Raw genomic sequence first — 144,179 nt, forward strand, 5'->3', positions numbered from 1 at the left:
AATACAAAACCTAGGAGGCTCAATGTTCTCATCCCCTTCCATAGACTTACACAGTAATTATGACAACTTCCGTAGGACGTCCTCCAACTTATCAGAGCTCTTTTAGCACGACCTGACATGTTGTCCACCCAATCAAAAGATCAGAGAATGAATCTAGTCCTGAAACCATAAGCTACAGCAAGCTAGCACTGCACTGCATATAATGTGGCGAGTACTTGACTCAAAGAGAGAGAAAGACAATAGTTTAACAGTTTTTAACAAATTAATTTCTTCTGAAAATGAAAGAGAAGTGAGAAAGAGAGAGAGAGAGAGAGCTAAATATATTTGGTTGTATTTTTTAAAACGTTCACTTAGCTAGAGGATGCAACTAGCTAGTTTAGCCTACTCTAACACCCGGCTTAAACAGATAGGGATGCTATGTTAGCTAGCTGGCTATGGCTATCCAACACAGGAACTTTTCAAAGTCAAGGTAAGCTTTGGATTTTTATTAATTTATTGCCACAGGGCCCACTGGTGTAACTGATAAACTGCTTTCTGAATGTATGATTGTAGCTACCGGGTTTACTAACACATTAGTTCTAGTAGCTATGTTGACTATGACATGACAATGACGTATGTAGGCTGTGTGCAGCGGTTATAGCGGTCATGATATGAAGGATAGGCTTTGAAAGGATTTTTTTGCCTGGTCACACACAACTGATGTATTGTGCACTGAAGTCCACAAGCGAAGGGAAAAGTTGATAGGAAGGAGAATGCGTAGATAGTTGCGAGAAGGAATTATATTATATATACAACGAGCAAAGTGATCATGCTGTTTTTATGTGGCTGCTATGAAAGTGAACTGTGTTTTGCGTGTTATCAGGGGTTTATTCATTTTGCCTATTCTGTTGAAAAACATTTCTCAAACGGAAGCAAATGGAACAAAACAAGGGTAAAATTACTTTTGTCCAAAAGAAATTCACATTTGCAACTGTTGGACCAGTGACTGGACTAATGTGTTGTGCACTGTCTGTCACCTTGATTACTCAAAATTCTCTACGTTGTAAACTTTCATTCATAGGCTAGGTTGTAGCAACCTCATGATAGGTACAGGGAAAAATTGAGTGTCGTGTAGTAGCCTAAGCCTATCAATGTTACTTTGAGCTGGGTGAATGGAATATGAATGACAGTCATCCAATATGCTGTAATAGAAATAAGGCAATGCTCATAAAAAAATAATGATCCTCCCTCATCTTAAACGGAACCGACCGCCACTGATGTATATAGAGGTGTGTCGTTTGTGTTTAAACCAGCTTTAAGTCTTTATCTCACAACTCAAGTAAGGGTAAAACAGGTTGCTCCAATAGATTTTGTTTTAAAATGAAATTACAAAAAAGAAATCTAACAGAATACCCCCACACCACCTTGACAACGCTGGTTAACTTAATTAAGTGAGTTAATTGACAATTACTAAGAGGCAGGGGAATAATTGCCAGCATGTGGCATCATTTGTTTTGTGGCTTCACCGATAATGTTGCGTTGTTAATTTAAATAAACAGCCTTTCTTCGATTTTTCTATACAGGAGTAGCAAATACACATCATTCTTTGCTTCATATCAGGTACTAAAGTTTGCCTCAATATCAAGGTTTTAATGTTTTCCAGTTTGCTACCTCATGTTTACCATATAAAAGACTTGGTACTTCCATGAGTGTGTCTTCACTCTCTGTCACCTAGCCTATGACTCAGCCATTTTCAAATTAGAGATGATTATGAGTGGGCCAAGCACTGGCTATGCTGCTGCGTCAACAGAACAGGCTCCGGAACATCTTTGCACCTCTGATAAGAGAGCAACAAATTATCCCTGAACTTTCTCTGCCGGCTTCATGTTTCTGTGGGCTATTAGCAGGCAAATGGAGAGAGCCTCAACAGAACAGTGAGAGCATAGACACTTTATCATGGTGAACCTTAAGGCCATTTGATGCTGCTATTTCATAAGTCATATTCAATTTCTTATGATAAAGCCAGGCTTGCTTTATAAACTAGACATACTCAGAGAGGTAAAGTGGTTGCATAGCTAAAAAAAACTGAGATTTTAGCTGTATCTGAGTGGACAGTACTTTGAATTTCCAGCTCTCTGTTTACCTGGTGTTGTGTGATGTGGAACTGGATCTTGATGTTGTTGGTTACTGTAGTAATGGTTGTTACAAGCACTTTGGAGTGGTGTATTAACCATTTTTTAACTGTTAATAAAGTATTGATGTAAATTATGTAAAATAGTAATGTGAAAATATAGTTGATAATGTGTTCAAGTAGACTGGGCATGTAATTAAGCCTGATTGAATATATCGTGATACTATTGACACTTGTGATTATGCCACTTGCTATACTTCTACTGTAATTTTCAAAGCCATCTTACCATTTGATTAAAAGTCCCCTTGACCTTGAACATTTCTTACTTAATCATAACCTGCCAAATAGTTATTTGAGAGAAACAGTAATAGTTAGTGTAGTAAACATTTAATAAACTGAATATAGCAGGGGTACTACTATTTGAGGTCTGGTCACACAAATTTGCCAGGTGGCAAAGGTCCGGATGGATATTGTCATTTATCGGCATAGTAACGAGCCCCCTCCTCACAACCCATGTGACCGCAAACTGTTCACGCTCCTCTTGTTGGCGGAGAGAAAATTTGCAGTTTTAAATCTAATTTCCCGCAATACATTTTTTTTCTGTTTTAAAGCTCCTTTCCTGCAATTTTTCCATTTCTTATGTGTGTTTGTATGAAAACAGGGGTCGAAGCCATAGTTATAAAATGTAAAGAAAATAAAGTTGGCTCAAATACTTATGAAAGCCAGCCGTTTAATTAGCTTTTAAGCCCATTGACTAGTTCCATGTCACGGGGGAGTTGTCAGCTCCTGCAAACATAATGTCGTCTAGATATGCACAATGACTCCTTAATGTAATAATATGAAAACAAACCTGACGCTTACAGAATTGTTCTTAAAAACACTGCTTTCCTTCACCAAAATATTTTGTATAATCTAATGTGTATAGAGCTGTGTCATTGCAATTAGAATCCATTTTAACAAGCAGTCATTACTGAACAAAAGCAGATATCCTCTCTCCCTGGCAGGGTTTTGTGCTGCTGGTCAATAAAACCATTAGGTACAGTAACGTAATGACACAAATGGCAATTTGCCGTTACAAGCATTACACATACATCAGGCATTGGCACTTCGCAGCAGTAAAATGTTACTCTGAGTTGAACCCATGGAGACCTAATGTGCTAGAACTAGAATCAATCTACATACATGGAAAATATTGCCTTTGACTAAAGAGCTTTCCTTACCTTGACCCCCTCAACCCCTGGTCATCAATCAGCTGTATTATTGACTGGGAGAGAAGAGGCAAGAGGAGATCAGCCTGTGTGGCTGGACTGGGATAAAGAGATAAAGGTGGGTACTCTGCTCTCCTGTCTCATGTTGTGCAACTAACTAGGTATCCTCCTTTCCCTTTCCTTTCATCAGACATGCTTAGTTATACGGTGCTTATACTTACAAAAACCCATACAAGTAAAGGAATTTTATACATTTGATGTATACTTTGTAGTTGCCTTTTTACTTTGTATTTAGTGTGATGGAAAGGCCAACATTGTGACACATTACTTTAGTGGCCCAATTTTAACCACATAAATAACTAGAAACCCCATGTTTCTTACTAACTAATAAGTCATTTGTCATATCCTATTTGCCCTGTATGTCCTATCTAAGACCAGAGTTCAAGCAGAATTCTGTGGGGATTCAGGGGAAAAGGTATGAATATTCAGTGATTTCAATGCACCATGCAGGAGAAAAACAGATGGTCTCTCTACAGCTGAGAGAAAATGATAAATCACCCCTTTTACACCCAACCAGGTTCCACCAGTTCTGATAGATCCTCTAGATAAAATAAATTATAATTATGAAACAATATGAAATATAGAGAGCGAGAAAAATAGGAAATATCCAGTAAAATGGTTGGATGAATGGAGTGTGTGTCTATCCAGTTGGGCTCATTGTGTTGTAATTCAGTTATTACAGTCACAAGTCTTGGTGTTATTGCTACCTTTCTTTGTTTTATATTCGTCTTAGTTTTGGAGAAAAAGTGTTTGTGAACTATGACAAACTCAGCCATAGTGACCCGTGTGATCCTTCGGGATCCTTTGTTATTTTTCTGTGAAATATTACTGTAAACCAGGAGGACGCTCTGGCTTGGACAGAAAAGTAAAATTGTTCTGTTGACATCCAAGACCTAGGGTTCCATTTTATGGTTGCCAACAATTGTGTTTTCTCAGAATTTTATTTTTGCTCCTTTTTAGATGATTCCCTCAGATAGCTATACCAAACAGAGGGGTGTGACAGGTGGGACAAAACCTTTTAGGCTCAAAAGAGTTCATGTTTTGGGAAATTGTGTAAGATAAGCCTCCCTTAAATTTCATAGTAACAAAATGGTTTGTTGTACATTCAGTTTATTTTCTTGTTAAGTTTGTTGTTGATCCTAGTGCAATACTCTTGGCATTGCACTGTGTGACACCGCACATGTTTTTGTTGAACTACAAAGAAAGGTTTCATCACCTTTTTGTTCTATACTGCACACAAGCACTGTCTGTATAGTGAAGGGGTGGTACAGTGCCTTCAGAAAGTATTCACACCCCTTGACTTTTTCCACATTTCGTTGGGTTACAGCCTGAATTTAAAATAGATTAAATTGAGATACCCCATAATGTCAAAGTGGAATTATGTTTTTAGTAATGTTTACAAATTAAATAATAATTCAAAGCTGAAATGTCTTGAGTCAATAAGTATTCAACCCCTTTGTTATGGCAACCCTAAATAAGTTCAGGAATAAAAATATACTTGACATAATAAGATGCATAGACTCCCTCTGTGTGCAATAATAGTGTTTAACATGATTGTATCTGTACCCACACATACAATTATCTGTAAGGTCAGTCAGTCAAGCAGTGAATTTCAAACACAGATTCAACCACAAAGACCAGGGAGGGTTTCCAATGCCTCGAAAAGAAGGGCACCTATTGGTAGATGGGTAAAGATTTTAAACGAAGACATTTAATATCCGTTTGAGCATGGTGAAGTTATTAATTACACTTTGGATGGTGCATCAATACACACAGTCACTACAAAGATACAGGCGTCCTTCCCTTCTCAGTTGCAGAAGAGGAAGGGAACCGCTTAGGGATTTCACTATGAGGATAATGGTGACTTTAAAACAATTACAGAGTTTAATGGATGTGATAGGAGAAACAACATTGTAGTTACTCCATAACACTAACCTAATTGACAGAGTGAAAAGAAGGAAGCCTATCAGGAATACACATTTTCCAAAACATGCATTTTGTTTGCAACGAGGCACTAAAGGTATATTGCAAAACAAATGTGGCAAAGCAATTCACTTTTTGTTTCACTCTCCATTTTTTCAAGCATAGTGGTGGCTGCATTATGTTATCGGTATGTTTGTAATCGTTTAGGACTGGGGAGTTTTTCGGGATAAAAAATAAACGGAATGGAGCTAAGCACAGGCAAAATCCTAGAAGAAAACCTGGTTCAATCTGCTTTCCACCAGACACTGGGAGATTAATTCACCTTTCAGCAGGACAATAACCTAAAATACAAGGCCAAATCTACGCTGGAGTTCCTTACCAAGAAGACAGTAAATGTTCCTGAGTGGCCGAGTTACAGTTTTTACTTAAATCTACTTGAAAATCTATGGCAACACATGAAAATTGTTGTCTAGCAATGATGAATAACCAATTTGACAGAGGTTGAAGAATTTTGAAAAGAATAATGGACAAATGCAGCATAATCCAGGTGTGGAAAGCTCTTAAAGACTTACCCAGAAAAACTCACAGCTATAATCACTGCCAAAAGTGCTTCTATAAAGTATTGACTCAGGGAGTGTGAATACTTACGTAGATGAGATATTCCTGTATTTCATTTTCAATAATTTTGCAACAATGTTTTCACTTTTTCATTATGGGGTATTGTGTGTTGATGGGTGAGAAATGTTGAATTCAGGCTGTAACACAACAAAATGTGGAATAAGTCAAAGGGTATGAATACTTTCTGAAGGCACTGTATTTTGAGGCAAAAAAAACTACTTTTGCATTGTAATATCTTCCAGCTTTATTATCTAATGCAATTTACAACATAAAAAAATCTATTTTACAACACCCCAAAACCATCCATCACACTCAGCGTATTGCTTAATGATCCGTTGATATGTCCCTGCTGACATCAATCCTAAATAGATAGCTAGAGATTTTAGTGCACCCTGTCCCCTCTCTCAAAGTACAACTCTGTTTTTCAGGTATGTTTAGTTTGCTGAAACCAAATAATGTCATGAATATGCCAATGTCAGTGATCTGATTGTGTTTGAATAGGTATTTAAATATATTGTGAGGTTTCCCATAATGCAATTGTTCCATTGCCATCGTCTGGGGATAGTTTAATATTCATGCAATGCACTAAAGTGTCATTTATAAATATATTTTCACATGAGAGAGGCAAAACCTTGACTAGTCTGCAAATCATTATTTGTTTGTAGGTCAGAGGATATTGGCATTCATGCTGGCTGTCAATTACACTGGGAACAAATATACAGTATACACTGTTTGAGATAGTTAAGATGCGGACAACGAGCCACTCATAACGAGTCAAGCATAGTGGCTGTACTGCAAATCAAATCAAATTGTATTGGTCACATACTCGTGATTAGCAGATATTATCGTGGGTGTAGCAAAATGCTTGTGCTTCTAGTTCCGACAGTGCAGTAATATCTAACAAGTAATATATAACAAATTACACAACATATACCCAATACACACAAATCTAAGTAGGAATGAATTAAGACTATATACATATGGACGAGTGATGTCAGAGCGGAACGGACTAAGATAAAGCAGAATAGTATAGAATACAGTATATACATATGAGATGAGTAATGCAAGATGTCTGCAGGTTGTTTATACTATATTGGAAGTGTCTCTCACACACACACACACACACACACACACACACACACACACACACACACACACACACACACACACACACACACACACTGTTTTGAAAACCTCATCGTTGGTGCGTCTGTTTCTGTGCTCCCCATAAGCAGATGGTAGCAGCCTCAGGAAGTATATGAGTCCTGCTCCAAATGGGGAGAGACTTCCACTAAAAAGGCTGATTTCCAAAGCCCTCTGCCTCACAACACAACCGTCCACTCTGGATGAATGAGAGATTGAGAGATGAGAGATTGATGAGAGATTATATTGAAGCAACGTGAATAGCAGAAGACAGAGAGCGAAACAGATAAATAAATCCTTATCATGTAAACCAACATGTAATTGGGTATGAGCAGTGTTTAGGTTCATTGCTATACCTACTGAGTAACTGATGTCAAGCTACTTGCTGTAACTTTATTTTATGATAAAGAGAAGGGATTTAAGCCTCTAAACCGTATATAGTATGAAACCTGAATCATGCACATACAACAGAGGAATAGGCTGGGCTCATAATATAAACATTTGAGTTGGTAGTCATATTGCATAGAGTCACTGAACGTAAGGTACAGATGGACTACTGTACAGATGTAGAATCTTAATTTGAGCCAGATTGCAACAGCAGGATAATAATCCAGCAGCAATAGGAAATGTGAATTATTATGTGGATTACAATTAATGGACATTTGTGTAGGGGTTGATACATTTTTCGGAAGGGAAAACCAAGTCTGAAATATTAAAGTGGAAATTAGAGACTTCAGAAGCCTTTTCAAACCTCAAATTACACTACAAGTTTGACGTTTCTTGAATTGCAGGACGTTCTCCTGCAACAGGGTGATCAAATGAAGATCCTACATCTGTACATCAAATGGACTCCTACAAGGCACCAGAGGTGAATTACATAGGCTAATCAATCAATCAATCACATTTCTTTATAAAGCCCTTTTTACATCAGTCGACATCGCAAAGTGCTATACAGAAACCCAGCCTGAAACTCCAAACAGCAAGCAATGCAGATGTAGAAGCACGGCGGCTAGGAAAAACTCCCGACAAAGACATGAACCTAGGAAGAAACCTAGAGAGGAACAAGGCTCTGAGGGGTGGCCAGTCCTCTTCTGGCTGTGCCGGGTTGAGATTATAACAGTACATGGCCAAGATGTTCAAACGTTCATAGATGACCAGCAGGGTCAAATTATAATAATCATCACAGTGGTTGTAGAGGGTGAAACAGGTCAGCACCTCAGGAGTAAATGTCAGTTAGCTTTTCATAGCCGAGCTTTCTGAGTTAGAGACATGCAAATGAAAAAGGTCTGAGTGTCCCTCAACCCAGTAACAGGATGAAACGCTACATTGCCCTCCCAAACTTCCTTCCTGCACAGGACAAATCTCCTGAAGAATAGCAATATTTACAACCAAATTATATATTTTTTAAAGGCCACGAGATCCACCAACACTGCCAAGGCTATATGTTGAATTATGCTAATTTCATTAACACAATCTGAAACAACAGAAAATGTAAATTAGTTTGATAGTTTACTGTTGATCGTACTGCAATACAACTGAAAATACCTCTAGGGTAGGTCATCATAACTGCATTCAGCACACACAGAGAATGATACATAAACATACTATTTTTCCCTCAGTACAGCCTCAATTCGTTGGGGCATGGACTCTACAAGGTGTCGAAAGTGTTCCACAGGGATGCTGGCCCATGTTGAATCCAATGTTTCCCACAAATGTGTCAAGTTGGCTGGATGTCCTTTGGGTGGTGGACCATTCTTGATACACACAGGAAACTGTTGAGTGTGAAAAACCCAGCGGTGTTGCAGTTCTTGACATACAACATCGGTGTGCCTGGCACCTACTACCATACCCAGTTCAAGGCACTTAAGTATTTCGTCTTGCCCATTCACCCTCTGAATGGTACACATACACCATGTCTCAATTGTCTCAAGGCTTAAAAATCCTTCTTAAAACCTGTCTCCTCCACTTCATCTTCACTGATTGAAGTGGATTTAACAGGTGAAATCAATAAGGGATCATAGCTTTCACCTGGATTCACCTGGTCAGTTTACGTCATAGAAAGAGCATGTTTTGTACACTCAGTTTACAATTAAAGGTTATAATTACATTAAAAGCAAAGCGACAGTTTATCAAATCATTTTGGCTGTCAAATTGGATAATCAATGGTGATGAGCTTCTCTAAGTTCCCCACAGGGTGAATAATATGGACACACATGGCTCTTATTCGAACATGCAACATTCAACAAATAAGATGCAGACGCAGTCAACTCGGTTCCATCAATATAATGATATACTTACTCAGTGGGATGTGCTGTGTACCACTACACTGGGTATAATCCTCTTGGATGCAAACATACCAGCGTCAGTAGCTAAAATAGTTTCCTTCCCAGACAGGTATCCCAGACAGCACGTTGACACCTCTTCCTGCCAGCGGGCGTGAGAGAAACTGAATCAGTCATTAGTCAGCAGAATGACATATGCTTTACTAAAAGATTTGACACCTCGCTCTTCGTTGGTGTGTGTGTGTGTGTGTGTATTTGTGTGTGTGTATTTGTGTGTACACCCATGGATGGAAATTAAGGTAGCTCGCTAGCCCATGGCTAGTACTTTTTGTCCCGGGATAGTAGAAAATGTGCCCAACTAGCCGCTGGCTAGTGAAATTTTGTATTTTCAAATATTGCATGGCACATATTTTGGACCCGGGGCTAGTTAAAATTGCAGTTTACTAGCCTGGCTGGCCAGTCAGCCAGATCACACCTGATACAAGTAAGTATTCGACGTCCATCCATGTCTGAGGACATCAGGAAATGACGTGGAAACCAGCCATTAGGGGCAAAAATGAGCGCTGTTACCTACAAGTAGATTTCGGTTTTGCAACTACATTGTGGACGGGTGTGGCGCATGGGCATAAGCCAAAGGTTGCATATTGAAATCCAGTTATAGAAAGTTGTTTTAAGCCTCTCCCAAACCTTAAACCTTACCGTAACCATTCAGTTAAAACCTTAAGATTTCAGAGTTAACCTGTTAGGGCTAGGGGGCAGTATTGACACGGCCGGATAAAAAACGAACCCGATTTAATCTGGTTACTACTCCTGCCCAGTAACTAGAATATGCATATAATTATTGGCTTTGGATAGAAAACACCCTAAAGTTTCTAAAACTGTTTGAATGGTGTCTGTGAGTATAACAGAACTCATATGGCAGGCCAAAACCTGAGAAGATTCCATGCAGGAAGTGGCCTGTCTGACAAGTTGTGTTTCATCTTGGCTCTTTTTATTGAAGACTGAGGATCTTTGCTATAACGTGACACTTCCTACAGCTCCCATAGGCTCTCAGAGCCCGGGAAAAATCTGAACGATATCGAGGCAGCCTCTGGCTGAAACACTTTATCGCGTTTGGCAAGTGGCCGATTAGAGTACTATGGGCTTAGGCGCGTGCCCGAGTCTACCCCATGCTTTATTTTCTTTCGTCTGTTTACCTAAACGCAGATTCCCGGTTGGAATATTATCGCTTTTTTATGAGAAAAATGGCATAAAAATTGATTTTAAACAGCAGTTGACATGCTTCGAAGTACGGTAATGGAATATTTAGACATTTTTTGTCACGAATTGCGCCATGCTGGTCACCCTTATTTACCCTTTCGGATAGTGTCTTGAACGCACGAACAAAACGTCGCTATTTGGATATAACAATGGATTATTTTGAACCAAACCAACATTTGTTATTGAAGTAGAAGTCCTGGGAGTGCATTCTGACGAAGACAGCAAAGGTAATAACATTTTTCTTATAGTAAATCTGACTTTGGTGAGTGCTAAACTTGCTGGGTGTCTAAATAGCTAGCCCTGTGATGCCGGGCTATCTACTCAGAATATTGCAAAATGTGCTTTCACCGAAAAGCTATTTTAAAATCGGACATATCGAGTGCATAGAGGAGTTCTGTATCTATAATTCTTAAAATAATTGTTATGCTTTTTGTGAACGTTTATCGTGAGTAATTTAGTAAATTCACCGGCAGTGTTCGGTGGGAATGCTAGTCACAGGCTAGTCACATGCTAATGTGAAAAGCTGGTTTTTGATATAAATATGAACTTGATTGAACAAAACATGCATGTATTGTATAACATAATGTCCTAGGGTTGTCATCTGATGAAGATCATCAAAGGTTAGTGCTACATTTAGCTGTGGTTTGGGTTTATGTGACATTATATGCTAGCTTGAAAAATGGGTGTCTGATTATTTCTGGCTGGGTACTCTGCTGACATAATCTAATGTTTTGCTTTCGTTGTAAAGCCTTTTTGAAATCGGACAGTGTGGTTAGATTAACGAGAGTCTTGTCTTTAAAATGGTGTAAAATAGTCATATGTTTGAAAAATTGAAGTTTTTGCATTTTTGAGGAATTTGAATAACGCGCCATGGGATTACACTGGCTGTTGAGTAGGTGGGACGCACCTAGCCCATAGAGGTTAATGCCTAAACTTAACCCTAGCCTTAATAATTTGGAGTTAATGTCTAAACGTAACCTTAAACACTTTACATTTGACCCTTTGACATTCGAGAAACATCGATGAATGTCTAATTCTGATGTGAGGCTGTCAGAGCTAGTTGGGCCAGTAAACAAAATCCTTAAGTTCCATTCCTGTACCTCTCTCTCTTCTGTAGCTGCTCCTCCTCCATGTGAGATAGAACACCTCAGCTATCCTTAGGAGGTACCAGAGCAGTAAAAGCAGTCTTGTGTTACGAAGCTGAGTCTTTGACACAAACCTGCTGTCCGGTATTACTGAGCCATTGGAGTGGATGAGTGGGAAGTCAGGTTTAAAGCAACTGAGCGAATGAAGATAATTCATGTTCTATGGCCTCCTACCTGTTAGGGTTGAACTGGCTATTTGTATGCATAACTTATATAATATACTGGGGAAGCTATGCTAAGTACATAAACTACGAGTAAATCATCTGTTGAAGACAAGAACTACAACCGGCAACAGGAAGTGCGTCACGACGCTGGGATCAGCCTACACGCCGACGACAGGAGGAGCAAGTTTAAACCACGCTCCTCCCTCGGACAGGCCAGCATTGAGCAGGAACTATCTCTGTTAGAGTATAAAAGAGAGAACAATAGGATGTGTCGTTCTCTTCTCCGTTTTGCCCTGCGAGGTAAAACAGCGAGACCGTATATATACGAACCACACATATACCACACACGTGTTTGCATTAATTAAAGTACAGCAAAATCAGAAGTTACTATGTGCTGACTATTTTGTTCTGTTACCAGAAACGAACTGTCGCAACATTAACATACCCTAGAGCAGTTTCTCTCAATACACATCACTAGAGGTGGTGAACCTCTGGTTCCAATCACGTATTTCTTCTTCACACATTGACAGACCATCAAGAAGAGTCTTCCCCTAAGACTCTTCTCCATAAGTGTGAGTGGCCAAAGCTGGTATGTACAGTTGAAGTCGGAAATGTATATACACTTAGGTTAGAGTCATTAAAACTAATTTTTCAACCACTCCACAAATTTCTGGTTAACAAACTATAGTTTTGGCAAGTCGGTTAGGTCATCTACTTTGTGCATGACACAAGTAATTTTTCCAACAATTGTTTACAGACAGATTATTTCACTTATAATTCACTGTATCACAATTCCAGTGGGTCCAAAGTTTACATACACTAAGTTGACTGTGCCTTTAAACAGCTTGGAAAATTCCAGAAAATTAGGTCAGGCCTTTAGAAGCTTCTGATAGGCTAATTGACATCATTTGAGTCAATTGGAGGTGTACCTGTGGATGTATTTCAAGGCTTACCTTCAAACTCAGTGCCTCTTTGAGTGACATCATTGGAAAATCAAAAAAAATCAGCCAAGACCTCAGAAAAGAAATTGTAGACCTCCACAAGTCTGGTTCATCCTTGGGAGCAATTTCCAAACGCCTGAAGGTACCAGTTTCATCTATACAAACAATAGCACGCAAGTATAAACACCATGGGACCACGCAGTCGTCATACCGCTCAGGAAGGAGACGTGTTCTGTCTCCTAGAGATGAACGTACTTTGGTGCGAAAAGTGCAAATCAATCCCAGAACAACAGCAAAGGACCTTGTGAAGATGCTGGAGGAAACAGGTACAAAGTATCTATATCCACAGTAAAACGAGTCCTATATCGACATGACCTGAAAGGCCGCTCAGCAAGAAAGAAGCCACTGCTCCAAAACCGCCATAAAAAGCAAGACTACGGTTTTCAACGGCACATGGGGACAAAGATAGTACTTTTTGGAGAAATGTCCTCTAGTCTGATGAAACAAAAATAGAACTGTTTGGCCATAATGACCATCGTTATGTTTGGAGGAAAAAGGGGGAGGCTTGCAAGCCAAAGAACACCATTACAACCGTGAAGCACGGGGGTCATGTTGTAGGGGGGCTTTTCTGCAGGAGGGACTGGTGCACTTCACAAAATAGATGGCATCATGAGGAGGAAAAATTATATGGATATATTGAAGCAACATCTCAAGATATCAGTCAGGAAGTTAACCTGTTGGGTCTAGGGGGCAGCATTTGCACGTCTGGATAAAAAAAATGTACCCGATTTAATCTGGTTACTAATCCTACCCAGTAACTAGAATATGCATATACTTATTATATATGGATAGAAAACACTCTAAAGTTTCCAAAACTGTTTGAATGGTGTCTGTGAGTATAACAGAACTCATTTGGCAGGCAAAACCCTGAGACATTTTCTGACAGGAAGTGGATACCTGATGTGTTGTATTGACTTTAAACCTCTCCCATTGAAAAACACAGGGGTTTAGGAATATTTTGGCACTTCCTATTGCTTCCACTAGATGTCACCAGCCTTTACAAAGTGTTTTGAGTCTTCTGGAGGGAGATCTGACCGAACAAGAGCCATGGAACGGTGATGTCCCATTAGACACCTGGCGCGCTACTTCATGTTGGGTACCCTCGTTCCAATACGTTATAAAAGGCTATGCATTCGTCCACCTTGAATATTATTCATGTTCTGGTTAAAAAAGGCCCTAATGATTTATGCTATACAACGTTTGACATGTTTGAACGAACGGAAATATATTTTTTCCCCTCGTTCATGACGAGAAGTCCGGCTGGCTTACATCATGTGCTAACGAGACGGAGATTTTTGGACATAAATGATGAGCTTTTTTGAACAAAACTACATTCGTTATGGACCTGTGATACCTGGAAGTGACATCTGATGAAGAGAATCAAAGGTAATGGATTATTTACATAGTATTTTCGATTTTAGATCTCCCCAACATGACGTCTAGTCTGTATCGCAACGCGTATTTTTCTGGGCACAGTGCTCAGATTATTGCAAAGTGTGATTTCCCAGTAAGGTTATTTTTAAATCTGGCAAGTTGATTGCGTTCAAAAGATGTAAATCTATAATTCTTTAAATGACAATATAATATTTTACCAATGTTTTCTAATTTTAATTATTTAATTTGTGACGCTGACTTGACTGCCGGTTATTGGAGGGAAACGATTTCCTCAACATCAATGCCATAGTAAAACGCTGTTTTTGTATATAAATATGAACTTGATAGAACTAAAAATGCATGCATTGTCTAACATAATGTCCTAGGAGTGTCATCTGATGGAGATTGTAAAAGGTTAGTGTATCATTTTAGCTGGTTTTATGGTTTTGGTGACCCTGTCTTTGACTTGACAAAACATTACACACAACTCTTGTAAATGTACTGTCCTAACATACTCTAAATTTATGCTTTCGCCGTAAAACCTTTTTGAAATCGTAAAACGTGGTTAGATTAAGGAGATGTTTATCTTTCAAATGGTGTAACATAGTTGTATTTTTGAAAAATTTGAATTTTGACATTTATTTGGATTCAAATTTGCCGCTCTTGAAATGCACCTGCTGTTGATGGAGTGCACCACAGGTGGCACGCTAGCGTCCCACCTAGCCCCAAGAGGTTAAAGCTTGGTCGCAAATGGGTCTTCCAAAGGGACAATGACCCCAAGCATACTTGGGACAATGACCCCAAGCAAAGTTGAGGCAAAATGGCTTAAGGACAACAAAGTCAAGGTATTGGAGTGGCCATCACAAAGCCCTGACCTCAATCCTATAGAACATTTGTGGGCAGAACTGAAAAAGCGTGTGCGAGCAAGGAGGCCTGCAAACCTGACTCAGTTACACTGTCAGGAGGAATGGGCCGAAATTCACCCAACTTATTGTGGGAAGCTTGTGGAAGGCTACCCGAAACGTTTGACCCAAGTTAAACAATTTAAAGGCAATGCTACCAAATACTAATTGAGTGTATGTAAACTTCTGAACCACTGGGAATGTGATGAAAGAAATAAAAGCTGAAATAAATTTTTCTCTCTACTATTATTCTGACATTTCACATTCTTAAAATAAAGTGGTGATCCTAACTGACCTAAGACAGGGGATTTTCACTAGGATTAAATGTCAGGAATTGTGAAAATCTGAGTTTAAATGTATTTGGCTAAGGTGTATGTAAACTTCCGACTTCAACTGCAGCTATTACACATTATAGATATCTTCATATCTTAGCTTGTGATCCATGTGTTCAAAATCCAACCAAGTACAAGGTACCCTTTGATCGATCATAACTTGAATTTATGTTGGTCAACCTTGCAGCTTACAGAAAACAGACTAATCATAACTACAATCCTCCACTCTGCACTTCTTGACATCATTTATGTTCAAAGAAGTGAATTCCACAACCTTATCTCCATCGTTTTGGTTATCTCTATGGTCTCGTTATCTTGTCCTCTGTTGTCTGTCACTCAGTGCTCTTTGTTTATGTACCTTACCAACAAGCAATTCCTTCCTGACAAATTTTTAGACCTCAGATATGTCAAATTCTGATTCAGGATTTGCTGCAGTGGCTGTAGCCTCTCTTACAGCTAATTAGAATGCAGGTAACAGTGTGTAATCTCTTTGATGCAGTATGTGGCAGAATACTGATGCTGTAAAATGAAGCGTTTCTAATATTTTTATAACATTTTTTATGTGGAGGTTGGGCATATTTGTACTGTGAATAAACTGTGCACTAATACAACACCTGTTGTTACCTAGGAAACTGGAAATGTTATTATGTTGCCATGGATGGTCGCCAGTGTTGATGAGAGGCATTATTTTAACAAAAGTTGATAACACTGGTTGAATTTGGTAACCTTCAAACACACACACACACACGCGCGATCACGAACACACAGTCACACAATCTTTGCACAGCGTGCTATCAAATACCTCTAATTAAGATGCACTTGGTCTTGTGAGATATAAAGTCTATACTTTATTAATCAATGAACTCAGGCAGGGTCAAACATTGAGAAGTCAGCTTTGGAGGATCTGATTAGTTTAATTTCATTAGAAAATGAGGGGTACATGCCTGGTCTAATGTGCCTCAAAGTCTCAACCTTATTAACCTCATTAGCATCATAATGGAGGTAAATTAGTAGTTTCAAGTACAAAACAGAAGACGTAATCCCTACAGTAGCTCTGTAATACTCTCTCAAAGTACACTGCATGACCAAAAGTATGTAGGCACCTGCACATCGAACGTCTCATTCCTAAATCATGGGCATTAATATGGAATTGGTCCCCCCTTTGCTGCTATAACAGCCTCCACTCTTCTGGGAACTCTTTCCAGTAGATGTTAGAACATTGCTTCGGGGCCTTGCTTTCATTCAGCCATTAGAGCTTAACCTGTTTAGGATAGGGGGCAGTATTTTCACGGCCGGATAAAAAACGTACCCGATTTAATCTGGTTATTACTCCTGCCCAGAAACTAGAATATGCATATAATTGTTTGATTTGGATAGAAAACACCCTAAAGTTTCTAAAACTGTTTAAATGGTGTCTGTGAGTATAAGAGAACTCATATGGCAGGCCAAAACCTGAGAAGATTCCATACAGGAAGTGCCCTCTCTGACCATTTCTTGTCCTTCTATAGCCTCTTTATGGAAAATAGAGGATCTCTGCTGTAACGTGACATTTTCTAAGGCTCCCAATAGGCTCTCAGAAGGCGCCAGAACGGGCAATGATGACTCTGCAGTCCCTGGGCGAAAAACAGTAGGGGATTTGGAAAGTGGTCGATCTGAGAACAATGACACGGGTGCGCGCATGCATGCGAAGACACCATTTTCTTCTTTCAGTGTTTGAACGGATACAACGTCTCACGGTCGGAATATTATCGCTATTTTACGAGAAAAATCGCATAAAAATTGATTTTAAACAGCTTAAACAGCTCACATGCTTCGAAGTACGGTAATGGAATATTTTGAATTTTTTTGTCACGATACGCGCCGGCGCGTCACCCTTCAGATAGTGTCTTGAACGCAAGAACAAAACGCTGCTATTTGGATATAACTATGGATTATTTGGAACCAAAACAACATTGGGTGTTGAAGTAGAAGTCCTGGGAGTGCATTCTGACGAAGAACAGGAAAGGTAATCCAATTTTTCTTATAGTAAATCTGAGTTTGGTGAGTGCCAAACTTGGTGGGTGTCAAAATAGCTAGCCATGATGGCCGGGCTATCTACTCAGAATATTGCAAAATGTGCTTTCACCGAAAAGCTATTTCAAAATCAGACACCGCGATTGCATAAATGAGTTCTGTATCTATAATTCTTAAAATAATTGTTATGTTTTTTGTGAACGTTTATCGTGAGTAATTTAGTAAATTCACCGGAAGTTTCGGTGGGTATGCTAGTTCTGAACGTCACATGCTAATGTAAAAAGCTGGTTTTTGATATAAATATGAACTTGATTGAACAAAACATGCATGTATTGTATAACATAATGTCCTAGGAGTGTCATCTGATGAAGATCATCAAAGGTTAGTGCTGCATTTAGCTGTGGTTTTGGTTTTTGTGACATTATATGCTAGCTTGAAAAATGGGTGTCTGATAATTTCTGGCTGGGTACTCTCCTGACATAATCTAATGTTTTGCTTTCGTTGTAAAGCCTTTTTGAAATCGGACAATGTGGTTAGATAAAGGAGAGTCTTGTCTTTAAAATGGTGTAAAATAGTCATATGTTTGAAAAATTGAAGTTTTGGGATTTTTGAGGAGTTTGTAATTCGCGCCACACTCTATCATTGGATATTGGCGAGGCGTTCCGCTAGCGGAACATCTAGATGTAAGAGGTTTAAGTGAAGTCGGGCACTGATTTTGAGCGATTAGGCCTGGCTCACAGTCAGCGTTCCAATTAATCCCAAAGGTGTTCAATGGGCTTGAGGTCAGGGCTCTGTGCAGGCCAGTCAAGTTCTTCCACACCAATATCGACAAACCATTTCTGTATGGACCTCGTTTTGTGCACTGGGACATTGTCATGCTGAAACAGGAAAGGGCCTTCCCCAAACTTTTTGTGACATGGTGAGATTGGACCCAGGTGCAAAGCGACCAGCCAAGGAATCAGTGGTTAAGAATAGACATAAATACTTTACTGATAAACAGTAGCCGCAGCATCACAGTACACTGGAAAAAACAACTAACACTAAGTCTCAAAAAGGAAACAAACGCACACGGTAAACAATTCAAGCTTCTGCAAAGGAAACCAGAAAACACACATCTTTTAACAGGGATTCATAATGAGTAATAGGACACACCTGAGTGTCATTAACCTCAAGGGTGGTCTCTGCCGCCCTCTGGTGGCAGGTTGAACCATGACAGTACCCCCCCTTCTAGGAGAGGCTCCAGCCACGGAGCCAGGGCGACCACCACGTAGTTGGTTGAAGTCCCGAACAAGTCCCGGATCCAGGATGTCCTGGGCAGGCACCCACACCCGCTCCTTGAGACCATAGCCCTCCCAGTCCACCAGGTACTGTAGGGTGCCTCAGACCTGACGAGCCTCCAACAGATGCTGGACAGTGTAGGCTGGGCGGCCATCCACAAGTCGAGGGGGCAGAGGGGCACGTGTGGGGGGGAGAAAAGGGACTGGAATTATGGACAGACCCTCATAGAAGGATTGACAGACCCTCATAGACCTGGGAAGCTGGAGACGATAGGTGACCGGGTTGATGCGACTCAGGATCTTGAATGGTCCTATGTAGCGTGGAGTGAGCTTCTACGAGACCACCTTTAATGGAAGACCACGGGTGGAGAGCCACACCCGTTGACCCGGTCGGAGGAGCCAAAGTGGCCTTTGGTGGCCGTTTGCCTGGTGTTAGTGTTGGGCAGAGGAGCAGAGCAAGGAGGATCGTACTCTGATCCAGGTGCGGTGACATCGTCGAATGAACACCTCGGCTGATGGCACCCCCACTTTGGCCTCTTGTTCAGGAAACGGGGGGGGACTGACACTCAAACGGCGACAGTCCAGTGGATGAGTTCGGCAGTGTGTTACGATCATATTCCTCCCAGACGAGGTACTTGCTCCAGTTGCTAGCCTGAGTAGAGATGAAACAGTGGAGGAACTTCTCCAGCTACTGGTTTGCCCATTAGACTGTGGTTGGAACACCAAGGAGAGACTCACCGATGTCCCCAACAGGGAGCAGAAGGGCTTCCAATACCATGTGTTGAACTGGGGCCCATGATCTGAGACAATGTCCTGGGGAAGTCCGTGTAGTCAAAAGGCATGGGTAATCATGAGATCAGCTGTCTCCTTCACCGAGGGCAACTTTGGTAAGGCAATGAAATGGGCTGCCTTGGAGAACCGATCAGCGGCCACCAGGATAGCGGTAAGCCCTTGGGATGGAGGTAACCTTGTGATAAAGTCTACGGACAGGTGGGACCCGGGGCGGCTGGGGATGGGCAGAGGTTGGAGCAACCCAACCGGTCGCTGTCATGAGGACTTGCTTTGGGCACAGGTGGAACAGGCCGCAACAAAGGATCTCACAATCTCAATCATGTTGGGCCACCAGAATTTCAGTGGGACCCCAGCCAGGGTCAGGTTCTCGGGTCTGGGCTTGTCATACCATGGCCTCAATACTCCATATAACAGAGGCCACAATGCGGGAACTGGAGCTGGGGATGATGGGCTCGGAGTCCCTCTCCTCGTTAGAGACATACTCAACATATCCTTTGCGTATTTGCAATTCTCTGGCGAAGTCTTGATTAATGAGATTCTCTGTGGCACCGGAGTACACGAAGGCTTGAATCTGGTGCTGATGCTTGTCCCAGTGTAGGGTTGCGGGTAGTGACAGACGGTGACTGAGTAGCCGGGGGGTAACTGCACAGCTCGTCAGGGTCTTCCCTTGTCCTGGCGAGCCCTGGCGTTTCCCGTCAGCTCTGGGCATGTAGCTCAGAGATGGCCGAGACCTCCGGAATAGTGGTAGCAGCCTTTGTGCATGCACCTGACACGCTCCTGTGGACTCAGATGTGTGCGTCCCAGCTGCATTGGCTCCTCAATGCTGGGTTCGGGGGGCTTGGGGTGCTCAGGAAACCCGGATACTAGGGTGGTATCAAAAAGGCGCTGTCTCATGCGTTCTCTGAGGCAGTTGTCGATCCTGATTGCCAGCATTATCGGGGCCATCAAGGCCAGCTATTCAGACCCGCCAACGTCGGGCAGCCTAAACTCAGAATTACTATTAGAAAAATTGGATTACCTTTGCTGTTCTTCGTCAGAATGCACTCCCAGGACTTCTACTTCAACAACAAATGTTGTTTTGGTTCCAAATAATCCATAGTTATATCCAAATACCTCCGTTTTGTTTGTGCGTTCAGGTCACTATTCGAAGGGTAACGCGCGAGCGCATTTCGTGACAAAACATTTCAAAATATTTCATTACCGTACTTCGAAGCATGTCAAACGCTGTTTAAAATCAATTTTTATGCTATTTTTCTCGTAAAATAGCGATAATATTCCAACCGGGCAACGTTGTATTCATTCAAAGAGAGAAAGAAAAAAATGACGAGTTCTCGTGACCGCGCATCTCCAGTCTCACTGTCCCCAGGTTGACCACTTACAAACTCTGCTCCTATACTTTGCCCAGAGACAGCAGACACCCCATTCCACTTTCTGGCGGCTTTAGAGAGCCAATGGAAGCCTTAGAAAGTGTCACGTAACAGCTCAGATGCTGTAATTTTGATAGAGATGCAACAGAAGGACAACAAATTGTCAGACAGGGCACTTCCTGCATGGAATCTTCTCAGGTGTTTGCCTGCCATATGAGTTCTGTTATACTCACAGACACCATTCAAACAGTTTTAGAATCGTTAGAGTGTTTTCTATCCAAATCTACTAATTATATGCATATTCTAGTTTCTGGGCAGGAGTAGTAACCAAATTAAATCGGGTACGTTTTTTATCCGGCCGTGAAAATACTGCCTCCTATCCCAAAGAAGTTAACAGGTGTCATTAATGTCTCGAGGATGGTCGCTTCTGCCCTCTGGTGACAGGTTGAACCATGACAATGTTGCCACAAAGTTGGAAGCACAGAATCGTCTAGAAATGGCCATGTATGCTGTAGCGCTAAGATTTCCCTTCACTGGAAATAAGGGGCCTAGCCCAAACCATGAAAAACAGCCACAGACCATTATTCCTCCTCCACCAAACTTTACAGTTGGCACTGGCTTTAGGTCAGGTAGGCAGTTTGGAACTCGGTGGTGAGTGTTGCAACCGAGGACATACGTTTTTTACGCACTACGCACTTCAGCACTCGGCAGTCCCGTTCTGTGAGCCTGTGTGGCCTAACAGTGGTGTTAAGTACTTAAGTAAAAATACTTTAAGGACTACTTAAGTCGTTTTTTGGGGTATCGGTACTTTACTTGACTATTTATATTTTTGACAACTTTTACTTTTACTCCACGACATCCCCAAAGAAAATAATGTACTTTTTTCTCCATACATCCATACAAAAATACTCGTTACATGTTGAATGCTTAACAGGACAGGAAATCCAATTCACACACTTATCAAGAGAACATGCCTGGTCGTCCTTACTGCCTCTGATCTGGCGGACTCACTAAACACAAACGCCTCATTTGTCAATGTCTGAGGGTTGGAGTGTGCCCCTGACTATCCATCTGCCTAATAAGGATTTTGAAATGATTTATACTTTTACTTTTGATACTTAAGAATATTTTAGAAATTACATTTACTCTTAATACTTAAGTATATTTAAAATCAAATACTTTTAGACTTTTATTGAAGTAGTATTTTACTGGGTGACGTTCACTTTTAGTTGAGTCATTTTCTATTAAGGTATCTTTACTTTTACTCAAGTATTGTAATTGGGTACTTTTTCCACCACTGTGGCCTATCACTTCGTGGCTGAGCCATTGTTGGTCCTAAATGTTTCTACTTCATTAATAACAGCACTTACAGTTGACCGGGGCAGCTCTAGCAGGGCAGAAATTTGACTAAATAACTTGTTGGAAAGGTGGCATCCTATGACAGAGCTACGTTGATAGTCACTGAGCTCTTCAGTAAGGCCATTCTACTGCCAATGTTTGTCTATGGAGATTGCATGGATGTGTGCTCGATTTATACACCTGTCAGCAATGAGTATGGCTGAAATAACCGAATCCACAAATTTGAAGGGATGTCCACATACTTTTGTATATATAGTGTACTTCTGAAGTTGGTGCTATAAAGAGTTTGTAACTATGACTATAACTATTGTAAAATAGTGTAAATTGGCAATGCATGAATGTTTTTCATTGTATTTTTTATTTGACTTTTTTTGGCATTGTTTCACTCCCTGGTTTAATTTTTTAAGTCCCATTCATACAAGAGTAGCTTTCATTATGTGGTAAAAAAAATCACTCCTATAGATGTAAAAGGGAGGAGGGATGATAGCATACCTCCCTCCTCATCCTATCAATCAGCCAGACAACACTAGAGATTACAACTGACAAACATCCAACTGATGCAACACAGGAAAGGTCAACGAAAGGCCATAATGTGAAGAATGATGGTTAAATAGTACAAAGCCACCTGCTGTGCCACCACCTTCCAGTTAAAGACCTTCTGGACTGTGTTCAACTCAAGTGGAGGCCTCAATCTGAATGAGAGTCAACCAGGCTCTTCCTCCTGCCTTTCTCTGCCTGCAGCCTGACATGACTCATCACAACAGCATGGCAGACAGTGAATAAGCAATTGATATGGTTAGCAGGAGGTCGGAGCTCAAGCTGAAATGGGGCATTAAAATGACACAGTCCATTGCCCCCACTCTCAATATCTCCCTCCCCATACACACAGACACTCTCGATACACACAACTACGCATGCACACATATGCACACTTATTATGTTCTTCTATCCTTGTGGGGACATTCAAAATCCTATTTTCCATAACCCCTAACCCTAAATCTAACCATAAACCTAACCCTTACCACAACCCTAACCATAACCCGTAACCCTAACCCAAACTCTCAACCTAAACCTAACTCCTAACCTAACCACTAACCCCTTACCCTAACCATAGTTGTAACCCTAACCCTAAATGTAACCCTAAACCTAACCCCGAAGCTTCATATAGCCTTTGACCTCATGAGGACGTGAGAAATGTCCCCACAAGGGAGAATTTTCCTTGCTTTACTATCTTTGTGGGGACTTTTGGGGATTTTAGGTGCCCACAAGGATTGAAGAACCAACCAACCCACCCATCCCTACACATGCACGCACGCACACACACACACACGCACACACACACACACACGCATGCACACGCACACACACGCACACAGAGAGAGAGAGAGACCCCATGAGACGGTATGATTAATGTTCACAATCAAGAGACACTTTGCTCATGCAGTGTTATATATAATTATGCAGAGATAGAGAACACAGAATCACATCATACAATATGCACAACTCATGACTCATGTTTTGTCACTGTTCTGAGGTAATGAGTTGACATCAAAATGCAGAGCGGGAAAATGTAGCTATTGAAAGCAATTGGAGGTGCTTTTACAGTTGAGACATTAACAGTAAGCTTGGAAGTCAAAACTGTTGTTGATTCAGAGAGAATAAAGATAAATGTACTTTGAGAGAAAACTATTGAGGTTGCAATACAAATTATTGATATGCCGATAACCATAACCCTAATACAAGCACAAAGAAACTGAGCTAATAATCATAGAAATAGAATGACCCGTGAAATGTCTCATTTGAGTTTCAAATGTAAACATTGTGAGCTCAATTACGCTGTTCTGAGACATTTCATGATCCTGTTATATTATAATCAATCATAAGTCATAATACTCCATCTCAAGAGTTTAGATATCCATCTGTCCAGTTTCCAGCATGTCAAAACCCTAGATCAACCCATTTCCACAACGTCTTGGGCCATTTCCCAGAGAGATGTAAGATACGTCCCAAAAGGCACCCTATTCCATATAGTGCACTGTCGGGAATAAGGTGCCATTTAGGACTCAGTCAGTGATGAAAATGAATCTGTCGTCCCTCACTAGTCTGTCTGAGATACAGCACATCTGACAGTCTGGGCTTTAGTTTCATTGCTGTTCAGATTCATTCCTCCAGGCAGGCAGCAGCTCCTCTTTTCTGCTCATCTAAATTAGGAATTAGGGAGGCCAGTCATCCAGTCACAGAGAGACATCCATAAACCTAAACCTAAGAAATTAAAGAAAAATATAGATTTTCAACCAAGAGAATTTGGAAACTCCTATTCTATTTCTATGCCTGTTATGTTTGGTTGCAATCTAGATATTGGCTACTGTAACTATGTGTACTTACACAGTAATTAAGTAATTAGAGATGTACTTTTACATGTAATGTGATGAACAAGAACTTTGAAATTCATTGAAAATGTTATTTAACTGTAGCAAGCAGTGCATGCAATATAAGTGTTTGTGTTAACCTCCTGAGCACATTGTTTCTCGTTCTTGGTGAGAAATTATGTTTTTTGGATTAGGCTTCTGCGTGGAAAACAATCTATTGCTTTGTATTCTATAACAAAAGTAGAGCTTTGGTTCGTTCAGTATAATAGTACCCATTTAGTGACCCATATTAGAGCTTATACACAGGCATTAATCTTAAGAAATATTGCATTAATGCGCTTGGAATGACCTTGCATTGCACCTTCCATCGTTAGACAAAATGCAGTGTATTCATCAAACATTTATAATGCATGATGTAACCCAATGGAAGGCCAACAGAGGAAAGAAAGTATTGCCCCTCCCTACCTTCAGGCTCTGCTCAAACCAAACACCCCAACCCGAGTACTCCATTCTACCACCTCTGGTCTCTTGGCCCTCCCACCCCTGAATCTAGGACAGCAGAGTTCCTGCCCATCTTCTGAAAACATCTGAAGCCCTACCTCTTCAAAGAGTATCTTAAATACCCCCCCCCCCCCCTCCAAAAAAAGGCTTTCATAAACTAACACTCGCACTTGACTCTTTTCCCCCTTACTAACGCTGACTTTGCTGATAGCTACTTTATTGAGTAAAAATGTACTTACTATGACTGTGATATGTGGTTGTCCTTCCACCTAGCTATCTTAAGATGAATTCACTAACTGTAAGTCACTCAGGATAAGAGCGTCTGCTAAATTACTCAAATGTAAATGCATTGCAATCCAGCTTCCGGTTGCACAAATATAATTATGACAGGATTGTTAATGTTGGAGCTGAGGGGACAAGAAAGGGTGGAATCAGTGACATGCTTCTAATACATTTACATTTACATTTTAGTCATTTAGCAGACACTCTTATCCAGAGCGACTTACAGTAGTGAATGCATATATTTCATTTCATGCATTTTATTTTATTTTTATAATTTTGTTTGTACTGGCCCCCCGTGGGAATCGAACCTACAACCCTGGCGTTGCACACACACCATGCTCTACCAACTGAGCCACAGTATAATCATACCAATAGTACATACATGGTATATGAATCCAAAAAACAAGCCACATAGTGCATCAAAACGTACCAGTCTCACTGGAAATAACCTGCCCACTATGGTGGGATCTCAAATCCTGTTCTGCCCACAGCTTCACAGTAGTGAGAGTCAGTGGGGCTGAAGAGAGTGGGCTGAAGAACAGGACAAGAGAAAGCGTGAAAATTCAATCTGCACGGTCAAATTGATGGTGTTCCCTGGACGGCATGGCGAGGAGCAGATGGCATTACAATATGAGGACAGCACTATTAACAGATCTCTCCATTGTGGCTCCATGTCAGGAGAGTTGCACTGGGTAATGCGGAGGAGACTGTGGCTACGTCCCAAATGGTACCCTATTCCCTACATAGTGGGCATCTACAGGTCCTGGCCAAAAGTAGTGCACTATACGGAATAGGGTGCCATTTGGGCAGAGTGTTAGAGCCAAAAGTGTCAGATGGCCATCCACCCTACCATTCATGTGAATAGGGCACTGGGCCTGTGCCTTGCAGGAAGGACAGCATACTGAACCATTGGCAACAAGCAGCATCACTGGCAATAGAGGAGTTAGATGGCTTTCATTGTCCTTTGATTATAGCACTGATAACATTATTTTGAAACCTCATACCATATTGTTATACACATCCTTACAACATCCTTATACACACCATATGTCATAAGTTTCGTCTTCTGAGGAGGAAGAAATATCGGACCAATACGCAGCGTGGTAAGTGTCCATACTAATACTTTTATTTAAACGTGAACACTGAAACAAAACAAGAAAACGAACGACAGTCCTGTAAGGTAACTTAACTATACATGGAGACAACCACCCATAAACACAAGAGAAAATAAACCCACTTAAATATGGCCTCCAATTAGAAGCAACGACAACCAGCTGCTTCTAATTGGAGGTCATTCCCAAAACTAACATAGAAATAGACAAACTAGAAAACCCACATAGAACATAGAACATAAACCAAAAACCCCGAAACACACTAAACAAACACACCCCTGCCACGTCCTGACCAAACTACAATAACAAATAACCCCTTTTACTGGTCAGGACGTGACAGTACCCCCCCCCCCCCCCCCCCCCCCCCCCAAAGGACCCCGGATGCACCTGAAACAAAAACTAACAAAACAATAACCCCAAAATAAAGGGAGGGAAGGGAGGGTGGCCACCATCACGGTTCCTGTGCTATACCCCCCCCTTCCCAAACCTCCCTCCACGGAGGTGGCTCTGGCTCCGGGCTTAATCCCCACTCTAACCTGTCCACCCCTGCTGAAGGCTCAGGGCTGTAGCCCACCGGTGAAGGCTCTGGGCTGAGCGGCGACTCTGGCTGCGCCGGACTGGCGGGCAACTCTGGCTGCGCCGGACTGGCGGGCGACTCTGGCTGCGCCGGACTGACGGGCGACTCTGGCTGCGCCGGACTGGCGGGCAACTCTGGCTGCGCAGGACTGGCAGCCGTCTCTGCCTGCGCCGGACTGTGGGCCGTCTCTGTTGGTTCCGGAATGTGGGGCGTCTCTGTCGTTTCCGGACTGTGGGCCGTCTCTGTCGGTTCCGGACTGTGGGCCGTCTCTGTCGGTTCCGGACTGTAGGACGTCTCCGGAAGCACTGGACGGGGCACTGTCGCCGTCCACTGTCGCCGTCTGGTATCGCTCGCAACGGACTGTGCGTGCGGATGGGCGAGACCTTGCGCACTTCCGCATAGAACGGTGCTCTCACTGCCAAACGCTCCCCATAATAAGCATGGGGAGTTGGCTCAGGTCTATTGCCTGACCTAGCCAATCTTCCCGTGTGCCCCCCCCCCCCCAAACATTTTTGGGGGTGCTGCCTCTCAGGCTTCCTTGCCAGCTGTGTTCCCGCATAACGTTCCCGGTCCTCTCCAGCCTTCCTCCATGGTCCTTCTCCAGCTAGTATCTCCTCCCAGGTCCATGACTCCTTATACTCCTCCTGCTGCTCCTTCCTCCGCTGCTTGGTCCTCTTATGGTGGGTGGTTCTGTCATAAGTTTCGTCTTCTGAGGAGGAAGAAATATCGGACCAATACGCAGCGTGGTAAGTGTCCATACAACGACAACCAGCTGCTTCTAATTGGAGGTCGTTCCCAAAACTAACATAGAAACAGACAAACTAGAAAACCCACATAGAACATAGAACATAGAACATAAACCAAAAACCCCGAAACACACTAAACAAACACACCCCTGCCACGTCCTGACCAAACTACAATAACAAATAACCCCTTTTACTGGTCAGGACGTGACACCATATGTGACCCGTTTCAGGAAATTAGGCATATGTCGCGAGTCACTACTTCACAGGAGAGCCTTTTGAACGTAAATGTTTTTTTATTATCAAAATGTTTTTTTGTTGTTGCAGAAATGCCTTCTCGAAAATGTGAACTTTCATGTGCCTTAATAACAAACTTGTATGCCATCTGTAAATATGAATAAAATGGTTAAATTACCAGCCTAGTTGGTTTCAGCCACAGAAAAAACTAGGAACCTTCCCGCTACCCATGATTGGCTGAGATAATGAGTGGGCTGGACATGCCGAGAGATGAGTTTGGATTGGTCTGCCATATAGCACGCATCTGTCTATATGAGATGGTCAGTTTGTGTATGTAATCCTTTTTTTATGTATCGCGTAGTAAAAATTAACAGAAGACTCAACTATGCAATTACCCATTTCAATAGAACGTCACTGAGACAACTGTTTCAGAGCACTCTCGTCCGGCAGCTCAATGAGACACTGAAATGATTTAGGTAATAGTACTGTAAGAGGAATATTTCTTTATAAGGAAAAAGCCTTTACAAGACAATATTAATGCTACTCAGCATCCACTAAGTAGCTATGTGTGTGATTGATAGGGGAGAAAGGCAAAGGCAAAGTTAAGTGCTGCATGCATATTTTAAGATCCCCATCTAATTACACGTAATTACTGTGATTAAGAATTTAAGGACACAAAGTTCACAGTAGTCAGTCCAATATTGAATTGATAACTGTTTTTTCAGCAGTAAAAATGTGTAAGATCTTCAAACCACATTATGCTTATGGATTTTGAAGTGAACCCTTGGCACATTATGTAGTTAGGAGAAAGGTAATGGGTACATTGGAGGAAGGGAGAGAATCATTTCAAATGAACATTAATTGCACCAACTCCTAAAAGCAGTGTAGAGAGAGCACATCTCAGATATTCATCACACAGCCCAGTCATAGAAATCTGAAACTTGCACCAGGAGGACTATCAGGGGTGAACACTAACTTCCACTTAAGTCAAATTATCACTTAGTCTCCCGGTGACATCATTGCATGACTAAGTGAAAATATTTTTGCCCCTAAATCTACTCAATGCTGTCCCTCAATATTTAATGGGCCTGAATTATTATTATTATTTTCTAATTATTATTATATTACTATTATTATATTACTGAATGACAGGAGAGGACAGTACCTGATTTGTAACTCACAGGCCACAATAGGCATTGGAGGATTCTGTCATTCTGAGAACCGGTGCTTATAGGTAACAGGGATCTGAAACGACATTATATGTCGTGGCAGATGTCTGTATGGAGGCCTTATGGTACCTTTCTGAGGTAGAGTTTTCTACCACCAATTAATCACAGCTAAGTGTTTAGCACTGAGGGTGTTGAGGGTGATGCTCCATCACTTAAAACCAACATCCTCCTGCTAACTTCACACTAAACAACCTCTGTAATGACAGCACAATTTGAATATGTCTTCTTGGTGCTTTGGGTTATATACAGTGCCTTCAGAAAGTATTCACACCACTTGACCTTTTACCCATTTTGTTGTGTTACAGCCTGAATTTGAAATGGATTAAATTGAGATCATGTGTCACTGGCCTACACACAAAACCCGATAATGTCAAAGTGGAAGTATGATTCTAATCATTTTTTTCTAATGAATAAAAAATGAAAATCTGAAATGTCTTGAGTCAATAAGTATTCAAAAACTTTGTTATGGCAAGCCTAATTAAGTTCAGGAGTAAAAATGTACTTAACAAGTCACATAATAAGTTAAATGGACACAATCTGTGTGCAATAATAGTGTGTACCCCACACATACAATTATCTGTAAGGTCCTTCAGTCGAGCAGTGAATTTCAAACACAGATTCAACCATAAAGACCAGGGAGGGTTTCCAATGTCTCGCAAAGAAGGGCACCTATTGGTTGATGGGTAAAAATAAAAAAAGCAAACATTGAACATCCCTTTGAGCATGGTGAAGTTATTAATTACACTTTGGATGGTGTGTCAATATACCCAGTCACTACAAAGACACAGGCATCCTTCCTAACCCAGAGAGGAAGGAAACCACTCAGGGATTTCAACATGAGGCCAATAGTGACTTTAAAACAGGAGAAAACGGAGGACAGTATGGATCAACAACATTGTGGTTACTCCACAATACTAACCTAGATGACAGAGTGAAAAGAAGGAAGCCTGTACAGAATACAAATATTCCAAAACATGAATCCTGCTGGCAATAAGGAATTCAAGTAAAATTAGAAAGAATATGGACAAAAAAATTACTTTATGTCCTGAATACAAAACGTTATGTTTGGGGCAAATCCAACAACACATCACTGAGTAACACTCTTCATATTTTCAAGCATGGTGGTGGATGCATCATGTTGTGTGTATGCTTGTAATTGTTAAGGACTAGGGAGTTGTTTTAGGATAAAAAATAAATGGAATAGAGTGAAACACAAGCAAAATCCTAGAGGAAAACCTGGTTCAGTCTGTTTTCCAACAGACACTGGGAGACAAATCAACAGGACAATAACCTAAAATGCAAGGCCAAATATACACTGGAGTTGCTTACCAAGACAACATTACATGTTCCTGAGTGGCCTAGTTAGTTTCGACTTATAATTGCCTTGAAAATCTATGGCAAGACTTGAAAATGACTGTCTAGCGATGATCAACAACCAACTTGACTGTGCTTGAAGATTTGTTAAAAGAATAATATGTAAATATTGTACAATCCAGGTGTGCAAAGCTCTTAGAGACTTACCCAGAAAGACTCACAGCTGTAATCGCTGCCAAAGGTGATTTTGACATGTATTGACTCACGGGTGTGAATACTTATATAAATTTGATATATCTGTATTTCATTTTCAATACATTTGCAAAAATGTCTAAAAACAGGTTTTTACTTTGTAATTATGAGGTATTGTGGGTAGATGAGTGAGAAAAAAATATATTTAGTAAATTTTGAAATCAGGCTCTCACACAACAAAATGTTGAATAATTCAAGGGACATGAATACTTTCTGAAGGAACTGTATGTGACAGAATTAAGTGAATGAGTAATGATCTTTTAGAAGCGCAATGTGTACGGGATGGGAGTTTCTATATGTCTTGTCAGAACAAAGTGAATTCATATATAGTGTGCACACACAGATCAGCTAGTTCCGATCACACAGATCAGCTAGTTACGATACACAACGTCCTCACGTACAGATGAAACCTCAATGGGGACACAACATGGCTGTTCCACTTTATTCCCTGAGCTGAATACTATCAGTAGGCCTGCCATGCCGTCGCTATTATTTCCCTCTGACAGACACGTGTCAAAAGGTCATTCATTTATATACTGTAGGTGAGATTAGGAGGCTGGATCCCAACATAACAGTTTCTCTGGGAAGAAATCCCTGAGAAAAAATATAATTCCCCAGATCATTCTTGGCCGGCAGGAATCTCCCAGCTTTGATAAGCTATCATGAGCTGGTTCTGCTCTCCATCAGTGTCTATATGTGCCCGCCCGACTCCCTCACTCCTCCACTCCTCATTCTGCGCTTCATTGAGGAGCGGCAGCATCAATACTGTTTCCTCTCCTCCCTCCTTAAGTCTGAGACAAGGTGAGTTCTCACAGGAAATCGATAGGGAATTCCAACTCAAATTGAAAATTTTAAACAACTCTGAACTCATCCAAAGAATTTCGAGCCAGTGATGTTCTTTCATTTTGCTGCTCTGTGTGTCATGTCAATTCAATATTTACTAATGTCCCTATTTCTTTCAATAGCATCCAATCATATAAGAGGTTTATGACTTATTCTGGGTAATATTCAGTGTTTACAAAATATACTTCCAGAGGGGAAGTACTGGTTCCTAAATGGCCTTGATATCCAATACCTTGAAGACAGAAAGCTAATATAGCAGAGAAAGATAAATGTGTTTACTCCTGAGCAAAATAAGACCAGGGTAATCAAATACTTTAGAGATTAGGAGGGCTAGATTGTTGTCTTCTTGAACAATAGGCATGATTGTATCCATTTTTTATGCCTGGGTTTCTCTCAGGAATGTGTGGTGATGTGATGTGTTATATGAAAACAATTAGGCGCCTGAACTGCTGCTGCTGCTGCTGACATCATCATAGAACACAAATGGATAATGGGAGTGCGGCTCCAGAAATAACTACATGTGTAATAAATTAGGTCTAGTGGAAAGCAAGCAGATGGATAATGATATGACTTCTGAGTGCTAGAGAATGTTTTCACTCATCAAGAAAAAATTGTTCCTTATTAAAAAAGACAAGACACACTGTATGTCCTAAACAGGGAAGTCTGCACTACAATTTCCCCCGGGGCCTCCATTGGGAAAGACATCACTAAGAAATACACTGCTACAAGGAGGAAGATTCAGAACTTTGATAATCACATCACAACACACACACAGGGTGGGGCATAAATACATATTTGATGAGGACTAAAAAAGTATTAGTTAGATAGTTAAGAAAAGCCAACCTCAACAATAACAGAAAATAAATATCCTTTTAGATTCCATACCTGAACATAGTCACACCAAGATGATTTCTGGGAGAATGGGACACTGGCTCCCTCTTGACTCTATTCATTATGAATTCAGTTTCAAGCTTACGGAAGGTGCAGCATAATTTCAGTAGGCAGATATGAGAAATGGTGAAAGCTAGAGGAGTAATTATCCTGGCTTTGCTTTCGGACTGTCTGATCTTGGCCGTCAATATCCACAGTAAAAGGATGGAGGTCACAGTCACGCTCATAAAGGGTCAGAGCACTGAAGGTCCCTGGGATCCACATGCTCAAAGTGTCTCTATGGACAGAATAGGGCAAAGTAGTTTGAAATTCAATATTGGAAGGATAAACTTATTGATGCAGCCTCAGAGTCTAGACATAGGTCCAGGTGGAACAACCTATCTACCATCCGAGAAGATACTGAAGTCATGTAGTTACTGAAGGGATGTACAGATGTAGGATCTTAATTTGAGCCAGTTTGCTACAGCAGAAAAAATAATCCTGCAGCAACAGGATATGTCAATTATTTATGTGGGTTATGATTAATCAACATTTTTGTAGGGGTTGATGCATTTTTCGTTAGGGCGTATCAAGTCTGAAATTTCAAAGCGGAAGTTACTAACTTTAGAATACCTTTTAAACCTAAAATACACTACAAGTTTGCATTTCAGGCTGTGCAGGAAATTTCTCAGCAACAAAAGAATGATCATATTAAGATCCTACATTTGTAGGGATGGAGTTTAAAGGGGCAATCTGGGATTGATACATCCAGTTTTGGACTTGTGAATTAATGATATATAGCCATTGATTCTTGAAGAATATAACGTATAAATGCCTCATGAGCTTAGAACTGTATTCCATGGATACCAAATCTTGTTTTCTCAGTTGATGGTTCAACAAATAATGTAAACCCAGGGAAAAATCAGTTAACATACTAAGGCAAATTCTCGTTATCTGATCCGCAGCAATATTATAACCTGTGTGTTCTGCTACTGGTGGTGGTCATACTTTATACTGTAGAAATAACTTCACAAAGATAGAGTCCATGATGAACTAGCACTGTGGCCTTTACAGCCTGAGCCTGAAGCAATAATGGCTAGTGAACAGAAGATCCACTTTAATTCAATATCGTCCTCTGTGATAAGAGGTCATGCTTATATTTTATTGGGACACACACACACACACACACACACACACACACACACACACACACACACACACACACACACACACACACACACACACACACACACACACACACACACACACACACACACACACACACACACAAACACAAACACAAACACAAACACACACACATACATGCACACAACAGTTATCGGCAGCCAGCTCTACATTTTGCTGCCTGTCCATCAAGCAGCAGAACTGTAAAGTGTTATTATTGCAGCAGGCCATCTTCTGATTAAGCTGATAAAGGATCCTTGTAATCACAGTAAATGTCCATCAATGTTTTGTTTAGCGCTCAATGGCGATTCACTGATTCACTGCCCATTCTTAGGAATATACTGTTCTCTGAAAGAGGATAACTGGTGGAAGACCCTGGGATAGTTTTTCTAGTGCTGTATTGTCTCGTAAGCCACCGCAAATTTCCCAACATTATTACTTTATATCAAATACATGTAAACAAAAACTGGAAGAACCTTGAATAATCTTGTTTTTCTTGTGTTGTATGCCTTGTTAGCCCTTACCTTCAGAAAGTGCCTTCAGAAAGTATTCATGCCCCTTGACTTATTCCACATTTTGTTGTGTTATGGATTTAATAATTTTTATCTTCACCCATCTACACACAATACTCCATAATGACAAAGCAAAATACATTTTTTAACAATTTTGCAAGTTAATCAAAAATGAAATACAGAAATATCCAATTTAGATAAGTATTCACACTCCTGGGTCAATACATGTTATAATCACCTTTGGCAGCGATGTGGGTATGGGTAAGTCTCTAACATCTTTGCACACCTGGATTGTACAATATTTGCACATTATTCTTAAAAAAATTCTTCAAGCTCTGTCAAGTTGATTGTTGATCATCGCAAGGCAGCCATTTTCCTGTCTCAGCCTCCAGTATTTATGCTGCAGTAGTTTATGTGTCGGGGGGCTAGGGTCAGTCTGTTACATCTGGAGTATTTCTCTTGTCTTATCCGGTGTCCTGTGTGAATTTAAATATGCTCTCTCTAATTCTCTCTTTCTCTCTTTCTTTCTGAATTTCTCTTCCAGTGTCTGTTGGAAAGCAGACTGAACCTAGTTTACCTCTAGGATTTTGACTGTGCTTAGCTCTATTCTGTTTCTTTTTATCCCAAAAATGTCCCTAGTCCTTGCCAATGACAAGCATACCGATAACATGATACATCCACCACCATGCTTGAAAATATAGAGTGTGTTACTCAGTGATGTGTTGTGTTGGATTTCCCCCCCAAAATAACACTTTGTATTCAGGACATAAAGTTAATTTGTTTGCCACATGTTTTGCAGTTTTACTTTAGCGCCTCATTGCAAACATATATGTTTTGTTTTATTTTTATTCTGTACAGGCTTCCTTCTTTTCACTCCGCCATTTAGGTTAGTATTGTGAAGTAACTACAATGTTGTTGATCCATTGTAACGATGTGCACTGAGAGTCGGGAAGCAGGTTCAGTGAGTGAGTGTTTTAATAAAATAAACGGAACATAATGCAAAACAAGAAACACTAACAGCACACAGACATGAAACTGAAATAATAACGCCTGAGGAAGGAACCCAAAAGAGTAACATATATTGGGAAGTTAATCCGGGAAGTGATGGAGTCCAGGTAAGTCTGATGACAGGTGTGTGCCATAACGAGCAGCCTGGTGACCTAGAGGCCGGAGAGAGAGCACACATGACAGTACCCCCTCCCCTACGCGCAGGACGCCGACCAAAATGATGATCCCGGGGATCAGGAACGGGCCGGTTACCTCTGCTGAGGCGCGGGCAACCTGTCAGTCCGGCTGAAGCAGGGGAGCTTGGCAATCCGGCTGAGGCATGAGAGCCTGACGAGCCAGTGGAAGCAGGGGAGCCTGGCGATCAGGTGAAGGCATGAAAGCCTGATGAGCCGGCTGTAGCAGGGGAGCCTGGCAATCTGGCTGAGGCATGAGAGCCTGACGAATCGGCGGAGGCAGGGGAGCTTGGCGATCTGTCGGAGGCATAAGAGCCTGTAGTGGCTCTCGGACCCGACATCATTCCCACCGAAACAAAAAATCACTCCCTGATGCTTACCTTAGGTCATTCTGTAACGTCATTCTGTAACGATGTGTGCTGAGAGTCGGGAAGCAAGTTCAGGGAGTGAGTGTTTTAATAAAATAAACGGAACATAATGCAAAACAAGAAACACTAACAGCACACAGACATGAAACTGAAACAGAAACAATGACACCTGGGTAAGGAACCAAAGGGAGTGACATATATAGGGAAGGTAATCAGGGAAGTGATGAAGTCCAGGTGAGTATGATGCCGTGCAGGTGCGCGTAACGATGGTGACAGGTGTGCGCCATAACAAGCAGCCTGGTGACCTAGAGGCCGGAGAGGGAGCACATGTGACATCCATGCTTAGTTTTCTCCTATCACAGCCATTAAACTATGTAACTGTTTTAAAGTAGCCTTTGGCCTCATGCTGAAATCCCTGAGCGGTTTGCTTCCTCTCTGGCAACTGAGTTAGGAAGGACGCCTGTATCTTTGTAGTGACTGGGTGTATTGATACCAGAGGTGGGACCAAGTCATTGTTTTACAAGTCACAAGTAAGTCTCAAGTCTTAGCACTCAAGTCCCAAGTCAAGTCCCAAGTCAAGACAGGCAAGTCCAAGTCAAGTCTCAAGTCAAGACCGACAAGTCTCGAATCAAGTCTCAAGTCCTAAACTTTGAGTTTCGAGTCCTAAACAAGTCATAATGTGCTCTTCACCAAATGTAATAGCATTTCATATTTTTAACAAGAGTAATAGTTAGTATATTACATTTACGCAAATCATGAATGCTTTTACAAATATATATACTTATTACTTTCCAAATAAACTTCATATTTCCATGGAAATACATGGGTAGCCATGAGAAAGACCTGCCACCCCATAGCGATCGACTATCGAGGATTGCTATGGGGCGCAATCGGGCGATGTAGGCTTGTACACAATTGCCCAACCTTAACACACACACACACACCCTCTCTCTGTGTGGTTACAGTATGCTAACGTAGGTCAATGTTTTAGGAACAGCAGTAACATCAGGCAGGATTTAGGCTACCAACTGCCTTCCCAGTTGTCGCTAAATCTTGGGTGCAATGATCACGTTCCCGCACTGACTGACTGTTTGATTTAACGTTATGTTAGCCTACATGCTACACTAGCAAAGTTATATATAGCTGTTGGCTATATTAGCCACAATTTACTGTTCTTTGTGCGGCTTCAAAAGTCGAACATAGTTGGAGGTTATTCCGCCTCCGTCTGTAATTTTCTTCCCGCATGTTTTGCAAGTTGCAATCCATTTTTTGTTGACTACAGCATAGTCTTTATATTTGAAAATAATCATTTTGGGTATCATCTTTCCAAGGGCTCTGTCTGAATTCACCCACCGATGTTTCTCTGCACTGCCACGCGCAACCTTTTCTCAGCTGACACAATTTGATTGGCTGCTGTCCGATTCAAACTGTAATCTGTTAAATGAAGAGTTGATGCGCTGCACACTTTTTTAATATCATTTTTTATATTTGGGCTTGGGGAGGGTATCAAGTCAGTTCGAGCCAAAAGGCTCAAGTCCAAGTTAAGTCACGAGTTATTGGTGTTAAAGTCAAAGTCGAGTTGCAAGTCATCATACTTGTGAGTCCACACCTCTGATACACCATCAAAAGTGTAATTAAGCACATTTTTACTCCTAAACTTATTCAGGCTTGCCATAACAAATGGGATGAATACTGATTGACAAGACATTTTAGCATTTCATTTTTTATTAATTTGTAAACATTCCTGAAAACATAATTCTTTGACATTATGAGGTATTGTGTGTAGGCCAGTGACACACAATCTCAATTTAATCCATTATAAATTCAGGCTGTATCACAACAAAATGTGGAAAAAGTAAAGCTAGGTGAAGACTTTCTGAAAGCATTGTATATACAGTACCAGTCAAAAATGTGTACTCACCTACTCATTCAAGGGTTTTTCTTTGTTTTTATTATTTTCTACATTGTAGAATAACAGTGAAGACATCAAAACTATGAATTAACACATATGGAATCATGTAGTAAGCAAACAAGTGTTAAACATTTTATATTTTGGATTCTTCAATGTAGCCACCCCTTTGCCTTGATGACAGCTTTGCACACTCTTGGCATTCTATAAACCAGCTTCACCTGGAATGCTTTTTCAACAGTATTGAAGGAGTTCCCACATATAAAGAGCAGTTGTTGGCTGCTTTTCCTTCACTCTGCAGTCCAACTCATCCCAAACCATCTCAGTTGGGTTGAGGTCGGGTGATTGGGGAGGCCAGGTCATCTGATGCAGCACTCCATCCCTCTCCTTCCTGGTCAATTGGCCCTTACACAGCCTGTAAGTGTGTTGGGTCATTGTCCTGTGGAAAAACAAATGAGTGCAAACCAGATGGGATGGCGTATCACTTCAGGATGCTGTGGTAGCCATGCTGGTTAAGTGTGCCATGAATTCTAAATAAATCACTGACAGTGTCACCAGCAAAGCACTCCCTTACCATCACACCTCCTCCGTGCTTCACAGTGGGAACCACAAATGCAGATATCATCCGTTCACCTACTCTGCATTTCACAAAGGCACAGCGGCTGGAAGCAAAAATCTCCAATTTGGACTCAAGGACAGATTTCCACCAGTCTACTGTCTATTGCTCGTGTGTCTTGGCCCAAGCAAGTCTCTTTTTCTTATTGGTATCCTTTAGTAGTGGTTTCTTTGCAGCAATTTTACCATGAAGGTCTGATTCACACAGTCTCCTCTGAACAGTTGATGTTGAGATGTGCCTGTTACCTGAACTCTGTGAAGCATTTATTTGGGCTGCAATTTCTGAGGTGCAGTCAACTAACTAGGGGTGGCAGGTAGCCTAATGGTTAGAGTGTTGGACTAACAACTGAAAAGTTGCAAGATCAAATCCCCAAGCTGACAAGGTACAAATCTGTTGTTCTACCCCTGAACAAGGTGGATAACCCACTATTCCTAGGCTGTTATTGAAAATAAGAATTTGTTCTTAACTGACTTGCCTAGTTAAATAAAGGTCAAATTAAACTCAACCTCTGCAAAATAGGTAACTCTGGGTCTTCCTTTCCTGTGGCGGTCCTAATGAGAGCCAGTTTCATCATATTGTTTTTGCGACTGCACTTGAAGACATTTTCGAAGAAACTTTAAAAGTTCTTGATATTTTCACCATTGACTGACCATGTCTTAAAGTAATGATGGACTGTCGTATCTCTTTGCTTATTTGAGCTGTTCTTTCCATAATATGTACTTGGTCTTTTACCATTTAGGGCTATCGTCTGTATACCACCCATACCTTGTCACAACACAACTGATTGGCTCAAACACATTAATAAGGAAAGAAATTCCACAACGTTTAACAAGGAACACCTGTTAATTGAAATGCAGAGTGTGCAAAGAGTGTGCAAAGGTGTCATCAAGGCAAAGGGGTGGCTACTTTGAAGAATCGCAAATATACAATATATTTTGATTTGTTTAAAAAAAAATGTGGTTACTACATGATTCCATATGTGTTATTTCATAGTTTGATGTCTTTGCTATTATTCTACAATGTAGAAAATAGGAGAAATAAAGGAAAAAAACGTAATGAGTAGGTGTGTCCAAACTTTTGACTGGTACTGTATATACAGTGTCTTGCAAAAGTATTCATCCCTCTTGGAGTTTTTCCTATTTTGTTGCATTACAACCTGTAATTTAAATTGATTTTTGGGGGGATTTCATGTAATGGACATACACAAAATTGTCCAAATTGGTGAAGTGAAATGAAAAAATAATAATAATGGAAAAGTGGTGCGTGCAGATGTATTCAGTCCCTTTGCTATGAAACCCTTAAATAAGATCTGGTGCAACCAATTACCTTCAGAAGTCACATAATTAGTTAAATAAAGTCCACCTGTGTGAAATCTAAGTGTCACATGATCTCAGTATATATACACCTGTTCTGAAAGGCCCCAGAGCCTGCAACACCACTAAGCAAGAGGCACCACCGAGCAAGCGACACCATGAAGACCAAGGAGCTCTCCAAACAGGTCAGGGACAAAGCTGTGGAGAAGTACAGATCAGGGTTGGGTTATAAAAAAATATCTGAAACTTTGAACATCCCACAGAGCACCATTGAATCCATTATTAAAAAATGTAAAGCATATGGCAGCACAACAAACCTGCCAAAAGAGGGCCACCCACCAAAACTCACGGACCAGGCAAGGAGGGCATTAATCAGAGAGGCAACAAAGAGACCAAATATAACCCTGAAGGAGCTGCAAAGCTCCACAGTGGAGATTGGAGTATCTGTTCATAGGACCACTTTAAGCCGTACACTCAACAGAGCTGGGCTTAAAGAAAAAAATAAGCAAACACGTTTGGTGTTCACCAAAAGGTGTGTGGGAGACTCTCCAAACATATGGAAGAAGGTACTCTGGTTAGATGAAACTAAAATTGAGCTTTTGGCCATCAAGGAAAAAGCTATGTCTGGTGCAAACCCAACACCTCTCATCACCCCGAGAACACCATCCCTACAGTGAAGCATGGTGGTGGCAGCATCATGCTGTGGGGATGTTTTTCATCGGGAGGGACTGGGAAACTGGTCAGAATTGAAGGAATGATGGATGACGCTAAATACAGGGAAATTCTTGAGGGAAACCTGTTTCAGTCTTCCAGAGATTTGAGACTGGGACGGAGGTTCACCTTCCAGCAGGAAAATGAAACAAAATATCCTGCTAAAGCAACACTTGAGTGGTTTAAGGGGAAACATTTAAATGAATGGCCTAGTCAAAGCCCAGACCTCAATCCAATTGGGAATCTGTGGTACGACTTAAAGATTGCTGTACACCAGCAGGAACCCATCCAACTTGAAGGAGCTGGAGCAGTTTTGCCTTGAAGAATGGATAAAAAGTCCAGTGGCTAGATGTGCTAAGCTAATAGAGACATACCCCAAGAGACTTGCAGCTGTAATTGCTGCAAAAGGTGGCTCTACAACATATTGACTTTGGGGGTGAAAAGTTTTTAGTTTTTTTGTCTTATTTCTTATTTGTTTCACCCCAAAAAATATTTTGCATCTTCAAAGTGTAAATGTTGTGTAAATCAAATGATACAAACCCTCAAAAAATAAATGTTAATTCAAGTTTGTAAGGCAACAAAATAGAAAAAATCCCAAGGGGGTGAATACTTTCGCAAGCCATTGTATGTAATTTAGGTCCTGTGTGGCTCAGTTGGTATCACATGACGCGTGCAAGACCAGCATTGTGGGTTCAATTCCCATGGGGGACCAGTATGAAAATAAATTATGAAGATCTTTGCACTCACTCTATAATGTATGCTCTCAATACTTTAAGTAGCTCTGGCTAAAATTGTCTGCTAAATGACTGAAATGTACATACTTTGGCATAACCTACTGCAGTTAACTTTTTCCTCATATAAATTAACACAACAAATGTATTCTGTGATAAAATAACATTTGAATAATGTACAGTGGAGTCTGAAATTATTGACACCCTTGATAAAGATGAACAAAAAGGAAATTTAAATACTGAGCTATATTGCATGCTCCAAAAAATTGGGAAATTATGTTGTTTTATACTAATACAAATTGCACAAAGAAATACATTTTGTTTAATCAGTAATACAAAAAATCTCAAAAAGGTAGGGGTCAAAATTATTGACACCCCTGTTTTCAATACCATTCAGTGCTTCACCTTGCGAGCATAACAGCACTGAGCCTTTTCTAAATGTTTTATGAGTTGGAGAACACATTGGAAAGGATCTTAGACCATTTCTCCATACAGAATCCTTCCAGATCCTTGATATCATTTGTCTGCGCTTATGGACTGCCCTCTTCAATTCAAACCACAGGTTTTCAATGGGTTTCAAGTCCTGAGACTGTGATGGCCATTGCACAATGTTGATTTTGTGGCCAGTTAACTATTTCTGTGCGATTTTTTTATGTGTGCTTATCTTTCTGGAAGATCCATTTGCGGCCACGTTTCAGTCTCCTGGTAGAGGCAACCAGGTTTTGGATCTAAAATGTCCTGTAAAGTCAATGATGTCGTTGACCTTAACAAGGGCCCCAGGACAAGTGGAAGCAAACTAGCCCCATAACATCAAAGATCCACCACCATATTTTACTGTAGGTTTGGGTTTCTTTTCTGCTTATACATTCTAATTTCAACGCCAAACCCACTACTGGCCAAAGAGCTCTATTTTCATGTCATCTGACCAAAGCAGTGATTGCAATCCAAGTGCCAATGCTGTTTAGCAAACTCCAGGCATTTACATTTGTTGGATGACATGAAGATACAGTTCTTTGGCCATGCACACCTGTTGTGGATTTGGCATTGAAATGAGAATACATGAGCAGAAAATAACCTTCCACTGGTCCTAGGGCTCTTGTCAAAGCAGAGGAGAAGTTCAGCCTCGCGCTTCTATGCTCTTAGTTGTTGCGGAAATTGACTCCCTAAAATCTACACTCAGCGATATGACGTAAACAGCATAGTGGGTACATTTCCACAACAGCTAAGAGCATTGAAGCGCTAGGCTCAACTTTTCCACTGCTTTGGTCCCATAGCTACTGTACCACGCTCTAACAGCTTGAACTGAACCTGTACGCATGCACAGATACTGTGTATGACTGTGTGAGAGTGAGGTCCGGAACTCTTGTTTGAACTCTTGTTTGAACTCTTGTTCCGGAACTCCAATTTGAGCAGCAGCAGCTGAAAAATGAGCTCCTACAAATATTGAAATTTACATGGTTTTTAGAGTGAAGTACATCGGAAAAAAGCAAAAGAAAACTGCAAGATTGAATAGGAGAAAAAACAAGCAACAAACAAAGAAGATAGGCTTTTGAAAAATAACTATTTTTCATAAAATTTTAGTTATCTTAGCTAGCTGAATTGTTAACCAGTTGCTAAGCAGTTGCTAGGGACTCTTTTGGAAGAAGCTAGCTAGCTAACGAAGAACAACAAAGAATATCTAGTTAACAGAAGAAAAGAAAGAGAAAATCAGGACAGAAGAAAAAGGATATCAAAGTGAAACAGTTCTCTAAAGACACAAGAGACAATAATACAAGAAACAACACTTCTGTAGCTTGTCAACTATGTGTCTGTCTATCCCTGTTCTCTCCTCTCTGCACAGGCCATACAAACGCTTCACACCGCGTGGCCGCTGCCACTCTAACCTGGTGGTCCCAGCGCGCACGACCCACGTGGAGTTCCAGGTCTCCGGCAGCCTCTGGAACTGCCGGTCTGCAGCCAACAAGGCTGAGTTCATCTCAGCCTATGCTACCCTCCAGTCCCTAGACTTCCTGGCGCTGACGGAAACATGGATTACCACAGATAACACTGCTACTCCTACTGCTCTCTCTTCGTCTGCCCACGTGTTCTCGCATACCCCTAGAGCATCGAGCCAACGGGGTGGTGGCACTGGAATCCTCATCTCTCCCAAGTGGACATTCTCTCTTTCTCCCCTGACCCATCTGTCTATCTCCTCATTTGAATTCCATGCTGTCACAGTTACCAGCCCTTTCAAGCTTAACATCCTTATCATTTATCGCCCTCCAGGTTCCCTTGGAGAGTTCATCAATGAGCTTGACGCCTTGATAAGTTCCTTTCCTGAGGATGGCTCACCTCTCACAGTTCTGGGTGACTTTAACCTCCCCACGTCTACCTTTGACTCATTCCTCTCTGCCTCCTTCTTTCCACTCCTCTCCTCTTTTGACCTCACCCTCTCACCTTCCCCCCCTACTCACAAGGCAGGCAATACGCTTGACCTCATTTTTACTAGATGCTGTTCTTCCACTAATCTCATTGCAACTCCCCTCCAAATCTCCGACCACTACCTTGTATCCTTTTCCCTCTTGCTCTCATCCAACACTTCTCACTCTGCCCCTACTCGGATGGTATTGCGCCGTCCCAACCTTCGCTCTCTCTCTCCCGCTACTCTCTCCTCTTCCATCCTATCATCTCTTCCCTCTGCTCAAACCTTCTCCAACCTATCTCCTGATTCTGCCTCCTCAACCCTCCTCTCCTCCCTTTCTGCATCCTTTGATTTTCTCTGTCCCCTATCCTCCAGGCCGGCTCGGTCCTCCCCTCCTGCTCCGTGGCTCGACGACTCACTACGAGCTCACAGAACAGGGCTCCGGGCAGCCGAGTGGAAATGGAGGAAAACTCGCCTCCCTGCATCCTTTCACTCCCTCCTCTCTACATTCTCCTCTTCTGTCTCTGCTGCTAAAGCCACTTTCTACCACTCTAAATTCCAAGTATCTGCCTCTAACCCTAGGAAGCTCTTTGCTACCTTCTCCTCCCTCCTGAATCCTCCTCCCCCTCCCCCCCCTCAGGCCTCCTCCCTCTCTGCGGATGACTTCGTCAACCATTTTGAAAAGAAGGTTGACGATATCCGATCCTCGTTTGCTAAGTCAAACGACATCGCTGGTCCTGCTCACACTGCCCTACCCTGTGCTTTGACCTCTTTCTCCCCTCTCTCTCCAGATGAAATCTCGCGTCTTGTGACGGCCGGCCGCCCAACAACCTGCCCACTTGACCCTATCCCCTCCTCTCTTCTCCAGACCATTTCCGGAGACCTTCTCCCCTTCCTCACCTCGCTCATCAACTCATCCTTGACCGCTGGCTACGTCCCTTCCGTCTTCAAGAGAGCGAGAGTTGCACCCCTTCTGAAAAAACCTACACTCGATCCCTCCGATGTCAACAACTACAGACCAGTATCCCTTCTTTCTTTTCTCTCCAAAACTGTTGAACGTGCCGTCCTTGGCCAGCTCTCCTGCTATCTCTCTCAGAATGACCTTCTTGATCCTAATCAGTCAGGTTTCAAGACTGGGCATTCAACTGAGACTGCTCTTCTCTGTGTCACGGAGGCTCTCCGCACTGCTAAAGCTAACTCTCTCTCCTCTGCTCTCATCCTTCTAGACCTATCTGCTGCCTTTGATATTGTGAACCATCAGATCCTCCTCTCCACCCTCTACGAGTTGGGTATCTCCGGCGCGGCCCACGCTTGGATTGCGTCCTACCTGACAGGTCGCTCCTACCAGGTGGCGTGGCGAGAATCTGTCTCCGCACCATGCGCTCTCACCACTGGTGTCCCCCAGGGCTCTGTTCTAGGCCCTCTCCTATTCTCGCTATACACCAAGTCACTTGGCTCTGTCATATCCTCACATGGTCTCTCCTATCATTGCTATGCAGACGACACACAATTAATCTTCTCCTTTCCCCCTTCTGATAACCAGGCGGCGAATCGCATCTCTGCATGTCTGTCAGACATATCAGTGTGGATGACGGATCACCAGCTCAAGCTGAACCTCGGCAAGACGGAGCTGCTCTTCCTCCCGGGGAAGGACTGCCCGTTCCATGATCTCGCCATCACGGTTGACAACTCCCTTGTCCCCTCCTCCCAGAGTGCTAAGAACCTTGGCGTGATCCTGGACAACACCCTGTCGTTCTCCACTAACATCAAGGCGGTGACCCGATCCTGTAGGTTCATGCTCTACAACATTCGCAGAGTACAACCCTGCCTCACACAGGAAGCGGCGCAGGTCCTAATCCAGGCACTTGTCATCTCTGGCCTGGATTACTGCAACTCGCTGTTGGCTAGGCTCCCTGCCTGTGCCATTAAACCCCTACAACTCATCCAGAACGCCGCAGCCCGTCTGGTGTTCAACCTTCCCAAGTTCTCTCACGTCACCCCGCTCCTCCGCTCTCTCCACTGGCTTCCAGTTGAAGCTCGCATCCGCTACAAGACCATGGTGATTGCTTACGGAGCTGTGAAGGGAACGGCACCTCCATACCTTCAGGCTCTGATCAGGCCCTACACCCAAACAAGGGCACTGCGTTCATCCACCTCTGGCCTGCTGGCCCCCCTACCTCTGAGGAAGCACAGTTCCCGCTCAGCCCAGTCAAAACTGTTCGCTGCTCTGGCACCCCAATGGTGGAACATGCTCCCTCACGACGCCAGGACAGCGGAGTCAATCACCACCTTCCGGAGACACCTGAAACCCCACCTCTTTAAGGAATACCTAGGATAGGATAAAGTAATCCTTCTAACCCCCCCCCCCCCCCCCCTTAAAAGATTTAGATGCACTATTGTAAAGTGGTTGTTCCACTGGATATCATAAGGTGAATGCAACAATTTGTAAGTCGCTCTGGATAAGAGCGTCTGCTAAATGACTTAAATGTAAATGTAAGTCTTGCATCTCGCTCATCTCAATATCTGCGGTGCTGTAAGTGGCAACATCATTTAGCTGAGTCTACCTTTAAGGTCAACGGCATCATGAACTTTACCAAGAACTTAGACACTTTAGCCAAAAACCTGGTTGCCTATGCCAGGAGGATGAAACTTGGCTGCAAGTGGATCTTCCAGCAGTACACAAACCCCAAATACACATCAAAATCAAAATATTGTCGTGTGTGTAAACTATTAGTGTTCTCTAATGTTTTATTCACAGATTTTGTGTATTAAAATGTTAGCTTTTTTGCTAAATGCTATACACTGAGTGTACAAAACAATAAGAACACCTTCCTAATATTGTCTCACTCTTTTTGCCTCAATTCGTCTGGGCATGGACTCTACAAGGTGTCGAAAGTGTTCCACAGGGATGTTGGCCCATGTTGACTACAATGCTTCGCACAGTTGTGTCAAGTTGGCTGGATGTCCTTTGGGTGGTGGAACATTCTTGAAAAACCCAGCAAAGTTGCAGTTCTTGACACAAATTGGTGCACCTGGCACCTACTACCATACCCTGTTCAAAGACACTCATATTTTGTCTTGCCCATTCACCCTCTGAATGTGCAACAGGTAGTCTAACGGTTAAGAGCGTTGTGCCAGTAACCAAAAGGTTGCTGGTTGGAATCCCTGGTTGAAAAAATCTGTCAATGTGCCCTTGAGCAAGGCACGTAACCCTAAATGCTCCTGTAAGTCGCTCTGGATAATAGCATCTGCTAAATGACTAAAATGTAAATTAGTTGGGCACATACACAATCCAAATCTCAAGGCTTAAAAATCCTTCTTTAACCTACTCCCTTTCATCTACACTGATTAAAGTGGATTTAGCAAGTCATATCAATAAGGGATCATAGCTTCACTTGGTCAGTCTAAGTCATGGAAAGGGCAAGTGTTCTTAACATTTTGTACATCCATTGTTTAGCTGGAATGGAGTGTTTGTATACTGTATTTTACTGTGATATGTCATTGTCTTAGCTAGCTATCTTAAGTAAGTGTAAGTGTCTAAAATGCAAAATGACTAAAATGTTGAACATATAGATCTCATATTACTGTATTGATTCTTTCTTTACAAAACATTTTGTAATAGCAGTATTATATATTTCTCTGAGAGTGAGTTGGATTTATAGTGTTTTGCAAAGAAACATGATTATTTGTCTCTCTGAAAGTGATAGATTTCAAACAAATAAATAAATATCTACAATGAGTGGATAGTTTTAAAACACACCAATCACTTTCATAATATCTTGAAACAATTCAATCTAATTTACCAACATTTCTGAAAATGGATATAGCGTTTTGGAAAGAAACTCTTCAAATGGTTAATTGGCCACAAAATCAAACTTTTGCAATGGCAATCTCAGTCTCCAGACTTGAAACCCAATCAAAACCTGTGGTTTGAAATGAAGAGGGCCGTCCATAAGTGCAGACGAAGGATATCAAGGATCTGGAAAGATTCTGTATGGAAGAATGGTTTAAGATCCCTTCCAATGTGTTCTCCAACTGATAAAACATTTGAGAAAAATGCTCGGTGCCGTTATCCTTGCAAGGTGAGGTATTAAAAGATACTGAAAACAGGGGTGTCCATAATTTTGAGCCCTACCTTTTTGAGAAAAAACATTATCACATTTTCACATTTTTCTCAAATGTCAAACAAAATCTGTTTCTCTGAGCAATTGAATTTGATATAAAATATATCAATAAAAAAAATGAGCATACAATATAGCTCAGTATTTGAATGGTTTATGTTTATTATTGCTCATCTTTATCAAGGGTGTCAATAATTTCAGACCCCACTGTATGTGTTATTCAATGTCTATATATTCTCATGGTATTATTACCAATCCCCTGCTCTGTTCTGGATCTGGGATCCGAGGGTTCATTACAGGTGCACAGTCAGAGGTATGGAGAATGAAAGTCTGGATCAGCTCATCAAAGTCATGAACATATTTCAATTAAGCAAACACTGCAGACAAACATCTGTGAGGGAAAGGAAGGTGTTTCTCTGAGAGCAGGCAACTTCAATTAATGTGACGCGCAATAAAAATAAAAGAGTGCTCTGTCATTGTAATCTAGCCAGATAAAACCAGTCTCATATAAAATAAGAAAAATTCAATTTTCTCTACATGAGGAAATGATCGTTGTCTATGACTAAGACAGAAAAAGGACAGCGAGGGTGAAGGTTCTCCAAAAAAATCTAACAGCAATAAAATGAAAAACCTGGTCCTGAATCTTGTCTCTCTGCACCAGTGATATTTTTAATTAAAAAGTTCCAAAGGTAAACATTGCCAGATCTGTTGGGAAAGTGGCAGTAACACAGTAGGATGCTATGTTGAAACTGAGCTATAATGATTTTCCATTCCATTTCAGCATATACAGTATGAATACAATGAGCACAAGTCTGAACATTGTTGTAAGGTCAAAAGACTACCGTAGTTGTGGCTGAGGCTAAAGTTCATCCAGCCCAGATATGGCAACAGAACCAGGAGGCAGACTTAGGCTCCACATAAATCTAGTAGGCTAGTGACGGAGGAAGCAGTCAGTGAGCAGCCCAGCCCTGGGGCATAGTGACAAGCCCGTACGGAGGTCTGACCAAGCCAGTCAGAGAGAGTCAGGACGAGAGTCAGGACACATGCTCGGTCGCAGGGAGGAGGGCTTCTCAGCCTGTGGGCTGTTCCCAGGGAACCGCTCATATCCTGGATGCTGCCACCACTTCACAAACTGCAGGCAAAACAGGTGTGGGAGCGTGGTCCAGAATGGGAGATGAAAAATAAAAAAATAAAACATCCGTAACACATACAGTCAAAAGTTTGGACATACCTACTCATTCAAGGGTTTTTCTCTATTTGTACTATTTTCTACATTGTAGAATGATTGTGAAGACATCACAACTATGAAGTAACCAAAAAAGTGTTAAACAAATCAAAAAAAAATATATTTTGAGATTCTTCAAAGTAGCCACCCTTTGAATGCTTCACAGAGTTCAAGTAAAAGATACATCTCAACATCAACTGTTCAGAGGAGACTGTGAATCAGGCCTTCATAGTCAAATTGCTGCAAAGAAACCACTACTAAAGGATACCAATAATAAGAAGAGACTTGCTTGGGCCAAGAAACACAAACAACAGACATTAGACTGGTGTAAATCTTTGGTCTTATGAGTCCAAATTGGAGGATTTTGCTTCCAACTGCTGTGTCTTTGTGAGATCAGAGTAGGTGAATGGATGATCTCCGCATGTGTGGTTCCCACGTGAAGCATGGAGGAGGAGGTGTGATGGTGTGAGGGTGCTTTGCTGGTGACACTGTCAGTGATTTATTTAGAATTCATGGTACACTTAACCAGCATGGCTACCACAGCATTCTGCAGCGATACACCATCCCATCTGGTTTGTGCTTAGTGATACTAGCATTTGTTTTTCAACAGGACAATGACCCAACACACCTACAGGCTGTGTAAGGGCTATTTAACCAAGAAGGAGAGGGATGGAGTGCTGCATCAGATGACCTGGCCTCCACAATCACCCAACCTCAACCCAATTGAGATGGTTTGGGATGAGTTGGACTGCAGAGTGAAGGAAATCAGACAACAAGTGTTCAGCATATGTGGGAACTCCTTCAAGACTGTTGGAAAAGCATTCCAGGTGAAGCTGGTTGATAGAATGCCAAGAGTGTGCAAAACTGTCATCAAGGCAAAGGGGTGGCTACTTTGAAGAATCTAAAATCTAAAATATATTTGATTTGTTTAACACTTTTTTGGTTACTACATGATTCCATATGTGTTATTTCATAGTTTTGATGTCTTCACTATTATTCTACAATGTAGAAAGTAATAAAAATAAAGAAAAACCCTTGAATGAGTAGGTGTGTCCAAACTTTTGACTGGTACTGTATGTTGCTGTCATACTGTCATTAATTCCATGTTTACAGCATAATCACTTTGTGTTTGGCTGCAAAAGCGCTTTAGAAAAACCCTATCTCATATTGATGATGGTGGTGACCATTGCAGGAGCTTCAATTTCTCTCACAGCACTCTCCAACATTTCAGGCAACATAGCTGCATCTCACACATCATAGCTACTTGTTTGGTTGAAGATTAGCATCAGAAACCCACTTATGGTTGAAATGTCACCTTTACCCCTGATTAGCGACGCTGTAACGTGTGAAGTGGTGGCCGCTTGGTGCTTAAATGTAAAGCCCTTATGCTAATAATGGTGGCAGCTGTGTACCAGGGGAACTGAGGGGACTTGCACCTGTCAATAATAATAACACTCATATCCAGACCTGGCGGCCCTGCTGCAGACACACACACACACACACACACACACACACACACACACACACACACACACACACACACACACACACACACACACACACACACACACACACACACACACACACACACACACACACACACACACACATAATCAGAACGCACATCTACTGCAGCCAGCCCACATTGACCACACAGACATGAGGACTCCTTGACATTTGGTTATATATCTACCGACCTTTGAAGAAGGTAATTTACATTGTATTCTGAGGAGGTCAAGATCAAGAGTCACCAATACTATTGCATTGACCATGTGACCTCAAATTATGATGACACTTACGGGTAAGGACAAGAGGACACTCAGAGGTTACTTCAGAATGTACCATTTTAGGATTAGAATTTATTCACACATTTAGTTAACAGTAAAATGAGTGCGACATGATTGTCATGTTGGGTTGGTGGTCGAGAGATGTGTTGTTGCGTAGCTCTAGTAGTCCCACTCTTAACTGGCCAAGCTCCAACACCAATTATTACAGCAATTTGATGGATGAATCACTTCACTCGCTACACAAACAACAACCGAGAAGTAATTACAACTGGATGAGTCTGTCCACTCTATATATAGTCCGTCACTATGATATGCTTTCTATTTGTTGTTATTCATAATGGATCAATAAAATTAGGATAATTCCAGTGCAGTGAAAGTCTGGCATGTTATTTTTAACGTCATAGAAAACAGTTTAAGTATCTCTGGTTGTTTTGTTCCATGTTGTGAGAAATAAATAAATAAATCAACCTTGGACACACACATACACACACACACACACACACACACACACACACACACACACACACACACACACACACACACACACACACACACACACACACACACACACACACACACACACACACACACACACTGTAGACAATTGATACAATGAACAAACTCAGAAGAAAAGTGAAAGTGTTTATTTTAGAGGAGAATGACATGCTTCAGCAGAAATAAGTCATTAGTCATTTTACGTTCTCTGTAGGTAATTACCTTCTGTGTTAATATTGACATCAAAGCAGTTTCATACAGTTGTTTGGATAGTGGATACACACAATGCAACACAAAGCAAAGTTAATTGTACTTACACTGTTGTTTAACTAACCAGATAGGTCATGTGTGATTGGGGACAGAAGTTGACTGAACTTGAATTTTGAAGCCCTCAGGGGTTTATATACCACAAACCTCTCAACATGTTATTTCGATTTAAGATCTCACACACGCTGTGATGCATGCATATTGCTTTGTATTTATTTAGATTTCATTATGCATAATCTTATGCAATATCCCCTAACACCATGTCAACACCATGTCATTGTAGCTCCATCTCAGTCTCTGACCGTGTGGTGCAAGGACAACAACCTCTTCCTCAACGTGATCAAGACAAAGGAGATGATTGTGAACTACAGGAAAAGGAGGACTGAGCACGCCCCCATTCTCATCGACAGAGTTGTAGTGGAGCAAGTTGAGAGCTTCAAGTTCCTTGACATCCACATCACCAACAAACTAACATAGTCCAAGCACACCAAGACAGTCATGAAGAGGGCATGACTGAAAAGACTTGGCATGGGTCCTCAGATCCTCAAAAGGTTTTACAGCTGCACCATCGACAGCATTCTGACGGGTTGCATCACTGTCTGGTATGACAGCTGCTCGGCCTCCGACCGCAAGGCACTACAGAGGGTAGTGCGTACGGCTCAGTACATCACCGGGACCAAGCTTCCTGTCATCCAGGACCTCTATACCAGGCGGTGTCAGAGGAAGGCCCTAAAAATTGTCAAAGGCTCCAGCCACCCAACATGTGGTCAAAGACTGTTTTCTCTGCTACCATACTACAAGCGATACCGGATTGCCAAGTCTAGGTCCAAGAGGCTCCTAAACAGCTTGTACTCCCAAGCCAAAGGACTCCTGAATAGCTAATCAAATGGCTAACCAGACTATTTGCATTGCCACCCCCGCCCCCCCGCCCATGCACAATATCTATGCATAGCAACTTTAAGAAACTCTACCTACATGTAATTAATTAGCCTCAACTACTTCCACACCAGTGCCCCGCACATTGACACATTGACTCTGTACCAGTACCCCCTGTATATAGCCCCACTAAAGTTATTTACTGTTGCTCTTTAATTCTTTGTTATTCTTCTCTTACTTTTTTGGGGGGGGGTTCTTAAAACTGCATTGTTGGTTAATTTAAGGGCTTGTACGCATTTCACTGTAAGGCCTACACCTGTTGTATTTGGCGCATGTGACAAATAGATTTGATTTGATTTGTAAATTAGTTTCAGTTTGACTTCCCAGAGGGGGGCCTAGTAGACTGGGGGGGGTCCAGTTCAGCCCACTACTGTGCCCTTAGGGCCACCGTAGCTCTCAGATCTCTGAGATGAGATTACTTTATATTGCCTACCAGGTTTTATCACCATCCATCCACCTTTGCAAATGATGTAGCCTAGTTCTAATTATTCAAATGGTCTCCTGTATCTACCTGTATTACTACTGCACCCAGGGCCGTCTTAAGGCTATTTCAATTACTCTCTCTGGCATACATCCCCCTTGATTGGCAATGAATTGAAGATGTGTGCCAGAGGCAATACTGTGTCTTTGGATATGAATCAGGCCTGGTAAATACCCCTCTCTCTCTCCCCTGGCTGGAAGGATGGTGAATTTCCCCTCATTCAACCACTGATTGAGATGAAACAGCCAAAGGACATCAACATCAGATACTGCCAGACCTTGGTCCTCTCATCAAGCCACATCTGCTCGCCATCCCATTGCTAAAATTGTCCCTAAAATTGTTCAAAAAGTGTTGCTTTCCAAACTACATGGTCGGTCCACCCACAAGTATACACTCCCTCCCATTTCACCCCCGACAGACACACTTATCCAATCGATTCAGGCCATGGTGATGTTGTCGTGGTAACCATGCCATCCTTTTTCTTGACGTCTCTGTGACAACCCCAGCTAGGCTACTCTAGGCGGTGGCAGACCTTCATGGCACCTTCCCTTCCAGAGGCTGTAGCAGTGGCACACGCACACACAGACAAACAGGGCTCTTCACCTGCAGCGTTGCTAGTTGTCTGGTTGATATATAAATAGGTAATTATCTGACTTCTGTGAGCCGGAGAGGAGAAAGGCAGCCAAAGCACCACTTGGCCAGCCTAAAACTAAACCTTCCTCTCAGCACAGGAATATTAATTGCTTCTGTAGTCAGTGCCCGGGAGTCTTTGTATTCTTGCATTCAGTTATTTCCTCACCAAATAGCCCAAATAAGGTAATCTCCTACTCTTCCTTTATACATCCTCCCATTGATTGTTTACTTCTTTTAACAAGGTTAACATTTGAGGGTGTTTTCATCTCACACATTAATTGAGCCCCTAAAGTGACAGTGTAGTGAATGCATATTATTCTGCCTCTCTCTCAGTCTCGGTCTCTGCTGCTCGTGTGATGAGTTGTTCCTATTTGTATTATCCTCCTGGCCAGAAATGGATCCACCTGTCTGTGGTGCCTGGGTGCCCCCTATAGGGCTCTGCACTGAACAGGGACTAAGAGAGGAGTGCTTGGATTCAGCCTTCACCACTTTCAGATTGTATTGTGGAACAAATCTAAGAGAGAATGAGAGAATATCAACGAGTGGTGTTTTTGCAGTAAATAATGGGGGTAAAATCTGTGTATGTTTAAAACTATTATGAATGGTGTTGTGTTGTTGAATTAGTGAAGTAGTCCATAGGTTCTAGTTTATCTCGCATTAATAAAAACAAATAATGTATTATACAGGTCTCACTCTCATTCTAGTCACGTCTTCACTACTATAATAGGTAGATAATCTTGTGAAATAGTCTAATCAACTATACTGCAATAGGGGCTTTATCAGAATTGTGCAGAGAATTTGATATTCTATCCCTTCCCTTATTCTATGACCTTTTAATATTGCCTTAGCCAAGATGCGTGAGATCTCTGGACAAAGATTAAGGACAAAGAAGGATGTCTGGTCGGTTTAAACAGAAAAGTATACTTTTGCTACCTTTAAATCTAACAAAGGTACAGACAGGCAAGGATTGGGTAAATTAGAGGTATTCAGACACTGGGAGGCTGATAGAGAAACCTTTCTTCATTCTCAAAACCTTTTAACAATAACAGCAATAAGGTCGAACAAAGAAAGAAAAATGTTTCTATCAACTTCCATTTGTCCTCGAACAGTGGCTGAATAGCTGTCACCTCTTCGGTATGGTCGAGAGACGCTGGCTGACTGATTGGTAACAAATTATCCTGCTTCAGGCAGCTTAGCTCAGCTTACTGCAGCAGCACAGCTGAAATAGCCTGCAGTTAGTGGCTTCTATTCAAAGGGACAATTGTAATGGGGAGGACTGGAGAGGCGACTGTCTGAAGATGGATTTCCTCTGTCCTCCACTCAAGCATGGCAGCAACAGTTTACATTTTCTGAGAAATAAGGCATGTTTCAATTTGAGCCACTAATTAGTGCTGTACTGTATGTTGTGTCGGCTGATATTGTACTTCAGAGCCATATGTAAATAAGAGAAAATACTGTAGGCCTAAGCCTGAAGTAATAATGCAGTCTAGTCACATACAGTATAATCTGCATAGAAACTGCAAACACTCTCAGTTCAAGGACTGCTTTTGTCACAGTGTCCTGTATAAATGGGACCACAGTATTTCTTTCTAAGGATTTGTAAGTATGCAAATTGTGTTATATATATTCAGAAAGCCTGGTGAGAGAGTGTCCCCACAATGAGAGAAACGCCAGAGAAGTGGGTCCCTGATGATTAAGAGCTTCATCTTTCCCCAGGCGACTCTCTCTCTGTCTCCAGAGACACATCATCTTCCTGATCGTTTCCAGGGTCTAATGCTGCTGCTGTGGACCTCATACAGATGAGAGAAAGAGAGACCAGGCACCTCTGGATGGATCTGGCCTTATTTATCTTACAGATGAGTTTATCATAAAGCTTCTAGATGTCTAACTGCAAAGCTGCTAGTACAGCAGAGGGAGGGAGCTGCTATGCTGCTGAGAGGCAGCTTCATGCAGTAGTTCTGTTTTCATAAACTTGCTGTAGCTACTAGCTAGTATCCACCAGACTTAATCTTTGTTCCAAAGGCAGAAACTACACAAACAGTGTTTGACTGAGCCTACCTCTCAAAGAAACACTACACTAATCATATTTGATCCCGTATGATTTCATCTCACTGCCTATAAAAAGCATCTCTCTGTGATGAAAAGACCACCGTATTTTGGTTTTATTTTTAGTAGAAGAAAAACAAGTTCCTACCTCCACTAATTAGCTAACACAGGAGCTCAGAGAGAGAAAAAAGAAAATAGCTTGAATTGTCCTCTCCTCTGAGTCTGGTGTAATTAGCACCTTTTCTTCCAACCACACAACATCACAGGTTTCCTAAATAGTTGTTTCTCTGCACCCAGTGGATTTCTCGACTCTCGCCTTCAATGGAGTGACCTATATGTAAAAGAAAGGTCAAGCGTGAGACAGAAAGCAGATGAGAGAAACACAGGGAAGGGAGAGAGAGAAACACAAAGGCAAAGGCAGACCCACACCAACTCACCAACCCACACTCAGATTCACTCAGGCAGGAAATGTAAGAAAAAAATCTTTGGTTTTCCCCCATGAGAACTCACCTCCTCACAGTTACATGTCAGAGCTGGTAGGTGCATGTAGGGTGTGGGATCCTCCGCTAATTTTAGTGAGATCAAAGCCCAATTACCAACCAAAGAGAATATTTAGAGCCGTGCACTACCAATGACATTATTATGTTTTCGTATTCTAGCTAGTAACAAGATAGTAGCTTTACCTCTGTGTGTTGTGGTTAGAGATTTAGATACTGAATCTGCCTTTACAAGCTACTGCTTGTGTTGCCTCAGCCTGTGAGATCCTGCTGGTTTGCTATAGTAAATTCAATAGTTTAAAGGGAAATTAAAACGTAACTTTCTAAATTTACCAGAGGCTCTTATCCAGAGTGATCAGGGTTAAGTGCCTTGCTCAAAGGTACATCCAAAGATGTTTCACCTAATCATCCCGGGGATTCAAACATGCAAACTTTTGGTTACTGGCCCAATGCTCTTATCCTCTAGGTTACCCTAGGTATTGTTTAGTGTAACTCTTCATTTGGTACACTGTGGGGGAGCAGTAACTTACCATTTCTGAGCACCTCCAAGACGTATGATACCTACTAATGGTCTAGTATTTACTTGAGACAGAAATTAAAGTAGGGAGAACTGGTGGGCGGAATCCACAACAGTCTAGCAATCCAAAGGTTGTATGTTTGAGTCAAGTCAGAGACAACTGTAGCATTTTAGCAAACCCTGATTTGAAAAAATAACCCAAATCACCTAACCTGCTACCTAAATTCACCTAACTGTTGTGATTAGTTCCCCTAATTAGTTCTCCCAGTAATTCTACTTTGCTGTTATGCTGTTACTGAACAGCGTTGTACAAGATCTTAAGTTTCTTGGCAATTTCTCGCATGTAATAGCCTTCATTTCTCAGAACAAGAATAGACTGACAAGTTTCAGAAGAAAGTTCTTTGTTTCAGGCCATTTTGAGCCTGTAATCAAACCCACAAATGCTGATGCTCCCTATACTCAACTAGTCTAAAGAAGGCCCGTTTTATTGCTTCTTTAATCAGAACAACAGTTTTCAGCTATGCTAACATAATTGCAAAAGGCTTTTCTAATGATCAATTATCCTTTTAAAATGATAAACTTGGATTGGCTCACACAACATGCCATTGGAACACAGGAGTGATGGTTGCTGATACTGGGCCTTTGTACGCCTATGTAGATATTCCATAAAGAATCAGCCATTTCCATCTACAATATTAATTTACAACATTAACAATGTCTACACTGTATTTCTAATCAATTTGATGTTATTTTAATGGACAAAAACAAGCTTTTCTTTTAAAAACAAGGACATTTCTAAGTAACCCCAAACTTTTGAATGGTAGTGTATGTTTTACTCATGTCACGTCCTGACCAGTAAAGGGGTTATTTGTTATTGTAGTTTGGTCAGGACGTGGCAGGGGTGTTTGTTTTATGTGGTTCGGGGTTTGTTGGGCTATGTTCTATGTTAGTGTATTTCTATGTTCAGTCTAGTCTATGTTTAGTTCATTGGATTGACCTTCAATTGGAGGCAGCTGTTCCTAGTTGCCTCTGATTGAAGGTCCTTTGTATAGGGGTGTTTTTGTAATGGGACTTGTGGGTAGTTGTTTCCTGTTTTGTGTCTGTGCACCTGACAGGACTGTTTAGTGCCGTTCGTTGTTTTGTATACGTGATTTGTTTGTTTTACTCTTCTTTTGAGTTAATAAAGAAGATGAGTATACACGTTCCCGCTGCACCTTGGTCCAATCCTTACGACGCCCGTTACAGAACTACCCACCACCAACGGACCAAGCAGCGGGGTAAGAAGCTGGAGAGGAGCTATCGGGAGTCGTGGACCTGGGAGGAGATCTTAGCCGGAGAGGGACCATGGAGGAAGGCTGGAGAGAATCGGGAGTGTTTTGCTGGAACACGGTTGGCATGGAAACCCCCCCAAAAAATTGGGGGCACACGGGTAGTTTGGCTGGGCCAGGGTTGAGCCCTAAGCCAACTCCCCATGCTTACCAGAGGCAGCGTGGTACTGGTCAGGCCCTGTGCTATGGGGTGATGCGCACGGCGTCGAGGCCAAGCATCCACAGGCCGCTATGCTCGGTGCCAGCGTCCTGCATTTGCCGGGGGGAAGCGGGCACCCAGCCAGTAAGGGTGGTGCCAGTCCTGCGCTCAAGACCGCCAGTGCACCTTCACGGCCCAGTGTATCCTGTTCCCGCTCCCCGCACTAGCCCTGAGGTGCATGTCTCCAGTCTGGCGTCTCCAAAGCCAGCACCACGCACCAGGCCTTCAGTGCGTCAGCCCAGTCCAGGATGTCCTGTTCCCGCTCCTCGCACTAGCCTTGGGGTGCGTGTCTCCAGTCTGGTACCTCCACTACCAGCCCCACGCACCAGGCCTCCAGTGCGTCAGCCCAGTCCAGCTCGTCCTGCTCCTGCTCCTCGCACTAGCCCTGTGGTGCGTGTCCCTAGTCTGGCACTTCCTAAGCCAGCTCCACGCATCAGGTCTTCAGTGCGCAGTCCCCGTCCAGAGCTTCCGGCAACAGTGCCTCGTCCAGAGTGTCCGGCAACAGTGCCTCGTCCAGAGTGTCCGGCGACAGTGCCTCGTCCAGAGTGTCCGGCGACAGTGCCTCGTCCAGAGTGTCCGGCGACAGTGCCTCGTCCAGAGTGTCCGGCGACAGTGCCCCGTCCAGAGCTTCCGGCGACAGTGCCCCGTAGAGAGACGGCCCACAGTCTGGAGCCGAGAGAGACGGCCCACAGTCCGGAACCGAGAGAGACGGCCCACAGTCCGGAACCGAGAGAGACGGCCCACAGTCTGGAACGGAGAGAGACGGCCCACAGTCCGGAACCGAGAGAGACGGCCCACAGTCCGGAGCCGAGAGAGACGGCCCACAGTCCGGAGCCGAGAGAGACGGCCCACAGTCCGGAACCAAGAGAGACGGCCCACAGTCCGGAGCCGAGAGAGACGGCCCACAGTCCGGAACCGAGAGAGACGGCTCACAGTCCGGAACCGAGAGAGACGGCCCACAGTCCGGAGCCGAGAGAGACGGCCCACAGTCCGGAGCCGAGAGAGACGGCCCACAGTCCGGAGCCGAGAGAGACGGCCCACAGTCCGGAGCCGAGAGAGACGGCCCACAGTCCGGAGCCGAGAGAGACGGCCCACAGTCCGGAGCCGAGAGAGACGGCCCACAGTCCGGAATCGGCGCAGCGAGAGTCGCCCTACAGTCCGGAATCGGCGCAGCGAGAGTCACCCTACAGTCCGGAATCGGCGCAGCGAGAGTCATCCAACAGTCCGGAATCGGCGCAGCCAGAGTCACCCTTCAGCCCGAGGTCTCCAGCGACGCACATCAGCCCGAGGTCTCCAGCAACGCACATCAGCCCGAGGTCTTCAGCGATGCGCCATAGCCCAGAGACTTCGGGAGGGGTAAAGTTTAATGAGTATTTAGCTGGGGTGGACAGGGTAGGTTGGGGAGTAAGGCCAGAGCCTGAGCCACCACCGTGGTAGGGGGTTGGGGGAGGGGGGGTGTAGCACAGGAACCATCGGTGACGGTGGCCACCCTCCCTTCCCTCCCTTTTGTTGGGGATTATTTTGGGGGGGTTTGTTTAGAGTTATTGGATTAGGTTTTGTTGTTTTAGGTGCATCCGGGGTCTGCACCTTTGGGGGGGGTACTGTCACGTCCTGACCAGTAAAGGGGTTATTTGTTATTGTAGTTTGGTCAGGACGTGGCAGGGGGTGTTTGTTTTATGTGGTTCGGGGTTTGTTGGGCTATGTACTTATGTAAGAGGGGTGTTTGTTTTATGTGTTCCGGGGTTTTTTGGTCTATGTTCTATGTTAGTGTATTTCTATGTTCAGTCTAGTCTATGTTTAGTTCATTGGATTGACCTTCAATTGGACGCAGCTGTTCCTCGTTGCCTCTGATTGAAGGTCCTATGTATAGGGGTGTTTTTGTAATGGGATTTGTGGGTAGTTGTTTCCTGTTTTGTGTCTGTGCACCTGACAGGACTGTTTAGTGTCGTTCATTGTTTTGTATACAGTGGGGGGGAAAAGTATTTGATCCCCTGCTGATTTTGTACGTTTGCCCACTGACAAAGAAATGATCAGTCTATAATTTTAATAGTAGGTTTATTTGAACAGTGAGAGACAGAATAACAACAAACAAATCCAGAAAAACGCATGTCAAAAATGTTATAAAATTATTTGCATTTTAATGAGGGAAATAAGTATTTGACCCCCTCTCAATCAGAAAGATTTCTGCTTAATTTCAGAGAATTCACACATGCACTCTTCTTAGTGAACTTTGACCACATATGCACACCTTTCAGTGACCTCTGCCATATCCATTAACCAGTTTTGCCAAGGTCAACCACCAATGTCACCTTTCCTCCCCTTGTGTGACATCCCAGCTACCCAGACCACAGCTGTGGGACCTCAGATTTCATGGAGGCAATATGTCACGATCATAAATAACTAGTTTTAACTCCATCGAGGCACCATGCATCATAGGCCAACTACAGCAACTGTCAGAGATAAATTCTTCAAACCCACAGCAGTACCTCAATGAGGTAGTGAACCGTGAATCCCAACATTTTAGACTGTCCTTATAACACCAAAAGGTATTCTGGTAATAATGGAATAAATAACCTCTCTCTGAAAAAGCATCAAAGTCATTCTAAAGAAAGAGTTCCTGGATATAATGTGTTTTGCTGTTGCTTGTGTTTTTATCGAAACTAACTTCTCATATAAACCCATGCTATTCAACAACCTCAGGTCTCCTGGCACTCTCTCGACTACAGAGGTTTTGGGTTCTGTGTCCCACTCTTACCTCTTCTCCCAATGATAGAACAAACTTTCCATTACTTTTAGATCCCATTACCTTCAGTCCTTGGCCAAACCCCAGCTGAAAACAGAAAGCCCATGATGTTCATTACTTCCTCTCTGTGTTCACCACCGCTCAACGGAAATATGACTTTGGAACTGTAACTCAGACTGCAAAGCAGTCAGTAATCACTACAACTCTTCTTAAGAGGGCTCTAACTAAACATGAGCCATACAAGGCCCGGAATCCTTTCTTCAGTCTCAGGGAAAACGATAAACAGAGTTGACAAGATGCTAAAGCACATTGGTCCTTTTCACATTTTCTTGAACACAATTTGACACCCATGGCACAATTAAATTATGTTTAGAGGGCAATTAAAAATAGAACACGTTTCTTAAACTCTGTTTTATAGAATTACATCCTTGCAGGCTTGTTGTAACATCATAACAACATGGCAACATGACAGATTCGGAGTTCTTCTTCAAATCAAATCAAATTTTATTGGTCACATACATGTGATTAGCAGATGTTACTGCGGGTGTAGCGAAATGCTTAATGCCTTTCTCATCTTGTAAAGATTTAAAAACAGGAGCCTAAGAACACAAGTCAAACGTCAGAACAGCTTGCATCCCTCAATGCTTGAATAGATCACATCTAATTAAAGTGTATGTGCTGTACCTGATCATAAAGGAGGAGTTTTACTGTAAGTGTACTATAATATGAAGCAATATGTCTCAAAGACTACTCAAAGAAAAATAACTGAATGAGACAAACATAAAAAAGTTGAAAAACTTTCAATGACCTTGCATGTGGAGCAGTGTGTGTGGGGCAAGCATTGGAAGAGGTACCAGTTCAAGCAGAAGCAATTGCAGAAGCAATAACTGGTAGCAGACATGAAAGGTCTCAACCACAGGCATGCACGGACGCACACACACAAGCTTATTAAGTCTGATCTTGATAATAATTACTTGGTCAAGTTGTTTCCAAACATGCAAATGTATTATTAAGCCTATAAAAAGACAAAACCTGCAAAAGAAAATACACTACAAATGTTATTTATTTAATATGCAGGCAACCATGTAGAGGAACTGATAAGAACACTTCTCTGTACATGCCGTCTGGAATCCCTAATCATAGTTAATACCGCTTAGCATCTGTAGAACTGTGAAACCGGATATCATCTCCCAACATCAAAAGAAAGCCAAATTAATATGGATGTTAATGCATATGTCATGAATAACAGACATAAAATAATTTGTCACTGCTGTTTAGTTATGCCAAATAGTCGTTAATTAATTCACTTTCATAGTGTTTGTTTTGACTTAACGAGTGGAATTTATAATCTTCATGATCACAAAGCTACAATGTTGTCAGCTAACCCAAGACATAATAATATATATATATATATAATACGAACAATAATAGTAATAAAAGCAACATGCAATGTTCCCTCTAAGCTGCGCACTGGCACACAGTAGCCTGAGACTGCCCGAGACAGTAGTCCGAGACATTGAACTTCACTCAACTTTCTAGAGTTGTTCCTGTTAGTTAACACTATCCACGTTTCCCTTTACTGTGGCAATTGTCAACACAATATTAGCCACTTTCAATGCAACATACCAAAGCAAAACCATCTATGCAAGACTTAGTATGCAAGAGATTTTGTTGTAAGCAGAAAACATACTCTTCACAGACCGGTGCAGCAAAACCATTGCAATATATGGATCTGTGCCAATTACTTTGAACTGGACTGTGTATACAGCATGAGCGGTCGTGAGTAGATGCACTTGTTGGGGCAGCTGGTGTCCTAGAGGTTAGAGTGTTGAGCTAGTAACCAAAAGGTTGCTGGATTGAATCCCTGCCCCTGAACAAGGCAGTTAACACACTGTTCCCCGGTAGACCATCATTGTAAATAAGAATTTGTTCTTAACTGACTTAGTTAAATTAAATTTAAATCAAAGCGAGAGCTGTATGTAGCCACGTGTGCACATTTTGTTCATATCCTTTGCTAGTTAGTGAGTTATAAGCCCAGTTATAGATAATGTGTAGTCAGCAATAGGGAAGTGATTGCTTCCTACAAGAGCAGAAAACATGTACATCTTTGAAAAGCAAGTCAGGTAAAGAGCTTTTTTTTGTCTTAAAGGGGCAGTGTTGTATTTTGAGATAGGCTTGAATAAGATAAGTAGCCAATAGGCAGAGGGTAGCATAATTTGTCTAATTATCTGTTATAATGGTATGGGAATAATAATGAATGCATTTTATTTTGTAAAGTGGTTTCATGTTCAGTCACCTCCTTGTCTGAAAGACAAGTGGATAAACAGGTTAATGTCGAGCCCTACATGTTTATTTTTTTCAAAAGTCTCATGGAATGTAGGCCTACATTGAACACCACACATTGGCTTCTACTGTACGCTGAATGATATAACAGCTACTTCCATGTTAAAATGTTATGGGATGAATTTTCTTCATTGTTTTTCATGGTAGGCCACTCTGGTGGGTCTACATTATGATCAAATAGGTCACAGTGTCCTACTTGGCCACAGTTAAAACTGTAACTTAAGCGGGTACAGCCTCAGTGTTCACAGGAAAAGTGTGCTGGAAGTTGCACAGAAATTTCACAAAGTTTACGTTTGTACTCAACAGACCTGGAATTTGCTCAGTGGCCCAAAAGTGAACATTGGCTACATGTACTGTGTGTAGCGTTGGTTGCTTTTTTTATTTGTTGACAAATATCTCATTAGACTGCTTGTGACTGGTCCTATACTAAGCCATTAGACCAACATTTATCTCTAACATATTTAAGCTGAGCCATTTGTTCGTGCTCTGCTGTGCAGTACATTCCTATCTGACTAAGATCATAACATGGTGTCAGAAGTGCTTTAACCTCATCAAATATAAAACAGCAAATAATAATGTTCCTTTGAGTTTCGTCTGAGTTTAGAGCTACAAAAAGTAGCTAACAGCTAACTGCTCTCTCATGTCTTTTCATTGAGCAGAGCAGCCCAAGCTGAGCCGTTGCTATGGATATTCACAGACTCAGAGCTGCAGTGTTGTTGATTTAGCGACTTTGTCGCTATATTTAGTACGTTTTCAGACCCCTCCAGTGACTTTTATTGGTTAAAGATTCTAGCAACAAATTCAGCTTCTTTTCAGGTTGCCTTTGGGGCGTTTTGACACGGAGGGTTTCTATGGTTTTGATAGCATTTAGCGACTTTTCCCACTCAATTCTGCCGCAAATGAAAGTGAGAAAATCTGTCTGTGCAACAACGCACACAGACAGAGAAGCACACGTGGCGAGGGTGTGCTACATGAGAGGGGGCGAGGGAAGGGAAAATTGGGAAATTAGTGCTGTAACGTCGTCACGGCAAGGCAAAACGTCATCTAGCAACTTCTAGCGACAAATCAAGGAACCAATAGCGGATCTCACAAAAAAATAGTTGGCAACACTGGCCGCCATGAGCAGAGAGCATGTATAGCGACAGTGGTCACTAGTTATCGCAGCCACAAAGTCAGAAGGCCCGCCGACTCAACCAATCAGATGATGGAGTGTGTTGACACATATACCGGTTTACGGTTAGTTGGAAACGACCAATCAGATGAGGGATTTATGCAGACGAGAGATGCATTTATTTTATCTAGTGATCCATCAATGATTTGGTTATTTATTAGCTTTAATAAAACCAACCATTCTAAATGCAAAGTGGTAATCGGATGTCTTATTCAAACTCCGCTTGCAAGCCTATCATGATTTTTGCACTTACTCATAGTTACTTGTCTTAACCCAATATAGGTTTACTCCAACATCTGCATTGCTTTTAAAATGGCATGTAGATAAACAAATTGACATCTTGATTTGAGTTTGTTATTTTCAAAATCCACAGGTAAAACGTTCACAGTTTCACATTTCACAGAAATAAAAAAAATGTAAAGATGAAAAATGTATTTGGCACCTAGGCACTTACTATAATAATTTACATGTATCTATTTAACTTAGCATAGCCCTTCAGTCGAACGTTTTGGTATTTTGTACCTGTTTCCCTCTCTGTACAAAGGTATGGTCTTCAGAGGACAAAAGTGACTTTGTTTTTTCATGTTTGTTTTTTTACATGTACGTTATTCATACACTTTACATACATGGTACTTTTATACACAGCATTACACATAAAATGGTATGCATCATCACATACATACATGACATCTTGCAATAAGTGCCATGGGATCTTTAGTGACCACAGAGTTAGGGCACCCATTTAAAGTTCTATCTTCTTCAATGTTATTAAAATGAAATGAATGTTGTAAAAGTTTATGGTATAAAATATAGTGATCCGTCTTTGTTCATTTTAGCAGCATATTTCTCTTTGGCTTTTGTTTGTCTGTCTATCCCCTGGTGGCATTCATACATATTTGTGCCCACAACTTGAAGTGGAACACCATTGAATGGGAGACTTTTAATCTCCCAACTGAGTTTTTTTTTCTTGCCACTGTGCATATGTTGAAGGTCAAGAATATGACATATTACTATTAGAATGAAAGGCTTGTATGGGAACTAACAACTTCGCTCTATCAAATAGAATGTGCTTGGAATTGGATCCCTTATACTAACTAGATAATTTTAGACGAGAGTGGCAAAACGTAACTACTAGTTGGAAACACAGAATCATCTAGAATGTCATTGTATGCTGTAGTATAAGGGGAAAGAAATCCAAAAGTAACTGAAAATAATTAGATTACATTACTGAGTTTGGGTAATCCAAAAGTTATGCTACTGATCAAAATGTGGACAGGTAACTAATAACTGTAGCGGATTACAATTAGAAAGTAACCTACCCAACCCTGATTAACATCAAGGGAGATACGATTTTCACTGTATTTTCATTGCCATCCCTTTTGCTCCTGTGACTTTTCTTCAGATAAAAACAACCAACAGCTCTCTTTCTTTCTTTCTTTACTAAAATATATTCAACACGAAACTGGAAGTAGAAAAACAAAAGGAGAGAGAAAAAACTAAAGACCTAGATAAAACGTATTTGCAGAAAGACACCTGGACTGTTTCTATGGCGCCAGACAGATGTATGCCATTGTTCACATGCTACTGCGGCTCCATGCTGATCCAAAGAATCTTAATATTATGTCCCAGATGGTACCCTTTTCCCTATATAGTGCACTACTTGTATAGGGAATAGATTGCAATTTAGCATTCATCCCTATGCCATTCTTCTTATGGAACCTGGTGCTCCCTGTTGCTCAGGCTCCTCTTATTTTTTGCAGGCCAAGGGCATAGCTGTATAATGAGGAGAATCCAGTCATGCTCTCTGAGTACTTAAGTATGTATATGGACTTTTGAGTTCAAGAGAAGACAATGCAATAAAGAACCCACCAGACACATTATGCTGAAGAGACCCATTTTCATGAGCAGGACCATATGATAATTATACTTTATTATGACTGTCTTGAATTTCAAAACATTTTAAGCATGCAAATGTTGGCTCAACATTCAAGGATCCTAGTGGCTAGGAGGAGTATGGACCTTTTTAGAGGGAAAAATAAGACATTCTATAATTGGGATGTTGCATAAACTAGCGTGTGTGTGTGTGTGTGTGTGTGTGTGTGTGTGTGTGTGTGTGTGTGTGTGTGTGTGTGTGTGTGTGTGTGTGTGTGCATATGTTCATGCTCATGTGTCAGTGTGTGTGTTAGGAAGGTATGTTTTACTGCCTTTCATTTCTGAATATTTTTTTATTTTATTTGTAGAGACAGCAAGGAAATTACATTTTGTTTTCAGTGTTGCAAATGATTAATGCTTCCAGCAATTACAGCAGCTCAGTCTGGCTTCACCTGAAATTCTCTTCATTCTTTATGCAGGTCCTGTTCCGCTCAGATCTGTTTGATTACAAAGACTCCCTCCCTGTGTCTCACACAAAACACCCAAGGAAATATAAACTAATGGTTGTTGTATGATCAACTTCATAATAAAAGCGGTAAAATGTAAAAGCACAACCCCAAGTGAGGACTAGAGGCGTAGTAGACAAAAAACTTTTTTCAAATACATTGTTTGGGAAGTATCTCTGTGTGTCCCAAATGGATCCATGAGCCCTGGCCAAAAGTAGTGCACTACGTAGGTCACTGGGTGCCATTTGGAACATTACCCGTCTCCCTGTGTATTCTCTCAAATAATTCCAGATGGTGTTCCAGAGAGCTGAGAGATATAATGTATGCAGATTGATATGCAGTCCGGTCTTTGAAAACCCCTCTGTTTTCTTTTTGCTTTGTGGATCGGCAAAGTCATCCGGCTCATATGTTCATTAAAATACATTGCATGTGTGCAGCACAATATAAAATAGAATCTATGTTAAATATTATGGACTCTTTATGCTGTAGTTACAAATTCACATCAATAGTATTTCAACTATATGCAAGAAAATGAAGAAAGTTTAGTGTCTAAAATCTACTCTTGTAAGCTGTATGATGTTGGGCCTAATGTACAATGCATAGGCTAGACCATGAACTTTGTTAAAACTCATGCAGCCTAAGAACAATGTAATTGCAGTACCAGTCAAAAGTTTGGACACCTACTCATTCAAGGGTTTTTCTTTATTTTGATCATTTTCTACATTGTAAAATAATAGTGACGTCAATGTCGTGTGTGTAGGTGGCAGGGAAGTCAGGCGCAGGAGAAACCAACTTGGTGTGACTGGAGTAGTTTAATTAAGATAAAACAAACTCCAAAAACCAACGTACATAAATAAAATAACATGGGTAAAATAACCCCTCGCGCACCAATACAAATCCACGAGCACATAACAACAAACAATCTCTGACAAGGACATGAGGGGAAACAGAGGGTTAAATACACAACATGTAATGAATGGGATTGGAACTAGGCGTGTAGGAGGACAAGACAAAACCAATGGAAAATGAAAAATGGATCAATGATGGCTAGAAGACCGGTGACGTCGACCACCGAGCACCACCCGAACAAGGAGGGGCATCGACTTCGGTAGAAGTCGTGACAGTACCCCCCCCCCCACCCCGAGCCGCGCGTCGACACCGGCCTTGGACCCGGAGGACAAGGTGCAGGGCGATCTGGATGGAGACGATGGAACTTTCGCAGCAGGGAAGGATCTAACACATCCTCCACCGGAACCCAGCATCTCTCCTCCGGACCGTACCCCTCCCAGTCCACGAGGTACTGAAGGCCCCTCGCCCGATGTCTCGAATCCAGGATGGATCAAATGGAGTACGCCGGGCCCCCTCAAAGTCCAGAGGGGGTGGAGGAACCTCCCGCACCTCTGCCTCCTGGAGCGGGCCAGCCACCACCGGCCTGAGGAAAGACACATGGAATGAGGGGTTAATGCGGTAATGGGGGGGAAGCTTTAACCTATAACATACCACGTTCACTCTCCTCAGGACTTTAAACGGCCCCACAAACCGCGGACCCAGCTTCCGGCAGGGCAGGCTTCGGGTTGAGAGCCAGACGCTGTCCCCCGGTGCAAACACCGAGGCCTCACTGCGATGACAGTCTGCGCCAATTTTCTGGCGCCGTACGGCGCACTGAAGGTGTACGTGAGCGGTGTCCCAGGTTTCCTCCGCGTGCCTGGAACCAGTCGTCCACCGCAGGAGCCTCGGTCTGACTCTGATGCCAAGGGGCCAGAACCGGCTGATACCCCAACACACACTGAAAGGGAGAGAGGTTAGTGGAGGAGTGGTGGAGCGAGTTCTGGGCCATCTCTGCCCACATCTCTGCCCACTCCCCCGGCTGGTCCTGGCAATAAGACCTCAGAAACTGTAACTCCCATCACCACAGAGGAACTCTTGAGCTCTGTCAAAGTGACCATCAGGTTCTTGATCAACTCCCTGACCAAGGCCCTTCTCCACTGATTGCTCAGTTTGGCCAGGCAGCCTGCTCTAAGAAAGGTATTGGTGGTTCCAAACTTCTTCCATTTAAGAATGATGGAGGCCACTGTGTTCTTAGGGACTTTCGATGCTGCAGACATTTTTTGGTACATTTTTCTCCAGATCTGTGCCTCAACACAATCATGTCTCGGAACTCAACGGACAATTCCTTTGACATCATGGCTTGTTTTTTGCTCTGACATGCACTGTCAACTGTGGGACCTTAAATAGACAGGTGTGTGCCTTTCCAAATCATGTCCAATCAGTTGAATTTACCACAGCTGGACTCCAGTCAAGTTTTAGAAACATCTCAAGGATGATCAATGGAAACAGGATGCACCTGGTCTCAATTTCGAGTCTCATAGCAAAGGGTCTGAATACCTATGTAAATAAGGTATTTCTGTTTTTTCTAAAAACCTGTTTTTGCTTTGTCATTATGGGGTATTGTGTGTAGATTGATGAGGAAAATGTTTTATTTCATCCATTTTAGAATAAGGCTGTAACGTAACAAAATGTGGAAAAAGAGAAGGGGTCTTAATACTTTCCGAATGCACTGTATGTTAGAGGAGATTGTAGGTTGGTGGAAATCCCCTTTGACAGAGGATGAGGGGTCACCATTATGTAGTTGTGTAGAATTATGCTTAATAATAATAAACTACATTCATCAATCTCACTCCATTGTTATGTGAGTAAATGCAACAGGCCCAGTGCGCCTCTGGAGGATCTAGTCAAGGTAGCGAGCCTTGCATCACCACTTAGTATGACTATAATGAACATGTGTCTATCTTGCACCATTATGCAATTATTAAGAGGCTATATACTAACAGCTAATCCTGGCAATCAATGTTCTAGCACTAATGTATTGAGTCAAGTAGATCAGGGATGTCAAGGTGTAACCGAAGCATGTGCTATGTGTAGTATAAATAATAATAATATACCAATAGACCTACTAAATTATGAACGTATAGTCAAACAAATAATTACACTCTAAAAACAAGGACGCATTTACTTAATTCAATTAATAGGCTGTATTAGTCACAAATCATTTCAAACATTTACATTTTACATGAAATACATGATTAACACAGAGTAAATTACCATCAACTAGATAAGGCTTAACGTGGTTACACAGGTCTTCAGTTCAAAATGATCTCTAAGATCAAAATAATATGTGTGTCTGATACACACAGGACCTTGCTAATAAGTTCTCAAAGTATGAGCGAATTCACTCCCCTTTTAATCAAATTCAAGCAGGAACTCACCCCCAGCCTGAATTAACATTTCTTTGCACTTTGCTAGTGAAAACAATAGGCAGAAACAACACACTCAGATTCTAATCTGACCAACTAAATGTGACTGTTATGACTGAAGCACAGGAATGTGCCTGATAACCAGTCAACCCAACATACAATGTAATAAGACATATCAAAATGTTAGCTCTTTATGAACTCTTGAAACAAACGAAACATGACAATTTAATTCACACAATAACATTCATTTATTCTCTTAAAGTTTTAATCAGTCTTCACACCTCTCCTGGCATCAGTGACCCCAGGATTTCCATGGGAACGTCTCGTCCCCGGAGAATACCACAGTAAAGGTGTGACTCTTCTGTGAGATTAAAATATACAGCCATCCATCCAAACAATGTATTGAGTCCACATGCTGGGCCTCAGCACCAGCAAGTTGCTGGTCGAGAGTATCACCTTCGCAAGTATCATCTTCTGTCATACAAAATGAGGCAGGAAATTCTAATAAACTACAAAACCCATAATCTATCATCGTAGTGAGATGGGAGAGAATTCTTCACACCAAGGTCAAAGGGAAACGTTCCATTTATATGCCACGGGACCCTTACTCACAACATGTGCCTTGTATAGCTTTGTGTAGAAAGGTCATTCGCAGTATCACTTTAATGTTTTCTGACATCATCAGAAACTTAGAGATAATTCTACTGTCAGTATATATCAGTGTCAACAAGGAATTTCAGATACATTTTAGACATGATGCCTTACTCTGTCATTCAACACCTTTCATCAATAATTAGCTCACAAACAGAAGTTATGGATGATCATTGGCTGAATGTACACTGCTCAAAAAAATAAAGGGAACACTTAAACAACACAATGTAACTCCAAGTCAATCACACTTCTGTGAAATCAAACTGTCCACTTAGGAAGCAACACTGATTGACAATACATTTCACATGCTGTTGTGCAAATGGAATAGACAACAGGTGGAAATTATAGGCAATTAGCAAGACACCCCCAATAAAGGAGTGGTTCTGCAGGTGGGGACCACAGACCACTTCTCAGTTCCTATGCTTCCTGGCTGATGTTTTGGTCACTTTTGAATGCTGGCGTTGCTTTCACTCTAGTGGTAGCATGAGACAGAGTCTACAACCCACACAAGTGGCTCAGGTAGTGCAGCTCATCCAGGATGGCACATCAATGCGAGCTGTGGCAAGAAGGTTTGCTGTGTCTGTCAGCATAGTGTCCAGAGCATGGAGGCGCTACCAGCAGACAGGCCAGTACATCAGGAGACGTGGAGGAGGCCGTAGGAGGGCAACAACCCAGCAGCAGGACCGCTACCTCCGCCTTTGTGCAAGGAGGAGCAGGAGAAGCACTGCCAGAGCCCTGCAAAATGACCTCCAACAGGCCACAAATGTGCATGTGTCTGCTCAAACGGTCAGAAACAGACTCCATGAGGGTGGTATGAGGGCCCGACGTCCACAGGTGGGGCTTGTGCTTACAGCCCAACACCGTGGACGTTTGGCATTTGCCAGAGAACACCAAGATTGGCAAATTCGCCACTGGCGCCCTGTGCTCTTCACAGATGAAAGCAGGTTCACACTGAGCACGTGACTGAGTCTGGAGACACCGTGGAGAACGTTCTGCTGCCTGCAACATCCTCCAGCATGACCGGATTGGCGGTGGGTCAGTCATGGTGTAGGGTGGCATTTCTTTGGGGGGCCGCCCAGCCCTCCATGTGCTCGCCAGAGGTAGCCTGACTGCCATTAGGTACCGAGATGAGATCCTCAGACCCCTTGTGAGACCATATGCTGGTGCGGTTGGCCCTGGGTTCCTCCTAATGCAAGACAATGCTAGACCTCATGTGGCTGGAGTGTGTCAGCAGTTCCTGCAAGAGGAAGGCATTGATGCTATGGACTGGCCCGCCCGTTCCCCAGACCTGAATCCAATTGAGCACATCTGCGACATCATGTCTCACTCCATCCACTAACGCCACGTTGCACCACAGACTGTCCAGGAGTTGGCGGATGCTTTAGTCCAGGTCTGGGAGGAGATCCCTCAGGAGACCATCTGGCACCTCATCAGGAGCATGCCTAGGCGTTGTAGGGAGGTCATACAGGCACGTGGAGGCCACACACACTACTGAGCCTCATTTTGACTTGTTTTAAGGACATTACATCAAAGTTGGATCAGCCTGTAGTGTGGTTTTCCACTTTAATTTTGAGTGTGACTCCAAATCCAGACCTCCATGGGTTGATAAATTGGATTTCCATTTATTATTTTGTGTGATTTTGTTGTCAGCACATTCAACTATGTAAAGAAAAAAGGATTTAATAAGATTATTTATTTCATTCAGATCTAGGATGTGTTGTTTAAGTGTTCCCTTTATTTTTTTGAGCAGTATATTTACCTCTATCTAGTACATATGATCAAATAAATGTCTGATTATTTGATGTACATTGATGTATGTTATGATGTTCTATGCATAGCCTATTGGTGTGTATCTACTGATATAAGGCTCGTTCTCTATGTACTTCACCCAACTCCTCATATACAGGTCAGGACCAGACTAATTGATGTCTATAAATTACATTGCTTAGATGTATTATTTTGAATATAGTGTATGTCATGATCGGAGGGAGAGAGAGAGAGAAGGGTATGGTCAGGTATTGCCGATGCCATCCACTCCTTTGATTGCTTAGTATTCAGCCTGGGTTGCTAAGAGCAAGGTGAGCAGGGGAGAATGAGTCTTGGATTTGTATTTTCAGTCCTTGCTTCCACACAGCTCTTTCTCTCCCTCTCTCTCTTTTTTTCTCTCTTTCTCTCTACCACACCCTCTCTCTCTCCTTCTCTATCCCCCTTCTCTCTTCTCTCTTCCCTCCATCCCTTCCCCCCTCCCCCTCCCTCTCTTTATCACCCTTTTTTTCACTCTCTCTCTCCCTTATCTCTCTATTACGCTGATAAGGGTGATAGGGAAGACTATGTGATCCTGGTATCTGCTCTCCTTGCTCCAACAGCATGGTTAAAAGACATTAGCGAGGGGGCCAGTCAGGTGTGAGGTGTTGGAGGTAACCTGGACTTGAGATACTCTGGTGTATGAGCAAGACAATAACATACGTGGTCCCATCTGTGTGAGCCTGCTGCCGTTATGCTCCTCTGAATAAGAATGAGAAGGATGATGGTACTATCTAGAACCTAAAATGGTTCTTCGGCTGTCTCCCTTTGAAGAACCTTTTTGTTTCCAGGTAGAAACCTTTTGGTTCCAAGTATAACCCTTTTGGGTCCCGTGAAGAACCCGTTCCACAGAGGGTTCTACATGGAACCCAAAAGGGTTCCACCTGGAACCAAAAAGGCTTATTCTATGGAGGCAGCCAAAGAACCCCTTTGGAACCCTTTTTCTAAGAGCGTAGAAGCAGGGGCGGACTGATCATTGTTGTGGAAATTCAGTACTGAGAGAGACTTTGTCATTTCTTTGAACAATCATCTTTATTTAATATCGATTAATTATTGCAATAATGAGACTAGTCAACCCAAAACTCTTGACTGTTGGGCCGAGCAGCCTAACATTTACAGACAATGCAGAGTTTTTATATAGCTGACACTAAAAATGCTTAGTCATGACTGGTTCCACCCCTATCCAAGCAAGGAATAAGGCAAGGAATAAGGCCTTTAAAAATGTAAGAACTCTCAAGAGCAGCATGATTTTGTCCTATATAAACGTCACAGAAATGAAGCACAGAGCAGGATGGATGAAGTTAAGAGGGATTACTTTGCTGAGAAAATAATTGAGGACAAAAATGACCCTAAAAAGCTTTGGAAATCATTTAAGGAACTAGGCTGTAGTAGTACTACCAAAAACAAACTAAACAGTATTGGACTGAACATCAAAGGGGAGATGGTATATGAAAAAGCAGAGGTTGCAAATGAATTCAACTATTTTTTTACTTCTGTTGCCAGCAAGCTGGTTAGCAAGCTGCCCACCAGTTCTGGTTTGTATGGAAGCAACCAAGTGAAGAAGTATTATGTAGAGTTAGGGGTTCAGCCAAACTCTTTTTCTTTTGCAAAGGTGGCAACAGCCAAAATAGTCAGTATGCTGGCAGAGCCTAAATGCTCAAAATCCACAGGCCTGGATAATATTCCTGCAAGGTTTCTTATAGAATCTGCTGAGCAAATTGGCCCTTGTATTACGCATATTGTTAATCTCTCTCTTGAACAAGGTACCTTTCCCAGGGACATGAAACAAGCTAAAGTTATACCTCTGTATAAGAAGAGGATAAAGTCTGACCCTGGGAATTATAGGCCTGTATCTATCCTCTGTGTAACATCAAAGATCCTGGAGAGAGTTGTACATGAGCAAATGTATGAATATGTTAACAAACAGGGTCTAATATATGATTTTCAGTTGGGTTTTAGAAAAACATACTCCACTGATTCATGTCTACTTTACTTGACTGACTTCATCAGGAAAGAGACTGATGAGGGAAATCTCTGTGGAATGGTACTACTTGAACAACAGAAGGCCTTTGATACAGTTAACCACTGTCTCCTAATCTCCAAACTGGAGGCACTGGGGTTAAGCAGTATCCCTCTAGGCTGGGTAAAGTCCTATTTATCAGGAAGGAAGCAAGTAGTAGAGGTTAATGGTTCACTGTCTCAGGCAAAACCAATGAGTTGTGGCGTTCCGCAGGGGAGCGTGCTTGGACCTCTAATGTTTTTATTGTATATTAACGATATGAAAGATGCTTGTTCTTGCTGTCTTTTTCTTTATGCGAATGACACTTCTGGTGTCTCACAAAAGTAGAACTATGTTGGAGAGCATACTTAGCACAAAGCTTACTAACATTAGCAAATGGCTTGGAGATAATAAGCTATCTCTGCACTTAGGGAAATCTAAAGCAATTATTTTTGGATCCAGACCTAAACTGAGTAGGTCCTCTGAAATCAGAGTGGAGTTAGGGGGTGAGGTGCTGACTACTAAAACCTCTGTTAGCTACTTGGGATGTATCCTTGATGGAAGCTTGGGAGGTGTGAGCATGGCCAATAAAGTTCTAGGGAAGGTTAATGCCAGGACTAAGTTTTTGGCTAGAAAGTCCAAGCTGCTTGATAAGGACTCCATGAAAGTGCTAGCTACTGCCCTCATTCAATGCCATTTTGACTATGCTAGTACTTCCTGGTTTGGGGCTTATTTAAACTTATGAAGGGGAAGCTCCAGATAGCCCAGAATAAGCTGATCAGGGTAGTATTGAAGGTGAGTCCACGTACTCACATAGGCAGGAGCTGCTTTCAGGAACAGACTGCCTGTTGAGGCTAGGGTGTCCCAGATTAGACTAGGTTTGGTTTACAGGATTATTTATAGTCCTGCGCCCAGATAAGGTGATTACTTTTTAACCTGTTGTGGCTAGGGGGCAGTATTTGCACGGCTGGATAAAAAAATGTACCCGATTTAATCTGGTTACTAATCCTACCCAGTAACTGGAATATGCATATACTTATTATATATGGATAGAAAACACTCTAAAGTTTCTAAAACTGTTTGAATGGTGTCTGTGAGTATAACAGAACTCATTTGGCAGGCAAAACCCTGAGACATTTTCTGACAGGAAGTGGATACCTGATGTGTTGTATTACCTTTAAACCTATGCCATTGAAAAACACAGGGGCTGAGGAATATTTTGGCACTTCCTATTGCTTCCACTAGATGTCACCAGCCTTTACAAAGTGTTTTGAGTCTTCTGGAGGGAGATCTGACCGAACAAGAGCCATGGAACGATGATGGCCCATTAGACACCTGGCGCGCGAGTTCATGTTGGGTACCCTCGTTCCAATACGTTATAAAAGAGAATGCATTCGTCCACCTTGAATATTATTCATGTTCTGGTTAAAAAAGGCCCTAATGATTTATGCTATACAACGTTTGACATGTTTGAACGAACGTAAATATATTTTTTCCCCTCGTTCATGAAGTGAAGTCCGGCGGGCTTAGATCATGTGCTAACAAGACGGAGATTTTTGGACATAAATGATGAGCTTTTTTGAACAAAACTACATTCGTTATGGACCTGTGATACCTGGAAGTGACATCTGATGAAGAGAATCAAAGGTATTGGATTATTTACATAGTATTTTCGATTTTAGATCTCCCCAACATGACGGCTAGTCTGTATCGCAACGCGTATTTTTCTGGGCGCAGTGCTCAGATTATTGCAAAGTGTGATTTCCCAGTAAGGTTATTTTTAAATCTGGCAAGTTGATTGCGTTCAAGAGATGTAAATCTATAATTCTTTAAATGACAATATAATATTTTACCAATGTTTTCTAATTTTAATTATTTAATTTGTGGTGCTGACTTGACTGCCGGTTATTGGAGGGAAACGATTTCCTCAACATCAATGCCATAGTAAAACGCTGTTTTTGGATATAAATATGAACTTGATAGAACTAAAAATGCATGCATTGTCTAACATAATGTCCTAGGAGTGTCATCTGATGGAGATTGTAAAAGGTTAGTGCATCATTTTAGCTGGTTTTATGGTTTTGGTGACCCTGTCTTTGAATTGACAAAACATTACACACAACTCTTGTAAATGTACTGTCCTAACATACTCTAAATTTATGCTTTCGCCGTAAAACCTTTTTGAAATCGTAAAACGTGGTTAGATTAAGGAGATGTTTATCTTTCAAAGGGTGTAAAATAGTTGTATGTTTGAAAAATTTGAATTTTGACATTTATTTGGATTCAAATTTGCCGCTCTTGAAATGCACCTGCTGTTGATGGAGTGCACCACGGGTGGGACGCTTGCGTCCCACCTAGCCCATAGAGGCTAAGTGATTACTTTCCTTGTGTTAGGGATGCACACAATCCCAGCACCAGATCAGGTGTTGCTGATGTGTGCTTATACAGGTTCAGGAGTAATGCTGGGAAAGGTACTTTCTTGTATACTGGAGCCTCAGAATGGAATGAGTTGCCTCTGCCCATAAAAACAACGTCCTCTCTGGGCAGCTTTAAACATAGAGTAAAAATATGTTTGATGTCTTCTGTGCCCATATGAATAACCCCTATGATGTAACTGGAATGATGAGATAGATGTTCTTCTTCTCTGTTTTTGTTTTATTGTTTCACTGCCATACTGTGTTCGATCTTGTCTAGCCATCTTGTCTCAAGAGGACCACAATGGAAATAAGTCCCAGACTTTATTGTATGTTATCCTCGAGGATTTTATTAATGTGCATGTATGGCTAATTTATGTTTTATGTGAACCTGTTTTTTTAAATGGTCGAATTAATAAACTAAACTAAAACTCCCATGCAGATTGGGTACACCATAAGGCACTTTGGATTCATCTCCTGGTTATGTGCCTATGATGTTGTTTTAAACCCACCTCGGGTTAGTTTCCCAGATGCCAGGATGATTAGAACAATAAGGGATTGTTCCAAACTCTTCCAGGCTATCTCTATCTCGGGTCACACTGTCACGGGCTGGCTCGAGGAACAACAGAAGAGGTAGAGTCAGGCGCAGGAGACAGAGAGAGTTCGTGACCACACTTCTTTATTTGAAGCACTGTACGTGGTCGACAAGGTATAGGGGCGCAGCCCTGAACGATTCTGCGGCGGTGTACACAAATAAAAGAAACCACTGGCAGAAGGAAAAAACTCAATACACGTTCTTTACGAACACACAAAACCCGGACAAACAACACAATCACGTACAACCACATACATCCTACGCTAACCTAAATAACCCCCCCTTACTAATGACTAATCCAAAACAGGTGCGTGCCTACCTAGACCTAACCAAACGAAAGTGAAACAAAAAGGGATCGATGGTAGCTAGTAGGCCGGCGACGACGACCGCCGAGCTCCGCCCGGCCGAGGAGGGGCGCCACCATCCGTCACTGTCGTGACACACACACACCACATATTGTCTATGGAATGCCGGCTGTAAATCAATTGTCAGCTCAAGCTACCCCTAGTGATCCATACGCCCAGATTAGATGCAGGGAGTGGAGACCATAAAGACACAGCATTAGTAGAACAGAAATGTCTTTCTGTTAGTTAAAAATAAATTGTTAACCATTAATATCAAATAAATCAGGTAAATACATAATTTTTCTATCACATTATCTAGAAATTTGGGCAACATTTTTGACCAAGTGGTCTATTTTTAGCCAAGTGGGCCTGTCTAACTTGTTATTTTTTTTGTGCAAAATGTGCATCATCTGTGCATCATTTTGTGTATAATCTGGCTAATAGTGAGGGCCTCAAGGAAAAAAATGGGGAGTTGGGGGGGCCTCAAGGACAAAAATGGGCCAGTGTGTTAGAAATGCCAGAGACAATTTATGGTTCCAGTCTGCCCCTGGGTAGAGGTAGTGAAGTTGTGCAGTATGTAGGAGTAGTAGTAGTAGTACTGTACCCACTCTGCCCAAAATGCACTTTGTTGATAAAATTTCACCTCCTTATGTTAGAACATAGATTTTACCAAGACAAATATCATTAACATTATATCCAAAAAGTCCGATTTTGTAACCTACCTCCAATAGTAACCACCGGGTTCTGTTGACATAGCGGTGCAGGTTTCTCCTAACAACTTTTGAGGATTTTAAATGTTGTGGTCATCATCTTCAATGTTATTTTCTCGTAGGTCGCAAATAGCTAAATGAACATAACGTGAGCTGAATTAAATGTAAATGGTTTTGAAAATAAAAAGTTTGGTATATGCTCAGTGCTCCGTTGACATTTCACAGAGATATGATTATTTTTGTGAGAAATCATTGAAAAAGTACTGGAATTTCTAATTAATATGAAAAGTGTATACTAAAATATAAAAATACTACATGTCATGTCTCAAAATCAATATCCATCTTATCTCTATAATGTTTTATGTCCTGCAGATACGAGAAGAAAGATGACTAGTTCAATGGAAAAGTGAGCTTGTCAGGTAGCCAGTAGCCTTAATTCTTGCACACAATAGTTGACGGTGGCCCCCGACTCAATTAATTTGTATTTTTTTTAAAGATATTGATTTTTTATATTTTTTTTATTGGGTCGGGGGCCTTGCAGTTTGGCACACATACACAATCCCATGTCTCAATTGCAACAAGGCTTTAAAATCTTTCTTTAACATATTTCCTCCCCTTCATCTACACTGATTAAAGTGGATTTAACAAGTGATTTATTTATATTTTTGGGAACTTACTGAATTTACTATTGAGAGTAAGAATGGTAGAATATACTAGCTGCAATTTTGAAATTTGGTTGTGCGTCAGGAGTTTTTCAGTTGTTATGTCAGTCAATGACAGTCACTCAATTAGCCATGTCAGCTAACAATTTTTAGATTGGTAGTTAGTCTATTATTATAATTTTTTATAATTTTTTTTAACTACCGTAATTTCCGGACTATTAAGCGCACCTGAATATAAGCCGAACCCACTGAATTAAAAAATATATATATTTTGAACATAAATAAGCCGCACATGTCTATAAGCCACAGGTGCCTACCGGTACATTGAAACAAATTAACTTTACACAGGCTTTAACGAAACACGGCTTGTAACAAAAATAAATAGGCTTTAACGAAACACGGCTTGTAACAAAAAAAAAAAAATGGAAAAAAATTAAATTCCTCACGCTGCTGTTTCCAACGTCTTATCATCGACTCATTAAGACCAAGCTCCCGTGCAGCAGCTCCATTTCCTTTTCCAACAGCCAGATCAATCGCCTTCAACTTGAAAGCTGCATCATATGCATTTCTCCGTGTCTTTGCCATGATGAGGGTGACAAAATGACTACCGTAATCAGAATGATGGGAAGTTTGAGAGCGCTCGATTTAATCTAAACAGTAAACAAAAAAGTTGTTTGACCTTAACCCGTTCGGCAATTTCATTGGTCTAATGAAAGCTTCATGCCGGCAAAAAACTGAGCACGTCACAGAATGTGTTTTTTTGGAGAAAAAAAAATTGAAAGCGGGAAATATCCATATATTAGCCGCGTAATTGTTTAAGCCGCGGGGTTCAAAGCGTGGGAAAAAAGTTGTGCCTTATAGTCCGGAATTTACGGTAGGCAAGTCAGTTAAGAACAAATTCTTATTTACAATGACTGCCTACCCCGACCAAACCCGGACGACGCTGGGCTAATTGTGTGCCGCTTTGCCACTAAAATACATTTAAAAGGCTAGAGCTGGCCCAGACAATCAAGGAAATGTCCAGCCCTTCTGCATACCAACCTAAAGACATTGAGTTATGTCAAATAGTTTTTTAATCATTGCGTTTGTAAATGAAAATCAATAAATAAAAAATGATACATTTCGGGAACACAATTGCCATTAATTAACCAGTGTTAGGATCTGCCTAACATTAGGGAAACTTAGGCCTACTCATATCCAAAATGGTTCCTACTGATGGTAAGTATACTTAAGTCTTAATGATAGTCTATCCAATTTGAAAGATTATTACTTATTCAGTCAACACAAAGGGGACGACAAAGACGTTGTTCTTTCTTGTGAGATGGTTTAGTATGTATTAAAAGATTAACAGGAACACATTTGTGTGGAAACGTTCTATTGCAGAGTATTGATTATACAGTGGAATTAAGTAGAATTTATGAGCAGGATTTAAACCCCATATTCCTCCACATTACAGACACGCTCACAGTCTCCAGGGATTTGATATGGCATTTACATTTGGCAAGTGAACAAAAGCATTTTTGAGTCTCAACTGTAATAACTACCACACAATGACATTTCTGCATGGGGGGGTGATGGATGGATGGAGTTCCTTAGAGCTTTCCATTCAAAGCACAGTCGTTTGGAAATCACAGTGTGACTATTGGTCGTCAAGGGATGGAAGGACTTCTTGCTGCTTGAGCTTTGCTTAAATTAGATTTGACATGCAAAACATACATTTAGAGAAAATATTAAATTGTCAAGGATACTGTATTGACATTGTAAGTAGTGTAACTTTTGTAGTTATAAATCATTGAAATGCAATTTTCAACATGTTATTACTAATGTGTACAGAGTCCTTTGCGTTTAATCTGTAAGGATTTAAATTCATGTCATCTTTCCGTGTCATGAATTCATTTTAATCTTACATCTACATTTAATGCGTAGAGAGGGTATAGCTATGAATTTCACTCCTTATTAACATAGTTCAAGCTTGGGAAACCACCTGAGAAAATTTCACATTTGTAATTAAAATGGAGAAACCACAGACTGTGGGGACATTTTAAATGCATAAACCTGAACATCAATTTCCGGACTTAACACAATATTCTTCTGTGATGATTAACTGGGGCTAGTGGATAGGGTCTTGAAACTGTGAGAAAACTCATTACTCACATATACAGTAATTATGTCGCTAGTTAAACTTTAAGTATCAGTTACCATATATTATTTATAGGTACACTCACCTTAGAATGTCTTGCCATGGGGGTGAGGGTCAAGGTAAGGGTAAAGGTCAGTATCACCTGATATCTGAAAATGTGTGAAGAACTGAATAAAGGAAGACGTGGGGAAGAAATTGGTTAGACCAAAACATAAATCTCCATCCATGGCCATTTTCCATGGTTCCCTTTTCAATCATATGATTGCTTCTCCAGATACTGACCTGTTATTATGTAAAGCAAAGATAGGAATCTGTATGTCATTTAGCCCAGTAAGTTCTCTATTTCAGGAGGTCATGGATATTAATACAATCAGGAAACTGACACACACTGGTATTTCTATGCTACAGTATTAAATGCTAATATACTGTATATGGGAGATTATAATTTTTTTACTAAGTACTATGTTCTTATTATGATACTGAAAATATGTTCCAAATTTATGTTGATTCTAACACCTTTTCATCCTTCATGCTTGGATCCTTTATTCACATAACATTGGAATGTTGAACAATACAATGAAACTGAAACGCTGAAACTAATTCTAATACTGTAAATCAATACACATTAGCGCTTATCACTTTGCTAGACGTTTTGTTTGAATTTTATCCTAAAAGAGTATAAAAGCCATATTAAATCCATCCTCTTTGTTTAAAGTCACGTCTTCTCCCTGCAGAAATAAATAAATATATCCCCTCATGTAGTAACAAGAAAAAGACAGTGCGTGTCCTAAATGGCACCCTATTCTCTATATAGTTCCTTATTGGGCTCTGGTCAAAAGTAGTGCACTAAGTAGGGAGTATCGTGTGAATTTGGGATGCAGTCACATTCAAAAATACATATTCAGCAAGCTGATTCTGTAATTATCTCAGGATAGGTCCACATTACCAATCTAGGCAATTCTGACTCCCTATTATCACAGCAATTAATTCAGAGAAAAAGAGCAGATAACATGTTCATGGGATTTCAAAGTCACCTTACATTTTTGTCATTAAGCAGACGCTCTTAGCCAGAGCGACTTACAGGAAGAATTAGGGTTAAGTGCCTTGCTCAAGGACACACCAACAGATGTTTCATCTAGTCAGCTCGGGGATTCGAAACCAGCGACTTTTCAGTTATTGGCCCAACGCTATTTACCAGTAGGCTACCGACTGCCCTTTATTGATCGCCCACAATGCTTTGAGGCAGCAAGACATGCTAAGTTGATGATCAAAAATGTTCTGCTGTCTAACAGCATATTGCATTGCCAGAAAGCCATTACCACATTGAAGCCCCATTATAACGTAGCTATTTATATTGGCTAAATAAAACTGTTTTCGAATGCAGCTAAACTGGTTTACACAGGGAATAGACACAGCTAAACTGTCCTTACAGGGAATAGAAAGCATGTGATGCATGTTCTATTTTCAGATGCTTTGAATATGCAAACTGAATGTGTACGAAAATATTAACTACCATCTGTTTCAAAATAAATCATTCAATGAGGCTTTCAATGAGAAACAACGACAAAGAAACAAAATACTTAAAATAACCCATTCTTTGGCGCCAAATAAGACAAATCCAACTCTAGCTGCAAACTTGTTTTCTACTTCTGCTCCCCTGGCTTGCGTATCCCAATGAAGTTTACCCCTAGGAAGACAAAAATATTTATTCTGACTCATTTGTTATTGACCAGTTATTTTCAACAGGGACTTAGGCTGTTTCCCACATAAATGATTCCCACATAAATTATGAAATGTACTGACATTCTGAGGAGAAATGTTTTGCCATCCACAAAAATACAGTTATAAAATTAACCATTATACTGTTGATTATCTCTCCAAGCACTCAGAGCTGGATTGTGTAGCCATTCAACACCTTTGGAGACATTGGTATGGTTGTTGACTGTGGTAGTGCTCCCACTATAGCAGGGTCACTCCTGTGTTCTTAAACATTGCATGTTTTAAAGTAAGTCATGATCACACAAACCACATTAATTCTTTTTAGAAAAACAAGATCCTGACATTCTTTTATTTTGATGGAATATTTAAGGATGTGTTTATACTCTAGCCTTGGGTGAACCGTGGCTTGTGTGGATTTTTTTTCTTCTATTGAATTTTCTGTGGGGAAGGTGATCACATACCTTTTGGACTATGTATTTTCTTTTGAATGTCGTTATAAAATGAATAGTTATTGTGTGTGTGTGTGTGTGTGCGTGTGTGCGTGTGTGCGTGTGTGCGTGTGTGCGTGTGTGTGTGTGTGTGTGTGTGCGTGTGTGTGTGTGTGTGTGTGTGTGTGTGTGTGTGTGTGTGTGTGTGTGTGTGTGTGTGTGTGTGTGTGTGTGTGTGTCAGGGCCTTGCACAGACCTTTTGGTGGGAAAGGTGAGCAAACAAAAGACAGGGCACCCCCCACAAAAACAAATATCCGCAACCACGGTCACAGACTCGTTGAGCAATTATGACAGAATATTTAGTTACATAAAAGCAATAGATCATCTTAATGGCGAATTAAATTACATATTTAACATGAATTACAACAGAACTTGCAGGCAGTGGGTTCAGAACAACGACAAAAACTGTATACAATTTTAAATGTTTTACCCAAAACAAAAGGGCACTTTAGAGACTGAAAGGGCAAAGGGTCATGGTAGAGCTATGCTGTATTTGTGTATGTGCCTGGTGTGTGTTGTGTTTGTGTGTGTGCGCGCGTTTCGTGATTACGAGTGTGAGTGCGTGCATGCTTGTGTGTGTGTCTCTATGTTAAAGCTGTCAGGAGAAGGGTCACTGTTAAATTCCCAGCAAACAGCACATACTTGAAATTAAATTATCTGCTATGACCGCCACACTCTTGTACCCTGACCACCACCAGGTATAAAATAAAGTGTACGACCATTCCAGTCCTGGAGGACTGTCAGTCAATCCCTCCCTGGGAAGGCAACCTTGGAGAGGAGAGAAATATTTCTGTATGGAAATGAATATAAGCCTGACTTCCAATGAATCTGAAAACCTTCTCCCTATTGTTCCCATTTGTCCCAGCTGTCAAAGGGAATTGATGGAGTGCCGGGCTGTGCAGTTTGAAAACGGCGGGAGGAAATACAGCTGATAAGAAAACTATGCTGTTCCAGCGAAGCAAAGAGCATTCAGCCTCAGGAGAGAATGCATGGAGAGGAAACAGACTGGAATTTAAGACAGTCAAAAATGTCTTGCCCAAAATAAATTGAATTCTATCTTTCCACTTTAGAATTCCAATTTGGAAAGAATGTTTTCCCTATAAGGTTTAGTGATCACTTTAGGAGACGAGTCAATAGCTATGAAAATTATTTTAAAAAAATGTGACAAACATCTTGACTTTGTGTTTTCTTCTTCACATGTGATGCTTCTCTTCTCCTCATGCATTTGTTAGACTTGGAAGCAGTCAGTCTTGTGGTAAGGTATTCCTGCAGAGATAACTTGGCTGCAGGTAAAGTATTCCTAGAGAGAACTTCAAATAAAATCTAATTTGATTGGTCTCAAACACATATTTAGCAGTTGTTTATTGCGAGTGTAGCGAAATTCTTGTGTTCCTAGCTCCTAGCTATCGAACAACTCACAACAATACACACAAATCTCAAAGTAAAAAAATGAAATTAAGAAATATATAAATATTAGGACTAGCAATGTTGGAGTGGTATTGACTACAATACTGTAGAATACACTATATACATTACATATGAAATGAGTAAAACAGTATGTAAACATTATTAAAGTGACCAGTGTTCCATTATTAAAGTGACCAGTGATTCAATGTTTATGTACAGTACATAGGGCAGCAGCCTCTAAGGTGCAGGGTTGAGTAACCACATCACCCTCTGTAGAGCCCTGCGGTTGCGGGCAGTGCAGTTCTCGTACCAGGCGGTGAAACAGCCTGACAGGAGGCTCTGAATGGTGAATCTTTAAAAGTTTGTGAGGTTTTTACGGGCCAAGCCAAATTTCTTCAGCCTTCTAAGGTTGAAGTGCCTTCTTCACCACACTGTCTGTGTGGGTGGACCATTTGAGCTTGTCAGTGATGTGTACGCAGAGGAACTTTAAGCTTTTCACCTTCTCCACTGCAGTCCCATCGATGTGTATGTGGGTGTGCTCCCTCTGCTGTCTCCTGAAGTCCACGATTAGCTCCTTCCTTTTGTTGACGTTGAGGGGGAGGCACCACTCCGCCAGGGCCCTCACTTCCTCCCTATAGGCTGTCTCGTCATTGTTGGTAATCAGGCCTCCTGCTGTTGTGTCGTCTACAAACTTGATGATTGAGTTGGAGGCGTGCGTGACCACTCAGTCATGGTTGAACAGAGAGTACAGGAGGGGGCTGTGTTGAGGATCAGTATAGTGGAGGTGTTGTTTCCTACCTTCACCACCTGAGGTGGCCCGTCAGGAAGTCCAGGACCCAGTTGCATAGGGCGGTTTTCAGACCCAGGCCCCCGAGCTTAATGATGAGCTTGCAGGGTACTATGGTGTTGAAGGTTGAGCTCTAGTCAATCAACAGAATTCTTTCATAGGTATTCCTCTCGTCCAGATGTGCAGTGTGATGGCAATTGCATCGTCTGTGGATCTATTGGGGCGATATGCAAATTGAAGTGGGTCTAGGGTGTCAGGTAAGGTGGAGGTGATATGATCCTTAACTAGCCTCTCAAAGCACTTCATGATGACAGAAGTGAGTGCAACGGGGCGATAGTAATTTAGTTCAGTTACCTTTGCTTTCTTGGGTGCAGGAACAATGATGGACATCTTTATTTATAATGGAGCCGGAGGGGATGGCTGCTGTTTTATGGGCTCTTAACCAACTGTGCTATTTTATTAGTTTTTTCGCATTGTTTGTAACTCATTTTGAACATAATGTTGCCGCTACCGTCTCTTAAGACCGAAAAGAGCTTCTGGACATTAGAACAGCGATTACTCACCTCGAACAGGATGAAGATTTTTCCTTTAATGAGTCCGACGCGAAGGATATACTGCTTTGTTGAGACAAGGCCCAAATCCCCGTCATCAGCATGAAGAAAAGACGGAGAAAAAGGGGGAGGAGGGCAGGGTGCCTTGTAAGAATTTGCCGACGAGTAGGTAAACCACCACTTCCCTCCATATTATTGGCCAACGTGCAATCATTGGAAAACAAACTGGACGATCTACGATTAAGACTATCCTACCAACAGCACATTAAAAACTGTAATATCTTAGGTTTTACCGAGACTTGGCTGAACGACAACACAGATAATATAGAGCTGGCTGGCTTCTCCGTTTTTCAGCAGGACAGAGCAGCTACGTCTGGTAAGACGAGTGGCGGGTGTGTGTGTGTCTATTTGTCAATAACTGCTGGTGCGCAATTTCTAATATTAAAGAAGTCTCAAGGTATTGCTTGCCTGAGGTAAAATACCTCATGATAAGCTGTAGACCACACTATCTACCAAGAGAGTTCTCATCCGTATTATTCATAGCCCTCTATTTACCACCACAAACTGATGCTGGCACTAAGACCGCACTCAACGAGCTGTATAAGGCCATAAACAAACAAGAAAATGCTCATCCAGAAGCGGCGCTCCTAGTGGCCGGGGTCTTTAATGCAGGCAAACTTACATTTGTTTTACCTCATTTCTACCAACATTTTTTTACTGACTTTATTGTCCCCATGGGGAAATTTTGTTGCAGTGTCATGTACACGTTTAAAGTGGTGTTTAAATGCAAAACAAATTTACATTACAACTTTCATAACAGTTACATACCAATAAAAAGAGACTAGCCTGTTGGCCTTACTGCGTTGAGAGGAACATTAGCCCAAGCTATTTAGGAGGGATATTACACCTGGCACAAATTATTGTCTAGTTCTGTTTTTCCTGCTGAGGGGTGCCCTATACCTGCGCCCAGAGGGGAGTAGTTCAAAGTCTGGGTACAGGGGGTGTCTTGGGTCTAAAATTATTTTGTGAGCCTTGCGGAGGGCCCTGACCTTAAATATCTCATCCAGGCCTCTCTGTTTGACTCCAATTACCTTGCTTGCAGTGGTGATAATCCCTCTCAGCATATTTCTCTGGTTGACAGTGGTATTGCCAAACCAACAAACAATACAAAAAGTTAAAATACTCTCAATGTAAGAGAGTATTTTAACTTTCTTGTACACTAATAGTTGTACTAGTTCCCATCCTGACAGACACCACGTTAAGTTTGCGGATGACACTACCTTGATCAGCCTGTTGCATGATGATGAGGAACACCATGACCCAGTCCTAAATGACTTTGTAGAGTGGTGTGATGAATTACACTTGTTCCTCAGTACCAACAAGACCAAAGAGATGTGCATAGACTCAGGAAGCATACAACACCTACCTCTGCAACATCTATTAGAGGTGAAAACATAGATATTGTAGAGGAATAGAAATATCTGGGTGTCCTTTTGGATAATAAGCTTCAGTGGAGTAAATGGACAGACCTGATCTACAAAAAGAGTCAACAGAGACTGTACTTTCTCAAAAAGCTGGGATCTTTTAATGTTGACTGTACTATACTGACTCTGTTTAACAAAGAGACACCGGTTTCAACAATGAGTGCATCGACGATGACGTCCCCACAGTGACCGTACGTACATTTCCCAACCAGAAGCCATGGATTACAGGCAACATCCGCACCGAGATAAAGGCTAGAGCTGCCACTTTCAAGGAGTGGGACACTAATCTGGACGCTTATAAGAAATCCCGCTATGCCCTCTGACGAACCATCAAACAGGCAAAGAGTAAATACATGACTAAGATTGAATCCGACTACACCGGCTCTGACACTCATCAGATGTGGCAGGGCTTGGAAACTATTACGGACCACAAAGGGAAACCCAGCCATGAGCTGCTCAGTGACGCGAGCCTACTAGATGAGCTAAATGCCTTTCATGCTCACTTCGAGGCAAGCAACACTGAAGCATGCATGAGAGGACCAGCTGTTCCGGACGACTGTGAGATCACGCTCTTCATAGCCGATGTGAGCAAGACCTTTAAACAGGTCAACATTCACAAAGCCGCGGGGCCAGATGATTACCAGGACGTGTACTCAAAGAATACGCGGACCAACTGGCTTCACTGACATTTTCAATCTCTCCCTGGCCGAGTCTGTAATACCTGCAGTTGAAGTTGGAAGTTTACATACACCTTAGCCAAAGACATTTAAAGCCAGTTTTTCACAATTCCTGACATTTAATCCTAGTAAAGATTCCCTGTCTTAGGTCAGTTAGGATTCCCACTTTATTTTGAGAATGTGAAATGTCAGAATAATAGTGGAGAGAATGATTTATTTCAGCTTTTATTTCTTTCATCACATTCCCAGTGGGTCAGAAGTTTACATACACTCAATTAGTATTTGGTAGCATTGCCTTTATATTGTTTAACTTGGGTCAAATGTTTCAGGTAGCCTTCCACAAGCTTCCCACAATAAGTTGGGTGAATTTTGGCCCATTCCTCCTGACAGAGCTTGTGTAACTGGGTCAGGTTTGTAGGCCAACAATTGTTTACATACAGATTATTTCACTAATAATTCACTGTATCACATTCCAGTGGGTCAGAAGTTTACATACACTAAGCATTCCTACAGAGAGAACTTGACTGCAGGTAAGGTATTCCTTACAGAGAGAACTTGGCTGCAGGTAAGGTATTCCTACATAGAGAACTCGGCGGCAGGTAAAGTATTCCTACAGAGAGAACTTGGCTGCAGGTAAGGCATTCCTACAGAGAGAACTCGGCGGCAGGTAAGGTCCCTACACTACATGAAAAACTTGGCTCACTTTCATTCATTTCTCATGAAAATATGATATTCCCTCCTCACATAATAAGTCTGTTTTCACACCCTGATTGTGCTGACTATGGTTGCTTCCCAAATTGCACGCTATTCCCTATAAAGTACACTACTTTCGACTAGAGCCCTATGGGCTGAGGTCAAAAGTAGCACACTTTATAGGAAACAGGGTGCCATTTGGGACAGAGCATAGATGGAGCCAGTGTCAACATGTTGATTACTTTGAGAGAGTAATTATTCTGCCCTAATTACATGAAGCGTATGAAGAACCCTGCTTCTATATTTAGGGCTTTATGGAGGTAAATATGAACAATGGGCCATTCAAACAGGCACTTCCATATAACACCACAATTCGTTTTTCTAGTTGGAAATAGACACAAAGTAACATCATAAAAATGCATGTAGTTAATTTGAAATCCTTTTTTGCAGTGAGAGGATATTTTAGCATCCAATTCCAGGTGCTTGGAATGTGTCATGGAGTGATAAGCATTCAGCTTATTCTTGTGAGCACACACAGATGTTCTAAACTTTTGTTCTTACAGTTCTGATTCTGTTCTGACAACACTATTCTGAGGTGATTCTAACGGAACACTTCCAAATTCAGGAAAGGTCTGCAAACAAGGGTTATGCAGGCAGAGAGAATGATCCCACGCTTGCCTAATTTTTCTCTCAATTCTTCAGAAACGCCCAGCGATTTCAGCCATAAAGAAAAAGAGAGAGAAAGAAAGAGAGAACCTCTCAGAGAGCAAGAAAGGGGGAATTGACCGAATGAGAGAGAGAAAGCGAAAGAATGAGAGTGAGAGAGAGAGAGAAGCGGTCGGTAAAGAGAGAGAGAAAGAGAGAGGAAGAGAGAGCGAGTACCTCTCTCAGTAATGAATCTGCACATTCCCGTTCAGGTCACATAAACATTGACAGCAGGTAATGAGGTGCTGATGAAGGGACTTGACCAAACACTGAAGTGATTGCTGCGACAGTCAGGCTAATACCTGGGATGAGACTTCAAGATGGTGGCCAGGGCACCGCTCATGTAAACACTGACAGAATTCTGATGGAAGAAAGAGAAAGCTAAGCGCTGACTGACTCTCTCTCTCTCTCTCTCTCTCTCTCTCTACCTCTCTCTACCTCTCTCTTCCTCTCTCTCTCGCTCTCTCTCTACCTCTCTCTCGCTCTCTCTCTCTACTCAACGTTTCAACTCTTACCTGCCTCATGGTATAGGTGTAATACTGTGGTCTCATCTCTTCGCATCTCCTCGCACACTCTCTCTTGTAAATACTGAGACAGACATTAAAAGACAAAGCAGGGAGGCAGTGCATTCTGAGGTAGGCCTTTCAGGTTTCAGTTCCAGAGAGAATGAAACCCTATTTAATAAAAACTGGTTACTTGAGTTCTGGCATAGGCCAAGACATTGTTTTTGCGCAGTTCAATTGTGAATTGCTATGTAGTTGAGTTTCTTATATTCTCACTGTAAACATTGCTTTTTTGAGTCCATGAATCCAACTCGGTATTCTTGCATTGTAAGAATGATCTTATTTGTTGGCTTATCTCTTGAAACTAGCCATGTTCAGTTGACTACACTCTTAGAAAAAAAGGTGCTAGAACCGAAAAGGGTTCTTTGGCTGTTTAGCTGAACCCTTTGAAGAACCCTTTTTGGTTCCAGGTAGAACCATTTTGGGTTCCATGTAAAACCCTGTCCACAGAGTGTTCTACATGGAACCAGAAAGGGTTCTCCTATGGGGAACCATTTTTTTCTAAGAGTGTACAGTCTTAAATATAAACTTGAGTCTGTGTGATGTCCATTCTCCAAAACACATTTGGATTGAATTCAAAAGATCCCAACTGAATATGTGAGGCTAGCATGAGTCAAAATGACTAGTGTTTGAAGATGAGGCTTACAGACAGTGCAGTAATAGAGCTGTCTCTGAATCCCAGTCCATGGTTCTGAAATCCCAAATCCCTTCTCCGTCTACCACATGGGGACCTCTATCCTCCAGATTGGTTGAGCAGAGCTCCACAGGTGCAGAGCCCCAGCCTGAGCTTCATTAACTGATGGCAGCAGGATAGCTACAGACAGACAGACAGACAGACAGACAGACAGACAGACAGACAGACAGACAGACAGACAGACAGACAGACAGACAGACAGACAGACAGACAGACAGACAGACAGACAGACAGACAGACAGACAGACAGACAGACAGACAGACAGACAGACAGACAGACAGACAGACAGACAGACAGACAGACAGACAGACAGACAGACAGACAGAGATATCAGCAAGGGAAAGAGAGAGAATGGGATAGAGGGATAGAATGATGGAGTGATGGAAACAGAGTCAGACAAAGATTGAGACCAGCAGGGAAAATAAAAAGGCTTGGACGGAGGGATGAAGGGATGGGGGGATAGAAACAGACAGTCAGACAGAGAGGATTGTCAGACATTGTTGGGATACCATGGTTCAGTTGGGATCTATAATTTATGTATGAAAGGTCTCTTTTCAACTCCTTATTCGATGAAAGTCATTGGAAGTTGGATAAGTAACTTGCAGAAAGTTACCATACTTTAAAATTCTCAGGGCAAGGCAAGCTGGCTGCATACTGTAATCATAATAGGTGCTTTACAGTGTAAATTTATTTTTCCCTTACAGCAGGCTGCAGCCAATTATTCTGAAGGATTTGGAACCATCCGCTCTCAAGGCCACTTTTCAAATCAAACTAAACAGTAATAATTATCCCAGAAATAATGTGACAGCCTGGGAGAGAGACAAAGAGATAGAGAGAGAAAGAATGAGAGAGAGAGAGAAAGAATGAAAGAGAGAGAGAGAGAGAGAGAGAGAGAGAGAGTAGGAGATGGAGTAGGAGAGAGGGAATGATGATAAGGCAATGCAGAATACACAGTCAACCTCCTAGACTGCAAAACAGCGGTAGTCCTCCTTATTATCAGCGGTATTGAATCCAACAGATAATGACAACAATTTACTGGGATGTAGAGAAAACCAAAAAATAAAAAACCAACCGTACATACACAGCCTGTGTTGCACATACAAGGGAATGAGCTTATAAACAAACATGTAAAAATGCAGCTCTGCACAATGTTTACTCTGCCAGATTTTGACTAATGGACATTATTCCATGAACTGGACAGGGCTGTTGATGTAATTGAATCAATACTATGCATGATGCTGGCTTCCTAAGGCCATTATACCATATTAAGGATCACCTTCACCAGTCATAAGCAGCGGTGTAATTTAATATTCAATGCATTTAAATCAAGTCATTCTACCTAGTCCAGCATACTCACTATAATGCTGTAATATAATAAGAGTGTTTGTAATGGCGCTGATCTTCTTTATTCAGGATTTTGTTGTTGTTTATTGATTGTTGTTGCTTTCATGAATGAAATAACCCAGCGGCGTGTTTGAGTGAAAGAGCTTGATATCCAACATGAACTCACAACGAACGATCACATTGGTCGTATTACACAGCCAGATAAATCAATGGTATATTCTCAGAATTGCAAAATGTGTGATATTTACATTAAGCAAGTTAGTGAGTGGTTAAGGCAAGGGTATGGTTGGAGGTATCTAAGTAGAAGGTGATCCTAACTTCAACGCCATGCTCTCTATTGTTCTGAGGAAAAGAGGATATAATTATCAGAGCTTAATGGTGTCTTTTCTCTGGCCTGGAGGGGATCCTCCCTTCCTACTGCTGCATATTCATGATCCTGTCTTATTTTGTTGGGATGACTAAGAAAGGAACATCCTGAGGGGTAAACTACAAAGCAACATCAATGAGTTAGCCCACTAACTTGCCAAAATATTCTGAAATATAAGCTTGAAATGGGCATGGTCTACTCAACAACCAAAAACACTTTTTTTATGAACCAGAAAATACATAGTTATTTCTGGTTGTTTATCAAAGTTAGCTGGCTAATTAATTGATCCTGCTTTGTAGTATACCCCTCTGATTGCAGCTCTTGGAGCTCAGCCTTGTTCATCTATCCCTGTCCTTGTGTAGAGGTGGTACACTGGTAATTATTCAACCATTTATAGAGGCACACTGGTGGTAGACTGGTAATTATTCAACCTTCTATAGAGGGACACTGGTGGTACACTGGTAATGATAAAACCATCTATAGAGGTACACTGGCAATTATACAGAACAATCGATCAAACAGGAATTCTCTAATATAAGACATCCTAGTAACCTGACCAAATTCACATAGAAATGTTAGTTATAGATCTGTCATTCTCATTGAAATGTAAGTCTAAGAAGGTGCAAATATGTTCTATGTGCACTATTTCTATGCTTCCCGTTCTTATGTTCCATTTTTACATATTTTAATTCCAGTTTTGTACACCAGCTGCAAAAAGCTGAAAATACAATGGTTTTGGTAATTGAAAATATATGCGGTTTAGATGGTACAATGATTCTCTACACTACACATTGCTTGTTTTGCCACATAAACTGAAATAAGGCGAACTATTAGAATTTTAGCAAACAGGAAATGGCAGAGCGATTTCTGCATATCACACCTTTAATAATATGATTGTCATTCCCAGCCGATACAGATATTGTGCCTATCGGCATTTTGTCTGGTGGTAATGGGGCTACCTTGGCAAACATGTCAGAGTGGTCATACAGTACCTTCCTGTGTGGTGTCTCTTATACAATAGGAGTTCCCTGATCCTGATGCAGGGTTGGTTTCTCCCTACCTATATTGACTGATACCATTCAATTGAATAATAAAAACGAAAATACAAGTTGTGTCTAGTAAAAATGTTATGCCGAGTGCCAGGTCTCTCTCCATTTAGAAACATCAGTATCAAGCCGATCTGTCAGTTTGAACTTCATCTCATCATCTTGCAAGTCTCCATGTCCTGGCTTCATAGATGTGAACACATACACAGTCACTGTACTATTACCAATGGCAGTTAATAAGATAGGTGATATCTGACAAACAAACATATATTACGTTGAAGTTTGAACAAGTCAGACTAAACCTACCTAATTCTGGTCTCCCCATAGACAACTGTTGGTGAGCAGGCAAGATGTGAGGCTGGAGGTAAGGTCTTTGCCAGCGCTCGATTCATGGGCATAACAGCATAGATCAGCTCCTGGCCCCTCATCAAAGATACTGGTCGGTTACACACAAACAGATCACTGATTATATTATCAATGGTGATTATGATTAGCATGGTGGAACCAACCTGATTGCTACAATCACCTTTCTATTTCACTTCAGATATATGTGAAGTGAAATAGAATGGTAAACGGTGATCAGACTGGTTCCACCAGGCTAGGTTATGAAGGTGAATTGGGACAAAACTCCAAACTGTTTTGACCTTTGACCAGGTCAATTGTCACCAACGTGATTCAAGTGTCCTCCCTGTTCTATTTATAGGAATGCTCCCCTTGCTGGACTTCTCTGTGTTGCATGTTCGGCTGCAAACTGGACATCTTTTGAACAACTGCAGCAGGCAATCCTCATAAACAATGTACTTCCTCATCTTATGAGGTGGTGTTGACTCGGAGGGCCTGTGACACGGTGATACAATACACAGCCAAGTGGTGAATTACATTTTGTTCTAAAGAAAGAACATAGGTTTTCAGTAATGTACTTCACAACAAAAATGACTCTACTACGTGTATCTGCTTGGCTGAGTAATTAAGCTACTAGTTTATCAAACCAAGAATTGTTCATACAATTTTTCACATAACATGGGTCGAACTAATTCTAGGTCGTCACTAGTTACCACAGCCACAAAGTCATACTGGCCGCCTATTTCTACAATTTATCTTCTTAAAATGTCATTTTAAGCCTAACCTTAAGCCTAACCTTAACCACCCTGCTAACCTTATGCCTAACCGTAACCTTAAAATGGGACCAAACATTTTTTGTTTTCATGAATTTTTACTGTAACCAATCTTTACTTTGTGGCTGTGGTAACTAGTGGAAACCCTAATTCTATGCTTTACAAATGTAGACTGACTGTACTTCCAGATTGGATTAGATTCAGGCCGGTGACACCATTACGGTTTGTTGCTCATGGTACACTGTATTAGTCAGACTCAGACGTGAGTTAGCTACCACCATAGCTGCATCCATTATTTTGTTTTGCCTTAGACAATACAGAATACACTTGTATGAGCTACAAACTAACTTGCAAATCCAACTTCTAGGCTAACAATAGCTACCTAGCCTGCCTCACTAGCATTATCAAATGATAACGTTACATAACCAGCAGTATCTAGACAATACACAATAAACGAACTGCAGGGCTCTCCAGAGGGTGGTGCGGTCAGCCTAACGCATCACCGGGGGCACACTCCCTGCCCTCCAGGATATCTACAGCACCTGGTGTCACAGGAAGGCCATCATCAAGGACGTCACCAGAGCCATGGCCTGTTCAACCCACTACCATCTAGAAGGCGGAGACAGTAAAGGTGCATCAAAGCTGGGACCGAGAGACTGAAAAACGTCTTCTATATCCAGACCATCTGTTAAATAGTCACAACTAACCGGCCTACGCCCAATATCCTACCCTGAACTTTAGTCACTGTTACTAGCTGGCAACCACCCGGTACTCAACCCTGCACCTTAGAGACTGCTGCACTATGTCCATAGTCAATGAACACTGGTCACTTTAATAATGTTTCCATACTGTTTTACGCACTTCATATGTATATACTGTATTCTAAACAAGACTCATCCTATATAACTACTGCTGTAAACACCTTTTCTATTCATATACTGTCCATAATGTCTATCCACACCATCAAATGCATATATATTTATATTCCGGACTCTGACATCGCTTGTTCTAATATTTATATATTTATTTTATTCCTTTATTTTATGTTTTGGATTTGTGTGTATTGTTTTGTATTGTTAGGTGTTACTGCCCTGTTGTAGCAACATAAGCATTTCGCTACACCCACAATAACAACTTCAAACTATGTGTATGCAACCAATAAAATTAGATTTGACCTAACTTGTAATGAGGTACCTCGTGGTAATGAGGTACCTAGCTAGCTGGTTATCTAGCTACGCTAACGTTAGCTAGACTGCCTCGCTAGCTAATGTTAGCTAGCCTGCCGATAATGTTATATAGCTTCAACGTTAGCTACACTATACCAGAGAGGTCATTAAATTCCATTATAAACTGGGTGGTTTGAGCCCTGAATGCTGATTGGCTGACAGCCATTGTATATCAGACCGTATACCATGGGTATGGCAAAACATTTATTTATACTGCTCTAATTACCTTGGTAACCAGTAACCTCGATGCATGGTGCCTAAGAACAGCCCTTAGCCGGGGTATATTTGCCATATATCACACCCCCTCGTGCCTTATTGCTTAAGTTTCTTTGGTTATACTCACCACCACCAGTCGTTGCACACCAATCTAGCGTTACTGGTGCAGACTTGGGGACCAACTAACTCCAAGCACCTATTCCGACCGCATACTATAGTTTATTTATTTATCATTTGGCAGGGCATGCAAACCATATAACTTTGGCTGTGGAGTCATGATCGATCGGTATAGGGCCTGTGATCCTATGACCGCTTTTGGGGGTAATGAAACAACAGAGCCCCATTCAATGAAGGGAAGCGAAGTGGGCGGAGGGGTGATTTGCACGTGGAGCTTAGCAAAAGGGGGCATGAGTTGTTGACATAATTGTAATCCAAGCCCAACCTTAATTAACTCGTTGAGACGCACTGAGGTTCAAAACTCCATTTTAGATGAGACTGACTTTATGACCAAAATTATCCTATTCACACTTTATAGTCAATTTTGACAGTTTCTGACTCATATCGATGCCACATAGGCCATTTTAAAAGGGATCAGTTGCTTTTTAGGGGCAGTCGCTCTTTAATAATGGAGGTGCATGTCTGTCACGCCCTGGCCATAGAGAGGGTTTTGTTCTCTATTTTGGTTAGGCCAGGGTGTGACTGGGGTGGGCGTTCTATGTTCCTTTTTCTATGTTTTTGTATTTCTTTGTTTTGGGCCGAGTATGGTTCCAAATCAGAGGCAGCTGTCTATCGTTGTCTCTGATTAGGAATCATACTTAGGCAGCCTTTTCCCACCTGTGCTTTGTGGGATCTTGTGTTTGTGTAGCTGCCTGTGAGCAGCCCAGAACGTCACGCTTCGTTTTCGTCTGTATTGTTTTGGTGAGTTTCATATTTATTAAACATGTGGAACTCTAAGTACGCTGCGCCTTGGTCTACTCCTTTAGACGAACGTGACAGAAGATCCCACCAAAGAAGGACCAAGCAGCGTGCCCAGGAGGAGCAAGGATCCTGGGCCAGGGAGAGAAAGGACTGGACATGGGAGGACATCCTGGACGGCAAGGGATCCTACACTTGGGAAGAGATCCTGGTCGGAAGGGATCGCCTCCCATGGGAACAGGTAGAGGCACTCAGAAGAGCGGAGGCAGCAGGAGAAAAGGACCAACGGCAACAGTATGAGGGAACACGGCTGGCAAGGAAGCCTGAGAGGCAGCCCCAAAAAATGTTGGGGGGGGGGGCACACAGGGAGTGTGGCAGAGTCAGGTTGGAGACCTGAGCCAGCTCCCCGTGCTTACCGGAAGCAGCGTGGTACTGGTCAGGCACCGTGTTATGCTGTGAAGCGCACAGTGTCTCCAGTGCGTGCTCATAGCCCGGTGCGCTATAGGCCAGCTCCCCGCAAGTGCCATGCTAGAGTGGGCATCGAGCCAGGACGGGTTGTGCAGGCCGTGCGCTCAAGACCTCCAGTGCGTCTCCAGGACCCGGTCTATCCTGTGCCTGCTCCCAGAGCCAGGCCTCCTGCATGTCTCCCCAGCCTGGTGAGTCCTGTGCCTGCGCCCAGAGCCAGGCCTCCTGCATGTCTCCCCAGCCTGGTGAGTCCTGTGCCTGCGCCCAGAGCCAGGCCTCCTGCATGTCTCTCCAGCCTGGTGAGTCCTGTGCCTGCGCCCAGAGCCAGGCCTCCTGCATGTCTTCCCAGCCTGGTGAGTCCTGTGCCTGCGCCCAGAGCCAGGCCTCCTGCATGTCTCCCCAGCCTGGTGCGTCCTGTACCTGCGCCCAGAGCCAGGCCTCCTGCATGTCTCCCCAGCCTGGTGAGTCCTGTGCCTGCGCTCAGAGCCAGGCCTACGGAAAGTCCCGCCTGTCCAGAGCTGCCAGAGTCGCCCGCCTGTCCAGGGGGCTGCCAGAGTCGCCCGCCTGTCCAGGGGGCTGCCAGAGTCGCCCGCCTGTCCAGGGGGCTGCCAGAGTCGCCCGCCTGTCCAGGGGGCTGCCAGAGTCGCCCGCCTGTCCAGGGGGCTGCCAGAGTCGCCCGCCTGTCCGGAGCTGCCAGAGTCGCCCGCCTGTCCGGAGCTGCCAGAGTCGCCCGCCTGTCCAGGGCCCGCTGCGAGGGTCCCCAGTCCGGGGTCGGCGGCGAGGGTCCCCACTCCAGAGGCGCCACCTAAGTGGGCCAAGCCGAAGGTGGAGCGGGGTCCACGTCCCGCACCAGAGCCGCCGCCATAAAGAAGGCCCACCCGGACCCTCCCCTTTAGAGTCAGGTTTTGCGGCCGGAGTACGCACCTTTGGGGGGGGGGGGGGGGGGGTATTGTCACGCCCTGGCCATAGAGAGGGTTTTGTTCTCTATTTTGGTTAGGCCAGGGTGTGACGGGTGGGCGTTCTATGTTCCTTTTTCTATGTTTTTGTATTTCTTTGTTTTGGGCCGAGTATGGTTCCTAATCAGAGGCAGCTGTCTATCGTTGTCTCTGATTAGGAATCATACTTAGGCAGCCTTTTCCCACCTGTGCTTTGTGGGATCTTGTGTTTGTGTAGCTGCCTGTGAGCAGCCCAGAACGTCACACTTCGTTTTTGTCTGGATTGTTTTGGTAAGTTTCATATTTATTAAACATGTGGAACTCTAAGTACGCTGCGCCTTGGTCTACTCCTTTAGACGAACGTGACAATGTCGAACACTAAAGGAATATACCATTGACATAACTTATTTTGTGTAAGATATAATGCCTCAAGATCTATCTCTAAATAGTATGTCAGATAATAGCAACAATTCAGAAAATCTGGAATTATACAACCAACATTATGATGATCTTTACGATGATTTACAGTTGCATAAAAGTTTACCTCTAAATATGTGTTCAATTTATTTGAAAAATGACATGAAAGAGTAAGAGATCACCATAACGACTACCATAAAACCAAACACTAAATGATAGGTGAATATGAGGACATCAGTATCATTGTACATTTTGTCATAGAAGTGCAGACAAAATAACACAATAGATTGAAACAGTGGTGTGCTAATATTGAAGGCTAGAAAATGGGTTCTGATCATTTTTCTATGACAGATCGTATTAAGTATCACCGCTGTTGAGTTGTATCTACTGCAACGCACATTGATTAATACTGTATATCTCTGGGAAAGAGGCCATTGTCATGGTTAAAGGGTAGTAGAAAAAAGCTATGTTAATTTAGCCACTGTCATCTTTAATTTTGTAACTAAACTAACAAGTAATTTATATCATGATAGACTGACAGTGTATCCAGATGAAGTCCTTTTTTTGTAACAACCTTATCCCGACAAGATGACTGTTCATTACCATAATGGAAACTACCCAATCTGGAGGGATGTAAGATGGGGTACCAACATGGCAGACAGATGACAGGACAGACATGATTCTAATGGATTCCAATGACTGTTAGATTTATTTTTAATCAACAGGGAAGTACACGGTAAGGAGAGAACGGAGGATGAAGTTCTGAGTCATCAGTGTTGAATATAATATAACGGCTCTGTGTGACAGATAATTAATGGAGGATACAGTGGCTCTCAGGTCTGGATGGGATGGCTTTAGAAAAGGACAAATTTCAGGCCTGAATTATGAGACTGTCTAGACTAGACACTGACACTCATTAAAAACAACAGGACATTAGAATCTGATCATTGAGAGAGCAGCTTCCTTCCTAGGTTGTCAATGTTCCCAGCTCGCTTAGACACCATATTCTTCAGACCTGTCTAAGCCTATACAACTGTGAGTTATTCAATATTGGATTTTAAGGATAGTATTGAATTGATTTTAAAATTGAATTGGAGTTTCACGTGACAGTTTTACAATTTCTTCCAGATGTGTTTCAACAAATATACATTGCTAATAACACAGTTAGTGTAAACTCCTATGCAGGGTGACATTTATTATTGCGATAAAATCTTGTCCTGAGGCAGAGCTGAGGTTTCCGCTAGATAGGCCAGCTGCAAAGTCAAAATTGGTTATATCATAAAAAATCATGAAAACTAAAATTAGCTTTTTGGTCTTAACTTAAGGTTAGGCATAAGGTTAGCAGTGTGGTTAATGTATGATTAGGTTTAAAATCAGATGTTATGACTTTGTGGCTGTGCCAGCTAGTGACCATCCTACAAAGCTGCCTACAGGACAAGATTCATCCCAATAAATGACAACCTGCTCCCATCTGGATATATCCACTTCGCCAAACAAGTCTAGCACTAACTTCTAGATTGGTTCCTGCTATCCAGACTGGCTTCTGCTACCCATCCAGTGTAGAAGGTCTGTGTAATAATGTCTCCTGATCTGGATGTGGAGGTCTCTGCTCTGCTGTTCTATTTTTAACAAGGGGCTCTTCAGTCAGCATACTGCATACTGAATCCTTTAGTGGTGACCTCCTCCTCCAGCAAACAGTCCGGCAGCATTAAAGACAGACAGACTGAGACTGTCAGACAGACCCCCAAGTCCCTGAGGGGGTCATTACGATGACGATGAGCAGCTCTGAAGACACAGCTCCTATTGACCGAGATAGAGTGAGACAGACAGAGACAGACAGACAAAGAGAGAGACACAGGCAGACAGACAGAGAAAGAGAGAGAGAGAGTGAGAGAGAGAGAGAGAGAGAGAGAGAGCAAAAGAGGAGGGAAATAGCTAACAATTGGAAAAGTGTGAAGCGAGTATGAAAAAACAAACATTGGATGATAGAGCAATCAAATGCAGTTCTGAAAAAGCAATAGTCCTCTATTAGATCATCCCTGACCATTATCCGACCGGCCCTCTAGTTATTGTTGCAGTCTATGTTGTGAAGTCTTGTCTGCTAGTGGAGGAGTCACCCCTGGGGATGGACTGTTTCTACTAGACCGGTTTAGACTATGAGTATTTGTAGTTCGTAATGATCCCATAAGGTCATGTTTGCTCGCTGAGAGCTTCACTTGAGGGCTTCAAGGTACTTCTTCCTTGTGTTTCCCTTGCTGGGTGCCATGGAGGAAAGAGACTAGGGCTGTTGGGATATGGGTCAGATGGATCAGGCTGCTAGTTATAAAACCCAGACCCATGTTGTGTTATTACCTTGAATTATTGATCAGAGTGATGGGTGGTAGCGGCTCACTAACTAGGAAACGAACTAAAAACTGTTAGCATATGTGCAAAGATTGCTTAACAGATACAGAGTTTGTTTACAATAACATAATACTTGTAAGCTTATTGTTGGTACTTTCATTGGCTCTATTGGTTGTTACTATTTGATATGAAAGACCTATGATGTGTATTTTGAGCTATTCACCAGATCCCATGCCTTTTAAGGGCTTTGAGCGGCTCTTGTATCTGCCACTGTCTAAAATGACTATCTTCCTCTTGCCATATATACTGTAATAATTTGCATTAGGTAATTGGTTTGCTGCAGCGAATAAGTAATTGCCCTCAACTCAAGCAGTATGGAACCCTCACAAACCCAGAATAAATTAACACCATGACAATTGAAGCGAAGTCATCCAACATGACTCAAGGTGTGCATTGCACTTCACAGTTTGGGCATTAACGGGGAAATATCTGGAAGGTGTACCTCGGAATCCTATCTGAGTGTGTCAAACGCTGATTCCCTGTCGAGCTCTTAATTACATCTCCCAGTAATCCTATCGCTTGTCAGGGATGTCGGCGAGGTGACGATGGCCCCTCTCTCTCTGAAAAAGCGAATCAGCAGCCTGACTGACTGACTGATGCAGCGAAACAACAGTGTGCACCTGTCCCTCCTCATTTGCAATAGGATGGTAAAGAACCAATTATGGTGTTTGATGTGTGAGGACTTTGATGCCACTTTGAATTCTGACAACAGCTCACTGCTGGTGCTTTATGGAAACTAGGGGAACCATGATGTTGTGTGTTTCCTTGTTTGGTCTTGCTTATCTGTTTGAAGTAAGGTGCAGTCTACTGTAGGGTAGAGCCTGTCATGACATTGCTCTCTTTGGGGATAGCAAGAACCATCCCCCTCTCTCTGCACTATCGCCCTCTCTCGCTCACCCCCTAACAACAGGCTCTGTTAGGCAGGTCATAAATTCCTTGAGGAGTTCTCTCCTTATGGCCAGAGTATAAGAGAGAGTTTTCACAGGAGAACAAAGGAACCTCTTCTCCAGCATAGAACTTGAGAACTGAACAATGTACATGTTTTGGAGAAGGTGTACACGTTCGGGGAGGAATCCAGCTACGACAGGTCCATTTCGTTTAATATTTGTTTAACTCATGAGAGACAATACAGCCACATTACCATAACTCTGTTTATACAAGAGTCTCAGTTATGAGGCTTGCATCTAATTGTTCTATACAATGAATGAGCAAAGATGAAACTATTTGTGAAATTATGTAATGTGATTTTAAACTGTTTAATGTAAGGGAACCCAATTCCCTTTAAAGTTAACTAAGTCATTGGCCCGCCCCATGAGCACAGACATTGATCTGGCGTCATGGGACATCCTTTTTCTACTCTTCCGAATATAACCCCCACCTTGGGAATTTATCTTCAGACCAGCTTACCTCGATAACCGAGAGGGCTAAGGTTTGAGTAGATTGCTGAAATCTTAACCATACCACGTGGTTAAACTCAGACTATCAATACCATTTTACATTTACATTTTAGTCATTTAGCAGACGCTCTTATCCAGAGCGACTTACAGTAGTGAATGCATACATTTCATAAAAATAAAAAAAATCATACTTTTTTCCCGTATTTTTCCGATACCGACAGAATAAGAACAAATCTTTGATACTAATTACTAGTCTGCAGCTAGGAATTATGTACCCGTGAACGCGAAGGCCGACAACCGCCAAAACATCTATTCTATAACAATATTGCTGAATGTTACTCTGAACTAACCATTCTAACCACGGCAGAGAGAGAGCGGGCGGACAAACTCTCCAACAGAAACAAACTTTCCAAAAGCGATCACAACGACACACTGAGCGTAAATATATATATATTGATTGCAATTATTCCCGAATGAGTGAGCGTTCATGTGCAAAGGTTTAGCATTTCAATTTTTATAATTATCAACTTTGTAGTGTTTTTTTTAATCTTTCGTGCCCTTATCAGTCCCTCTGTCTAACAAGCCGCCATGCCAGTTTATCCCACTAGGGCACATCCGCTATCATTTCCTTGTAACTATATCTACTGTTTGTTTATCAAATCAAATCAAATCAAATGTATTTATATAGCCCTTCGTACATCAGCTGATATCTCAAAGTGCTGTACAGAAACCCAGCCTAAAACCCAAAACAGCAAGCAATGCATGTGAAAGAAGCACGGTGGCTAGGAAAAACTCCCTAGGAAAAACTCCCAAGAAAGGCCAAAAACCTAGGAAGAAACCTAGAGAGGAACCAGGCTATGAGGGGTGGCCAGTCCTCTTCTGGCTGTGCCGGGTGGATATTATAACAGAACATGGTCAAGATGTTAAAATGTTCATAAATGACCAGCATGGTCAAATAATAATAATCATAGTAGTTGTCGAGGGTGCAACAAGCACGTCCGGTGAACAGGTCAGGGTTCCATAGCCGCAGGCAGAACAGTTGAAACTGGAGCAGCAGCACGGCCAGGTGGACTGGGGACAGCAAGGAGTCATCATACCAGGTAGTCCTGAGGCATGGTCCTAGGGCTCAGGTCCTCCTTTCTGTGATTATTTAGTTAGTAAATAAATGATTTAAGACAATTGATGTATGGATGATTCATAGTGAAGACTGGGTTCATGCAGATAACCAACAATTTACGACGTTTGGAATGAGACTAATGTGAGGTAAAGAATAATTCATTAATTAGAAGACTAATTGATCAGATATTAAAAAAGGAAAATTATAACTTTGTAATCTGAATATTTTCCTTGGTGCCCCGACTTCTCGTTTTCCTGCAAAAGAAGAGCTCCACGAACCACCTACTCCTACGCTGGAGTCTCATATAACAGGAGTTTCCCCTTGAAATCAGACATGTCCGTGGTAAGGACAACTTGGTTGCTTAATGTCTTTCAAGGGTGGGCAGTCATAAGTTTTGTGTTTAGCCAGTGTGTAGCCCTGGCTCACAATTGATTTTGACTGCACGTTTTGCAGTTTTGGAGATGAGTTTTGTTTTGTTTGCGCTTATTCCTAAGGGATGAGAGTATTAGAAACGTACATTATTTTACTAGTTTCTCAAAACTGTGTGTTCTGTCTTGTATTTAGATTGTTGATAGCCAGTAGACGCCATGTATATATTGGAGAAGGCTATGCATTTAAGAAGCGACGCATTTAAGTTGATAATGTTGTGAAATTAAAGTTGCTTTCTGTTGGTGGTGAGCAAACTTGTCCAACAAAAATATAGGATACATTTTTCTTAAGGTGGAAGGTGGAAGGTGTTACAGGTTTAGTTTTTGGAAGTTATATTTCGAGGTAGCATGTTAGCGCGCACCGATTGGCGTCACCTCATTAGTATGTTACACCTGTGTTGGCTAGTCCATCTTGTTAGGTAGAAGATATTTCACCTGTGCTAGCCCAGGTGATATTTAAGAGTGGCTTGGGATTGCTTTTTGTGTAGGGATAACTACTGGGTGCTTTGTTTGTGAAGGTAGTTTTATGTGTCAACACAAACTCATCGGCAAAGACTGCAGCTTTCTCAAGAGTGAGGTCCTTGTGCTCATAAATGTAGGTAGCAAGCCGTTCATGAAGGCAATTCTTTAACTGCTCGAGAAGTATGAGTGTCTTTAAATCCTCAAGGTCCTTGAACTCTTGAGAACCACAACACCGATCAAAAATAAATGCTTGTTCCCTTGCGAACTCAACATGATTTTGTGATTCTGTCTTTTGTAATTTATGGAATTGTTGTCTTCATGCCTCTGGGACCAACTCGTAAGGCTGAAGGATAGCAGCTTTAACAGTGTCATAATCTGAACTCTGGTCAAGAGATAAAGCGGCGTACACTTTCTCATTAATCTATATGGTCCAAATCAGGATGATCCACACTTAATATTTATACCAATCTATAGAATTTACAGGCAACAAACAATCAAACCATTATGGTGGGAGACTATACCACAGAGTTAAGTACCTCAAGGGCACGGTGATGATAGTTTGTAGGGTGATTTACTTTACAGTCCATTAAGGAGATCACAAATATTATGGACACATTAGAAATAGTGGATATTTGGAGACTAAAAAACTCTGACCTAGTGAGATATACAATATCTGTCAAAAGTTTGGACAAACAAATGCACTCAAGGATTTTTCTTTATTTTTATAATTTTCCCCAATGTAGAATAATAGTGAAGACATCATAACTATGAAATAACACATTTGTAATCATGTAGTAAGCAAAAAAGTGTTAAACAAATCAAAATATATTTTATATTTTTGATTCTTCAAAGTAGCCACCCTTTGCCTTGATGATAGGTTTGCATACTCTTGGAAGATTCACAACCAGCTTCATCTGGAATTATTTTCCAACAGTCTTGAAGGAGTTCCCACACATGCTGAGCACTTTTTGGCTTCTTTTCCCTCACTCTGTGGTCCAACTCATCCCAAACCATCTCACTTGGGTTGAGGCCGGGTTATTGTGGAGGCCAGGTCATCTGATGCAGCACTCCACCACTCTCCTTTTTGGTCAAATAGCCCTTACACAGCCTGTAGGTGTGTTGGGTCATTGTCCGGTTAAAAAACAAATGATAGTCCCACTAAGCTCAAACCAGATGGGATGGCGTATCGCTGCAGAATGCTGTGGTAGCCATGCTGGTTAAGTGTGCCTTGAATTCTAAATAAATCACTGACAGTGTCACCAGCAAAGCACCCCCACACCATTACACCTCCTCCTCCATGCTTCACGTGGGAATCACACATGCGGAGAGCATCCGTTCACCTACTGTGCATCTCACAAAGACACTGCGATTGGAACCAAAAATCTCAAATTTGGACTCATCAGCTCGTGTTTCTTGGCCCAAGCAAGTCTCTTCATACTATTGGTTTCCATTAGTAGTGGTTTCTTTGCAGCAATTTGACCATGAAGGCCTGATTCACGCAGTCTCCTCTGAACAGTTGATGTTGGGATGTGTCTGTTTTTTTAAATCTGTGAAGCATTTATTTTTGAGGCTGGTAACTCTAATGAACTTATCCTCTGCAGCAGAGGTAACTCTGGGTCTTCCTTTCCTGTGGCGGTCCTCATGAGAGCCTTGATGGTTTTTGTGACTGCACTTGAAGAAACTTTCAAAGTTCTTGAAATGTTCCATATTGACTGACCTTCATGTCTTAAATTAATGATGGACTATTGTTTCTCTTAGAGCTGTTCTTGCCATAATATTTACATTTTATATTTACGTCATTTAGCAGACGCTCTTATCCAGAGCAACTTACAAATTGGTGCATTCACCTTATGATATCCAGTGGAACAACCACTTTACAATAGTACATCTATATATTTTTTTTGGGGGGGGGGGGGGGGGTAGGGGGGGTTAGAAGGATTACTTAACCCTATCCCAGGTATTCCTTAAAGAGGTGGGGTTTCAGGTGTCTCCGGAAGGTGGTGATTGACTCCGCTGTCCTGGCGTCGTGAGGGAGCTTGTTCCACCATTGGGGTGCCAGAGCAGCGAACAGTTTTGACTGGGCTGAGCGGGAACTGTGCTTCCGCAGAGGTAGGGAGGCGAGCAGGCCAGAGGTGGATGAATGCAGTGCCCTTCTTTGGGTGTAGGGACTGATCAGAGCCTGAAGGTACGGAGGTGCCATTCCCCTCACAGCTCCGTAGGCAAGCACCATGGTCTTGTAGCAGATGCGAGCTTCAACTGGAAGCCAGTGGAGTGTGCGGAGGAGCGGGGTGACGTGAGAGAACTTGGGAAGGTTGAACACCAGACGGGCTGCGGCGTTCTGGATGAGTTGTAGGGGTTTGATGGCACAGGCAGGGAGCCCCGCCAACATCGAGTTGCAGTAATCCAGACGGGAGATGACAAGTGCCTGGATTAGGACCTGCGCCGCTTCCTGTGTGAGGCAGGGTCATACTCTGCGAATGTTGTAGAGCATGAACCTACAGGATCGGGTCACCGCCTTGATGTTAGCGGAGAACGACAGGGTGTTGTCCAGGGTCATGCCAAGGCTCTTAGCACTCTGGGAGGAGGACACAATGGAGTTGTCAACCGTGATGGCGAGATCATGGAACGGGCAGTCCTTCCCCGGGAGGAAGAGCAGCTCCGTCTTGCCGAGGTTCAGCTTGAGGTGGTGATCCATCATCCACACTGATATGTCTGCCAGACATGCAGAGATGCGATTCGCCACCTGGTTATCAGAAGGGGGAAAGGAGAAGATTAATTGTGTGTCGCCTGCGTAGCAATGATAGGAGAGACAATGTGAGGATATGACAGAGCCAAGTGACTTGGTGTATAGCGAGAATAGGAGAGGGCCTACAACTGAGCCCTGGGGGACACCAGTGGTGAGAGCATATGGTGCGGAGACGGATTCTCACCATGCCACCTGGTAGGAGCGACCTGTCAGGTAGGACGCAATCCAAGAGTGAGCCGCCCCGGAGATGCCCAACTCGGAGAGGGTGGAGAGGAGGATCTGATGGTTCACAGTATCAAAGGCAGCAGATAGGTCTAGAAGGATGAGTGCAGAGGAGAGAGAGTTAGCTTTAGCAGTGCGGAGAGCCTCCGTGACACAGAGAAGAGCAGTCTCAGTTGAATGACCAGTCTTGAAACCTGACTGATTTGGATCAAGAAGGTAATTCTGAGAGAGATAGCAGGAGAGCTGGCCAAGGACAGCACGCTCAAGAGTTTTGGAAAGGAAAGAAAGAAGGGATACTGGTCTGTAGTTGTTGACATCGGAGGGATCGAGTGTAGGTTTTTTGAGAAGGGGTGCAACTCTCGCTCTCTTGAAGACGGAAGGGACGTAGCCAGCGGTCAAGGATGAGTTGATGAGCGGGGTGAGGTAAGGGAGAAGGTCTCCGGAAATGGTCTGGAGAAGAGAGGAGGGGATAGGGTCAAGCGGGCAGGTTGTTGGGCGGCCGGCCGTCACAAGTCGCAAGATTTCATCTGGAGAGAGAGGGGAGAAAGAGGTCAAAGCATAGGGTAGGGCAATGTGAGCAGGACCAGTGGTGTCGTTTGACTTAACAAACGAGGATCGGATGTCGTCAACGTTCTTTTCAAAATGATTGACGAAGTCGTCCGCAGGGAGGGGGGGGAGGATTCAGGAGGGAGAAGAAGGTGGCAAAGAGCTTCCTAGGGTTAGAGGCAGATGGTTGGAATTTAGAGAGGTAGAAAGTGGCTTTCGCAGCAGAAACAGAGGAAGAAAATGTGGAGAGGAGGGAGTGAAAAGATGCCAGGTCCGCAGGGAGGCTAGTTTTCCTCCATTTCCACTCGGCTGCCCGGAGCCCTGCTCTGTGAGCTCGCAATGAGTTGTCAAGCCACGGAGCAGGAGGGGAGGACCGAGCCGGCCGGGAGGATAGGGGACATAGAGAGTCAAAGGATGCAGAAAGGGAGGAGAGGAGGGTTGAGGAGGCAGAATCAGGAGATTGGTTGGAGAAGGATTGAGCAGAGGGAAGAAATGATAGGATGGAAGAGGTGAGAGTAGCAGGAGAGAGAGAGCGAAGGTTGCGACAGCGCAATACCATCTGAGTAGGGGCAGAGTGAGTAGTGTTGACTTGGTCTTTTACCAAATAGGGCTATCTTCTGTATACCACCCCTACCTTGTCACCACACAACTGATTGGCTCAAATGGATTAAGAAGGAAATACATTGCACGGAAATACATTCCACAAATTAACTTTTTTTCAAGGCACACCTGTTAATTGAAATGCATTCCAGGTGACTACCTCATGAAACTGGTTGAGAGAATGCCAAGAGTGTGCAAAGCTATCATACTTTGAAGAATCTCAAATATAAAATATATTTTGATTTGTTTAACAATGTTTTGGTTATTACATGATTCCATATGTGTTATTTCATAGTTTTGATGTCTTCACTATTATTCAACAATGTAGAAAATAGTAAAAATAAAGAAAAATCCTTGAAAGAGTTGTATGTCTGTACTGTACATGGAGGAGACTTAATCATGCTAGTTGTCTTAACTACTTTCTTGTCTCTTTCTCTCTTGCATCAAATGTTAAACAACTATTGAAAGGAGACCAGAGATCAGACCATCATCTAATTGGCCAACGTAAAACTTGTACAGAATATTGGAAATTTAATCAAAGTCTACTGGAGGACAATTTGTTTCTAACTAAGACAAAATTATTTATAACTGAATTTTTCCAGTACAATATAAGTTCAGCAAATCTCCTTATTATTTGGGATACCTCTAAATGTACTTTCAGAGGTCATTCAATTCAATATTCATCAGTAAATAAAAAGCTGTTTATGTGTAAAGAGACAAGACTAACAAGGGAGATACAGGAACTAACAGGTAGATGGCAATAAAAACGGTACTACAGAGATAAACAAAATACAAGTTAGAGGGGAAACGAAGAACTGGAGGAACTTATTCAAAAATGATCTAATGTAATCTATTACAAAATAAAGGAAACTGGATAGAATATGGAGAAAAATGCACCAAATTCTTCCTGAATCTTCAACACTGGAACGCTACCAAAAACAAAACTATATATTCGTTATGCTAGCTATTTAAATCAGACCAAATAACATTAGAGGATTAGAAATCCAAGGCTTATAAACAAAGGTGTCCATGTATGCCAATGACTCAAGTTTTTATTAAGTCCGCAAGCTAGATCCCTGCAATGTCTAACTTTTCTGACCTCTGGACTAAAACCTAATTTTAATAAGTGTACGGTATTACGTATTGGATCTTGAAAAAAAAAACAGCTTTTATATTACCCTGCAGTTTACCTACAAAATGGGCTGACGGTAAAGTAGACATACTTGGTATTCATATCACAAAATATATAAAATAGCTCTCTACAATGAGTTGCAATAGAAAACTAGTAAAAATAGACAAGGTCCTACAACCATGGAGAGGTAAATACCTGTCTATTATGGAAAAATTACACTGATTAACTCCTTAGTTAACTAAGTCTACTCACTTACTTATGGCGTTGCCTACTCCTGATGATTCGTTTTTCAAATCATATGAGCAAAAAATATTTTGCTTTATCTGGAATGCTAAACCAAGCAAGATAATGCGTGGCTATCTATATAATGAATATGAACTGGGTGGTCTGAGATTATTAAATATAAAAGCACTAAACCCCTCTCAAAAAATGTCACTTATAGAAATGTTTTACTTGAACCCAAAATCGTTCTCAAGTAGATTACAAAGAAAAGCTCATCCCTTGTTTAAAAATTGCCTGTTTGCCTTTGTGCGGATTGCCATGTCTCATTTTGGATTAATTGAAAATGAAACCTTGTTCAAAGTATCTCTCTTTTTCAAACAAGCACTGCAGAGCTGGTTACAATTTCAATTTCATCCCCCAGAAAAGATAGAACAAATATTATGGTTGAACTCAAATGTTCTGGTTAACAACATACCTGTATTTTTGGAAAAGTTTGTTTGAAAATGATATTTTGTTTTTAAATGATATTGTAGATTGGAATGGTAAAGTTATGTATTTCATGGAGCTATCGGAATTGTATGGGAAGGTCTGCTCAATGTAAGATTACAACCAATTGATTACAGCATTACCCCAAAAATGGAGGACGCATGTGGCGGTGGGAGGAAGTAGACAACTGGTCTGTCTACCCAATATGAAGGATCAAAACTGGTGGAGGAACAAATTGCATAAATAGGAAAGTATACCAGTTTCATTTTAGAACCAGGATGTTGACAGCTGTGCCATACAGATTGGACAATTTTGATTTTTGATGTACCGATTCGATGGCACAGGGTGTAAGTGTTGATATATATTTTCAGCTAAAATGATTGTACAGAATTCTTGAGGATAAAGAATCAATATACCATTTGTTCTGGTATTGCCCTCAAGTAGCCTGTTTCTGGTCTCAGGTTCAGGAATGACAAAAAAAGTGCAAGAGTAATCTAAAGTTGACCCTAGAAATAGCATTGTTGGGAGATTTGGAGAGACCTGGTCTGTCAATTAATAATACTCTTAGTAAAAATATTTATCTTCAACTCACAATCTGTGGATTCTATTCAATTAGAAAGATTCAAATTGAATGTTAAACATCACAGCATAGTTGAAATATACTTTTGTATAAAAGTATGTTCAAAATATATACAAAAGTATGTGGACACCCCTTCAAATTAGTGGATTTGGCTATTTCAGCCAGAACCGTTGCTGACAGGTTTAAACAATCGAGCACACAGCCATGAAATCTCTATAGACAAACGTTGGCAGTAGAATGGCCTTACTGAAGAGCTCAGTGACTTTCAAAGTGGCTCTGTCATAGGATGCCAACTTTCCAACGAGTCAGTTAGTCAAATTTCTGCCCTGCTAGAGCTGCCCCGCAGTCAACTGTAAGTGCTGTTATTGTGAAGTGGAAACATCTATGAGCAACAATGACTCAGCCACGAAGTGGTAGGCCACACAAGCTCACAGAATGGGACGGCCGAGTGCTGAAGCGCATAAAAATCGTCTTTCCTCGGTTACAGCACTCACTACCAAGTTTCAAACTGCCTCTGGAAACAATGTCAGCACAAGAACTATTCGTCGGGAGCTTCATGAAATTGTTTTCCATGGCCAAGCAGCCACGCACACAAGTGTAATATCACCATGCGCAATGCCAAGCGTCAGCTGGAGTTGTGTAAAGCTCTCCACCATTCAACTCTGGAGGATTTTATTTTGTTTTTTATTTCACCTTTATTTAACCAGGTAGGCCAGTTGAGAACAAGTTCTCATTTACAACTGCGACCTGGCCAAGATAAAGCAGAGCAATGTAACACAACAACAACACAGAGTTACACATAAACAAACATACAGTCAATAACAATAAAGAAAATACAAATAGAAAAATCTATGTACAGCGTGTGCAAATGTCGAAGAGTAGGGAGGTAGGCAATAATTAGGCCCTAGAGGCGAAAATAATTACAATTTAGCATTAATACTGGAGTGATAGATGTGCAGATGATGTGCAAGTAGAGATACTGGGGTGAAAAGATAAGTAATAATATGGGGATGAGGTAGTCGGGTGTGCTATTTATAGATTGGCTGTGTACAGGTACAGTGATCGGTAAGCTGCTCAGACAGCTGATGCTAAAGTTAGAGAGGGAGATATAAGACTCCAGCTTCAGAGTTTTTGCAATTCGTTCCAGTCATTGGCAGCAGAGAACTGGAAGGAAAGGCGGCCAAAGGAAGTGTTGGCTTTGGGGATGACCAGTGCAATGTACCCGCTGGAGCGCCTGCTATGGGTGGGTGTTGCTATGGTGACCAGTGAGCTGAGATAAGGCGGGTCTTTATGTAGCAAAGACTTATAGATGACCTGGAGCTAATGGGTTTGCCAACGGATATGTAGTGAGGGCCAGCCAACGACAGCATACAGGTCGCAGTGGTGGGTAGTATATGGGGCTTTGGTGATAAAACGGATTGCACTGTGATAGAGTACATCCAGTTTGCTGAGTAGAGTGTTGGGGGCTATTTTGTAAATGACATCGCTGAAGTCAAGGATCGGTAGGATAGTCAGTTTTACGAGGGTATGTTTGGCGGCATAAGTGAAGGCTTTGCTGCAAAATAGGAAGCCGATTCTAGATTTAATTTTGGATTGGAGATGCTTAATATGAGTCTGGAAGGACAGTTTACAGTCTAACCAGACACCTAGGTATTTGTAGTTGTCCACATATTCTAGGTCAGAACCGTCCAGAGTAGTGATGCTAGTCGGGCGGGAGGGTGCGGGCAGCAATCGGCTGAAGAGCATGCACTTAGTTTTACTAGCATTTAAAAGCAGTTGGAGGCCACGGAAGGAGAGTTGTATGAAGCTCGTTTGGAGGTTTGTTAGCACAGTGTCCAAAGAAGGACCAGATGTATACAGAATAGTGTCGTCTGCGTAGAGGTGGATCAGAGAATCACCAGCAGCTAGAACGACATCATTGATATATACAGAGAAAAGAGTTGGCCCTAGAATTGAACCCTGTGGCACCCCCATAGAGACTGCCAGAGGTCTGGACAACAGGCCCTCCGATTTGACACACTGAACTCTATCTGAGAAGTAGTTGGTGAACCAGGCGAGGCAGTCATTTGAGAAGCCAAGGCTATTGAGTCTGCCAATAAGAATATGGTGATTGACAGAGTCGAAAGCCTTGGCCAGGTCAATGAAGACGGCTGCACAGTACTGTCTTTTATTGATGGTGGTTATGATATCGTTTAGGACCTTGAGCGTGGCTGAGGTGCACCCATGACCAGCTCGGAAACCAGATTTCATAGTGGAGAAGGTACAGTGGGATTCGAAATGGTCGGTGATCTGTTTATTAAGTGGAAGGAGTGGATTTTAGAGTTGTGGAAACACGTTCTCTGGAGTGATGAATCACGCTTCACCATATGGAAGTCCGACGGACTAATCTGGGTTTGACAGATGCCAGGAGAACCCTACCTGCCCCAATGCATAGTGCCAACTCTAAAGTTTGATGGAGGAGGCTGTTTTTCATGGTTCGGGCTAGGCCCCTTAGTTCCAGTAAAGGGAAATCTTAAGAGGCATTAGAAGACAAAAACGATCCATCAAACGCATTTGGTGTGTCATCATAGTGTGAGTTTGTGTTTGTTCAATAAGAATCCAATTACACTGCATCAGGCTGCCATAAACAATGACAATACACACAGACACCAACAAACTACACTATATATACAAAAGTATCTGGACACCCATTCAAATTAGTGGATTCGGCTATTTCAGCCCCACCCGTTACTGACAGGTGTATAAAATTGAGCACACATGGCCTCCCGAGTGGCACAGCGGTCTAAGGCACTGCATCACAGTGCTTGAGGCGTCATTACAGACCCGGGTTTGATCTCAGGCTGTGTTACAGTCGGCCGTGACCGGGAGACCCATGTCGCTGCGTACAATTGGCCCAGTGTCGTCAAGGTTAGGGGAGGGTTTGGCTGGCTGGGATTTCCTTGTCCCCTTTTGCACTAGCTACTCCTTGTGGAGGGCGGTTCGCCAGCTGGACGGTGTTTCCTCCGACACATTGGTGTAGTTGGCTTCCAGGTTAAGTGAGCAGTGTGTCAAGAAGAAATGTGGCTTGTCAGGGTCATGTTTTGACCTTCGTCACTCCTGAGTCCGTAGGGGAGTTGCAGCGATGGGACAAGACTGTAACTACCAATTGAATATGAAATTGAGGGGCAAAAGTACACAAACAGTCTGCAGTCTCCATAGACAAACATTGGCAGTAGAATGGCCCGTCCTGAAGAGCTCAGTGACTTTCAATGTGGCACCGTCATCGGATGCCACCTTTCCAACAAGTAATTTAGTCAAATTTCTGCCCTGCTAGAGCTGCCCCGGTCAACTGTAAGTGCTGGTTTTGTGAAGTGAAAACGTCTAGGAGCAACAGTGGCTCAGCCGCAAAATGGTAGGCCGCACAAGCTCAAAGGACAGGACCGCCGAGTGCTGAAGTGCGTAGCGCATAAAAATCACTACCGCCTCTGGAAGCAACATCAGCTCAAGAACTGTTCGTCGGGAGCTTCATGAAATGGGTTTCCATAGCCGAGCAGCCGTACATAAGCCTAAGATCAATATGCACAATGCCAAGCGTCGGCTGGAGTGGTGTAAAGGTCGGCGCCATTGGACTCTGGAGCAGTGGAAATGCATTCTCTGGAGTGATGAATCACGCTTCACCATCAGGCAGTCCGACAGACAACTCTGGGTTTGGCGGAGGTCGGGAGAACGTTACCTGCCCAAGTGCATAGTGCTAACTGTACATTTCTGTGGAGGAATAATGGTCTGGGGCTGTTTTTCATGGTTCGGGCTGGGCCCCTTAGTTCCAGTGAAGGGAAATCTCAACCCTATAGCAAACAATGACATTCTAGACAATTCTCTGCTCCAAATTTTTGGCAACAGTTTGGGGAAGGCCCTTTCCTGTTTCAGCATGACAATGCCCCCGCGCACAAAGCGAGATCCATACAGGAATGGTTTGTCGAGATCAATGTGGAAGAACTTGACAAGCCTGCACAGAGCCCTGGCCTCAACCCCATCAAACACCTTTGGGATAAATTAGAACGCTGAATGCAAGCCAGGCCTAATCACCCAACATCAGTGCTCGACCTCACTAGTACTCTTGTGGCTGAATGGAAGCAAGTGCCCGCAGCAATGTTCCAACATCTAGTGGAAAGCCTTCCCAGAAGAGTGGAGGCTGTTATAGCAGTAAAGAGGGGGATCAACTCCATATTAATGCCCATTTTGGAATGAGATGTTCGATGAGCAGGTGTCCACATAGTTTTGGTCATGAAGTGTATGTTTGGGTGGGTTTTTACCAATATCTGTAATGTAACATGGGAACTCCCTGTGGGTTATTTAATATTACATGTATTCTTTCTACTCAACAATTCTTTGCAAAAACAAACAGTTTTGTAAAGGCTTTCTGTGTGCCTCCACAGCCTGCCTATGTCCCCAGAGCCATTGGTGCATAAGTGGGTAAATTAAAGCAGAGTGCGCCTTGTAGAACTAACCAGCCGTGTATTTCTCTCCCCCCCCTTCTCTCTCTTCCCATTCCAGAGTTACACAGTTCATCAAGCCACACTCCAGGGAGACTCGTTAAAAACATTCTGGAGAGATCCAAAACTTTCATTATATTTGTAAGTTATCAGTGTGGTTTATCACTGCCAATGCGCTGCCATGTAGTCCTGTTGTTCTCCAGGGGATACCGCCACATCTTTTTTCCCTTGTAGTTGAGTTACAATTGAATGTTCTTAGTTCTGTAATTCCAGCTCCCATTCTGTTAAACCAGTGTGCTGCTGCTGATGATATAAAGGGTCGGGTTAGAGGTTTGAGGCATGAATAACCCCTTTGCCCTTCCGATCCAGATCAGCTAAGCAGACAGCCTCCCTCCAAGAGAAAGAGAGGAGTGCTAATGAGTGATGATTTTTTTAGGTCCTTGGGACTAAGCTAAACATATCACAGGTTATTTCTATCAGGGAGTGGAGCATGGAATAACCAGTCAGATATCATACAAAAATATAGGCTTTATTCACAATTCTGAAGCAACTCCATAAGAGATTGTCCTGAAACAAACTTCCATGTCTTTGTGTTCAATACTGTTTATGTCAACAGACAAAATGTACAGCTCGTTATCATAGATTAACGTCATCACAGACAAGTATTCAATCACAATTCAACACAACATACACTATATATACAAAGGTATGTGGACACCCCTTCAAATTAGTGGATTCAGCTATTTCAGCCACACCCATTGCAGACAGGTGTATAAAATCTAGCACACCGCCATGCAACCTCCATAGACAAACATTGGCAGTAGAATGGCCTTACTGAAGAGCTCAGTGACTTTCAACATGGCACCGTTATAGGATGCTACCTTTCCAACAAGCCAGTTCATCAAAGCTGCCCCAGTCAACTGTAAGTAGAGTTATTGTGAAGTGGAACGGTCTAGGAGCAACAACGACTCAGCCACGAAGTGGTAGGCCACACAAGCTCACAGAACGGGACCGCCAAGTGCTGAAGCGCGTAGTGCATAAAAATTGCTTGTCCTCGGTTGCAACAAGAATGGTTTGTCGGGAGCTTCATGAAATGAGTTTCCATGGCTGAGCAGCCGCACACACACCTAAGATCACCATAAGCAATGCCAAGCGTCGGTTGGAGTGGTGTAAAGTTTTGCCGACATTGGACTCTGGAACAGTGGAAATACGTTTTCTGGAGTGACGCTTCACCATCTGGCAGTCCGACAGACAAATCTGGGTTTGGCGGATGCCAGGATAACGCTACCTGCCCGAATGCATAGTGCCAACTGTTCATTTTGGTGGAGGAGGAATAATGGTCTGGGGCTGATTTTCATGGTTCGGGCTAGGCCCCTTAGTTCCAGTGAAGGGAAATCTTAAAACTACAGCATACAATGACATTCTAGACAATTCTGTGCTTCCAACTTTGTGGCAACAGTTTGGGGAAGGCCTTTTACTGTTTCAGCGTGACAAAGCGAGATCCATACAGAAATGGTTTGTCGAGATCGGTGTGGAAGAACTTGACAAGCCTGCACAGAGCCCTGACCTCAACCCCAAAATAAAATCAAATTTTATTGGTCACATAAATGTGTTTAGCAGATGTTATTGCGGGTTGATATCTAAATGCACACAAATCTTAGTAAAGGAATGGAATTAAGAATATATAAATATATGGACGAGCAATGTCAGAGCGACATAGACTAAGATACAGTAGATAGTATAGAATACAGTCTAGACATATGAGATGAGTAATGCAAGATATGTAAACATTATTAAAGTGATAATTATTAAAGTGGGCAATGATTTCAAGTCTGTATGTAGGCAGCAGCCTCTCTGTGCTAGTGATGGCTATTTAAAAGTGATGGCCTTGAGATAGAAGCTGTTTTTCAGTCTCTCGGTCCCAGTTTGGATGCACCTGTACTGACCTCGTCTTCTGGATGGTAGCCGGGTGAACAGGCAGTGGCTCAGGTGGTTGTTGTCCTTGTGACATCGGGTGCTGTAGGTGTTCTAGAGGGCAGGTAGTTTGCCCCCGGTGATGCGTTGTGCAGACCGCACCACCATCTGGAGAGCCCTGCGGTTGTGGGCGGTGCAGTTGCCGTACCATCGAACACCTTTGGGATGAATTGGAACGCCGACTGCGAGCCAGGCCTAATCGCCCAACATTAAGTTCCCAACCTCCCTAATGTTCTTGTGGCTGAATGGAAGCAAGTCCCCACAGCAATGTTCAAACATCTGGTGGAAAGCCTTCCCAGAAGAGTGGAGGCTGTTATAGCAGCAAAGGGGGGACCAACTCCATATGAATGCCCATGATTTTGGAATGAGATGATCGATGAGCAAGTGTCCACCTACGTTTGGTAATGTAGTGTACATTCTCAGTGGAAGAATAACAATAATTGAGATCACCAAAAATATAATTCCAGAATGAAATGACTACAAAAACAGGAAAATTGTGGTAATTTGAGATTGTTTGGCGGTTGTTTGAAGTATTTGATAGGCTGTAGAGGCATCTAGAGCTTAATATGAATGTTTCAGAGTTATTTCAGTAATATCTTGACAGTTACTGGCTAATTCTTCATGTGTATTTCAAACAATCATTATTTCTGTGTCTAAAACATGGCAGAAATGTGTTCTCTGTGGAGTTCCTTACACAGTTTCCACCCACAAGAAGTATAATTGCACACGTTAGTTAGACTAAGGTACCTGTATAATGTGATGTTAGTTTATCTGACAGTTTTAACCCTGATTGACAAATTCTGAGGAGCTTTGGGGCTGCCATTCGACAACTCTGAAGGACAGGAGATATCTGTTCTGTTTAAACGAGCAATATCAAATACCCTTTATCAAACAAAGACAAAAAACAATTAATGTGGAGAGGAGAGATATCAGTATTGTTAATTACCAGCACTGCTTGTGTGATGTTTAAAATAGCATTAAGTCAGTAAATCAATCATGTTTTTCAGCTTTTAACCGAACAACTATGCATATAATACATATCTTGAACTGTCTACGTGAAGAGTGACTTTGATTCTGTCGCAAGAGTAGCCCTTTGGAGATAAATTAAGAAATCTGTTTTACAATTAGAGAAAGTGTTATATGAAGAGTTTTTCATCCATTTAAAAACCATTTTGGCCGCTGATAAATCTGTTCAAGTAAATATTCAGAAAGGTCGTTGTGTTGGGTTGTCTTTCCAAAAACCATTTAAATAATTTGAAAACAGAAAAATGCTTAGATGAGATTTCAATATATACAGCCTGTTAGCCTCAGTATATACTAGATGTCAAGTTACATAACTGAATAACAGAAATAACTTTGTTGACAGGCATGTATTGGCAAAGTGAATGTGTGTGCATGTTTAAGTTGTGGCTTTCAGCAGCAAAATCATATAGTACTGTAACACACCTTGTGTAGCTCAGCTACATGCATGCCTGCACACGGCTAAGTAAACAGGTCAAACATGATTCCAATTAAAACAGGTTCACTATGACCTCTGACCTTAACAGAATGGTATAAGACAGGGGGTAGGTAAAACTGTTCCTGGAGTGCCGCAGGTACTGTAGGATTTTGATCCAACTAGGCACCACACTTGGCCAACTGAGCTAATCGATAAGTTCAGTGATTGACTAAATTCAACAGACCTGGTTTTCCAGGTCGGTTAAATCAAAAACATGAAGTGCCTGCGGCCCTCCAGGACCAGGGTTGCCTACCATTGCTATAGAACGTGATGTAGGAAATTATGCAATAAGAAAGATACAGAAACTCTGCTTTTGCATGTTGAATAGAACATGTCCTTGGTACAGGGTTACAAGAGTGAAATAAAGTATTTGTATGTACAACAACAATATACCAATAAAGAGATTTACAGGATACGGTGCAGGTGAACTGTTATCTTACCAGTCATGGAAATTTTACCCTTTTTGTGATCATCGGGACAATATTAGTGCAATTTGGCATGTTTATTAACACTCTTCTGGCCTGTGAGGGGAACTACAACCTATTCCCTGTTGGCGCTCCAGTCAGGTACTCTGCCTTCAGGAACAATTCACACCACTTGACTTTTCCCACGATTTGTTGTGTTACAGCCTGAATTTTAATTGATTGAATGTATTAAATTGAGATGTTGTGTCACTGGCCTACACACAATACCCCATGATGTCAAAGTGGAATGATGTTTTTGGAAAAGTTTACAAATTAATTAAAAATGAAAAGCTGACATGTCTTGAGTCAAAAGGTATTCAACCCCTTTGTTATGGCATGCCTAAATAAGCCTAAACATTTAATTTGCTTAACAAGTTACATAAGTTGCATGCACTCATTCTGTGTGCAATAATAGTGTTTAACATGATTCTTGAATGACTACCTCATCCCTACACACATACAATTATCTGTCCCTCAGTCGAGCAGTGAATTTCAAACACCGATTCAACCACAAAGACCAGGGAGGTTGTCCAATGCCTCGCAGAGAAGGGAAACTATTGGGAGATGGATAAAAAATAAAAAAGCATACATTGAATATCCCTTTGAGCATGGTGAAGTTATTAATTACACTTTGGATGGTGTATCAATACACCCAGTCACTACAAAGATACAGGCCTCCTTCCTAACTCTCCTAACTGCCAGAGAGGAAGGAAACCGCTCAGGGATTTTACCATGAGACCAATTGTGAGTTTAAAACAGTTACATAGTTTAACGGCTGTTATAGGTGAAAACTGAGGATGGATCAACAACATTGTGGTTACTCCACAATACTAACCTAAATGATAGAGTGAAAAGAAGGAAGCCTGTACATAATACAAATATTCCAAGACATGCAACCTTTTTGCAATAAGGCATTAAAGTAAAACTGCAACAACATACAAAATGTTATGTTTGGGGCAAATCCAACACAACACATCACCGAGTATCACTCTTCATATTTTCAAGCATGGTGCTGGCTCCATCATGTTATGAGTATGCCTGTCATCGACAAGGACTAGGGACTTTTTTAGGGGGAAAACCCCGGATTAGAACTATGCACAGGCAAAATCCTAGAAGAAAACCTGGTTCAGTCTGGTTTCCAACAAACACTGGAAAACAAATTCACCTTTCAGCAAGACAATAACCTAAAACACAAAGCCAAATATACACTGGAGTTACTTACCAAGACAACATTGAATGTTCCTGAGTGGCGTAGTTAGAGTTTTGACTTACATTGGCTTGAAAATGTATGGCAAAACTTGAAAATGGCTATCTAGCAATGATCAACAGCAAGCATGACAGATCTTAAAGAATTTCAAAAAGAATAATGTGCAAATATTGTACAATCCAGGTGTGCAAAGCTCTTAGAGACTCACAGCTGTAATCGCTGCCAAAAGTGATTCTAGCATGTATTGACTCAGGGGTGTGAATATTTATGTAAATTACATATTTCTGTATTTCATTTTCAATAAATTAGCAAACATTTCCAAAACATGTTTTCACTTAGTCATTATGAGGTAGTGTGTGTAGATGAGTGAGAGAAAAAATTATATTGGATCAATTTTGAATTCAGGCTGTAACACAACATAATGTCAAATAAGTCAAGGGGTATGAATACTTTCTGAAGCCACTGTATATGCCCTTCTATAGGCCTACTACATTATGTGCCTCTATGATATTAGTAGACATATGGAACATGCGTGAGTCAGTTCTGTTGCTCTGCTGATGGCTACAGAACAGATACTGTATGAAGAACTGTCTGTGAACATTGTCATGAGGGATTGGCAATGCATCACTAGATTCAAGTATGTTGATGTGTCAAATGGGCCTACTGGCACCAATACATAAACTAAGAACTAATCTAGGGAACATAAGTAATTACAGGCACACTTTAGATAATACTCTGTACTGCTATAGTTGATTAATTTACCCCAAAAAAGAAAGTGATAAAAGGTTACTAAAATCTCCAATTGTTCAATGTTTTGCTGGGCTCCTGAGTGGCGCAGCGGTCTAAGGCACTGCATCTCAGTGCTGGAGGGGTCACTACAGACCGTGGTTCGATACCAGGCTGTATCACAACCGGCCGTGATTGGGAGTCCCATAGGGCGGCGCACAATTGGCCCAGCATCATCCGGGTTTGGCCGGAGTAGGCCGTCATTGTAAATAAGAATTTGTTCATAACTGACTTGTCTAGTTATATAAAGGTAAAATAAAAATGTATTCCTGAAACAGGGAGGGCACCATGCCTTATCAGCAGCACAAAAGAAGGCAAAGGCTTGACTCAGCCGAATAAAGATGTCTAAAGCCTAGTAGCGTTTCCTCAACCATGAGATGAGGGATTTGATTTAGAATAACTGTAGAGGGTTGTAAGCTGGGTGAATGTGTTTGGAATCAAACATTTCTGTCTCTGGCAGTGAGGGTGCCTCAGCAAGCACACACAGACACACATGCACGCACACGAACACTGTCAGTGCCCCAGCAAGCACCCTACAAGCTCTGATTTATCTGCTGTAGTTGATGGGAGATGGTCGATTGGACTACACCATGCAGAGGATATGCATTAAAACAAGCACACCGTGACTTCATAAAACACATGCATATAAAATCCGTTTTAGTTTGTGCTGTCATGTCAATATATACACATGTATATGTGTAAGTACACACAAGCGGGTAGTGGGGGGTTGGGTTGATCTGCCAGCTAGGACTCTAATCATTCTGTCATGAAATCATGGAAATGTGATGGCAGTTTACACTCTTTCGACAATGCCTGACGATGTCTAAAATTGTCATTCCAAGAGACCAACATACATGTGTGAGGTATTACGTTAATGTTTGTATTCCATTAGAGTTGTGTGTGTGTGCGTGTGTGCAAACCATACATTGCTACAGTAATGATGGTGGGTGAATCCTGGCAGAATGTAGTATGAGAGGGTTATTAAGAAAGCTGTCATGTGTAGCCCCTTGAGGAATCCCTTCAATCAACATAATAGATTTCTTCCACGGCAGAGACTTCCAATACATAAGGATGTAATGAAAACTTCACCAATGAGACAATGAAAGTATCCAACCGTGAACTTAGTCACTCAAAGATTCCCACACAGAAGGCCTATACAGTGCATTCGGAAAGCAATCAGACCCCTTGACATTTTTAAACAAAAAAATGACTTTACAGCCTTATACTAAAACTGATTAAATTACATTTTTTCGTAATCAAACTACACACAATAATACCCCATGATGACAAAGTGAAAACAGGTTTTAAAAAACAGAAATACCTTATTTACATAAGTATTCAGACCCTTTGCTATGACACTCGAAGGTGAGCTCAGGTGCATCCTGTTTCCATTGATCATCCTTGAGATGTTTCTACAACTTGATTGGAGTCCACCTGTGGTAAATTCAATTGATTGGACAAGATTTAGATTGGGCACACACCTGTCTATATAAAAAAAAACAAGCCGTGAGGTCGATGGAATTGTCCGTAGAGCTCAGAAACAGGATTGTGTCGAGGCACAGATCTGGGGAAGGGTACCAAAACATTTCTGCAGTATTGAAGGTCCCTAAGAATACAGTGGCCTCCATCATTCTTAAATGGAAGAAGTTTGGAACCACCAAGACTCTACCTAGAGCTGGCCGTCTGGCCAAACTGAACAATCGGGGGAAAAGGGCCTTGGTCAGGGAGGTGACTAAGAACCCAATGGTCACTCTGACAGAAATCCAGAGTTCCTCTGTGGAGATGGGAGAACCTTCCAGAAAGACAACTATCTCTGCAGCACTCTGCCAATCAGACCTTTATGGTAGAATGGCCAGACGGAAGCCACTCCTCAGTAAAAGGCACATGACAGCCTGCTTGGAGTTTGCCAAAAGGCACCTAAAGGACTCTCAGACCATGATAAACATGATTCTTTGGTCTGATGAAACCAATATTGAACTCTTTGGCCTGAATGCCAACCGTCACGTCTGAAGGAAACCAGGCATGTTTTTCAGTAGCAGGGACTGGGAGACTAGTCAGGATCGATGGAAAGATGAACGCAGCAAAGTACAGAGAGATCCTTGATGAAAACCTGCTCCAGAGCGCTCAGGACCTCAGACTGGGGAGAAGGTTCTCTTTCCAACAGGACAATAACCTGTTATGGGCTCCCGAGTGGCGCAGTGGTCTAATACACGGCATCTCAATGCAAGAGGCATCACTGCAGTACCTGGTTTGAATCCAGGCTGCATCACATCTGGCTGTGATTAGGAGTCCTATACGGTGGTGCATGCTTGGTCACGGTAGGCTGTCATTGTAAACAAGAATTTGTTCTTAACTGACTTGCCTAGTAAATATATTTTAAAAAATTAAAGCACACAGCCAAGACAACGCAGGACTAGCTTCAAGTCTCTTAATGTCCTTGAGTGGCCCAGCCAGAGCCTGGACTTGAACCCGATTGAACATCTCTGGAGAGACCTGAAAATAGCTGTGCAGCAACACTCCCCATCCAACCTGAGAAGAATGGGAGAAACTCCCCAAATACAGGTGTGCCAAGCTTGTAGCATCATACCCAAGAAGACTTGAGGCTGTAATCGCTGCAAAAGGTGCTTCAACAAAGTACTGAGTAAAGGGTCTGAATACTTATGTAAATTATTTATAAATGTACAAAAATGTCTTAAAACCAGTTTTGGATTTGTCATTATGGGGTATTGTGTGCAGGTTGAACAATTGAATCCATTTTAGAATAAGGCTGTAATGTAGCAAAATACGGAAAAAGTGAAGGGGTCTGAATACCTTTCGAATGCACACCTGTACACCTGTACACTGCACAAAAATATAAACACAACATGTAAAGTGTTGGTCCCATGTTTCATGAGCTGAAATAAAACATCTCAGAAATGTTACATACGAACAAAAAGCTTATTTCTCACATTGTTTTGTAAAAATTTGTTTGCATCCCTATTAGTGAGCATTTCTCCTTCGCCAAAAAAATCTATCCACCTGACAGATGGGGAAAAATGGATTCTGATTGGCTGGGCCTGCCTTCCCAGTGGGTGGGCCTATGCCCTCCAAGGCCCATGGTTTCACCCCTGCCCAGTCATGTGAAATCCATAGATTTGGGCCTAATGCATTTATTTAAATTGACTGATTTCTTTATATGAACTGTAACTGAGTAAAATCTTTGAAATTGTTGCATGTTGCGTTTATATTTTTGTTCAGTATATTATGTCACAGCAGGTGCTAGGGAGAAAGTGTCATTTTTTTGTCCTCAGAGAAACTGGCACCGGTACAAAAGGAATAGATGCCACATCTTAAGAAAGACGGAGAGTGATATTAAAGATGTAACAGACTCTACCAGCTTTACTTCCACTCATCAGTTTGGCCCCCTGTAATGGCATTGTGACTAGAGAAGCAAAACTTCTCTCTCTTCTTTGAATAAAACATCTTATTTTTCTAAAGTAAGCTCCTGGAGTGACATCAATGAATATATGGGGCCTGGCCAATGGTTTAAAAATGTATACATCCTCCACTTCAATGCTCTGCCTTTTTCCTGTGTGGTTTCCCATCTCATTTGATGTGGTGGGGACAGTGCTGCACAACTTTTCTCCTCACAAAGGACTTATTCATTTTCTTTCTTTTTAAAGTCAAAGATCAAACGGTTAATGTTTGTGTCTATACAGGATGGACTTGCTGTGTCCATATGATAACATGGAATACATCCCAGCTAGCACATAACCTTTTGCGAAGCATATGTCTCTTAGAGCTTGGTGAGAGAATGGTTGTCCTATGGTTATTTTGCATACAATCTTCCCACAACTTTCTGGAAATTGTGCAGGGTAGTTGCTTGGCTTTGGAACATTCTCAGCACATTTGTCAAGTTTAAGGAACTCTGATTATTACTCCTGCCCAGAAACTAGAATATGCATATAATTATTAGCTTTGGATAGAAAACACTCCAAAGTTTCTAAAACTGTTTGAATGGTGTCTGTGAGTATAACAGAACTCATTTGGCAGGCCAAAACCTGAGAAGATTCTGTACAGGAAGTACCCTGTCTGACCATTTCTTGGCCTTCTTTGTCATCTCTATCCATTACAAAGGATCTCTGCTGTTACGTGACACTTCCTACGGCTCCAATGGGCTCTCAGAGCCCGGGAAAAAGCTGAATGACGTAATTCAAAGCACTGGCTGAAACACATTATCGCGTTTGTCAAGTGGCCGATCAGGGGACAGTGGGCTTAGGCGCGTGCACTGGCCACCCCCGTCTTTCTGTTTTTCCCTCTATTTACCGAAATGCAGATTCCCGGTCGGAATATTATCGCTTTTTTACGAGAAAAATGGCATAAAAATTGATTTTAAACAGCGGTTGACATGCTTCGAAGTACGGTAATGAAATATTTAGAAATCTTTTGTCACGAAATGCGCCATGTGCGCGACCCTTATTTACCATTCGGATAGTGTCTAGAACGCACAAACAAAACGCCGCTATTTGGATATAACGATGGATTATTTTGGACCAAACCAACATTTGTTATTGAAGTAGAAGTCCTGGGAGTGCATTCTGACGAAGAACATCAAAGGTAATCAAACCTTTCTAATAGTAAATCTGACTTTGATGAGTGCTAAACTTGCTGGGTGTCTAAATAGCTAGCCCTGTGATGCCAGGCTATCTACTGAGAATATTGTAAAATGTGCTTTCACCGAAAAGCTATTTTAAAATCGGACATATCGAGTGCATAGAGGAGTTCTGTATCTATAATTCTTAAAATAATTGTTATGTTTTTTGTGAACGTTTATCGTGAGTAATTTAGTAAATTCACCGGAGGTTTGCGGGGGTATGCTAGTTCTGAACGTCACATGCTAATGTAAAAAAGCTGGTTTTTGATATAAATATGAACTTGATTGAACAAAACATGCATGCATTGTATAACATAATGTCCTAGGGTTGTCATCTGATGAAGATTATCAAAGGTTAGTGCTGCATTTAGCTGTGGTTTTGTTTTTTGTGACATTATATGCTAGCTTGAAAAATGGGTAGTCTGATTATTTCTGGCTGGGTACTCTGCTGACATAATCTAATGTTTTGCTTTCGCTGTAAAGCCTTTTTGAAATCGGACAGTGTGGTTAGATTAACAAGAGTCTTGTCTTTAAAATGCTGTAAAATAGTCATATGTTTGAAAAATGGAAGTTTTCGGATTTTAGAGGAATTTGTATTTCGCGCTACGCCCATCATTGGATATTGGAGCAGGTGTTCCGCTAGCGGAACATCTAGATGTAAGAGGTTTTAAGAAACAACGTTCTTTTGTGGGAATTTCAGTACTTCAGCATAACGTTTCCTACAGGTTTCCTCATGGTTTAATTTAAAGTCAGTTACTCAAATTTAGCACAACAAATTCAGAAAAATGTATTTAAAAACCACAAGAAAACTTTAGTAACTTGATAATGATCTAAGAATGTTCTTAAAAAAAACTCTCTCTATCCTCCATCTTGTTAAGTGTGTTCAGGTGTGTTGGCCACGCCCACTAATTTTCCACACCTGATCTTAATGAGAGTTTGATTCCTTTGAAATGGGGTCCGTTTGAATAGACAGGTTTGGCTGACAATGTCACGAAAATGATGAGCGCGCATCAATGTGGCCGAAAGCCGTACTTTGTTACGATTCTGAGCAGTCAAATAGCTAGCAACCATGTGGGGAATAATAGGTGGCTCGTTTCAGCTAGTATTATCGTGTTCTTAATACCATGTCTTGTTTTGAGATGTTTTGACTGATTTCATGTCAATGCTAATATGGCTCAAATTTGCTAACTAGCTAACCAACAACTGTAACAATGTATTTGAGAGACAAGAAGTGCTCATTGTGGAAAAGTATTTGTTTTCAAAAACATTTGGAGACTAAATATAGTTTACATGTTGTCAACCATCTAAGTCAACCCCGTCTGTTTTGTTCCATAGTCTCCAACACGTCAGTTTTGTTGCTAAACAACCAACCTGTCTATTGGATAAAATACATTTGAATGCATAACAAAACGTGGCATGCTAGCTCCATCCTGGTGCAGTGGACTAATTCCCTTGCTAGAGAACAGAAGACTATAGGTTCGAATCTCACTGATGCCATGTCACAATAAAAAAAAATATGCCCAAGGGAATGAATTTTCATGTGCTTTAAGTTAAAAAAAATGTGAACCCAAAATAAGCTAAAGTCCCATTAAAACATTCAGCGAAAGTTTTAAGGAAGTTGTTAAAAAAAACTCAAAGTAACCTTTCCCTTCTCGGAGTGTTACTAAAACCTCACAGGAAAACTTTCAAGGAACCAAAAGGTTCTCAGAACCTCCCTGCAACCTAAAAATAAATGTTCCCAGAACAGGTTTACATTTTCACTTCTGTTCACAAATGTGCTAGCTGGGTAATCATGTCATGCTACACCAGTTCCAGAACCCTTTTATGGTAGTAGTTCTTAGAGTTCTGCACATGTAAGCATTCCATTAATATGGATTCAGTTCAACAAGGAGGAAGGAAGCATGGCTAGAATGCATGGGGCCTATACCAACCAAAGAGTGCACAGATAAAACTATGGCTTAGTTCAGCATATACAATGAATGTACAAAACATTAAGAACACCTGCTCTTTCCATGACATAGACTGACCAGGTGAATCCAGATGAAAGCCATGAAGGGGGGGATTTTTAAGCCTTGAGACAATTGAGACATGGATTGTGTATGTGTGCCATTCAGCGGTTGAATGGGCAAGACAAAATATTTAAGTGCCTTTGAAAGGGGTACGGTAGTAGGTTCCAGGTGCACCAGTTTGTGTCAAGAACTGCAATAGTGATGGGTTTTTCTCACTCAACAGTTTCCCTTGTGTATCAAGAATGGTCCACCACTCAAAGGACAGCCAGTCAACTTGACACAACTGTGGGAAACATTGGAGTCAACATGGACCAGTATCCCTGTGGAACACTTTTAACACTTTGTGGAGTTAATGCACCAACGGATTGAGGCTGTTCTGATATTTTATTTTGTCTTCAATGCGGTATTTGTATGCAGGCTATGTGGCTGCCTTTTTTATGATTCAGATAGAAAATGGTTCTCCCCTGCAGGAGAAAAGTACCTATTCTGAAGGAATGCCTTTATTTGCAGAGGTTTATGGAGTTAATGCCTGCCTTTTTGTTTTGTAACCTTTAGAGCAATGCCATATTTGTGACTATTCTGCGCATAAATGCAGCTGCTCCGTCCATAACCTTTATAAAATTGCAAACTATAAGCTGGAATCCTTCAAATTGGCACCACACCACCGTACCTCTCCTGGGAGCTGGTGGATATACTGTAATATATACACTGTATATTTTAAGTTTAGGTGATGGAGAGACGTGTAATACAGGTAAAGAGTAATTGACTCAGTGTGGAAAACTACAATATTAATTACAATATTAGTTATTGTTGAAATTATCTAATATACAGTTTGTGCTAAAAAGGCAACCTCAATGTGTGATAAAAGGAAAATGACTTATGCCTCGTGACAGAATCCCTCATTCTGAGGTAGGCGATAACCTACGGCTAGTTTCATTGTTAGAATAAAAATAAATCAAGATGAAGAGGGACATACATAGGCTTAAGAAAAGTTGCTACAAGGAGTTAGTTTAGTCATCAGTGCACTACCGTTTCTTGATAAAGCTGTCATTCTTTAAGAGTAATACTGTATTCATACTGTATAATAGAGATGTACTGTCTTCATACAAGATGTCAACGGTTCTTTAGCCAGTGAAGAAAACCCCTCAGATGACTAACTGTGGTCTTGACACTTTGTTACCCTTACATTGATACTGTACCTTAGATACATGTATAATGCTAGCTTCTTACAGGTGCAGTAGAATAGACACACTTCATCTACTTATGAAAGACACAATCCTCTCTCTAGTAAAAAGACAGGCATGACTCTTTTATAACAGAGCAGCAACTGATATTCAGGTGTGAAAAGTTGTGCTGCCTGTTAACCCAGGGTTAATTTTCTAAACACTGTTTGGAACTCCACTCACATGAGAAATATGTAATGTGTTACTGTAAGAAGCAGCACTAATATCAATTGTTTTAGAATTTCTTCTATTCACTTTTGGCTTTATTTTCAATAACTTCCCATCTGAAAGAGGTACAGAATTGCTTTGATGTCAAGACGGGCGTGATATTTGGCCACCTGCACATCTTTTTTCTTCCTCCTCAATTCTATCACACTGTTTCCATCTCTAAAAGAGTGTTTGTGTTATTGTTACAGAGCGACAGAAAGCTATTGACGTAGAAATGAATTTTTGCATTATTCTGCACAGTTGGATTCTGCACAGACGGTGGATGAAATATTGGTTGAATAAGAGGAGCCAAATACTATTCACTTGACATCTTAAATTACAACACAAACACATCAGAACAACCAAAACAAAATGAAATCCACCTGATTCACCTCTCTTCTATATTCTCCAACAGTGCGTTCATAACACAGGTGCATTTTGATTTCCCAAAATAGGAGGCAGGCAGGCCATTCAGGCAGGAGGTAGGGGCTTAACATAGATATGGAAATGAACGTTGTCCAAGTCCAAAGTGATTATTCTTCCACAGTCAGTCAACACCACACAAGAGCCTGGAGAGACCAAGGCATTCATTATGCATCTCATTGCAGTGCTCCTAATATATTGCAGGGACAAAAGACAAACGTGATGGAATATAGTCCCTAAACCTGAGTAAGGAATGCGTCCCAAATTGCACCCTATTCTCTTTAGTGGATTATGAAGGGAATATGGAGCCATTTGGTAAGCAGCCTAAAGCATGTGCTCACCCCTGTGTTCTGTGTGAAGTAGTCTATCACGATGATGACAGACAGCACAGGTTATTGATTTATAGGAGAGGCTTGCTGGGAGAAGGATAGAAGACTATTGTGCATCCCACATGGGATTGTATTCCCCAGATAGTGCATTACTTTTGAGCCCTATCAAAAGCAGGGCACTATATAGGTAATAGGGTTCCATTTGGGATGCAGACTATGGGTACCATTGATGATTCAGATCCAGAACTCCCACTGTTTAACATTTATATTCTTGCTTACATCATGAAGCGAATTGGATGACTCCCTGTGGTTTTAGTTTTATTAGAGCAGGGCATCGCACCAAACAGAGAAAGACTTGGGAAAGATTAGTTTGGATAAAGAAGTTTCGATCTGAATTGTGATTAAATACAGAAATAAACACTACTTTCCAATCATCATTTTTTGTTTCTAAAATGAGATGGTGCTGTTCACGTAACACAAAAAACACAAGCACTGAGTAGAGCAGAGTCCTTCTACTGAAACAGCGTTGAAAGTATAAAATATCAAATATTAAGGTGTCATTAATTAATGAGTGAAAGCTGTACTGTAGTCTACAACGGCATTGCTTTGCCTAACAACCCAAAGTCTGGCTTGAAAAAGGAATCTCAGAATTGCATCCCATGTTGCTAATGACTGTTGACATAGCTACAGTACACATGTAAAACACAAACACACGCACGCACAATGACACACGCATGTACACTGAAGCAAGCTCGCACTCACATCTCTCCTTTCAGGCCTAACATATGAGATGAACCTCCCCTAGGGATGATTAGCCAGAGGTAGACGTAGGTTTCTCATCTACTGAAGTATAATACAGTAGTAAAGCCATGCTGTTGTGGGTATCTCAGCTCAACTACTAGCAGACACTGAGATGAGAGGCTTATGCTAAGCCTTACTCTCCATACAGTAAGGTTAGATGTTCTGCCTGGCCCTGGCACCATCTCTATCACTGTTTACAGCAAGCTGAATAGTAATGTGGTCTTTGTAAAGCAAAGGGTCAGATTTAAATTGTTGGGGGGCATTTATGAGACAATCCACAATTATTTTGTTTTTTAAAGTTAGAGGTGGGGGTAAATGTGAAGTTGAGTTTCCAAAGGTCTTATTTAGGAGCTAGATGCAAGAGCTAGGAGGAGGGTAGGCCTATATATCATGCATTCTTTTGGCTTGGATGCTTGGATGAGATTTGGTTCCCATGAAAGAAAAGGACTGTCAGAATCATTGATGCGTTTGACCCTGGGTGTCAGAGGGTTTTGTGATGGAGGGGCTCAGCATGGGAGCTGACAGAGGAAGGCTGCCTCATTACTTCTGCTTGATTGCAGGGGAGTGAGAATGAGAACAATGGCAGTAGGCAAAGGAAAACTATCCTATTCCTACTGCATTGATCTGCAATAAGGTGCAGGTGTTTGTGTGTGTGTCATGTCACATGTGTGGCCACTGGTGTAGAAACACACAAATGTTGTGAGAGGAAGAGAAGGGGAAAAAAACATGATAAAAAATGAACCGGATCAAGTACAGTACCATTTTTGCCCTGAGACGAACAATCTATTTCCCAGGGTTCGATTTTGTCAATATTTATTACTGTTAGGACCAGCACATCCTCGTTAATATGGACATAGTGGCTCAAGCTGACCTTCACAATTAAACAGTTTCTTTCCTGGTTTGCTTCCTGTGTCTACACTCAGAAAAAAAGGTGCTACCAAGAACCATAAAGGGTTCTTCGGCTGTCCCTGTTTGATAACCTATCTTGTTTTCAGGTAGAACCATGTAGCATGGACTCCCTGAGTCCTGAATCTAGCTGCATTGAACTTAAGGTCTGGTTTCCCGGACACAGATTAAGCCTAGTCCTAAAAATCCCTTTTAATTGAGATTTTCTTTGGTCCAGGACTAGGCTTACTCTGTGTCTGGGAAACCAGGCAAAAGAGATAGTTCCAAAAATGGTGTCCCAGTCCCCTTCATGCTTTTGAGCAATCCATTTTGTTTTGAAATATCTGTCACTGCAGGACAAACTATTGAGAGAGGGAAAAAAGCAATTTGTCAGTTCAGCTATGCTTGATGTGTTGTTGTGCCCTCTGTGATTGGGGAGAAAATCAAGGATAAAAGTCGACAACAAAATGCTAACTACTGGGTGGCTTTACTGAGAGGCCTGCAATAAAACCCCTCTTGAATGTTTTTCCACCACTCTTCATGCTTGCCCAGGCAGCGTTTCCTTTAATCAGTGCAACCATTAGTTCAATCAGGGGACTTAGTAGATCAGTGGAAAGCCCAGGCTCTCGAGAACTAACTGGGTCGAGTAGCCTAGCTGTAGGTTGAGTGGCTATAAACTGTATTGTATAACATACCACTTACCTACTATGGTGGTGTAACATCAGTTCATAGGTAAATGTCAGAAAATGTCTGAAGCCCTACGTTTTCAAAGAGAAACTTAAATAAGGCATCTTAGTGCTCCCCCCCAATAATAGCACTGACTTTGCTGAAACTTCTTTATTGAGGAAAAATGTACTTACTACGACTGTAATATGTGGTTGTCTTACAAAGGTATCTTAAGATGAATGCACTAACTGTAAGTCGCTCTGGATAAGTGTGTCTGCTAAATGACTAAAATGTCAAATGTAGGTAGCTGCAACAGACTTCTGGTTTGTAGCATTGGATTTGTACATTTCTTCTGCATCGGTAGATACCAACTATTATTAGTCTGTGTGATTAACGAGGGCTGACCTAGAGTGGTGTTTGTGAGACAAGGGCAGATCCAGAAGGGGCTCGGGGCTGGGTCTTTTTACAAAAACGTTGAGTCCGAATGGTTTGAGCAAACTATTAAAATCTATATAGGAAAAGCTGAGACTCTCACAAACACGCACATGAAACACATCTTGCTCTATAACACTCACAAGCTACACAAGAGTTAGAAGGAAGAAGATCAAAGGAAATCCCAGGACATAGTGTCTATAATACTGTAATAAGCTCACATAGTTGCTGTAACAAATTTCCATGTGAGCAAACAATTTAATTAATTTTCATCAGGTTTTTGCTTCGGTGGACCTTTTTTTATTTTTCATTTGTCATTAAAATTCATGAATGCAACTGTTCATGTCAAAATGTTTTGTTTCTACTTGTATCCCTGGTTTTCCTAAAAAGGATGGTAAAACACTTCATTGTGAGGCTACATGCAGATAAATTAAAGTCAGATGAATGAAAAACAATATTTGCTTGGTCTTGGGACTGATAAGGTTAAAAACAAATCTTTTTTGGAAATGGGGGGGAGCAGGCCGTCCCAGGCAAGATCATGGGGGTTGCCTAGCAACATATGCCTCGGAGGGAGACAAAATGTCTGCATAACTCAACAAATTCCCATGATTTGTGAATCTGTTTGGACCAGACAGACAGCTAAAATGGCTTTGACAAAAATAAGACATTAGCTAATAGGGAGAAGTATTTAAGAAAGTAACTAAATGATGGCATTCCCAAATCATAAATTACTTTCATAAAATAGAAATGTGGCTACATTTGTAGACAAAATTCTTACTTACTCAACCTTTAAATGGCTTAAAATCTTCCTAGAAGTCACAGAGGATGCACAGAGGGACATGACAAAATGGTGAATTTGAGCACTTTAACCCTATTCTCAACCGGCTGGTAGAACAAGTTTTGACAATGGATTTAGAAGTGGATATGAAAAGAATCTTCACTTGAACTTGATTGGTCAACTCCCCCAGCGCTCCTGCATCAATTAAAATAATGTGCAGCCTTTTGGGTTTCTGCAGTTCGGTGTTGTGGCACTCTAATTTTGCCCACTCTCAGGGCCATAAGAAAACTCAAAATCATTCTCCAAAGACATAGGATAAAATGCAACATAAATTGGTTAAACCACATTTCATGACGCATGGGGTGAATACTTCAGTATTCATACTTAAAGTCGTCTATAAAATAAGGCCTATATAGTAGTTGAAAAATTGCACTTTGCCATATATTATCTGAAAATGTAGTCTGACATGGTGGAAGAACCTGGATCATTTGAAATGTAAGAGGGACATTGCACTATACACCACCTGAAAATGCATATATTTATATGTAATTTAATATTCATGTTTGGACATAATTTGTAAAAATGTGACACCGGTCCTCATTCAACAATGCTTTTATGCATATAAAATCTATTGAAGCAGACCTAAAGTGATTTTTGTAATATTGTTAGGATGAGTAAAAATGCTATGCATCAAGTTGAAAAAACACTATTCAAAATTCTTATTTGAGTTGTTAGTAATATGAATTTAAGGTGAAACATTTTCTTCTAAATGTTTTTTCAAGAATACACAGTTAAAGGATTAAACATTTTATAGATTTTTTTATTCTATATTGAAGGGCACTTCATTTAATATAACAGGATTTGAAAATGCAATATTTGCACTTAAAATAGCAAAGGGACAAAAAAGGCACTCATTTTGTGGAACAACCCAGCAGCCATCACAGTTAGAATGGTGACATTCAAGCCACCGTTTACAGGTACATCAGTTCATAGATTCAGTTCAACTGCATCAGCCGTCACAGTTAATGTGACATTCAAGCCCAATCAAGGCTTTGTTCTATACGGGCTATATGGGTAGATGATAGGTTGTCATGGAAGACCGTTTTTCCGTCAGGTGTCCTTACTGATGAGCCAAAGCAGGCTAATCAACACTGTCCTCCATGAGGCTGCTGTAAGTGTGCGTCCCAAATGGCACCCTATCTCCTATATAGCACACTACCTTTGACCTGAGCCCAGTGGGCCTGGTCAAAAGTAGTGCACTATATAGTGGTGACATTTGGGATGCAGACAAAGTTGCCATTGCATCGGCCTGCCTATCTAAATGGAAATGACCTGCGGAGGGAGGAAGGCTGCTACTGAGGCTATGGCTACGCTAGCAAATATGCAGGTGAGGGATTGGATGCACATGAGCCAAATTTCCATGGGGATCACCTTGTAGCCACTACACAATACAGAGGAACAAATTTCTTTCTTAAGTTTGATCCATCTCCTTCAGTGTTGCCTTCATACTCCTGTATCCCCTGATTGTACCACATTAAATAGTATATACAGGCAATAGAGGGTGCCATTGTAGACACACCCAGTCACAGTGATTGTCAGGAAAGAGGATAAATCCATAACTAAGGACCTTAGGCATTGAAGTGTGTGTGTGTATGTATGTGTGTTTTTTTATTTATTTTTAAGTTTGATTAATGGGACTGGAATCCCAGAGTCAATCACTGTCTCAACACAGATGGCTGCCTGGTTTGAGATGTTAATTAGTGATGGCTTCCTTTCCTGCCTCCTCCCTCTCACTGGGGCCAGGTGAGACAGAGAGAGAGTGGTAATAGAGGGTGGGAGGACGGTGGGAGAAAGGGAAATAGCTACTAAGGTTGAAAGAGAAAGGGAGGAGAGAGATACAAATACACATTTCCTCTCTAGACACTGTTGCCCTAAAGCACACAGAAACCTATACATACCTCAGCTGTTATGGGTGTGTAAGGGAGGCGAAGTCAGGTGCAGGAGAGTAGCGTGTAGTAACAGGCGCACTTCTATTCCGTTCCAAAACGACAGCACAGAATAAATAAACGTGCCCAAAACACAGAACATGAACAAAAATCAGGCGCGTGGTAAATACCCACATAACATACAACAATTTCACACAAAGACATGGAGGAGACTGTATTTACACGCAGTGTGATTAGGGAATGAAAACCAGGTGTGTATGGAACAAGACAAAACAAATGGAAATATGAAAAATGGAGCGGCAATGGCTAGAAGGCCGGTGACGTCGATCGCCGAACGCTGCCCGAACAAGGAGAGGAGCCGACTTCGGCGGAAGTTGTGACGTCAGCCTAAACATCAGCGCCACTGGTAACTTCCACAAAGCTGTGAACGATCTGAGAGACAACGCAAGAAGGGCCTTCTACACCATCAAAATAACATACAATTCAACATACCAATTAGGATCTGGCTAAAAATACTTGGACAGCAACAGAATTAGACACAACCAAATCATGAGATAATTACTTCACACATTGGAAAATCATTTGAATTTTTTTTACAAAAAAACAGAGCAAACTAGAATTCTATTTGACTCTAGACAAAGAGTACACAGTGGCAGAATGCCTGACCACTGTGACTGACCAAAAAATTAAGGAAAGCTTTGACTATGTACAGACTCAGTGAACATAGCCTTGCTATTGAGACAGGCCACTGTAGGCAGACCTGGCTTTCAAGAGAGGACATGCTATGTGCACACTGCCCACAAAATGAGGTGGAAACTGAGCTGTACTTCCTAACCTCCTGCCAAATGTATGACCATATTAGAGACACATATTATAGAGACAAAGAGATAGAAAGAGACAGAGTAAGAGACAGGGAATGTAGGTGATGGAGGGAGGGAAGGAGATAGAGAGGGGAGAGAGAGCAACTGTTGGTGATAGAGTGGAGGGAGGTAAGAGAAAGAGGGAAGGAAGGAGAGAGGAGGTGGTGATAGAGTGGAGGGAGGTAAGAGAAAGAGGGAAGGAAGGAGAGAGGAGGTAGGGAGGGATGAGCCTCTCCTATGGACCACCTCTCTTAGATCTGCTCCCATCACACTCATCTACAGCTCTGTTCTGTTTTGTGAAAGGACACAGTGATTAGAGAGGGCCCTGCTGCAACATCTTGGCTACTACACTGATAACATTTCAACAAGACTATGATCTGCGTCCCAAATGGCACCCTATTCCAAGCCTATATAGTGCACTATGGGCCCTGGTAAAGTAGTGCCCTATGTACGGAATAGGATGCAATTTGCGGTGCAGACAATTATCTTGTATCTGCTATGACACATCACAGACAGACTCACCCACTTGACAGTGACTCACTCCCCACGCAGACACCACACTAGACAGAAATCCCACTGGGCACACACTGGTTGAATCAATGTTGTTTCCAATGTAATTTCAATGAAATAACATTGAACCTGCATGGAATAGACTAGAGGTCTTCAGGGGTCCAAAAAGTAGTACCCCTGACCCGAATGGACACAAGAACAATCAGACCCGAACCCAAATGGACCCGTGGACAACTCGACCTAGACCTGACAAATACCCTAACGGGTCCGGGTCTAGACCAGAAAAAAACATGTTTATCAGCCAAGTTGCTCTTCTGGTTAAATAATAGGTATTTATATGTTGGCTAGGCCCTCTCGAAGTCAATAAGTTCACCTTATTGCCGTAAAATAATCAAATGGCTACCCAGACTATTTGCATTGCCCCCCCCCCCCCCCCCCCCCCCCCACACACTGCTGCTACTCTCTGTTATTATCTATGCATAGTCACTTTAACAATTCTACCTATACGTACATATTACCTCAATTACCTCGACACCAGTGCCCCCACACATTGATTCTGTAGTGGTACCCCCTGTATATAGCCCCGCTATGGTTATTTTACTGTTGCTCTTTAATTATTTGTTATTATTATCTCTTACTTTTTTTTAGGTATTTTCTTAAAACTGCATTGTTGGTTAAGGGCTTGTAAGTAAGCATTTCACTGTAAGGTCTACCTACCCCTGTTGTATTCGGTGCATGTGTCAAATAAAATTTGATTTGAAAAAAATATGCTATAGGATATGCAGAGCCGTGGTCGGGTCCACTCGGGCTGTAGTGCCTTCAGAAAGTATTCACACCCCTTGACTTTTTCAACATTTTGTTATGTTACAGCCTGAATTCAAAATGGATTAAATAGAGATTTTGTGTCACTGGCCTACGCTCAATACCCCATAATGTCAAATTGGAATTATTTTTTAGAAAATTTTACAAATTAAATGTCTTGAGTAAATAATTATTTAACCCCATTTTTATGGGAAGCCTAAATAAGTTCAGGAGTAAAAATGTGCTTAAAAAGTCACATAATAAGTCGCATGGACACTTTATTGAATTATATTTTAAAACATTTTTTTAATGACTACCTCATCTCTGCTCTGTAACCCACATATACAATTATCTCTAAGGTGGGTCCCTCAGTTGAGCAGTGAATTTCAAACACAGATTCAACCACAAAGACCAGGGAGGTTTTCCAATGACTCGCAAAGAAGGGGACCTATTGGTAGAAGGGTAAAAAAAAAAGCAGACATTGAATATCCTTTTGAGCTATTAGTTATTAATAACACTTTGGATGGCGTATCACACCCAGTCAAATCAAATCAAAGTTTATTTGTCACGTGTGCCAAATACAACAGGTGTAGACCATACAGTGAAATGCTTACTTACAGGCCCTAACAAACAGTGCAATTTTAAGTAAAAAATAGGTATTAGGTGAACAATAGATAAGTAAAGAAATAAAAAACAACAGTGAAAAGACAGTGAAAAATAACAGTAGTGAGGGTATATATAGTAGCGAGGCTATAACAGTAGTGAGGCTATATACAGGCACCGGTTAGTCAGGCTAATTGAGGTAGTATGTACATGTAGGTATGGTTAAAGTGACTATGCATATATGATAAACAGAGAGTAGCAGTAGAGTAAAGAAAATAAGAGGGTTGGCGGGTGGTGGGACAAAATGCAGATAGTCCGGGTAGCCAATGTGCGGGGGCACCGGTTAGTTGGGCTAATTGAGGTAGTAAGTACATTAATGTATAGTTAAAGTGACTATGCATATATGATAAACAGATAGTAGCAGCAGTGTAAAAAAGGGGTTGGGGGGGACAATGCAAATAGTCAGAGTAGCCCTTTGATTACCTGTTCAGGAGTCTTATGGCTTGGGGGTAAAAGCTGTTGAGAAATGCTCCGGTACCGCTTGCCATGCGGTAGTAGAGAGAACAGTCTATGACTGGGGTGGCTGGGGTTTTTGACAATTTTTAGGGCCTTCCTCTGACACCGCCTGGTGTAGGGGTCCAGAATGGCAGGCAGCTTAGCCCCAGTGATGTACTGGGCCGTACGCACTACCCTCTGTAGTGCCTTGTAGTCGGAGGCCGAGCAGTTGCCATACCAGGCAGTGATGCAACCAGTCAGGATGCTATCGATGTTGGCGCTGCAGAACCTTTTAAGGATCTGAGGACCCATACCAAATCTATTTAGTTTCCTGAGGGGGAATAGGCTTTGTCGTGCCCTCTTCACGACTGTCTTGGCATGTTTGGACCATTCTAGTTTGTTGGTGATGTGGACACCAAGGAACTTGAAGCTCTCAAACTGCTCCACTACAGCCCCATCGATGAGAATGGGGGCGTGCTCTGTCCTCTTTTTCCTATAGTCCACAATCATCTCCTTAGTCTTGGTTACGTTGAGGGATAGGTTGTTATTCTGGCACCACCCGGCCAGGTCTCTGACCTCCTCCCTATAGGCTGTCTCGTCGTTGATCAGGCCTACCACTGTTGTGTCATATGCAAACTTAATGATGGTGTTGGAGTTGTGCCTGGCCACACAGTTGTAGGTGAACAGGGAGTACAGGAGGGGACTGAGCACGCATCCCTGAGGGGCTCCACGTGTTTAGGATCAGCGTGGCAGATGTGTTGCTACCTACCCTCAACACCTGGGGGCGGCCCGTCAGGAAGTCCAGGATCTAGTTGCAGAGGGAGGTGTTTAGTCCCAGGATCCTTAGCTTTGTGATGAGCTTTGAGGATACTACGGTGTTGAACGCTGAACTGTAGTCAATGAACAGCATTCTCACGTAGGTGTTCCTTTTGTCCAGGTGGGAAAGGGCAGTGTGGAGTGCAATGGAGATTGCATCATCTGTGGATCTGTTTGGGCGGTATGCAAATTGGAGTGGGTCTACGGTTCCTGGGATAATGGTGTTGATGTGAGCCATTACCAGCCTTTCAAAGCACTTCATGGCTACGGACGTGAGTGCTACGGGTCTGTAGTCATTTAAGCAAGTTGCCTTAGTGTTCTTGGGCACAGGGACTATGGTGGTCTGCTTGAAACATGTTGGTATTACAGACTCAATCAGGGACATGTTGAAAATGTCAGTGACGAAACCTGCCAGTTGGTTAGCACATGCCCGGAGCACACATCCTCGTAATCCGTCTGGCCCCACAGCCTTGTGAATGTTGACCTGTTTAAAGGTCTTACTCACATCGGCTACGGAGAGAGTGATCAGACAGTTGTCCGGAACAGCTGATGCTCTCATGCATGCCTCAGTGTTGCTTGCCTCGAAGCGAGCATAGAAGTGATTTAGCTCTTCTGGTAGGCTTGTGTCACTGGGCAGCTCGCAGCTGTGCTTCCCTTTGTAGTCTGTAATAGTTTGCAAGCCCTGCCACATAAGACGAGCGTCGGAGCCGGTATAGTACAATTCAATCTTAGCCCTGTATTGGTGCTTTGCCTGTTTGATGGTTTGTCGGAGGGCATAGCAGGATTTCTTATAAGCTTCCGGTATAGAGACCTGCACCTTGAAAGCGGCAGCACTATCCTTTAGCTCAGTCCGAATGTTGCATGTAATACGTGGCTTCTGGTTGGGGTATGTACGTAGTCACTGTGGGGACAACGTCCTCGATGCACTTATTGATAAAGCCAGTGACTGATGTGATGTACTCCTCAATGCAATCGGAAGAATCCCGGAACATGTTCCAGTCTGTGATAGCAAAACAGTCCTGTAGATTAGCATCTGCTTCATCTGACCAATTTTTTTATAGACCGAGTCACTGGTGCTTCCTGTTTTAATTTTTGCTTGTAAGCAGGAATCAGGAGGATAGAATTGTGGTCAGATTTACCAAATGGAGGGCGATGGAGAGCTTTGTACGCGTCTTTGTGTGTGGAGTACAGGTGATCTAGAATTGTTTTCCCTCTGGTTGCGCATTTAACATGTTGATAGAGATTAGGAAAAACTGATGTAAGTTTCCCTGCATTGAAGTCTCCGGCCACTAGGAGCGCCGCCTCTGGGTGAGCAGTTTCCTATTTTCTTATTTCCTTAAACAGCTGACTGAGTACGATCTTAGTGCCAGCATCCATCTGTGGTGGTAAATAAAAAGCCACGAAAAGTATAGATGAAAATTCTCTTGGCAAAAAGTGTGGTCTACAGTTTATCATAAGATACTCTACTTCAGGCGAGCAAAATCTCAAGACTTCCTTAGATTTCGTGCACCAGCTGTTGTTTACAAATACACACAGACCGCCCCCCCTCATCTTACCGGAGTGTGCTGTTCTATCTAGCCGGTGCAGCGTATATCCTGCTAACTGAATATCCATGTCATCATTCAGCCACGATTCTGTGAAACATAAGATGTTACAGTTTTTGATGTCCCGTTGGTAGGATATTCGTGATTGTACTTCTTCTAATTTATCGTCCAATGATTGTACGTTGGCGAGTAATATTGATGGTAACGGCAGCTTTTCCACTCGCCTTCTGTGGATCCTTACGAGGCACCCCACTCTGTGTCCTCTGTACCTGCGTCTCTTTCTCTTGCCAATAACGGGGACGTTGGCCTTGTCGGGTGTTAGCAGTATATCCCGTGCATCCTGCTTGTTGTAGAAAAAATCTTTGTCTAATCGGAGGTGAGTGATCGCTGTCCTGATATCCAGAAGCTCTTTTTTGCCATAAGATACGGTGGCAGAAACATTATGTACAAAATAAGTTACAAAAAAACACATAATAGCACAATTGGTTAGGCGCCCCTAAAACTGCTGCCATTTCTTCCGGGGCCATTTTACCATTCAAAGCCTGCAGATTAAGCAGGTCACTACAAAGATACCTGCTTCCTTCCTAACTCAGTTGCCAGAGAGGAATGAAACAGCTCAGGGATTGCACCATGAGGCCAATGTTGACTTTAAAACAGTTACATAGTTTAATGTCTGTGATAGACAAAAACTGAGGATGGATCAACAACATTGTAGTTACTCCACAATACTAACCTAATTGATCAAGTGAAAAGAGGGTAGCCTGTACAGAATAAACATTTTCCAAAACTTGCATCCTGTTTGCAACAAGGCACTAAAGTAAAACTGCAAAAAATGTGGCAAAGCCATTAACATTTGGTACTGAACACAAAGTGTTATGTTTGGGGCAAATCCAATACAACACATTACTGTCACACCCTGATCTGTTTCACCTGTCCTTATGATTGTCTCCACCCCCCTCCAGGTGTCACCCATCTTCCCCATTATCCTCTGTGTATTTATACCTGTGTTCTCACTGTTTGTCTGTTGCCAGTTCATCTTGTTTGTCACGTCAACCAGCATTTTTCTCACCTCCTGCTTTTCCCCAGTTTCACTTGTTCTCGCCCTCCTGGTTTTGACCCTTTCCTTTTCCGGACGCCTGCCTGACCACTCTGCCTGCCCCTGAGCCTGCCTGCCATCTGTATCTTTGCCCCATTACTCTGGATTACCGACCCCTGTCTTTCTTGACCTGTCGTTTGCCTGCCCCTGTTGCTATAATAAACATTGTTACTTCAACACAGTCTGCACTTCGGTGTTAACTGAAACGTTATAATTACAGAGTACCACTCTCCATATTTTCAAGCATAATGGTGGTTGCATCATGTTATGGGCATGCTTGTAATCGTTAAGGACTGGGGAGTTTTCCCTGATATTAAATAAATGGATTGGAGCTAAGCACAGGCAAAATTCTAGAGGAAAACCTGGTTATGTCTGCTTTCCACCAGACAATGGGAGATGAATTCACCTTTCAGCAGGACAATACCCTAAAACACAACGCCAAATACAGTATTGGTAAGCAACACTGGAGTTGCTTACCAATACGTCATTGAATGTTCCCGAGTGGCCTAGTTACAGTTTTGACTTAAATCGGCTTGAAAATCTATGGCAAGACTTGAAAATGGCTGTTTAGCAATGATAAACAACCAACTTCACAGTGCTTGAAGAATTATTTTAAGAATGCAAATATTGTGCAATCCAGGTGTGCGAAGCTCTGAGAGACTTATCCAGAAAGACTCACAGCTGTAAAGGTGATTCTAACATGTGTTGACTCCGTGGTGTTTATACTTATTTAAATCCACATATAAATGTAAGTTATAGATCTGTATTGCTCATTGAAAGCAAGTCTAAGAAGTGGTAGATATGTTCTATGTGTGCTATTTCTATGCTTCTTGTTTTAAAGTTTTGTTTTTGGATCTTTTTACTTTCGGTTTTGTACACCAGCTTCAAACAGCTGAAAATACCATATTTGTGGTTATGTAAAATATATTTCACAGCAGTTTAGATGGTACAATGATTCTCTACACTATACTTGCTTGTTTTGTCACATAAACTGAAATTAGGCTAACTATTCAAAATTTTAGCAACCAGGAAATAGCGGAGCGCTTTTTGCATAGTGAGATATTTCTGCTTTTCATTTACAATAAATTCGCAAATTTCTAAAAACATGTTTTCACTTGTCATTATCGGGTATTGTGTGTAGATGGGTGAGAGAACAAAAAAATCTTAAACCATTTTAAATTCAGGCCGTAACACCAAAAAATGTGGAATACGTCAAGAGGTATGAATACTTTCTGAAGGC

The sequence above is a fragment of the Salmo salar genome, chromosome 25 (genome assembly GCF_965601325.2).
Source record: "Salmo salar chromosome 25, fSalSal1, whole genome shotgun sequence".
Lineage (NCBI taxonomy): Eukaryota > Metazoa > Chordata > Actinopteri > Salmoniformes > Salmonidae > Salmo > Salmo salar.